Source organism: Narcine bancroftii, chromosome 14, assembly GCF_036971445.1.
Source record: "Narcine bancroftii isolate sNarBan1 chromosome 14, sNarBan1.hap1, whole genome shotgun sequence".
NCBI classification, from domain to species: domain Eukaryota; kingdom Metazoa; phylum Chordata; class Chondrichthyes; order Torpediniformes; family Narcinidae; genus Narcine; species Narcine bancroftii.
Genome location: NC_091482.1, coordinates 1,779,609 through 1,923,787, shown reverse-complemented (window position 1 = coordinate 1,923,787; position 144,179 = coordinate 1,779,609). Strand labels below are relative to the sequence as shown.

Genomic DNA, 144,179 nt, shown 5'->3' with positions numbered 1-144,179 from the left:
TATGCAGGACAAATCTTCATCTACACAAATAGATCAATATTGTTTCATGAATATGAGTGTGTCAGATGGTGAGTGTAAGCAGTTCCTTTGGTTGTTCAGCTTACTGGTGGGAAGAAACTGTTCCTCAGCTCTGATCCTCCTGTATCTCTTCCCCAACAGGAGCAGCTGTGTACAGGGTGGAAGGGTCCTCACTGATTCTTCCGAGAATGATCCCGGTAGATCCCATCGATGGGGGGGGGGGGTGGAGGGAAAGGGGAAGGGAGACTCCAGTGATCCTCTCTGCCACTCTTATGGTCCTGTAGATTGACTTCCGATCTATTTCTCTGCAGCAACTGTCCCATACTGTGATGCAGCCGGCCAGGATGCTCTGGATAGAGCTCCTGTAGAAGGTTGACATGATGGTGGCCGGTAGCCTTGCCCACTTCAGTTTTCTCAGGAAGTGCAGACACTGTTGCGCCTTCTTGACAAGTGAGAAGATGTGTGTCCACAATAGGTCACTAGTTAAGAGAACTCCAAGGAACTTGGTGTCTCCACTCTCTCCACTACAGGGGTTGTTGATGTATAGTGGAGGGTGGTCGTCGCTGATTCTCCTGATGGTGCTTTATACTCCATTTCCATTTAAAATTTAAAATCCTTAGGAATATAGACATACAGCACGTTAACTGGTCCTTTTGGCCACAAGCCCATTTACACTCTGCTGCCATTGGGGAAAAGGTCCAGGAGCCTAAACATGAGAACTCGACACTAGGACAGCTTCTTTCCCACTGCCATTAGATTCCCGAATGATCAATGAACCACTTTGACTCTTCATGCACTCTTTTTATTTTTGTAAGGTGGGTAATAAAAACATTTGCACCATGATGCTACCACGAAACAATGAATTTCATGACTTGTCATGGCAGTAAATTCTGATTCTGTAAAGAAGAAAGAAGGGTGGTTAAACAAGAAAGTTGAGTGCAGGACATGAAAGTGCTGGAGAAACTCTGTGCAGGCCATGCAGCATCTGTAGGTAGTAAAAGCCAATCACTGTTTCAGACCTGAGCCCTCCCTCACCCATCCCTGATTGCCTTTGAGGTTGTGATGGTCAGATGCCTCCTTGAACCTTCCTGCTTTCCTGGACCCAACACACTAATGGCATCGTGAAGAAAGCTCGTCAGCACCTCTACTTCCTCAGAAGTTTGCAGAGGTTTGGTACGACACTAGAAACCCTGGCAAATTTCTACATAGGTGTGGTGGAAAGTGTGCTGACCGGCTGCATCATGGTCTGGTATGGGGACACCAATACCCCTGAGCATAAAGCCCTGCAAAAGGCAGTGGACACAGCTCAGGGCATCACAGGCAAAACCCTCCCCACCATCGAGAACATCTACAAGGAACGCTGACGTCAGAAAGCAGCAGCCATCGTCAAGGATCCACACAACCCAGCACACACTCTGTTCTCGATGCTGCCATCAGGAAAGAAGTATCGGTGCCACAAGGCTCATACCCACCAGGTTCAGGAACAGCTGCTCCCCCTTCACCATCAGACTCCCCAACAACAAACTCAATCAGGGACCATTTAAGGACTCATGCACTCTATTGATCTTTTTGTCTCTGTATGACACAGTCAGTTTGTTTACAGTTCTTTATTTGTTTTGAAATATTGGTAATTCTGCCTCATCCGCAGGGAAATGAATCTCAGAGTTGTATGTGTCGTGTATGTACTCTGACAATAAATCTGAACCTCTGCAATCCTTGAAGTCTGGATGACCCCATAGTGCAGTTAGGGAAGGAGTTCAGTCCTGACAAAGATGTCAAGGACTCTTCTCCCTGCTCAACACACTGAGTTCCTGCAACAGGTTGTCTCCTGCTCCAGATTCCAGTGTCTGACGTCTACTTGTCTGTGTCCAGCACTCCCAGGGCTCCTGGGCTAGAGATGTGGGACCTTCCCAGGAGAAGGCAGCAGTCCCAGAAGATGGATTGGTTGGGAATCTGGCTGCTGATCACAACTGAGCCATGGAGATTGCAGCTGGATCAGCAGTGAAGGAGTTAATAGCTTCAGGTATGACTCAGAGTGAAGGAATCTGGGAGATCTTAAGCTGCTGAGTGTGAATCTACATCTGTTAGACAAGATCAGGTGTGAGGTTCGGTGGCAGCAGAGGGGGGGAGGGACTGACCCATCCCCACTCTTGTACCAACCTGTCCCACATCAGGAACTTACTCCACACACAGGGAGGGGAGGGAAGAGGAAGGATTCCCTCACCATCCCTCCTACAGTGCAGAGCTCCCTCACCGTCCCTCCTACAGTGTGGAGCTCATTCACCGCCCCTCCTACAGTATGGAGCTCCCTCACCACCCCTCACAGTGCGGTTCCCTCATCGGTCCTAGTACAGCACAGAGCTCCCTCACCACCCCTCCTACTGTGTGAAGCTCCCTCACAGCCCCTCCTACTGTGTGAAGCTCCCTCACTGCACCTCCTAAAGCATGAGGCTCCCTCACCATCCCTCCTACAGCACGGAGCTCTTTCACCGCCCCTCCTACAGTGTGGAGCTCCCTCACCGCCTCTCCTACAGCACAAGGCTCCCTCACTGCCCCTCCTACAGCACAAGGCTCCCTCACCACCCCTCCTACAGTGCAGAGCTCCTTCACCACCCCCCTACAGTGTGGAGCTTCTTCACCACCTCCCCTACAACACAGAGCTCCCTCACCCCTCCCACAGCACGGAACTCCCTCACTGCCCCTCCCAAGCATAATGCAGATGGGTGGGGAGCATGTGGGTCAGAAGTGGAGGGAATAGGGGTAGAGTGTGGAGGGAGAGCGGGGGGGGAAGTGGAGGATAGTGAAGGGAGGTTGGGGAGAGAGGGATAATGGTAGGAAGTGGGGAGAGATGAGGGAGATGTGGAGGGAGGTGTGGGGAGAGAGGAGGAAGAGAGGGGAGAGTTGAGGGAGGTGTGGAGAGGAGGGAGAGTTGAGGGAGGTGTGGGAAGAATGAGGAGAAAATTCAGCAAGTATACAGAACAACATGGGATAAGTGTATGGACGAGCAAGGATGGTGTACAGACTGGATTGTGTATAGAGGCAGAGACTGTGTATAGACTGGGTTGTGTACAGACAGGCAGGGATGGTGTACAGACTGAATTGTGCATGGACAGGTAGGAACTGTATATAGAATGGATTGTGTATGGCCAGGCAGGGATGGTGTACAGAGTGGATTGTGTATGGACTTTGCAGGGACTGTACCAACTGGATCATATATGGACAGTGCAGGGGCTGTGTTCAAACAGGCAGGGACTCCGTACAGACTTGATTGTGCATGGACAACCTGCTCAGGGGAAGGAGACTCGGTTAAAAATCAATTTGAATACATAGGCATGGGGGCTCTGTGGGTTTCCTGTCCGATGTCCGGGAGCTGAGACTCAATCCTTTATGTATTATTCACTAGTGACTGTGTTTAGTGGGAGGGGTGTCTTTTTTTTCTATTTTTCTTTCTAAGCAGAAGTGATTGTCTAATTAGAAAACCAACAATGAATATGTTGTGATTAGAATACGTAGTGAAGTTTTCATCAGGACATTTTGACTTTATTTGAGCATTGCATACAAGACAATGTATAAATAATTTCTGGTTCATATTCATATTATGTAACTAATAGGTAGATTTTATATAACATGGAATATTTCTCTCGACCAAAAATTTTTAAAAGAAAAAATCAGGTTGTTGCAGACTTCTGAACATTTCCACCTTCTTCCCATGAAGGGAACTGCAAGGGTTAACGAGTGATCCAGGACAAGCGCGGGTAATGGAAAAACCAGTGGAGAGAACCGTGCGTCACCAGACTGGAACAGGGCTTGCCTGTGTCCTGCCAGGAGGTGATAGGGATATCATGGCCAGGGGTGACATTTACAGCATGGTGCTGAGCTGTGGGAATCTCTGCTCCTCAAAGATAACATAGCATTACCAGTCACCCAAAGGCACGTGCAGTGGAGACGACGAGGGGGCTGTTCAGTGCACCACCGTTCAGGGTCTGCCCTCCAGAGCCTGCACCACTCACAGCCATCCCGACACAACTGCAACGCAGCAGCAAGAACACCGTTAATTCAGCAATGCAGGCACAGGTTGCAGGAAATGCAGGCACCTCTGCAAAGCAGCTGGTCGCAGGATTGGCAGTTGCGCTGCAGGAAGGGCTGCATTCATCGGGTGGAAGTTCCCACGACTGCCTCTTGGCCAAAGCTCCTGCACCAATCTGTAGCACTGGTACCCTGTTTGCAAGATAGAAGGTGGAGAGTTTCCCAGGGCAGGATCAGCAAACACCAGAGGATGTGTGTACAAAGTGAGGGGAGGGAAGTTTAGGGGAGAGATCAGGGGTAAGTTTTTACAGAGAGTTGTGGGGGCCTGGAATGTGTTGCCAGGGATGGTGGTGGAGGCTGGATCATTAGGGGGCATTTAAGAGACTCTTAGACAGGCTCACGGATGAAAGAAAAATAAAGGGTTACGAGTTAGGGAGGATTTGTACTTTTTTAAAAGGAATATATGGTTTTTATTTAAAACTTTATTTAAAAATTTTAAAAACAACATAAAATCAATACTAACAAGAAAAAGTTTTCATACAATATAAAAAATAATAAACCTCCTCCCCCCTCAAGGGGAGCCAAAAGATAGCATAAAACAAATAAAATATTTTAAGATATTTCCAAGCCAATATATTCTAAATAAGATGACCACATTTTAACCAAAAAAGAATAGTCATAAAGTAAGTTATGTTATTTTCACCATATAAATAAGGAATATATGGGTTGGCACAACATTGTTGGCCGAAGAGTCTGCCCTGTGCCATCATGTTCTATTAATCTCTTTTGCATTCCTTCAAAATTATTGATGTCCTTTCTATTCAGTGGCGAAGACCACCTGGTCCCCGAACCACCCTCCCTCGAGGGTGGAGGGAGTGTGAGGAGGTTGGAGAGGATAGCGACCGACTGGAATGTGCTGTTTACCATGGGTACTGCCTCTGAGGCTATGCCAGATGTCAGTGGGTGGGAACTGGTGGGGAGACCGGTTCCCCAGGTACACCATCCCTCTACAGAGACAGAGCCCATTCCTCGGTCTTCAGAAGGCAGTTCCCCCATCTCCTTCAGATTGGGCCCCAACTCCCATCGCTGGAAAGTACTGGTGTCCCTTGGGCTCCCATGTCGTTCTTCACCAAATCCTGTACCCTGGGGAGAATCACCCCCCTTAGGGTCTGTACCCTGGGGAGAGTTGACACCTCACTGGCAGTTGCTCTGAAGTTAAACTGCCTCCAACCTTGTGGGTCTGGGTGCTGTATGACGTGGCCTCAGCACCCACCGGCATCCGATGGAAGGAGTTTGCAGGTTGTGTTTTCTGCATTGGCAGAGTCCTCTCTGACACCGACTGTTGTTTACAGAAATAGTTCCTCAGCTCATTCTAATCTCCCTCGCTGGCAGAGAGCTCCAGCACGATCTGACACATGTCGCTTGCCAGCAAACTCCCTTCTTCACCAGCACTGCAGCCAAGCAAAATCCTGACTGGATCCAGATCACGTGGAATGGGTTTCTCTCTCCAGGGATAGACCCTGAGGGGGTGATTCTCCCCCGGGGTACAGACCCTTAGGGGGGTGACTATCCTGGGTCCCACACCACCCAGCACACGCTCTTTCTCAGGAAAGAGGTATCGGTGCCACAAGACTCGCACCACCAGGTTCAGGAACAGCTGCTCCCCCTCCACCATCAGACTCCCCAACAACAAACTCAATTAGGGACTTGGTTAAGGACTCTGATGTGCACTTTATTGATTTTTATTCTCTGTATTACACAGTTTGTTTACATTTCTTTATCTGTTTACAAGTGTACGTTGAATACAGTTTTTTTGTACCACTGTATGGTAATTCTGCCTCGTCCGCAGGAAAAAGGAATCTCAGGGTTGTATGTGATGTCATGCATGTGCTCTGACAATAAGTCTAATGACCTCCCCATTTCTATTTGAGATATCTCTTTCACCATTTTACAATTCTATAAGGTCCCTCTCATCCTTCTCAACTCCAATGAATATAATAGTCCCAGGTGGTCATAGGCCAACCCCATTTCCAAAATCAACTTAGTGAACCTCCTCTTCTTCACCTCCAAAGCCAGTTCATCCTTCCTCAAGTGAGGAGACCAGAACTGTATGCAGTTCTCCAGACGTGGCCTGACCAGAATTTGGTACAGTTACAGCAGAACCTCCTGCTCCTAAATCCCATCCCTCCAGCAACGACGACCAATATTCCATTTGCCTTCCTGACAGCCTGCTGCACCTTTTGTGATTTAAGTACAAGCGCTCCCACTTCTTTCTGCACCACAGCATGCTGCAATCACTTGCGGTTCAAATAATAATCTGATCTTCCTTCCAAAGTGGATAACCTCACGTTTGCCAACATTGTGCTCCATCTGCCAGACCCTTGCCCACTCATATAACCCATCTCTATCTCTCTGCACAATTTGTTTTGCCATGCAGTTTCGTGGTGGTCAGCAAACTTCGATAAACTACACTGTGTCCCCTCTTTCAGATCATGATCAGTTCTGGGCCCAGCACCGACCCCGCTCACCACTGATTCAATGCAGAGAAACACCTAATACATTCCATCTGGCCCAGGGGACTTAACGTTTATCCCCTCGAGTGTATAGCTGGTCTAATTGAGTTTCTGGTTGACCATGACCCTTGGGATGTCAAATGCGGGGGACTCAGTGCTGATAAAGCCATTGAGTGCAGGGGGTGGAGAGTTTGAAGAGGTGCACACCTGGAATTTGTGAATTTGAACTCAGCTCGCGATAAGCCCCTGCCTGAATGTTGTGGATTAATTGGGAACCAATCAGCGTTTAGAGCAGGGGTAGTCTGACCCTCAGTAGGTGAGGGGCTCCTCAGGGCACAGGGATGTGGAGGGTTGATCTGACAAAGGGTTGGTCTCTCTGCACCAATCAGTTCTGCAGGAGCCAGCCCTGGTGCTGGGCTGCCCTCTGGTGGTGGCCCAGGGGTCACACCTGATGGTCAGAGGCATTAGAAGTTTCTGTCCTTGGACAGTGTAATCGAGCGCCCCCAACACCTGCACCAATCGGGCACTCCGACCACACTTTCCCAAACACTCCATTAATCCATGAGGTGCTGGAGGGACTCAGCAGGTCAGGCAATATCTGCGAGGAGAAATGGCCAGTCAATGTTTCAGACCGGGAACCTTACTGAGCCCAAAAAAGGAAGGGGTGAATAAAAGGGGTGTTATTGGGGGGTGGGGGGTGGTGAGGGGGCTGAGGTGATGGGTATTGGGCACTGAAAGGCTTCCTGATCATGTCAGCGGTCTGGACCTGCAGCTCAAGTTGTTGATGGACCAAATGAAAGTCTGTGAGGCTGTGGGAGGGCTGGAGGTAAATCCATGGACACTTGGCATCTCTGAAGGGACTCTCTTCTGCTTCTCTCTTTCTGACCTTAAAGCGCAGCAGGCAACACTAATGGTGACTGTTTGCCTGTCTTACAGCCAGCAGAGGGCAATTTCATGTAATATTACATGTTCTGTGCTATTACATGATGATAAAGGAATCCTGATTGAATACCTTGCTAAAGGGTCCTGACTCGCAACATTGACCTCTCTTTATGGCCCCTTCAGGACAATCTGGCACAATTTCTTTTCCTTTGAAAAAATATATTTCCAAAAAATAACTCGCCTCAGATTCTGTTCATCAGAAGTAAACACAGGGTGTGTGTGTGTGTGTGTGTGTGTGTGTGTGTGTGTGTGTGTGTGTGTGTGTGGGGGGGGGGGGGTCCTAAGGAAGAATGTGTTGACGTTGGCGAGAGGCCAGAGGTTCAGGGCCCCGGATTGAGGAGTGTTTGATGGCTCTTGGATTGTATTTGCTGGGGTTTGGAAAGATCAGGGAGCATTGAATACTGAAAGGTCTGGACTTGGAGTGGACAAGAAGATGTTGTAAAAACCCACTGAAATGCTGGAGGAACTCAGCTGGTCTCACAGGTGATAAAGATGAATTAATGATCTTTTGGGCCTGAGCCCTTCTTCAAGGAATATCTCGTATGGCTACCGCAAGACTGGCTGAGTTCCTCATGGAGACAGTGGAGGAGCCTTGCAACTGAGGGCACAGCCTCAGGACACCAATCCGGCCCTTTAGGACAGGGGCTATGAGGGGCCGAATAGCCTAATTCTGCACCAATGTGTCTGGTCATGGATTCAGCAGGTCTGCCAGTCTCTATGATGATCATGGACCTTAGAATCTGAATTTATGGTCATGCATAAGTCATGAAATTTGTTGTTTTGTGGCAGCATCTCAGTGCAATCATTCATGGAAACAATAGTGTACAAAAAGGCAGTGTCTGTGGTTCATTGATTATTCAGGAATCTGATGGCAGAGGGGAAGAAGCTGTCCTTGTGCCACTGGGTGCTCATCTTCAGGCTCCTGTACCTACCTTTTCTCCGATGGTTGCAGAATGAAGAGGGCATGGCCTGGGTGGTGGGGGTCTTTGAGGATAGAGGCTGCTTTTTTACGAAATGTGTAGATGTCCTCGATAGAGTGAATTCTGCTGCCTTAGAAGCCACAGGCCAAGTTAACAACCCCCTGGAGATTATTCTTGTCCTGAGCATTGGCACCTCTGTACCAGAGAGTGATGCAACCAGCCAGAATGCTCTCCACAGTGCACCTGTAGAAGTTTTCAAGAGTCTTCAGCGACATACCGAAACTCCTCAAAAACCTCACAAAGTATAGTCGCTGGCGAGCCTTCTTTGTGATTACATCAACATGGAGGTTCCAGGACAGACCCTCGGAGATGTTGACACCCAGGGGTTTGAATTTCTTGACCCTCCTCCACTACTGAGCCCTCGATGAGGACTGAGTCCTGTTCTCCTGACCTCCTCCTGAAGTCTACAATCACCTCCTTGGTCTTGCTGACGTTGAGCATAAGGTTGTTGTTGTTACACCATTCATTGAGGCGATCTATCTACCTCCTGTACACTTCCTCCTTGTCATTTTTGATTCTGCCGACAACTGTGGTGTCGCCAGCAAACTTGTAGATGACATGGAGTTGTGTCTGGCCATAGTCGTGGGTGTACAGTGAGTTGTCGTTGTCATGGATACCCCACAAGGTCAAGGATGATGGTCTTAATTCCGATGGGCTCTTGTGGCTTATGAGTCCATTCTTGGAAAGTGGCCCATCGAGCGGAGATGCCTGTGCGTGTATTTGTTTAACGTGTACTTAATGTTACACTTGAAGAAGTGCAGTTCTTCACAAATCAACCAACTAGTTCCAGTGCAATGAAAACCACAATGATTGGAGCTGATGGATCATCCACCTTCACAGCCCACTGAGTTCCAAATAACTTCGTCTGCCTGTTCCATCGTTGAGGTCTTTGTTGGATGGTTCTTTATCTTGCATACATTCCTCCCTGCAGTAGGGTTCCCCTCCCCTTGCATTCCCCCCCCCCCCCCCCCCCGATACCGGGCTCCCCTCCCTTTGCATTACCCCCCTCCCTTTGCATTCCTCCCCTCCCCTTGCATGCCCCCCTCCCCTTGCATGCCCCCCCTCCCCTTGCATCCTCCCCCCTCCCCTTGCATCCTCCCCCCTCCCCTTGCATCCTCCCCCCCTCCCCTTGCATCCTCCCCCCTCCCCTTGCATCCTCCCCCCCTCCCCCTGCATCCTCCCCCCTCCCCCTGCATCCTCCCCCCTCCCCCTGCATCCTCCCCCCTCCCCTTGCATCCTCCCCCCTCCCCTTGCATTCCCCCCCCCCCTCCCCTTGCATTCCCCCCCCTCCCCTTGCATTCCCCCCCTCCCCTTGCATTCCCCCCCCTCCCCTCGATACAGGACTTGTCTGTTCACATCTCGTGAACAGGGGCATGTGCGGCAGTGACTCGCCGTTCCTCCAGGGGGCAGGCTGGCGCCGCAGTGTGTCAGCGGCGGAACGGTCGCCTCTTGCCGGCGGTGGCGGCACCGGGCCTTCCCTGCTCGCATCGCCGGATCCCCGGGCCGTGGCCATGGCTGCCGTGCGCGGCCTGCGGGTGTGCTTGGAGACCGAGTGCGGGGCCGGTGAAGCGGCCTCGGCCTCGGAGTCCGAGCCCGAGCCGGAGCAGGAGCAGGAGCCGGAGCCGGAGCCGGAGCGGGAGGAGGAGCCGATGGAAGTGGAGGAGGGCGAAATTGAGGCCGAGAAGCTGCACTCAATCTCGGTGCGGAGGTCCCTGAAGGACCTGATCCCGGTGAGCGGGGCTGAGAGAGCGCCCGGTGGAGCGCTCAGGGAGACGGGATAGGAGCGCACGGGGGTGAGGTGGGAGCGGCCGGGGACATGCAGGGAGTGCCTGGGGGATGAGAGAGTGCCCAGGGGGATGGAGAGGGAGCACCCAAGGCGGGGACTGGGGAGGGAGTGCACAGAGTGGAGGCATGGGGAGGGAGCGCCCTGGGTGGGGGATGGGGAGGGAGCGCCCAGAGAGGGGGCATGGGGAGGGAGCGCCCTGGGTGGGGGCATGGGGAGGGAGCGCCCAGGGTGGGGGCATGGGGAGGGAGCGCCCCGAGTGGGGGCATGGGGAGGGAGCGCCCAGAGTGGGGGCATGGGGAGGGTGCGCAGAGAGTGAGGGCATGGGTAGGGAGCGCCCAGAGTGGGGGCCTGGGGAGGGAGCGCCCAGAGTGGGGGCCTGGGGAGGGAGCGCCCAGAGTGGGGGCCTGGGGAGGGAGCGCCCAGAGTGGGGGCCTGGGGAGGGAGCGCCCAGAGTGGGGGCCTGGGGAGGGAGCGCCCAGAGTGGGGGCCTGGGGAGGGAGCGCCCAGAGTGGGGGCCTGGGGAGGGAGCGCCCAGAGTGGGGGCCTGGGGAGGGAGCGCCCAGAGTGGGGGCCTGGGGAGGGAGCGCCCAGAGTGGGGGCCTGGGGAGGGAGCGACCAGAGTGGGGGCCTGGGGAGGGAGCGCCCAGAGTGGGGGCCTGGGGAGGGAGCGCCCAGAGTGGGGGCCTGGGGAGGGAGCGCCCAGAGTGGGGGCCTGGGGAGGGAGCGCCCAGAGTGGGGGCCTGGGGAGGGAGCGCCCAGAGTGGGGGCCTGGGGAGGGAGCGCCCAGAGTGGGGGCCTGGGGAGGGTGCGCCCAGAGTGGGGGCCTGGGGAGGGAGCGCCCAGAGTGGGGGCCTGGGGAGGGAGCGCCCAGAGTGGGGGCCTGGGGAGGGAGCGCCCAGAGTGGGGGCCTGGGGAGGGAGCGCCCAGAGTGGGGGCCGGGGGAGGGAGCGCCCAGAGTGTGGGCCGGGGGAGGGAGCGCCCAGAGTGGGGGCCGGGGGAGGGAGCGCCCAGAGTGGGGGCCGGGGGAGGGAGCGCCCAGAGTGGGGGCCGGGGGAGGGAGCGCCCAGAGTGGGGGCCGGGGGAGGGAGCGCCCAGAGTGGGGGCCGGGGGAGGGAGCGCCCAGAGTGGGGGCCGGGGGAGGGAGCGCCCAGAGTGGGGGCCGGGGGAGGGAGCGCCCAGAGTGGGGGCCGGGGGAGGGAGCGCCCAGAGTGGGGGCCGGGGGAGGGAGCGCCCAGAGTGGGGGCCGGGGGAGGGAGCGCCCAGAGTGGGGGCCGGGGGAGGGAGCGCCCAGAGTGGGGGCCGGGGGAGGGAGCGCCCAGAGTGGGGGCCGGGGGAGGGAGCGCCCAGAGTGGGGGCCGGGGGAGGGAGCGCCCAGAGTGGGGGCCGGGGGAGGGAGCGCCCAGAGTGGGGGCCGGGGGAGGGAGCGCCCAGAGTGGGGGCCGGGGGAGGGAGCGCCCAGAGTGGGGGCCGGGGGAGGGAGCGCCCAGAGTGGGGGCCGGGGGAGGGAGCGCCCAGAGTGGGGGCCGGGGGAGGGAGCGCCCAGAGTGGGGGCCGGGGGAGGGAGCGCCCAGAGTGGGGGCCGGGGGAGGGAGCGCCCAGAGTGGGGGCCGGGGGAGGGAGCGCCCAGAGTGGGGGCCGGGGGAGGGAGCGCCCAGAGTGGGGGCCGGGGGAGGGAGCGCCCAGAGTGGGGGCCGGGGGAGGGAGCGCCCAGAGTGGGGGCCGGGGGAGGGAGCGCCCAGAGTGGGGGCCTGGGGAGGGAGCGCCCAGAGTGGGGGCTTGGGGAGGGAGTGCCAGAGTAGGGGATTGTGAAAGGAGCACCCGGGGATGGGGAGGGAACGCCCAGAGTGGGGGCCTGGGGAGGGAGCGCCCAGAGTGGGGGCCTGGGGAGGGAGCGCCCAGAGTGGGGGCCTGGGGAGGGAGCGCCCAGAGTGGGGGCCTGGGGAGGGAGCGCCCAGAGTGGGGGCCTGGGGAGGGAGCGCCCAGAGTGGGGGCCTGGGGAGGGAGCGCCCAGAGTGGGGGCCTGGGGAGGGAGCGCCCAGAGTGGGGGCCTGGGGAGGGAGCGCCCAGAGTGGGGGCCTGGGGAGGGAGCGCCCAGAGTGGGGGCCTGGGGAGGGAGCGCCCAGAGTGGGGGCCTGGGGAGGGAGCGCCCAGAGTGGGGGCCTGGGGAGGGAGCGCCCAGAGTGGGGGCCTGGGGAGGGAGCGCCCAGAGTGGGGGCCTGGGGAGGGAGCGCCCAGAGTGGGGGCCTGGGGAGGGAGCGCCCAGAGTGGGGGCCTGGGGAGGGAGCGCCCAGAGTGGGGGCCTGGGGAGGGAGCGCCCAGAGTGGGGGCCTGGGGAGGGAGCGCCCAGAGTGGGGGCCTGGGGAGGGAGCGCCCAGAGTGGGGGCCTGGGGAGGGAGCGCCCAGAGTGGGGGCCTGGGGAGGGAGCGCCCAGAGTGGGGGCCTGGGGAGGGAGCGCCCAGAGTGGGGGCCTGGGGAGGGAGCGCCCAGAGTGGGGGCCTGGGGAGGGAGCGCCCAGAGTGGGGGCCTGGGGAGGGAGCGCCCAGAGTGGGGGCCTGGGGAGGGAGCGCCCAGAGTGGGGGCCTGGGGAGGGAGCGCCCAGAGTGGGGGCCTGGGGAGGGATTGCCAGAGTAGGGGATTGTGAAAGGAGCACCCGGGGATGGGGAAGGAGCGCCCAGAGTGGGGGCATGGGGAGGGAGCGCCCAGAGTGGGGGCATGGGGAGGGAGCGCCCAGAGTGGGGGCATGGGGAGGGAGCGCCCAGAGTGGGGGCATGGGGAGGGAGCGCCCAGAGTGGGGGCATGGGGAGGGAGCGCCCAGAGTGGGGGCATGGGGAGGGAGCGCCCAGAGTGGGGGCATGGGGAGGGAGCGCCCAGAGTGGGGGCATGGGGAGGGAGCGCCCAGAGTGGGGGCATGGGGAGGGAGCGCCCAGAGTGGGGGCATGGGGAGGGAGCGCCCAGAGTGGGGGCATGGGGAGGGAGCGCCCAGAGTGGGGGCATGGGGAGGGAGCGCCCAGAGTGGGGTCATGGGGAGGGAGCGCCCACAGTGGGGACATGGGGAGGGAGTGCCAGGGTGGGGGCATGTGAAAGGAGCACCCAGAGTGGGGCCATGGGGAGGGTGCGTCCAGACTGGGTGCATGGGGAGGGAGCGCTCAGAGCGGGGACATGGGGATGTGAGCGCCCAGAGCGGGGACATGGTGAGGGAGCGCCCTGAGCGGAGGCATGGTGAGGGAGCGCCCAGAGCGGAGGCATGGTGAGGGAGTGCCCAGAGCGGAGGCATGGTGAGGGAGTGCCCAGAGCGGGGACATGGGGAGTCAGTGCCCAGAGTGGGGACATGGGGAGTGAGTGATTAGAGTGGGGACATGGGGAGTGAGTGCTCAGAGTGGGGACATGAGGAGTGAGTGCTCAGAGTGGGGACATGGGGAGGGAGTGCCCTGAGTGGGGACATGGGGAGGGAGCACACTGAGTGCAGGTATGGAGTGCCCAGAGTGGAGGCATGGTGAGGGAGTGCCCAGAGTGGAGTCATTGTGAGGGAGTGCCCAGAGTGGGGACATGGGGAGTGAGTGCTCAGAGTGGTGACATGGGGAGTGAGTGCTCATAGTGGGGACATGGGGAGTGAGTGCTCAGAGTGGGGACATGGGGAGTGAGTGCTCAGAGTGGGGACATGGGGAGTGAGTGCTCAGAGTGGGGACATGGGGAGTGAGTGCTCAGAGAGGGGAAATGAGGAGTGAGTGCTCAGAGTGGGGACATGGGGAGGGAGTGCCCTGAGTGGGGACATGGGGAGGGAGTGCCCAGAGTGGAGTCATTGTGAGGGAGTGCCCAGAGTGGGGACATGGGGAGGGAGCGCCCAGAATAGGGACATGGGGAGGGATCCCCCAGAGTGGAGGCATGGTGAGGGAGCGCCCAAAGTGGAGGCATGGTGAGGGAGCGCCCAGAGTGGACGCATGGTGAGGGAGTGCCCAGAGTGGTGGCATGTGAAAGGAGCACCCGGGTATGGGGAGGAAGCACCCAAAGTGGGGACATGGGGAGGGAGTGCCCAGAGTAGGGTTATGGGAGTGAGTGCCCAGAGTGGGGACATGGTGAGGGAGTGCCCAGAGTGGAGGCATGGTGAGGGAGTGCCCAGAGCGGAGGCATGGTGAGGGAGTGCTCAGAGTGGGGACATGGTGAGTCACTGCTCAGAGTGGGGTAATCCTGAGGGAGCGCCCAGAGTGGAGTCATGGTGAGAGAGCGCCCAGAGTGGGGGAATGGGGAGGGTGTGCCCAGAGTTGGGGGCATGGGGAGGGAGCAACCAGGGTGGAGGCATGGTGAGGGAGTGCCCAGAGTGGGGACATGGGGAGTGAGTGCTCAGAGTGGGGACATGGGGAGTGAGTGCTCAGAGTTGGGACATGGTGTGGGTGTGCCCAGAGTGGGGACATGGGGAGTGAGTGCACAGAGTGGAGGCATGGGGAGGGAACGCCCAGAGTTGGGACATGGTGAGTCACTGCTCAGAGTGGGGTCATCGTGAGAGAGCGCCCAGAGTGGAGTCATGGTGAGAGAGCGCCCAGAGTTTGGGCATGGGGAGGGTGTGCCCAGAGTGGATGGCATGGGGAGGGAGGACCCAGAGTAGGGGCATGGGGAGGGAGCGCCCAGAGTGGGGAAATGATGAGGGAGCGCTCAGAGTGGGGGCATGGGGAGGGAGTGCCCAGAGTGGGGACATGGGGAGGGAGTGCACAGAGTGGAGGCATGGGGAGGGAGCGCCCAGAGTGGGGGCATGGGGAGGGAGCACCCAGAGTGGGGTCATGGTGAGGGAGCACTCAGAGTGAGAGCATGGGGAGGGAGTGCCCAGAGATGGGGGCATGGGGAGGGAATGCCTAGAGTGGGGGGCGTCGGGAGGGAGCGTCCAGAGTGGGGGCATGAGGAGTGAGTACTCAGAGTGGGGACATGGGGAGTGAGTGCTCAGAGGGAGGACATGGTGAGGGAGCGCCCAGAATGGGGACATGGAGAGGGAGCATCCAGAGTGGAGGCATGGTGAGGGAGTGCCCAGAGTGAAGGCATAGTGAGGGAGTGCCCAGAGTGGGGGCAGGTGGAGGGTGTGCCCAGAGTGGGAGCATGGGGACGGAGCGCCTAGAGTGGCGGCATGGGGAATGAATGCTCAGAGTGGGGTCATGGTGAGGGACCGCCCAGAGTGGGGCATGGTAAGGGACCGCCCAGAGTGGGGCATGGTGAGGGACCGCCCAGAGTGGGATCATGGTGAGGGCGCGCCCAGAGTGGCGGCATGGGGAGGGATTGCCCAGAGTGGGGGGCATGGGGAGGGAGCCCCCAGTGTGGGGACATGGGGAGGGAGTGCCCAGAGTGGGGCCATGGGGAGGGAGCAGCCAGAGTGGAGGCATGGTGAGGGAGTGCCCAGAGTGGGGACATGGGGAGTGAGTGGTCAGAGTGGGCAGATGGGGAGGGAGCACCCAGAGTGGGGACATGGGGAGGGAGCGCCCAGAGTGGAGGCATGGTGAGCGTGTGCCCAGAGTGGAGGCATGGTGAGGGAGTGCACAAAGTGAAGGCATTGTGAGGGAGTGCCCAGAGTGGGGGCATGGGAGTGAGTGCCCAGAGTGGGGACATGGTGAGGGAGTGCCCAGAGTGGAGGCATGGGGAGGGAACGCCCAGAGTGGGGACATGGGGAGTGAGTGCTCAGAGTGGGGACATGGTGAGTCACTGCTCAGAGTGGGGTAATCCTGAGGGAGCGCCCAGAGTGGAGTCATGGTGAGAGAGCGCCCAGAGTGGGGGCATGGGGAGTGTGTGCCCAGAGTGGGGGGCATGGGGAGGGAGCAACCAGGGTGGAGGCATGGTGAGGGAGTGCCCAGAGTGGGGACATGGGGAGTGAGTGCTCAGAGTGGGAACATGGGGAGGGAGTGCCCAGTGTGGTGGCATATGGAGGGAGTGCCCAGTGTGGGGGCATATGGAGGGAGTGCCCAGTGTGGGGGCATATGGAGGGAGTGCCCAGAGTGGGGGCATGGGGAGGGTGCGCCCAGAGTGGGGGCATGGGGTGGGAGCGCCCAGAGTGCGGGCATGGGGAGGGAGCGCACAGAGTGGGGGCATGGGGAAGGTGCGCCCAGAGTGCGGGCATGGGGAGGGAGCGCCCAGAGTGGGGGCATGGGGAGGGAGCGTCCAGAGTGGGTACATGGGGAGGGAGCGCCCAGAGTGGGGACATGGGGAGGGAGCGCCCAGAGTGGGGACATGGGGAGGGAGCGCCCAGAGTGGGGACATGGGGAGGGAGCGCCCAGAGTGGGGACATGGGGAGGGAGCGCCCAGAGTGGGGACATGGGGAAGGAGCGCCCAGAGTGGGGACATGAGGAGGGAACGCCCAGAGTGGGGGTATGGCGAGAGAGCGCCCAGAGTGCGGGCATGGGGAGTTAGTGCTCAGAATGGGGACATGGGGATTGAGTGCCCAGTCTGGGGGCATATGGAGGGAGTGCCCAGAGTGGGGGCATGGGGAGAGAGCGCCCACAGTGGGGGCATGGGGAGGGAGCGCCCAGAGTGGAGGCATGGTTAGGGAGCGCCCAGAGTGGAGGCATGGTTAGGGAGCGCCCAGAGTGGGGGCATGGGGAGGGAGTGCCCAGGGTGGGGACATGGGGAGTGAGTGCTCAAAATGGGGACATGGGGAGTGAGTGCTCAGAGAGGGGACATGGGGAGTGAGTGCTCAGAGTGGGGACATGATGATGGAGTGCCCACAGTGGGGACATGTGGAGTGAGTGCTCAGAGTGGCGACATGGGGAGGGAGTGCCCTGAGTGGGGACATGGGGAGGGAGCACACAGGGTGGAGGCATGAAGTGCCCAGAGTGGAGGCATGGTGAGGGAGTGCCCAGAGTGGAGGCATTGTGAGGTAGTGCCCAGAGTGGAGGCATTGTGAGGTAGTGCCCAGAGTGGAGGCATTGTGAGGTAGTGCCCAGAGTGGAGGCATTGTGAGGGAGTGCCCAGAGTGGAGTCATTGTGAGGGAGTGCACAGAGAGGGGACATGGGGAGGGAGCGCCCAGAATAGGGACATGCGGAGGGAGCCCCCAGAATGGAGGCATGGTGATGGAGCGCCCAGAGTGGAGGCATGGTGAGGGAGCGCCCAGAGTGGAGGCATGGGGAGGGAGCGCCCAGAGTGGAGGCATGGGGAGGGAGCGCCCAGAGTGTTGACATGGGGAGGGAGCGCCCAGAGTGGAGGCATGGTGAGGGAGTGCCCAGAGTCATGGCATGTGAAAGGAGCACCCTGGGATGGGGAGGAAGCACCCAAAGTGGGGACATGGGGAGGGAGTGCCCAGAGTAGGGGTATGGGAGTGAGTCCCCAGAGTGGGTACATGGGGAGTGAGTGCTCAGAGAGAGGACATGGTGAGGGAGCGCCCAGAATGGGGACATGGGAAGGGAGCATCCAGAGTGGAGGCATGGTGAGGGAGTGCCCAGAGTGGAGGCATAGTGAGGGAGAGCCCAGAGTGGGGGCAGGTGGAGGGTGTGCCCAGAGTGGGAGCATGGGGACGGAGCGCCTAGAGTGGCGGCATGGGGAGTGAATGCTCAGAGTGGGGTCATGGTGAGGGACCGCCCAGAGTGGGGCATGGTGAGGGACCGCCCAGAGTGGGGCATGGTGAGGGACCGCCCAGAGTGGGATCATGGTGAGGGACCGCCCAGAGTGGGATCATGGTGAGGGCGCGCCCAGAGTGGGGGCATGGGGAGGGATTGCCCAGAGTGGGGGGCATGGGGAGGGAGCCCCCAGTGTGGGGACATGGGGAGGGAGTGCCCAGAGTGGGGCCATGGGGAGGGAGCATCCAGAGTGGAGGCATGGTGAGGGTGTGCCCAGAGTGGGGACATGGGGAGTGATGGTCAGAGTGGGCAGATGGGGAGGGAGCACCCAGAGTGGGGACATGGGGAGGGAGCGCCCAGAGTGGAGGCATGGTGAGCGTGTGCCCAGAGTGGAGGCATGGTGAGGGAGTGCACAAAGTGAAGGCATTTGAGGGAGTGCCCAGAGTGGGGGCATGGGAGTGAGTGCCCAGAGTGGGGATATGTTGAGGGAGTGCCCAGAGTGGAGGCATGGGGAGGGAACGCCCAGAGTGGGGACATGGGGAGTGAGTGCTCAGAGTGGGGACATGGTGAGTCACTGCTCAGAGTGGGGTAATCCTGAGGGAGCGCCCAGAGTGGAGTCATGGTGAGAGAGCGCCCAGAGTGGGGGTATGGGGAGGGTGTGCCCAGAGTGGGGGGCATGGGGAGGGAGCAACCAGGGTGGAGGCATGGTGAGGGAGTGCCCAGAGTGGGGACATGGGGAGTGAGTGCTCAGAGTGGGGACATGGGGAGTGAGTGCTCAGAGTGGGGACATGGTGTGGGAGTGCCCAGAGTGGGGACATGGGGAGTGAGTGCTCAGAGTGGGCAGATGGGGAGCGAGCGCCCAGAGTGGGGACATGGGGAGGGAGTGCACAGAGTGGAGGCATGGGGAGGGAACGCCCAGAGTTGGGACATGGTGAGTCACTGCTCAGAGTGGGGTCATCGTGAGGGAGCGCCCAGAGTGGTGTCATGGTGAGAGAGCGCCCAGAGTGGGGACATGGGGAGGGAGTGCACAGAGTGGACGCATGGGGAGGGAGCGCCCAGAGTGCGGGCATGGGGAGGGAGCACCCAGAGTGGGGTCATGGTGAGGGAGCACCCAGAGTGGGGGCATGAGGAGGGATTGCCCAGATTGGGGGGCATGGGGAGGGAACGCCTAGAGTGGGGGCGTCGGGAGGGAGCGTCCAGAGTGGGGCCATGGGGAGTGAGTACTCAGAGTGGGGACATGGGGAGTGAGTGCTCAGAGTGGGGACATGGGGAGGGAGTGCCCAGTGTGGGGGCATGGTGAGGGAGTGCACAAAGTGAAGGCATTGTGAGGGAGTGCCCAGAGTGGGGGCATGGGAGTGAGTGCCCAGAGTGGGGACATGGTGAGGGAGTGCCCAGAATGGAGGCATGGGGAGGGAACGCCCAGAGTGGGGACATGGGGAGTGAGTGCTCAGAGTGGGGACATGGTGAGTCACTGCTCAGAGTGGGGTAATCCTGAGGGAGCGCCCAGAGTGGAGTCATGGTGAGAGAGCGCCCAGAGTGGGGGCATGGGGAGGGTGTGCCCAGAGTGGGGGGCATGGGGAGGGAGCAACCAGGGTGGAGGCATGGTGAGGGAGTGCCCAGAGTGGGGACATGGGGAGTGAGTGCTCAGAGTGGGGACATGGGGAGTGAGTGCTCAGAGTGGGGACATGGTGTGGGAGTGCCCAGAGTGGGGACATGGGGAGTGAGTGCTCAGAGTGGGCAGATGGGGAGCGAGCGCCCAGAGTGGGGACATGGGGAGGGAGTGCACAGAGTGGAGGCATGGGGAGGGAACGCCCAGAGTTGGGACATGGTGAGTCACTGCTCAGAGTGGGGTCATCGTAAGGGAGCGCCCAGAGTGGAGTCATGGTGAGAGAGCGCCCAGAGTTTGGGCATGGGGAGGTTGTGCCCAGAGTGGATGGCATGGGGAGGGAGGGCCCAGAGTAGGGGCATGGGGAGGTAGCGCGCAGAGTGGGGACATGATGAGGGAGCGCTCAGAGTGGGGGCATGGGGAGGGAGCGCCCAGAGTGGGGACATGGGGAGGGAGCGCCAAGAGTGGGGACATGGGGAGGGAGCGCCCAGAGTGGGGACATGGGGAGGGAGTGCACAGAGTGGAGGCATGGGGAGGGAGCACCCAGAGTGGGGTCATGGTGAGGGAGCACCCAGAGTGGGGGCATGGGGAGGGATTGCCCAGATTGGGGGGCATGGGGAGGGAACGCCTAGAGTGGGGGCGTCGGGAGGGAGCGTCCAGAGTGGGGGCATGGGGAGTGAGTACTCAGTGGGGGCATGGGGAGTGAGTACTCAGAGTGGGGACATTGGGAGTGAGTGCTCAGAGTGGGGACATGGGGAGGGAGTGCCCAGTGTGGGGGCATATGGAGGGAGTGCCCAGAGTGGGGGCATGGGGAGAGAGCGCCCAGAGAGGGGACAAGGGGAGGGAGCGCCCAGAGTGGGGGCATGGGGTGGGAGCGCACAGAGTGCGGGCATGGGGAGGGAGCGCCCAGAGTGGGGGCATGGGGAAGGTGCGCCCAGAGTGCGGGCATGGGGAGGGAGCGCCCAGAGTGGGGGCATGGGGAGGGAGCGTCCAGAGTGGGGACATGGGGAGGGAGCATCCAGAGTGGGGACATGGGGAGGGAGCGCCCAGAGTGGGGACATGGGGAGGGAGCGCCCAGAGTGGGGACATGGGGAGGGAGCACCCAGAGTGTGGACATGGGGAGGGAGCGCCCAGAGTGTGGACATGGGGAGGGAGCACCCAGAGTGGGGACATGATGAGGGAGCGCCCAGAGAGGGGACGGGGAGGGAGCGCCCAGAGTGGGGACATGGGGCGGGAGCGCCCAGAGTGCGGGAATGGGGAGGAAGCGCCCAGAGTGGGGGCATGGGGAGGGAGCGCCCAGAGTGGGGGCATGGAGTGGGAGCGCCCAGAGTGGGGGCATGGAGTGGGAGCGCCCAGAGTGGGGGCATGGGGAGGGAGCGCCCAGAGTGGGGGCATGGGGAGGCAGCGCCGAGAGTGGGGGCATGGGGAGGGAGCGCCCAGAGTGGGGGCATGGGGAGGGAGCGCCCAGAGTGGGGGCATGGGGTGAGAGCGCCCAGTGGGGGCATGGGCAGGGAGTGCCCATAGTGGGGGCATGGGGAGGCAGCGCCCATAGTGGGGGCATGGGGAGGCAGCGCCTAGAGTGGGGACATGGAGTGGGAGCGCCTAGAGTGGGGGCATGGGGAGGGATTGCCAGAGTGGGGGCATGTGAAAGGAGCACCCGGGGATGGGGAGGGAGCACCCATAGTGGGGACATGGGGAGGGAGCGTCCAGACTGGGGGCATGGGGAGGGAGCGCCCAGAGTGGGGGCATGGGGAGGGAGCGCTCAGAGTGGGGGCATGGTAAGTGAGTGCCCAGAGTGGGGACATGGTGAAGGAGTGCCCAGAGTGGAGGCATGGTGAAGGAGTGCCCAGATTGGGGAAATGGGGAGTGAGTGCTCAGAGAGAGGACATGGTGAGGGAGCGCCCAGAATGGGGATATGGGGAGGGAGCATCCAGAGTGGAGGCATGGAGAAGGAGCGCCCAGAGTGGGGGCATGGGGAGGGAGCACACAGAGTGGGGGCATGGGGAGGGTGTGCCCAGAGTGGGGCCATGGGGATGGAGTGCCCAGAGTGGGGGCATGGGGAGAGAGCGTCCAGAGTGGGGGCATGTGGAGGGTGTGCCCTGAGTGGGGGCATGGGGACGGAGCGCCTAGAATGGCGGCATGGGGAGTGAGTGCCCAGAGTGGAGGCATGGTGAAGGAGTGCCCAGAGTGGGGACATGGGGAGTGAGTGCTCAGAGTGGGGACATGGTGAGAGAGCGCCCAGAGTGGGGACATGGGGAAGGAGCATCCAGAGCGGAGGCATGGTGAGGGAGCGCCCAGAGTGGTGGCATTGTGAGGGAGTGCCCAGAGTGGGGGCATGGGGAGGGAGCGTCCAGAGTGGGGACATGGGGAGGGAGCGTCCAGAGTGGGGACATGGGGAGGGAGCGCCCAGAGTGGGGACATGGGGAGGGAGCGCCCAGAGTGGGGACATGGGGAGGGAGCACCCAGAGTGTGGACATGGGGAGGGAGCGCCCAGAGTGTGGACATGGGGAGGGAGCACCCAGAGTGGGGACATGATGAGGGAGCGCCCAGAGAGGGGACGGGGAGGGAGCGCCCAGAGTGGGGACATGGGGCGGGAGCGCCCAGAGTGCGGGAATGGGGAGGAAGCGCCCAGAGTGGGGGCATGGGGAGGGAGCGCCCAGAGTGGGGGCATGGAGTGGGAGCGCCCAGAGTGGGGGCATGGAGTGGGAGCGCCCAGAGTGGGGGCATGGGGAGGGAGCGCCCAGAGTGGGGGCATGGGGAGGCAGCGCCGAGAGTGGGGGCATGGGGAGGGAGCGCCCAGAGTGGGGGCATGGGGAGGGAGCGCCCAGAGTGGGGGCATGGGGTGAGAGCGCCCAGTGGGGGCATGGGCAGGGAGTGCCCATAGTGGGGGCATGGGGAGGCAGCGCCCATAGTGGGGGCATGGGGAGGCAGCGCCTAGAGTGGGGACATGGAGTGGGAGCGCCTAGAGTGGGGGCATGGGGAGGGATTGCCAGAGTGGGGGCATGTGAAAGGAGCACCCGGGGATGGGGAGGGAGCACCCATAGTGGGGACATGGGGAGGGAGCGTCCAGACTGGGGGCATGGGGAGGGAGCGCCCAGAGTGGGGGCATGGGGAGGGAGCGCTCAGAGTGGGGGCATGGTAAGTGAGTGCCCAGAGTGGGGACATGGTGAAGGAGTGCCCAGAGTGGAGGCATGGTGAAGGAGTGCCCAGATTGGGGAAATGGGGAGTGAGTGCTCAGAGAGAGGACATGGTGAGGGAGCGCCCAGAATGGGGATATGGGGAGGGAGCATCCAGAGTGGAGGCATGGAGAAGGAGCGCCCAGAGTGGGGGCATGGGGAGGGAGCACACAGAGTGGGGGCATGGGGAGGGTGTGCCCAGAGTGGGGCCATGGGGATGGAGTGCCCAGAGTGGGGGCATGGGGAGAGAGCGTCCAGAGTGGGGGCATGTGGAGGGTGTGCCCTGAGTGGGGGCATGGGGACGGAGCGCCTAGAATGGCGGCATGGGGAGTGAGTGCCCAGAGTGGAGGCATGGTGAAGGAGTGCCCAGAGTGGGGACATGGGGAGTGAGTGCTCAGAGTGGGGACATGGTGAGAGAGCGCCCAGAGTGGGGACATGGGGAAGGAGCATCCAGAGTGGAGGCATGGTGAGGGAGCGCCCAGAGTGGTGGCATTGTGAGGGAGTGCCCAGAGTGGTGGCATTGTGAGGGAGTGTCCAGAGTGGGGACATGGGGAGGGAGCGCCCAGAGAGGAGGCATGATGAGGGAGCGCCCAGAGTGGTTGCAAGGGGAGGGGGTGCCCAGAGTGGGGGGCATGGGAAAGGAGCGCCCAGAGTGGGGGCATGGGGAGGGAGTGCCCAGTGTGGGGGCATGGGGAGGGAGTGCCCAGTGTGGGGGCATGGGGAGGGAGTGCCCAGAATGGGGGCATGGGGAGGGAGTGCCCAGAGTGGGGACATGGGGACAGAGCGCCCAGAGTGGGTGCATGTGGAGGGTGTGCCCAGAGTGGGGGCATGGGGATGGTGCGCAGTGTGGGGGCATGGGGATGGTGCGCCTAGAGTGGCGGCATGGGGAGTGAGTGCTCAAAGTGGGGTCATGATGAGGGAGCGCCCAGAGTGGGGTTATGGTGAGAGAGCGCCCAGAGTGGGGGCATGTGGTGGGAGTGCCCAGAGTGTGGGGAATGGGGAGGGAGCGCCCAGTGTGGGGACATGGGGAGGGAGTGCCCAGAGTGGGGGCATGGGGAGGGAGTACCCAGAGTGAGGTCATGGGGTGGGAATGCCAGAGTGGGGGCATGTGAAAGGAGCACCCGGGGATGGCGAGGGAGCACCCAGTGTGGCGACATGGGGAGGGAGTGCCCAGAGTGGGGCCATGGGGAGGGAGCATCCATGGTGGAGGCATGGTGAGGGAGTGCCCAGAGTGGGGACATGGGGAGTGAGTGCTCAGAGTGGGGACATGGTGTGCGAGTGCCCAAAGTGGGGACATGGTGTGGGAGTGCCCAGAGTGGGGACATGGGGAGTGAGTGCCCAGAGTGGGGACATGGGGAGTGAGTGCTCAAGAGTGGGCAGATGGGGAGGGAGCGCCCAGAGTGAAGGCATTGTGAGGGAGTGCCCAGAATGGGTGCATGGGGTGGGAGCACCCATAGTGGGGGCATGGATAGGGAGTGCTCAGAGTGGGGACATGGTGCGTCACTGCTCAGAGTGGGGTCATCGTGAGGGAGCGCCCAGAGTGGAGTCATGGTGAGAGAGCGCCCAGAGTGGGGGCATGGGGAGGGTGTGCCCAGAGTGGGGGGCATGGGAAGGGAGGGCCCAGAGTAGGGGCATGGGGAGGGAGCGCCCAGAGTGCGGACATGATGAGGGAGCGCCCAGAGTGGGGGCATGGGGAGGGAGTGCTCAGAGTGGGGACATGGGGAGGGAGTGCCCAGTGTGGGGGCATGGGGAGAGAGCGCCCAGCGTGGGGACGTGCTGAGGCAGCGCCCACAGTGGGGGCATGGGGAGGGAATGCACAGAGTGGAGGCATGGTTAGGGAGCGCCCAGAGTGGGGGCATGGGGAGGGAGCACCCAGAGTGCGGGAATGGGGAGGGAGCGCCCAGACTGGGGGCATGGGGAGGGAGCGCCCAGACTGGGGTCATGGGGGGGAGCGCCCAGAGTGGGGGCATGGGGAGGGAGCGCCCAGAGTGGGGGCATGGGGAGGGAGCGCCCAGAGTGGGGACATGGGGAGGGAGCGCCCAGAGTGGGGACATGGGGAGGGTGTGCCCAGAGTGGGGCCATGGGGAGGGAGTGCCCAGAGTGGCGCCATGGGGAGTGAGTGCTCAGAGTGGGCAGATGGGGAGCGAGCGCCCAGAGTGGGGACATGGGGAGGGAGTGCACAGAGTGGAGGCATGGGGAGGGAACGCCCAGAGTTGGGACATGGTGAGTCACTGCTCAGAGTGGGGTCATCGTGAGGGAGCGCCCAGAGTGGTCATGGTGAGAGAACGCCCAGAGTTTGGGCATGTGGAGGGTGTGCCCAGAGTGGATGGCATGGGGAGGGAGGGCCCAGAGTAGGGGCATGGGGAGGTAGCGCCCAGAGTGGGGACATGATGAGGGAGCGCTCAGAGTGGGGGCATGGGGAAGGAGCGCCCAGAGTGGGGACATGGGGAGGGAGTGCACAGAGTGGAGGCATGGGGAGTGAGCGCCAAGAGTGCGGGCATGGGGAGGGAGCACCCAGAGTGGGGTCATGGTGAGGGAGCACCCAGAGTGGGAGCATGGGGAGGGATTGCCCAGATTGGGGGGCATGGGGAGGGAACGCCTAGAGTTCGGGCGTCGGGAGGGAGCGTCCAGAGTGGGGCCATGGGGAGTGAGTACTCAGAGTGGGGACATGGGGAGTGAGTGCTCAGAGTTGGGACATGGGGAGGGAGTGCCCAGTGTGGGGGCATGGTGAGGGAGTGCACAAAGTGAAGGCATTGTGAGGGAGTGCCCAGAGTGGGCTCATGGGAGTGAGTGCCCAGAGTGGGGACATGGTGAGGGAGTGCCCAGAGTGGAGGCATGGGGAGGGAACGCCCAGAGTGGGGACCTGGGGAGTGAGTGCTCAGAGTGGGGACATGGTGAGTCACTGCTCAGAGTGGGGTAATCCTGAGGGAGCGCCCAGAGTGGAGTCATGGTGAGAGAGCGCCCAGAGTGGGGGCATGGGGAGGGTGTGCCCAGAGTGGGGGGCATGGGGAGGGAGCAACCAGGGTGGAGGCATGGTGAGGGAGTGCCCAGAGTGGGGACATGGGGAGTGAGTGCTCAGAGTGGGGACATGGTGAGAGAGCGCCCAGAGTGGGGACATGGGGAAGGAGCATCCAGAGTGGAGGCATGGTGAGGGAGCGCCCAGAGTGGTGGCATGGTGAAGGAGTGCCCAGAGTGGGGACATGGGGAGTGAGTGCTCAGAGTGGGGACATGGTGAGAGAGCGCCCAGAGTGGGGACATGGGGAAGGAGCATCCAGAGTGGAGGCATGGTGAGGGAGCGCCCAGAGTGGTGGCATTGTGAGGGAGTGCCCAGAGTGGTGGCATTGTGAGGGAGTGTCCAGAGTGGGGACATGGGGAGGGAGCGCCCAGAGTGGAGGCATGGTGAGGGAGCGCCCAGAGTGGTTGCATGGGGAGGGAGTGCCCAGAGTGGGGGGCATGGGAAAGGAGCGCCCAGAGTGGGGGCATGGGGAGGGAGCGCCCAGAGTGGGGGCATGGGGAGGGAGTGCCCAGTGTGGGTGCATGGGGAGGGAGTGCCCAGAATGGGGGCATGGGGAGGGAGTGCCCAGAGTGGGGACATGGGGACAGAGCGCCCAGAGTGGGTGCATGTGGAGGGTGTGTCCAGAGTGGGGGCATGGGGATGGTGCGCAGTGTGGGGGCATGGGGATGGTGCGCAGTGTGGGGGCATGGGGATGGTGCGCCTAGAGTGGCGGCATGGGGAGTGAGTGCTCAAAGTGGGGTCATGATGAGGGAGCGCCCAGAGTGGGGTTATGGTGAGAGAGCGCCCAGAGTGGGGGCATGGGGAGGGAGTGCCCAGAGTGGGGGGAATGGGGAGGGAGTGCCCAGAGTGGGGGGAATTGGGAGGGAACGCCCAGTGTGGGGACATGGGGAGGGAGTGCCCAGAGTGGGGGCATGGGGAGGGAGTACCCAGAGTGAGGTCATGGTGTGGGAATGCCAGAGTGGGGGCATGTGAAAGGAGCACCCGGGGATGGCGAGGGAGCTCCCAGTGTGGCGACATGGGGAGGGAGTGCCCAGAGTGGGGCCATGGGGAGGGAGGAGTGCCCAGAGTGGGGCCATGGGGAGGGAGCATCCATGGTGGAGGCATGGTGAGGGAGTGCCCAGAGTGGGGACATGGGGAGTGAGTGCTCAGAGTGGGGACATGGTGTGGGAGTGCCCAAAGTGGGGACATGGGGAGTGAGTGCTCAGAGTGGGGACATGGTGTGGGAGTGCCCAGAGTGGGGACATGGGGAGTGAGTGCTCAGAGTGGGCAGATGGGGAGGGAGCGCCCAGAGTGAAGGCATTGTGAGGGAGTGCCCAGAATTGGGGCATGGGGTGGGAGCACCCATAGTGGGGGCATGGATAGGGAGTGCTCAGAGTGGGGACATGGTGCGTCACTGCTCAGAGTGGGGTCATCGTGAGGGAGCGCCCAGAGTGGAGTCATGGTGAGAGAGCGCCCAGAGTGGGGGCATGGGGAGGGTGTGCCCAGAGTGGGGGGCATGGGGAGGGAGGGCCCAGAGTAGGGGCATGGGGAGGGAGCGCCCAGAGTGGGGACATGATGAGGGAGCGCCCAGAGTGGGGGCATGGGGAGGGAGTGCTCAGAGTGGGGACATGGGGAGGGAGTGCCCAGTGTGGGGGCATGTGGAGGGAGTGCCCATAGTGGGGGCATGGGGAGAGAGCGCCCAGCGTGGGGATTTGCTGAGGCAGCGCCCACAGTGGGGGCATGGGGAGGGAATGCACAGAGTGGAGGCATGGTTAGGGAGCGCCCAGAGTGGGGGCATGGGGAGGGAGCACCCAGAGTGCGGGAATGGGGAGGGAGCGCCCAGAGTGGGGGCATGGGGAGGGAGCGCCCAGACTGGGGGCATGGGGGGAGCGCCCAGAGTGGGGGCATGGGGAGGGAGCGCCCAGAGTGGGGACATGGGGAGGGAGCGCCCAGTGTGGGGACATGGGGAGGGAGTGCCCAGAGTGGGGCCATGGGGAGGGAGTGCCCAGAGTGGGGCCATGGGGAGGGAGTGCCCAGAGTGGCGCCATGGGGAGGGAGTGCCCAGAGTGGCGCCATGGGGAGGGAGTGCCCAGAGTGGCGCCATGGGGAGGGTGTGCCCAGAGTGGGGCCATGGAGAGGGAGCATCCAGAGTGAAGGCATGGTGAGAGAGTGCCCAGAGTGGGGACATGGTGAGTGAGTGCTCAGAGTGTGGACATGGTGTATGAGCGCCCAGAGTGGGGACATGGGGAGTGAGTGCTGAGAGTGGGCAGATGTGGAGGGAGCACCCAGAGTGGGGACATGGTGAGCGTGTGCCCAGAGTGGAGGCATGGTGAGGGAGTGTCGAAAGTGGAGGCATTGTGAGGGAGTGCCCAGAGTGGGGGCATGGGGTAGGAGCACCCATAGTGGGGGCATGGATAGGGAGTGCTCAGAGTGGGGGCATGGGAGTGAGTGCCCAGTGTGGAGACATGGTGAGGGAGTGCCCAGAGTTGAGGCATGGGGAGGTAACGCCCAGAGTGGCGACATGGGGAGTGAGTGCTCAGAGTGGGGACATGGTGAGTGACTGCCCAGAGTGGGGTCATCGTGAGGGAGTGCCCAGAGTGGAGTCATCGTGAGGGAGTGCCCAGAGTGGAGTCATGGTGAGAGAGCGCCCAGAGTGGGGGCATGGGGAGGGTGTGCCCAGAGTCGGGGGCATGGGGAGGGAGTGCCCAGTGTGGGGACATGATGAGGGAGCGCCCAGAGTGGGGGCATGGGGAGGGAGTGCACAGAGTGGGGGTAATGGGGAGGGAGCGCCCAGAGTGGGGGCATGGGGAGGGAGCGTTCAGAGTGGGGGCATGGGGAGGGAGCGCCCCAAGTTGGGGCATGGTGAGGGAGCGCCCAAAGTGGGGACATGGGGAGGGAGTGCACAGAGTGGAGGCATGGGGAGGGAGCCCCCAGAGTGAGTGCATGGGGAGGGAGCGCCCAGAGTGGGGACGTGGTGAGGGAGCTCCCAGAGTGGGGACGTGGTGAGGGAGGGCCAGAGTGGGGGCATGTGAAAGGAGCTCCCGGGGATGGGGAGGGAGCATCCAGAGTGGGGACATGGTCAGGGAGTGCCCAGAATGTGGAGGGAGCACCTAGGGTGGCTGCTGGGAGGCGTTGTCCGTGGAGATTTAACTACCGTGCTCTTCCTCTTCCCCAGGACACCAGCAGACGCTACGAGAACAAAGCTGGCACCTTTATCACTGGCATTGATGTCACCTCAAAGGTGAAAATCACTTTCACCCTCGTGGGAATTGAAATTTATTCATTATAGTGAAAAGGGTTCTTCTGTGAGCAGGCTCATAGGTTATCTCTATCATTCAGACAGCCATGTTACGAGGACATCTGGTGAATGTTTCAGCAATCAGGGTGGGGGTGCGTGTTGTGATTGATGGTTCGATGGCATGGGTCACTGGTGTTGGCGACTGAACCAGTTCTGTGCATGTACCGATGTGGAGGGGCGAGCGGTTATTTTGGTGCCTGATGCGTTGGGTAGAATTGTTCTGCTCCTGGATGAGGACTGAATGAAGCATCATACTTGGTGAGCTTGGGCAGAGGTTGTTTCATGTGCAGGTGGCCTTCCAGATAGAGTTGTCCTTGGAGGGTATTCATTGGGGTGCAGGGTCGTTTCCCAGAAGTGATCCAACCCTTAGGGATTGGATTGGGTACCTACAATGCTACAACACGCAAACTGGCCATTTGTCCCTTCTTGTCTGTACCAAACCATATCTTGAAGAAGGGCTTAGGCCCAAAGTGTTGGTTACATATCTTTACCTATTGTGGACACTGTGAGACTGGCTGACTTTCTGCAGCATTTCTGTGTTTTTACTACATCCATGTACCCATCGAAATTCTTCTTCAATGTTAAAATTGAATCCCATTCACCACTTCAGCTGGTAACTTGTTGCACACCCCCACCCCTCTCTGTGTGAAGAAGCCCCCCCCCAAACCTTTCACCCTTAACCCATGTCCTCTGGTTTGTATCTCACCCACCCTCAGTGGGAAAGGCCGACCTATATTTACTCTATTGTAAAAACATGATTCTGGAGAAACTCAACAGGTCAGACAGCATCCTTATAGAGCAAAGATAAAGATTCAGAACCAATGTTTCGGGCTTGAGCCCCTTCATACATAACCAACATTCGGGTGTCTGCTGCCATTTTGCTCACACTTTGTTGAAGGGTCCAAGATCAAAACGTTGGTCTGTATCTTTATCTTTTCTCTATAAAGGTCATTGTTGGACCTGCTGAGCTTCTCCAGCGTCATGTTCTTACTTCAATCACGATGTCTACAGGCTTTCATGTTTTACTCTGGCTAGTTTTTTATGCTGATCATACAAAAATAACCTTTCAGAGCATTTTATTTTTCTTGGAGAAGTTTTGGCAATATTGTAACTTCAGTCCCTAAGAATGAGATGCTTTAGAGAACTTTCTTATCTGAACAATTGTGGTAACTATTTGGAAACAACAGGGTAAGTCTGAAACGTTGGTTATGTATCAGTCTTTGCTGTATAAAAGTATGTTGTTTGACCTGCTGGTTTCCCTGTCATTGTTTCTATGTAAAACCCAGCATGAGATCCATGCTTGACTAAATTCCGAGCTGCATCTGAAGCCCAGGTTTGAAGTTGGTTGCAGTTTTTTATTTTTTAAGCTAACGGTGGTTGGGGCTGTCAGTGAACTTGCGACCTGTCTGTTAGTGAGTTTGATCTTGCAGGAAGCAGTGGAGAGGAAGGAGCAGAGGGCTCGGAGGTTCCACTTCAGGGCCGAGCTGAACGTCACTCAATGCAAGGTGGTGTTGGACAAGGACATCCTGAGGGAAGGTGATGGTTTGATTTTTGTTTTGAAAATCCTTTGTAGTTGGAAAGAGAAAATGGGGATTTATAAAATGGGTTTGGGGCAAGGTGCAGAATGCCTCGATGTGATATGATGTGTGATCCGTTGTCCAAATTCATGTGTGAGTGAACCTCCTGCATTGACTTGTTCTGCCACAGCAGAAGGAGTGGGCCCTGGAAGTTTCTGGCCCATGGCCGACCAAGAACAAAACTGCACAGTACAGGTTCCTCAGTCCACAATGTTGTACCATCCTATGCAAATCTGCTCCATAACATTCTAACCCTTCCCTCCCTCACACCCATAACCCTCTATTTTTCTTATATCCAAGTGCCTGTCTAAGAGTCTTTTAAATATACCTATTTTTTTTTCCAGCCTTCACCACCACCCCAGGCAATGCATTCCAGTCATCCACAACTCTGCGTGTAAAAAAAAACCCTAGTTCTGACGTCTCCACTAAACTTTCCTCCCCTCTCCTTAAGCAGATGTCCTCTGGTATTTGCCCTTGATGCTGGCTGTCCACCCTATCTATGTTCCTCATGATCTCCATTAAGTCACCTCTCATCTTTCATTGCTCCAAAGCGAAAAGTCCCTAGCTCTGTCTACCTTGGTTCATAACACACGTTCTCCAATCCAGGCAACGTCCTGGTACATCTCCTCTGCACCTTGTATTCCTTGATTCCTCTCGTATCCAGAGATCTATCAATGCCAATGAAATGAATGACCAAGCCTCAAAAGGCCAAAGTGGTCTAGAATTTCATTGTTTCCCCATCCTCTGTGTGACGAGCTTCTTCAGCTCGGTCCTTATTTCTGAGTCTGTGAGCCCTGGTTTTGTCAGCCAGTGTAAAACTCTCCCCTATCTACTCTCTCAAGGCATTCTCAACCTTTGCTCATCTGCTTTTCCAATTAAAACAAGTCGCCTCCGTTTTGAAAGTTCACAAGATATAGGAGCAGAGAAGTAGCCCCATCGAGTCTGACCTGCCATTCTAATCTTGAGCTGTTCCATTCTCCCACTCAGCTCCAATCCCCAGTCTTTTCCATGTAACCCTTTTGTTTGGACAGTGGTACTGATTGCGAGAAGCCTGATGTTCCAGTTATGTTGGAGAGGACGAGCTATTAAAGGTGGGCAGGGAATGTCACGTATCCAAGATGCTGAAATACAAAGATAGTTCTGTCAGCTTCACACTTTTCACAAAGCTCTTAAACATTTGTTCCCATATCTAATTGATGAAATTATGCAATATCTCTCCTGAACCTGAAGCCCTGATCCGCCAGTCTTGGTGCTCCCCTGGTTCCCCATTCCCTGCAGTAATGCATCTCTTCTTTTTCAGCCAGCACCCATGGGTTACAGGTGGACCCACAGCTGGGGCCGGGACTAAGGGCCTTATGTTTTTGTGCATTTTGTTTATATTTATAGTGTTGTACAACAGAGAAACAGACCCTTCAGTCCATCATGTTTCCTTCAAGACTAATACTTTGTGCTAATGCTGTCAGGATTCCGAGCTGGTTCTTTGTCAAGTCTGTTGTCTCCAAATTCCTTGCATCCTCTGTATAGTGTGGGTTGCGTTTGTGACTGCAAATGATTACTGTTATATTAATGCCATAAAACACATGAGCAGAAATGGGCCATTCAGCCCATCAATTATGCGCCGCCATTTAATCATGAGCTGATCCATTCTCCCACTCAACCCCACTGTCCGGCCTTTTCCCCATAATCTTTGATGCCCTGACCAATCAAGAACCTATCAATTTCTGCCTTAAATACACCCAATGACCTGGCCTCCAGAACCATCTGTGGCAACGAATTCCATAGATTCACCACCCTCCAGCTGAAGAAATTCCTCTGCATCTCGGTTCTAAGTGGGCGCCCTTCAATCCTGAAGTTGTGCCCTTTTGTCCTTGATGCTCCCACCGTGGGAAACAACTTTTCTACATTCAAAATGTTTCAGAGAGATCCCTTCTCATTCTCCTAAATTCCAACGAGTTCAGGCCAAGAGCCATCAAACGCTCCTCATATGATAACTCATTCTGGAATCATCCTTGTGAACCTCCTCTGAACCCTCTCCAACGTCAGCACATCCTTTCTTAAACAAAGTACCCAAACTGCTCACAATGCTCTAGATGAGGTCTCACCAGTGCCTCAACATCACATCCCTCCTCTTATATTCTATTCCTTTTGAAATGAACGCCAGCATTGCATTTGCCTTTTTCACCACTGACTCAACCTACAAGTTTCCCTTCAGGTTATCCTACATGAGGTCTCCCAGGACCCTTTGCATCTGGGCATTTTCAATTTTTTCCCCCATTTAAAAAAACAGTCTTCCTGTCTATTTCCTCTATGGAAGTGGACTTCCTGACATTGCATATTATTTATTATTTGCCACTTCTCTGCCCATTCTCCAGAGAACCAAAGAATATTACAGCTCAGAAACAGGCCCCTTCAGCCCTTCAAACCATTTTTCTGCCTGGTTCCACCAACCCGCACCCAGTCCATAGCCCTCCTTACCCCTCCCATCCATGGACCTGTGCAAATTCATCTTAAGTGTTCAAATTGAGCCCACATTCACCACTTCAGCTGGCAGCTTGTTCCACATTCCCACCACTCTGTTCCCCCTGAACTTATCCCTTTTCACACTTAATCCATGTCCACTGTCTGTTTACCTGAAGGAATCTTTCTATTGTGCGAAGGTGTAGAGCATCCAGGCCTCTCCCTGTCTCTATAACTCCTGCCTCCCGTGCACGCCTCTCTGACTCATCATAAAGTGTCCTCTGTTCGTTTTTAAACGTAACCTGGTACAGGTCTGAGGAGGAGCGTGTCACGTGGCACTGTGGGAGGGTTTTTTGTACTGCACCTGGGTCTACCTTTGGCTTCTATCCTTTGCAGCAATCCCCAAGGTCCGCCTGGAAGCACTCCACGTCACTGGCGTTGATGAGATGAGCACTGAAGAGATCTTTGCCTACTTTAAGGAGTATCCTCCGTCCAGCATTGAGTGGATCGATGATTCCTCCTGTGAGTGTTCACTGAGGTGATGTTGGTGAACCCACCCAGATCCTGCAGGGATATAAATGCTGCAGGTTCCAAGCTAGTCAAACAGCATCTGTGGAAGGAGAACCAGTCAATGTTTCAGGTCTCCGAACTGGGGGAAGAGTTCTTTAATTTTCAGTATTCTGATGGTGCTTGACAGAACATTGGAACATAAGAAATGGGAGCAGGAGTTGGCCATCCGGCCCGTCAAACCTGCCCACCATTCAATGTGATCATGGCTGATCTGATGGGCTCATCTCCACCAACCTGTCTTTTCCCCTTATCCCTTAATTCCCCGACTATGTAAAAATCTAACTTTGTCTTAAATATATTTTCTGAGGTCACCTCCACTGCTTCAATGGGCAGTGAACTCCACCCTCTAGGAAAAGCAGTTCCTCCTCACCTCTGTCCTAAATCTACTCCTCTGGATCAACTTATCGACCTCTACCTTATCTATGCCTCTCATAATTTTATAGGATTCCCCCTTATTCTTCTAAATTCCAGCGAGTACAGTCCCAGACGACTTAATCTTTCCTCACAGAATAACTCCCCTCATCTCAGCGTGGCTGGTGGGGGTGTTGAGATTCACAGGGCAGAAGAGATAGCTGTGGAAACTTCCAGATGGAATCCTCTGTCTCAGAGAGCAGTGGAGACAGCCTTGTTGTGGGGAGGCAGACGGGAACTGAGCCCATTGTCAGCTTGGCCATGCTTGATATGAATGGCTGCTTTGTTCCTGCTTATGGAGATTGAGGTGGGGCTCGAAGAATTGGCAAGCGAATGTATTCTTTTTTCTGGTTTGATTTGTATCTCCTGTCTCTCTGCTTCCACTTTCTTCTGCTCTCCTGCATCCAGACACACGAGGAGACCGTGGCTCTCGCACTCTCCCAGGGCAGGCCCAGCATGCAAGGTTGGGACCAGTCTGGATTGAGTCCCGACTGCCACCCATTGACCCATCGCCAGCTTGGGCCTTTGCCGAGACACTGTCACCACAGTGAGGGAGCACTCTTTTGCAGGGGTGGGGGGAAATGACAGGGGTTTAGCACTGGGAGAGACAGTGCGCAGGGAGCTCACTTAATCATGGCGGCATAAATCTTGACCCAGCCTCCCTCTCAGGAGTGAATTCGTGGTCCCAGAGGGAGCTCTGCTCAGTGACCTTGGCCATTGTCCATCCTGAGCCAGATCACTCCATCATTATGATGTAGCTGAGCCCCACACACTGCCATCCCTTACAGTAAAGCTTCACCTCTTTAGAGGCTGTCGTGTGGAGGATTGAAGCATCCTGAGATGGTGGAAGATGTAATGGTGACACTAAGCTGCCTCTTTCTGCCCTCTGCCAAATGAATCCATCCTATTTCTACTGACAATTGAATAGTTTCTCCCATCCAGTACCCTGAGAAATGCTTTGTTTTCCATGATATCCAGGAAAGTCAACAGCAGGTAGTGAGATAATGAAACAAAAGTGCTGGGCGGAGTGTTACAGTGAGCGGAAGGGTGCAGGATGGGTTGTTACAGTGGGTCAGAGAGTACAGGGTGGGGTGTTACAGTCACAAAGTGCAGGGTGGGGTGTTACAGTCACAAAGTGCAGGGTAGGGTATTACAGTCACAAAGTGCAGGGTGGGGTGTTACAGTCACAAAGTGCAGGGTGGGGTGTTACAGTGGGTCACAGAGTACAGGGTGGGGTGTTACAGTCACAAAGTGCAGGGTGGGGTGTTACAGTGGGTAACAGAGTGCAGAGTGAAGTGTTAACAGTCACAGAGTGCGGGGTGGGGTGTTACAGCGGGTCGCAGGGTGTGGGGTGGGGTGTTACAGTGGGTCGCAGGGTGCGGGGTGGGGTGTTACAGTGGGTAACAGAGTGCAGAGTGAAGTGTTAACAGTCACGGAGTGCAGGGTGGGGTGTTATAGTGGGTCGCAGGGTGTGGGGTGGGGTGTTACAGTGGGTCGCAGGGTGTGGGGTGGGGTGTTACAGTGGGTCGCAGGGTGTGGGGTGGGGTGTTACAGTGGGTCGCAGGGTGCGGGGTGGGGTGTTACAGTGGGTCGCAGGGTGCGGGGTGGGGTGTTACAGTGGGTAACAGTGCAGAGTGAAGTGTTAACAGTCACGGAGTGCAGGGTGGGGTGTTATAGTGGGTCGCAGGGTGTGGGGTGGGGTGTTACAGCGGGTCGCAGAGTGCAGGGTGGGGTGGGGTGTTACAGTGGGTCACAGAGTACAGGGTGGGGTGTTACAGTGGGTAACGGAGTGCAGAGTGAAGTGTTAACAGTCACAGAGTACGGGGTGGGGTGTTACAGTGGGTCGCAGGGTGCGGGGTGGGGTGTTACAGTGGGTCGCAGGGTGCGGGGTGGGGTGTTACAGTGGGTCGCAGGTGCGGGGTGGGGTGTTACAGTGGGTCGCAGGGTGCGGGGTGGGGGTGTTACAGTGGGTCGCAGAGTACAGGGTGGGGTGTTACAGTCACAATGTGCAGGGTGGGGTGTTACAGTGGGTAACAGAGTGCAGAGTGAAGTGTTAACAGTCACAGAGTGTGGGGTGGGGTGTTTACAGTGGGTTGCAGGGTGTGGGGTGGGGTGTTACAGTGGGTCGCAGAGTGCAGGGTGGGGTGTTACAGTGGGACACAGAGTGCAGGGTGGGGTGTTACAGTGGGTAACAGAGTGCAGAGTGAAGTGTTAACAGTCACAGAGTGCGGGGTGGGGTGTTACAGTGGGTCGCAGAGTGGGGTGTTACAGTGGGTCGCAGGGTGCGGGGTGGGGTGTTACAGCGGGTCGCAGGGTGCGGGGTGGGGTGTTACAGCGGGTCGCAGAGTGCGGGGTGGGGTGTTACAGCGGGTCGCAGGGTGCGGGGTGGGGTGTTACAGCGGGTCGCAGAGTGCAGGTGCGCTGTTATTGGAACAAGATATTGAGAAAGGTACATTTAAACGGGGAAGGACACAGTGCAGGGTGGGGTGTTACAGTGGGTCACAGAGTACAGGGTGGGGTGTTACAGTGGGTAACGGAGTGCAGAGTGAAGTGTTAACAGTCACAGAGTGACTGGTCCGTTCAAGAGTCTGCTAACAGCAGGAGTCTATCTTTGAATCTGGAGATTGATGTTTTTGAGCTCATGTATCCTCTGCCTGACCAGAGGGGAAGTGAAATGTGCCATCACCACCAGCTCCTTCCCTTTGCTGACATTGAGGGATGGCTGATACTGAGATAGGACTGTCTGATGGGTGGTAGGGTGAGGCATAGGAGCTGGAGTGGTTACTGCTGTGAGGTCCTGGACTAGAACCTCTCTCTCACTCACTGGTGTTTCCTAGGTAACGTGGTTTGGCTGGATGATGTCACTGCCGCTCGTGCCCTGATAAACCTCAGCGTTGGAGCAGACACCAGTGCCAGTGCGGGCCAACAGACTGCGGCCGAGAGCAAACACAGTTCCAGCAAGCAAGGTAACTCACCTGGACAGCTGGTTTCTGGGTGTGTGTGGAGGTCTGGGAGACCGTGGGCTGTGGTGGGGGGGGGGGGGGGGGGGGGGGGGGGGGGGGGGGGGGGAAATGCAGTGACTGCCTGTGAGCATACTGATGAATCTTGGACTGGGGTCCTACTCTACCTTGGGCTGACGAGAGATGGGAGCTGCGAGGATTGTGAACACAGTGCTTGGAAAACAGCCATTAAGCCTGACTGTTCTGTGCTTCCTCTCCACACAAGCTGCCTCCTTTCTTTTGTACCTGCCTATCAAACAAACCATAATTGTGAAGAATTCTCTGTGTGTGTAGACAGCAAGGAGACCTTACCAGTATGAAGAGTTTTCCTCATGTCCAAGAGGGGTGGGTGAAAGAGTTGGCATGTCTGTGGCAATGTCAGAAAAATATATTGCAGGGAGTCTGTGAGCTGGTACAGATTTGACAGGTTGAATGGACTCCTATGACCTCAATACGGTTTGCCCCATTGCCAGAGAATGACGTTCTCCAAGGGAGTCTTCCGTTGGGATGCACTAATATTCCCATTGTTGAGTTCTCCTTTTCCATGGAACAGAAATTCAACCAGACTTCCCCTGCAGGTACTATGGGCACAAGAGTGTACCAGAGGCTGGATATATTGTGTTGTGACCCCTGACACACAAGGCCTTTACATCGTCTGCAAGGCACGTGAAGTGTCAATGAGTGTAGCTCCAGCAATGTTCAAAGGCCAGGTCCATCCAAGACAGAACAGCTGCCTCGTGGGCCTCTCCTCCCATCAATATGGAGTAATTGGAGTGTGTATTTTACAAGTTATGCCTGGCAGCTACACTAGCCTCACTCCATCACATCCTTCCTCACCAATCCCACCTTCTCTGCTTCCCAAATGACGGACACCCCCACCTCCAATTGTCCTTGAGGGACTCGTTATCCTGATGTGGAAATGACATTGCTGTTTTTAGAGTTCCCAGTCAGGAACACCATTGATGGTGTGGTTTTTAAAAAATGTTTAATTTTATTTTTCACACTATGAACCATATTGACCAAAATACACATAAACATTTCCCTCTTGAATATACACAGTGTCACTTTCTCCCCTTTTTCCCCCGATGGTGTGGTTGAGGGTGACTGTCCACTGGTACCTTCTCCAGGACGATAAGGAGATGGCCACGGCTCCTGGCCTTGCCAACTCCATCCGTTGTCCATAACTTAATCTTAAAAAATCATCCCCAGTCCTGTTTTCAAATGCAGAAAGAATATTCACACACTCCCACTGACTTTATACAATTAATTTTTAAAATTAACTTTATAATTTAAAAAGTGGTAACATTTCAGGCCATGAGCTCGTGCTTCTCAATTACACCCAATTAACCTACAACCCCCTGTACGTTTCAAATGGTGGGAGGAAACTGGAGCTCCCGGGGAAAACCCACGTAGACACAGGGAGAATGTACAAACTCCTTTCAGACAGCACAGGATTCGAACCCCGGTCCCAGTCACTGGCTCTGAACGGTGATGCATTAACCATACTGCACCTTGTTTACTATTAAACTTTATTTAGAACTTTTTAAATCTTTCAGACCTATGAGAGGAAAGTGAGCAGTAGTGTGTTCAAGTTCAAATTCATTGTAGGAGTACATGCGTGACCTCAGGTGAGACCAGTTCATCTTAGATGAGTGGGTGAACAGTCACCATCCCCCAGAGGCTGTCTCTACAGAATCCATCCATGCGCTAACTGTGTCCGACCTTCTAGTTTGGAGCTGGAAGCTGTATGGCAGCTGCATTCTTGCCTGTTAGAAGCTGCTTCAGGTCCACAGACCCCTTCCATGGTACCTTGCTAGGTGGTTGCATGTTGTGCCCACACCACTGTTCCCCTGGGCTGAGACCAGGGAGCCCCCTGCCGCCTGGTTTGTCTCGGTATAAGGTTTCCAGGATGAGGAAAGTTTGTGGGCACACTCTCGCTGAGACTGCACATTGATTTGTTGGCTTGAGGGCTCTAATATGATGGTCCATTTTGAAACTCGCGAGATGTGTGGTCTTGGCCAGCTCCCCTTAGTCCTTCTAGACACAGGAGTCCATTCAACCTGTCAAATCTATATCAGCTCAGACAAGCCCCATACACTCACATATTCCCTGCAATATGTTCTGATGTTCCCAGAAGCCGCTTTCCCACCCTGATGGGACATGGGGGGAAACTCATGCAGTCACAGGGAGAACACTGAACACTGGTCAGGTCTCGCTGTGTACACACACACAGACACAAATGTTAGCGCCAGAACTCCCTCTCCCATGACGTTTAATTTGGTTGGCTCACAGCCAAGGTCTGAGCAGGAAACATTGGAGCCACTGGTCTTAGCTGCCAGGAGTGGCCGGTTTGATATAACTCCACGCAGTCGCAGGTACCCTGGCTAAATCCGTGCATTTGTCTCAATGTCACAGCGGATGGTGAGGCAGCTGAGGATGATGAGGAGGAGGAGGGCGAGGTAGAGAAGGAACCTGCAAGCTCGGAGGAGGTGGCGTGCAAGGGGCTGGCAGAACACGAGGTACATTTGAGTGTTGCTCTGCAGTGAACATACTGCTGTCAGAGGAATTGCCTCTCCCTTGGCTGGACCATTCATTGACTCCCAGCTCACACCCCTGGACAGAGGGGGGTGGCTTTCACCTGTACCCCATGTAACTGAACGGATCCCTAACTTCACACAAATGCAGCAACCACGTAGACACAGAAAATAGGAGCAGGAGACTATTCATCCTTGCTCCATCATTCTACATGATCATGGCTGACTGTATGATCTCACTCCCCCATTCCTGCCTTCTTTACCCAATATGATCACATCCAACTCCCTTTTGAATGTATCTATTGAAGTGGCCTCAACATCTTTCTGAGGCAGAAACCTCCACAACTCTCTTGAGAGAAGACGTTTCTCTTCATCTCAGTCCCCACTGGCTTCACCCTTCTCCTTAGACTGTGACCCCCTGTCCTTGACTCCCCCAACATCCGAAACATTCTTCCTGCATCTAACCTGTTCTGTCAGTGTTTTATACATTTCACTGAGATTCCCTCTCATTCTCCTAAATCCCAGTGAGTGTAACCCAGGTCTGTCCGGACTTTCTTCATCCGTCAGCCCTGCTGTCCCAGGAATCAGTCCGGTGAACCTTTGCTGCACTTCCTCAGAACTACACTGCACTCAAAGTGTGGCCTCCCCAAGGCCCTGTACATCTGCAGCCAGACCTCGCTGCTTCTGTGTTCAATACCTCTCGCAATGAAGGCCAATGTGCCATTTACTTCCTTCCCTGTCTGATGTACCTGCGTCCCACTTTCACTGACTGATCCCCCCTGACCCCCAGATCTCATTGCACCTTCCCTTTTCCCCGTTCAGATAATAACCCTCCTGCCTGCCCTTGCCCAAGTGGATATCCGCACACGTCTACATTACATCTGCCTTGCATTTGCCCACTCCCTTCGCAAATGAACCTGCTCAGTAGTAGAATGCCCTATTAAATGCAAGGCTGCCAGTATCAGAGCCCATTACACAGCTGGTTCCTGTGGGCACACCAATCCTCACATTACCACCTGCTTTGAGCCCCTTTCCCCCCCCCACTCGACCCCATCAGATCATCTTCAGAAATTAAATTTAACTTTTAAATGTTTTAGAGCAGGGGTGTCAAACTCAAATTCACAGAGGGCCAAAATTAAAAACTTGGACTAAGTCGTTCATGGGCCAAACTAATATTTATTGAACATTTTCAACAACATCTGCATGTTTTCTCTTCTTTCAACATATGTAATGTTAAACTTTTTTTTATTAAAATAAATGTTTAATAATAGTTTTGGTTAAACTCTTTCCAGAAGAAGCATTAACAAATGAGAAATAAAATATTCAATAAATAATATTTCTCTATAGCCTTTAAGCTTTTAAATGTTTTTTTTTCACAAGCCAACAAGTAAAAAAAAATAACAACTTGCTTCAATGAAAATCCACTCTTTCAACTATGAACAGTCCAAAGTTGACCAAAGAAAATATTAATCCAAGCTTAGCTTGCTACACTGTGATTTACTCTGATGCACCTGGGTCTAAACCAGATACTTGGCATCTCTTCTTAGATGCAAGTTCATCAATCTCTGGGGTCAGAGTTTGCCTCCCACCTGTCTTGAAAGGTCCTGTTTTCTGTCTTTCGTTTGGCCATTTTTCGTAAGGGGTTTATTACATGTGAGTTGGGCGACAGGTCGCAGATGCTCATGAAAGTAAACAGAGGAGGTGGGGGCGATTAGCGGGCTGACGCCAATGCATTTGCAAAGCATTCTGGGATTTGTAGTATTAGCTGTGCATGCGCTATACTGGCGTGGCAGCCAGCGGGCCAGCTCTAATACATATTTGATATGATCTTGCGGGCCAAATATAATTATATCACGGGCCAAATTTGGCCTGCGGTCCTGAGTTTGACATGTGTGTTTTAGACATACAGCACGGTAACAGGCCATTCTAGCCCATGAGCCCTGTGCCATCCAATTACACCCAATTAACCTACACCAGCGGTATGTTTTGAAGGGTAGGAGGAAACCGGAGCCCCCGGGGAAAACCCATGCAGGCATGGGGAGGACATACAACCTCCTTACAGACAATGCAGAATTCAAACCCTGGTCCCAGTCACTGACGCTGTAACAGTGTTGTGCGAACCACCTCGCCAACCGTGCCACCTCATGGGGTAAATCCCAGGAGAGCGAGTGGTGGGAATGGCTCCTGTTTGATGGTGAGTGACAGGCCTGACGAGTGACTGTCATGTGTCATTACTGGGTCCAGCAGGGGTATCGGATCCTGCTCACTCAGGTCAGGATGAGCGAGTTCACCTCCCTGCTTTCTCTCCTAGTTGGACACCCTGTCACAGGCTGAGCAAGCTTCGATTCTTCGCAACGACCCACGGCCAGCCATCAGGACCCCACAGGGAAACAAGCTGCAAGTTCGGTTTGCCACGAGAGGTGAGTGAGGTTTGTAGGCATCAGTCGCCTTCTGGCTGCACAGCCTTGTTGGGCATCACTTCCCTCCCACTGTCTTCTGTGGCTGCTGTCCCTTCTCCCACGTTCCAGTGGGGTGGTGCGGAGTGACTGCATTCACCCCTGTGAACTGCATTCCAAGGACAAGGGGGTTGTACGTGGGTGTTAACGTGTTCAAATCAGGTTCAGTGGATTCACAGAGAAGCGAGTCCAGACTTAGGCTAAACAAACAATGGATGATCATGGGGAAATAGTAATGGGGAAGACATAAAACAACACGATTCTAAAACTACATCGGCAGTTGCGTTGGGCACAACGATTTCTCATACCAGTGGCCACTGCAGTAATATTCGGTAACTAATACACTCCTACTAGATTTCAATATGTACTCCCAGTTCCAATGGGGTACAGCTTGGTGCTAAGTTTTCCCACGCAATACTACAGTCACACTCTCAGTGCAGTGCACACCTTACCAACGTCCCCTGCAGCAATGTCCATAGTTCACAACCTGGTGCAGAGCAACGTTCGTAGTCAGGACCAAGGAGCAGAGACACCGGTCGGCTACATCTGGAGGGGTTTTCGGCACAGGTGTGATGAAAGGGGCCAATGGTCAGGTGTGCACTCATGGGTGGGCAGAGTCCAACTTTGATTGGCAGGTGATGCGACTTCCGACCAGGTTTCAGACGGAGAGGTCACGTGACCCTCCGCAATCCACCCTACACTGGGGAGGGGTGGGGCAGTATTGACCCTCCGGATGGTGAACCCAATACAACAGAAGGGGCTTACTGACTGATCCAACTCAAGCTTTTAAAATGTTATAAACGTGAAAACGTAGGAAGCAGAAGCAGTTATTCAGTCCCTTGACCCTGTGCCACTGTCCCTGCTCCCATGGTGATGCAGCAGGGTACCCTTGCCCTGCAGTGGATCAACAAGGTGGATGTTGTTTCCTCTGGGGGTAACCAGAGCAGGGGGCACTTCAGCAGCTGTTGAGGTAGGTGTCTTGTAGGAAACTTATCTTTACTCACAAGCTGAGATTGATGACTGTGGTCTGGGATTATTGGGGCATTGGGAGCAGGCAGTCTTGCTGAATGGTGCTGCGCAGAGCGTGTACCACCTGTGTGACATGAGATGCTGAGGTGACCTGGCTCCCGACAGAGATCTGACTGAAGTGCACAGGTCAAGGCTGAGGGAGAGGGCTCGAGGTGAGCAGGCCCAGGTAGAGAAGGCACTGGCTTCTGACTGAGGCGGAGGGGCCGAGGTGGGAGAGGGCTGAGGCAGCCTGGGCTTGGATGACATCACTCTGGGCATGTTGACTCTTGCCTCCCTGCTCAGGGTCCAGTATTGTGTTGTGAGAGTCTTGCTCTGCTGGGCTGTCTCTTACGCCTTGTGCTGTTTTCCAGATGACCGGAAGGAATTAGGAGCTGCAAGGCGGAGTCAATATTACATGAAATATGGAAACCCAAATTATGGTGGGATGAAGGGGATTCTGTCAAACTCCTGGTGAGTAAAGCGGGTGGTTGGCTCGGTGTCCAGGGTCCTGAAGTTATCGGCAGAGGTGGGGGGCCCGGTGTCCAGGGTGCCGAGTTATCGGCAGAGGGGTGGCCCAGTGTCCAGGGTGCAGAGCTGTCAGTCTGGTTTGGGCCCACACTCAGCCTTGGACATGTTGCCAAAAGAATCCCAGTGTAGTCACTCATTCCCACTGTGCCCCTGGAGCGTTGATGTGGCCTCGCTCTTGGCACCTAGCCCCCACTCTTCCCTGTATCTGTGGCACTTTGGCCCAGTGCCTTGCTCAGCCTCTGTGGAGGGCAGTGGGAAAGGGTCCCCTTGCTGCAGGTGAAGTTCCCTGCTGGTTTCTTCCCCCGTGGGAGGCGAGCGTTTGCAGCTTTTGCCCATTCACATCGTGCTCCCTTTGAATGCAGTTTTATTTCCATTGCTGCCTTAGGGTTTGACCTCCACCAGAAAGAGGGGTGGTGGTCAAACGCTGTCCCATGCAGGCCGTTGGCATCAGACTGAACAGGTCGCCCTCGTCTGCAGCAGACACTGCAGAGCATGTACCGATGGGATTTCTGAGCCCGCAGACCTTTCACAGTGGGTGGTTCTGGTCACAGGTGATGGCCGTGGGATATCAATGCAGTAATGCCACCTCTCCACAGGAAACGGCGATACCACGCACGGCGCATTCAGCGGGACATCCTGAAGCGGAAGAACTTCCTGCCTGATGATGTGGGATTGGCATCGCATTACAAGCACCACCACTCTGGTCAGTTGGCACGCAAGCAGGCGCAACTTGCTATCCTGTTCATGTACTCTTGAACCATAGAGTGCTACAGCACAGTAAACAGGCCATTTGGCCCTTCTAGTCTGTGCCAATCATTATTCCACTAGTCCCATTGACCTGATCCCATTGTGAACAACAAGACCTGGTTTTAAACACGGGTCGTTCACACGCTAATTAAGTGGGATCTCTGTGTAAAAAGGGTATGGTATTAGAATCTCAAATGCCCCTACTGTTTCAGCTACCACCACCATCCCTGGCAAGGCATTCCCAGCCCCCACAACTCTGTGTTTAAAAAAAAAAGTACCCCTGATGTCTCCCCTAAACTTCCCTCCCTTCATTTTGTACATGTCCTCAGGTTGCTACGCTCGCCCTGGGAAAAAGGAGCTGGCCGTCCATCCCATTTATGCCTCTCAGAATCTTGTAGATGTTTATTCACTCACCTCAAAGCAGTGAGCATGAGGCAGAGAGAGTGCAGCGGTGGATAGAAGGGAATGGATAGTGGGAAGGTGAAAGTCTTGGTCATTCTGATTTGTGTTCTGTCACCCCAGTCCCGGGCGTGGGAAGGAATGAGGTTTGACTTCTGCTGGGAGCTGCAGCGGGGGTGGGGTGTTGGACTTTCTGGGACTCGGTGGTTTGCGCTCTGTCCTTCAGGGTCCGAGCTGATTGCTTTTCACCATTTGCAGGCTTGGGGAACGTTCCTGAGGAGCCCATCCAGGAGGAGGATGAGGACGAAGAGGAGGGGGAGCAGGATATGGAGGCAGATGACCGGGTTGTAGTGGAATACCGGAACGAGAGCTGTTCCAGTGGACACTTCAGCCCTCGCAGCTCCGATTCCGACGAGATGGACTACGACCTGGAGCTGAAGATGATCTCGATGCCGTCACCCAAGAAGAGCCTGAAGATGACGATGTACGCGGACGAGGTGGAGGCTCGGCTGAAGACCATCAGGTGGGAATTTACCTTCTTCCTCTGCTGAAGCCATTCACTCTTTGCTTAAATGGGAGTCTATTTTCTAAAGGAGCAAAACATGAAAGTCTGCCGACACCGTGGTTGAAGTAAAAATTTAACGCTGGAGAAACTCATCCGGTTGGCCAAAGGCCTACATTTTGTACAAGTCCAAAACGTTGGTTATGTATCTTTATCTTTGCTATATAAAGTACAATGTTTGATCTTAAGAGTTTCTTCAGCGTTGTGTTTTTACAAACTGTTTTCTAAATGGGGAGAAAATTGAAAATGCCCAAATGCAAAGGGGCCTGGGGGACCTCGTGCAGGAGCCTAAAGGTGAACTTGCAGGTTGAGTTGGGGGTGAAGAAGGGGAATGCGATGCTGACGTTCATTTCATGAGGAATAGAATATAAGAGCAGGGATGTGATGTTGAGGCTGTATCAGGCCCTGGGGAGACCTCAGGTGGAGAATTGTGAGCAGTTTTGGGCTCCTCATTTAAGTATGTGCTGCAAGGGTTCAGAGGAGGTTCCGGGAGTGAAAGGGTCATCATACAAGGAGTGTTTGACGGCTCTTGGTCTGTACGCATTGGAATTTAGGAGAATGAAGTGGGGTGGGGGGGGGGGGGGGAGTCTCATTGAAATATTTTGCATGTTGAAAGGCATGGACAGAGTAGATGTAGAAAGGTTGTTTCCCACAGTGGGAGAGTCTAGAACAAGAGGGCACAACTTCAGGATTGAAGGGCGCCCACTTAGAACAGAGATACAGAGGAATTTCTTCAGTCAGAGGGTGGAATTTGTTCCCAGAGGCGGTTGTGGAGGCTGGGTCATTGGGTGTATTTAAGGCAGAAGTTCTTAATTAGCCAGGGCATTGAAGGTTATGGCGAGACAGCTGGGCAGTGGGAAAATTGATCAGCTCAAGGTTAATGGAGAAGCAGAATTGATGGGCTGAATAGCCTCTGTGTTATGTCTTAACCCCTCTCCCTATCCCTGAAAGTTACCTGGATGTCACAGACCATTCTGCAGTGTCCCACATCTTGTTGTTGGAGTGAGGAAAGACATTATCAATGATTTAGATCTGGTGTGGGCACATCTGCATTGGGAGCTGGCTTGTGTACACAAGTTGGCAGAACAAATTGTCCAGATTAGTCCTGGAGTCCAGGTGGTCATGGTCACTGGCACTGATGGGGATGAGGGGATCAAGTGTAATAGATCTAAATTTTCAGACAACACTTTGTGGGAGTGTGACTTGTACGGAAGATTCAGAGGGATTCCAAGGGCAGGGTAATGAACAGAGTGAGGATCTGCCAAGTGGGAGGTAATCTGGCTAAATGTGAGGTCCAGCAAACAGACCATTAAGTCTAGGAGCTCGGAGTTGGACTATTGTGTACATTTTTGGTCCCCAAAGTATAGCAAAGATTTCAACAACTTGGAGAATGCAGAGAAGATTGACTAGAATGTCGTCGGGGTTACAGGATCTAAGTTACAGGGAAAAGCTAAATAAGTTAGGTCTTTATTCTTTGGAGCATTGAAGGTTGAGAGGGGATTTGATTGAGGTTTTTAAAAGTATTAGGGGTGTCGGTAGAGTTGACGTGGAGACACTTTTTCCTTTAAGAAAGGGGGAGATGGGGGGGAGTCACATGATGGAGTAGTGGCCAGTCGGGAAAACCAGCCCTCTCCAGGAAAATAGGAAAAAAGTTAGGAAAAAGCAAACCATAACAAAAATAAAATATAAGATAAAGATACAGAGGAGAGAAAGAAGATGGCTTCCAAGAAGGAGAAAGTAAAAACAACTGGAAAAAAAAGTAGCAAACTTGCCAGAGAAGATAGAAGAAGGCCTTACCTGCACGAAGGAACAGGACTCTCTGGTGGTGAGGAGTGCCCGACCCTCGAGGTCAGTGACGGCCCTGAGGAGTCGTGACCCACCAGCTGGTGCACTACAATAGTGGCTCTCGGAGCCAAAAAAAAGTGCGCAATCAAGGGAGAAAGAGGACACTGGCGGGAGGGGGGCTCAGCAGAGGAGCGGGCTGTCACAGTGCGAGCAGCTGAGGGATACCCGACACCAGGACGCTCAGCTGGAGGACGAGGAAGCCAGCAGAAGAGGGAGCGATGAAACAGACGAGGAAGATGGACAGAAGGATAACCAACAAGAGGATCATCGTCAGGAAGCACAACAGATGAGCAGCCCAGGAGGGGAGGACCAGCAAGAAGAGGCCCAGCAAGAAGAGGCCTGACAAAGTGATACAAGCAGCTCATCAGGAAAAACAGAAGAGACACAGACATAAAGAAGAGAAGAAGACACAAACACAGATACAGACACAGAAGAAGAGGACCAAGATCTTCACAGAGAAATAGAAGAGCAAATGAGATCATTAAAAGAGTGGTTATCACTAGAGTTTAATGCAATTAAAATGAAAATAAAAAGAACAGAAGATAAAATCCAAAGGTTAGAACTGGTAATGACAGAAATAGGGAAAAGAGTAGAGAATGTGGAAGAGCGGGAAACGGCTGTAGAAATAGAAGTGAATGACTTCAGAGAAAAATTGGAAGAAAGTGACAAAAAAATTAAAGAGACACAAAAGTTGTTAGGTTAGAAAATTGATATGTTGGAAAATATACTAGGCAAAACAACATAAATATAGTGGGCCTGAAGGAAGATGAAATGGGGAAAAGGGGGATGGTGGTGGTGAAAAGGTGGAAAAGAGTTGTATGCAAGATATAAGATGGCCATGTTGAACTATATGACTATAAACATTAATGGAATACATAATCAAATTAAAAGGATGGCTACTAAATTTATTGAAGAAGGAAAAAATAGATATAGCATTTGTGCAGGAAACACATCTAACTGAAGCAGAACATAACACATTAAAGAGACTGGATAGGACACGTAACGGCAGCATCCTATAATTCAAAAGCTAGAGGTGTAGCCATACTAGTTAACAAAAATGTACCAATCAAAATAGAGAAGGAAATAATAGATCCGGCAGGGAGGTATGTAATGATAAAATGTCAGATAAACTCAGAATTTTGGAATTTGCTCAATATATAAGCACCTAACGAGGAGGATCAAAAGTTTATGCAGGATATTTTTTTGAAGATTGCAGACACACAAGGAAATATATTGATAGGAGGGGAATTTAACCTTAATTTGGACCCAATGTTGGATAAAATTGGACAAAAGACATGTAAAAAGAATAAAGAAGCCAAATTTATGGTTAAATCAATGCAGGAAATGAAACTTATGGATATATGGAGGAGGCAACACCCAAGAGAGAAGGAATTTTCATATGATTCGAGTTGGCACAAAACTTACTCAAGGATTGATATGTTTTTGTTGTCGGCCCATATTCAAGGGAGAGTTAGGAAAACTGAATATAAAGCTAGACTACTATCAGATCATTCACCCCTGTTATTAGCAATAGAACTGGAGGACATCCCACCAAGAACATATAGATGGAGGTTAAACTCCATACTACTTAAAAGATAGGAATTTAGGGAGTTTATTGAACACCAAATTAAAACATATTTTGAAATAAACACGGGATCAGTGAAAGACAAATTTATATTATGGGAAGCAATAAAAGCCTTCATTAGAGGGCAGATAATAAGTTATGTGACTAAGATGAAAAAGGATTACAATCGGGAAATAGAGCAGTTGGAAAGGGAGATAGTAAGTGCAGAAAATGAATTAATAAAAAGGGATGATATAACAAAAAGGAAAGAACTGACGGACAAAAAAATTACATAAGAAACATTACAAACGTACAAGATGGAGAAGAACATAATGAAAACAAAGCAAAAGTATTACAAACTGGGAAAAAAAACACAAAATATTAGTCTGGCAACTTAAAACAGAACAAGCTAAAAGAACAAGGTAAAAGGACAAACAAATTACATAAAATCCAACAGAGATTAATGAAAACTTTAAGAAATTTTATGAACAATTGTATCAAACTGAAAACGAGGGGAAAGATGTCAAAATAGAGCAATTTTTAGCTAAATTGTATTGCCGAAATTGCAAGAAGAGGAACAAAACAAACTAATAAAACTATTTGAAATAGAGGAAATAGAGGATATATTAAAAAAGCTGCCGAACAATAAAACACCAGGAGAGGATGGATTTCCAAAAGAATTCTATAAAACATTTAAAGAGTTATTAATTCCTCCTCTCCTGGAAGTAATGAACCAGATAGAAGAAACACAAAACTTGCCAGATTCATGTAAGACAGCAATAATTACAGTAATACCAAAGACGGGGAAGGATCCATTAACACCAGCATCATATAGACCAATATCTCTACGTAACCCACTATAAGATAATAGTGAAATTATTAGCAAACAGATTGGCCGATTGTGTACCTAAAATAGTAAAACAAGATCAAACTGGATTTATTAAGAAAAAACGAACAGTGGACAATGTCTGCAAACTTATTAATCTAATCCACACAGTTCAAGGAAATATGAAACCAACAATGGCTGTTGCTCGAGATGCAGAAAAAGCCTTTGACAGAGTAGAGTGGAATTACTTATTTAAATTCAATCTACCAGAAAAATATATAACTTGGATTAAAGCATTGTATAATGGACCGTTGGCGAAGGTAGCAGTAAATGGATATGTATCGAGTCACTTTAAATTAAGTAGGTCAACTAGACAGGGATCTCCATTATCCCCCTCATTGTTCACCTTAGCAATAGAACCTTTGGGAGAACTGATAATAATAGAAAATAAAATAAAAGGGATAAAAATAAAGGAGAAGGAGTATAAAATCAGTTTATTTGCAGATGACATCATAGTATACCTAACAGAACCAGAGGTATCAGTAAAAGAATTACATAAGAAATTGAAGGAAAATGGAGAAATATCAGGGTACAAGATCAACACAAATAAAAGTGAAGTGATGCCAATGAGTAACGCGGATTATACAGAATTTAAAAAAGAATCACCATTTAAATGGCAAACACAAGCAATCTGATACCTAGGGATCAGGTTAGATAATAACTTAAGCCACTTGTACAAACTAAATTATCAGCCACTAATAAAGAAATTGCAGGAAGACTTAGAACATTGGAAATAATTACCACTAACGTTGATAGGGAGGGTAAACTGCATTAATATGAACGTGTTCCCAAGGATTCAGTACTTATTGCAAACGTTACCAATTCCTTTAACAGAAAAATTCTTTTAGGAACTAAAGAGAATAATAAGGAAATTCTTGTGGAAAGGGAGGAATCCAAGGGTAGTGTTAGATAAATTAACAGAGAGGTATAATCAAGGTGGTTTGCAGTTGCCAAATTTTAGAAGTTATTATAGAGCCGCACAATTAAGTTACTTATCAGATTTTTACTGGACAAGGGAATAACCAGACTGGATTAAGATAGAACTAGATAAAATAGGGGAGAAGGTACCGGAACATACACTACATAAGTGGGATGAAAAGCTGGTGCAATATAAAAACTCACCAGTACTTAATACATGGAAGAAGATCCACTTAGAAAGGAAAAAAATGAATGACCAAATACCAAAATTGTTATTGACACAAAATCTGCTAATCCCTTTTACAATAGACAACCTTTCCTTTAGAGAATGGGAGAGAAAAGGAAAATCAAAAGAATAGAAAATTGTTTTTTGGGAAATAATTTATTAACATTTGAATAGTTGAAGTACAAATATGGAATAACTCATGGTACAATGTTTGCATATCATCAACTGAAAGCTAATTTAAGGGATATATTGGGAAACAGCTTGAGATTACCTGAAGGAAGCAGCTTTGAATATGTGATTACAGACACAATGATAATTAAAAGATTTATAACCAACATGTACATTAAGCTGTAAGATAAGGAAAATGAAATAAACTATAAACCTAAGCAGAAGAGGGAAAAGGATCTAAACATAAAGATAAAAAATGAAGTATGGGAAAAGTTATGTTCTGGAACTATGAAGGATACAATAAACACAGGATTACGCAGGATACAGTATAATTGGTTACACAGGGTATATATTACTCCTTAATAATTAAAAAAATGGGATTCAACATTATCAGAAAGATGTTTTCGCTGTAAGAAGGAAATGGGAACAATATTACATGCAACTTGGGCATGTACGAAAGTAAATATGTTTTGGGAAGAACTAAATCAGATACTAAATAAAATTACAAAAAAATAACATACCAAAAAAAACCAGAGATATTTCTTTTAAGTAACTTAAGAAGTAGAGAATTAGGCCTCAAATTGGATAAAGTGCAAAAAAAAATTCATTATGATCGCCTTAGCGATAGCAAAAAAAATGTATAATGTCAACTTGGAAAATGGAAGAGAGCCTGAGGGTACAGCAATGGTACATGGAAATGAATAAATGTATTCCATTGGAAAAAATAGCATATAATTTAAAAAATAAAGTCGCAATGTTTGAACAAATTTGGGAACCGTACATGGAACATATCAGAGAGAGCTTGCCTACGACCTCCATCCCCTAAAATGAGAATGAAAATGATAAGAAGACAAAATGACTAGATTCAGTGTGTAATAAATAGATGATGCATTTTTCTTGTTTATTTTCCTTTGTGTGAAGATATTGTTTTATGGTTTTATTGTATTGTATATGTTGAATATTTATGGTTTTTGGAGGGGGGTGAGTAGAGGGGAGGGAGGGAAAGGGGGAAAAAAGGGGAGAAAAGACACTGTGTAAATTTAATGAGAAATGTTTGTACATATTTTGATTGATATGGTTCATAGTGTGAAAAATAAAAAGTTATTTAAAAAAAGAAAGGGGGAGATACAAACAAGAGGACATGAGCTGAGAGTTAGGGGACAAAAGTTTAGAGGAAATCTGAGGGGGAACGTCTTTACTCAGGCAGGCTCGATATTGGCATTTAAAGAGTTGGCTATGTATATGGACAAGGAAGGAATGGAGGGTTATGGGTTAAGTGTAGGTCTGTGGGGTTAGGCGGGAGAAGGTGTTCCGCTTGGACTAGAATGGCAAAACTAGCTTGCTTCTGTGCTGTATTTGTTATATAGTTAGTGTGACAACCTCATGTGGACGGTACATCTGTGCTAGGCCAAAGATAAAACACAGATAGGGTGAACCAGATGTTTACAGCTGTGTGGCTCTGTGCCTGGATAAGATTTTGTGATGCCCATTCTCTCTGCTCTGCCTCTCAGGAATTCAATAAAGCCCGAGGCAAACGTGGCAGTCGTGTCGAGCAGCGTGAGAAGCCGAATCGGCACTCGGCTGACAACAGAGAAGGTGTCAGACATCCGGCTACTGCTGGAGGAGAAACGTCAGCAGGCGGAGAGGCAGCAGCCCAGTGCAGGCAGCAGCTCAGCTACAGGTATGGCGGCCGCTCCCCCTGTCCCCGGCATGGCGTCCGCTCCCCCTGTCCCCGGCATGGCGTCCGCTCCCCCTGTCCCCGGCATGGCGCCCACTCCCCCTGTCCCCGGCATGGCGCCCACTCCCCCAAGCACTGCACCTGTAACCAGCCCAGTGCATGCGGGCTGCACACGCCGCCGCCTCCATGCACAGACCCCCTCTGACCCAGCCACTTGCAGACCCCCTCTCCGCACCAGACCCTCTGCGGAGGCTGTGCTGATAGTTTCAATTTCAGATTGCCAATGTTATTTGCCAATTTATTTGTGTAAAGACACAGTGAAAAGCTTTTTTTTTTGGCTGCTATCCAAGCAGGTCAACTCATTCTTAAGTACAGCCGGCATTGTAACAATCCAAGGTACAGAGCATGGTGAGACAGTAAATCATCGGGTGCAGAGTTGGGCGTGGGACAGCGGCAGACGATGGGAAAAGTCCAGATAAACAGTGCAGAGGCATCATCTTTACCCGTCCAAAACTAACCCACAGAGAAGGCTTGCTACTGACCAGTTATAGCGTGCCTTCCAATGTGGTTCGACTGGAGGCAGACACACGACTGTTCTGAATCTGACTGTTGGCACAGCACTAGGCTCTGCTACAAATCGTCCGCCTGGAGGTGGAAGCTGTGAAACTTTGTGTCTGTGGTGAAGGTGCAGCTTGCAGAGCTGTTACTGAGGGAAGGCCACCTTTGGACTAACAATAGTCAGAAACCAGCTGCCCTGACCCTGAGGGGACGTGAGGAACACTTCCTGTACCGAGTCCACGAGATGGCTGTGCGTCATTCAAGAGGGAGCTTTTGGGCCAGAGAAGTGAATTGTCTTGGCTGCGGGGAGGAGTGTAGCTAGTGGGGAGGTGGTGGCCAGTGGGAGTTTTCTGAGTGTCGGTTCCCACGTCACTGGGTGACCTTCGGCTGATGCTCTGCTTGTGTGTGGGTTCCAGGTGTGAGACAGAGGTTGGGGAAGAGGCCGCATTCACCACAGAGCAGTAGTGTCAGCCGGCGAGAGCCACAGACAGATGTCCACAGCCGGCTGGGCTTCCTCAAACAGGACAGCAGAGGGACACCGCAGGACAAGGGCAAGAAAACAGGTACCCTCCTCATCTTGTCTCCTGTTTCATCCCCTCCCCCATTTTGCCCCAGCTCCTCGCCTCCTCCCCATCTCGCCCTGCCTCTTGACGATACTACATGGTGACTTCACCCACACCCCTGTCCAATCTCACCACATCACAATACTCTTTGACAGATGTTTGCATCTGTCCCATTTCACCCACCCCGCCTGTGACTTTGCCGAGGTGGCTGGGGAACATGACAGTGGTCACCTCGTATCATGGTTGCGGGTCACCAGAGCCTGACACGAGTCCCCATGCTGGCCCACGTGTCACAGCCTGGGCTTCATTCCCACTCTCTATGGGCGATGGCCAGGGATGATTTGGATGAACTTGTAGGTGGACTGAAATGTGCAGATGTGGAGTCCAGTGCTGCGCATGAATGAGCAGGAGAAATTCAGCGGGTCACACAGCAGTTACAGGAAGGAAAGGCAGATACCGTTTTAGGTCTGAATCCCTTGTCAGAAATGTTGAAAAGCATGCAATTGTTATATTGAAAGTTTCGGACGAGCCTTTTATCTAGGTATGAACAGATGTAGGTGGGTGCCACGTTCAGGCGCCTGCCAACATTTAGCTCAGACCTTGAAGGGCTCAAGCCCGAAACGTTGGTTCTGTATCTTTGCTACATAATATACTGATCAGCTGAGTTTCTGGATCAACGTGCTTTTACTTCAACCACAGTGTCTGCAGACTTTCATGCTTTACAGATCGGCTGACCACCGCCCCATCTGGCTTCTGTCTTTCTTGGGAAAAGGCTTTCTAATTTCCTGATTCTCTGGGTCCGCTCCAGAATTTAGGCAGTTTGAGAAGATTAGTATGTTGACCATGTGTGAACTCGTGCCCAAGGTCACAGACACTCCGCTCTATTGGCTGGCCTGGATTTCAGTGACAGATTGCGTCTCCCCACCCACGAATATTCTCAATGCCTTCCACTCTGAAGACCAAAGCAAATCTGTTCTTACTTACCCATTAAATTCCCTGGCTTCATCTTCCAAGAGGATAAAGTCTACCTGCAGAAAGCTGAAGTTTGTGCTGCAGATTTACCATCCCTCTCTCCTTCCCTCATGACCTGAAACTTTTTATCGGTAGCAAACCTTGTGTCTTAGTGATGGCCTGCACCTCTGAACTTGTGTCCTGCCTCCCACCTCAGCCCCCAGGGAGGGAGGGAAGGGGCTGCTCCCGGAGACGTTAACCCGAGGCGATGTCTTTCCTTGACAGGTGGTCTGTGGAGCCGCCTTGGTAAGGTGCGTGGGAAGGGGGAGAAAGAAGTTGAGAAGTCGCCAGAGAACGAAGCAGCCACAGTGGGGGGAGAGGAGGAGGAGGAGGCGGCGGCGGTGGCGGTGGGGGGAGAGGAGAAGGATGAAGATGGTGACACTGCTCTGCAGCGAGCTTGGGGTGCCCTGATCCGGGAGAAGGAACGCTCGCACAAGAAAAGTCGTCTGGATAACCTGCCCTCACTCCAGATTGAGATCAGCCAGGAGAGCTCCACTTCGGACAGCGAGTCATGACCCCCAGGCCCCCAGCCAAGGACTCTGGGAACCCCAGCGGACAATCATCAGCCCTGGGACTAGAAAATGCCGTGGCCTCACCCTCCCACCTCCTCCCCGCCGTGTTACAGTTCACTTTCTGACTGAATTAAATTTAATCTTGAAGCCAGCTTGTGGGATGAATTATTTTTGTGTTGGCTGCACAGAGCACTGGCTGTCCCTTCACCTGCACCCTGAAGAGGTACCAGTGCCAGCATTCACCGCCCGTCCCTGAATGCCCCTGAAGGTGAGAGGACTTGGATGCAGCGACAATGGAGTGGCCCCAATGTATCCGATTGTGTGTGAGACTTGGATGGAGAAGTGGTGGGGCTGTTGGCAGTGCATTGTGCCGCTGTTGGGGTGGGAAGGAAGATCTCCCAAGGGTGGGTGAGGTGGTCACCAGGCTGCTGTGTCCATCCGCGTGGTTGGAACTGCACTCATCCTGCCAAGCGGAGTTCTGCCTCGTTGACAACGGTGGAAGGGATTTGGGGTGTCAGGTGAGTCTCTCGACCTGGTGGCACTGTCAGTGTGCACTGGTGAATCTGATGTGGTGGTGGTGATGAAGATCCCATACCTTTCTTCTCCAACCTTATTCAGATATATTGGAAGGTTGAATTTGAATAGAATATAGAACAGGCCCTTCAGTCCTCGATGTTGTGCCGATCTGTGTATTGCACCAAAAAAACCCAAAACCCTCCCTACCTCGTATTCCTTTCATCCACGAGTCTCTTAAATACCTATAATGTTTCAGTCTCCACCACCATTCCCAGAAATGCATTCCAGGCCCCCACAACTCTTTAAAAAAAAACAACCCCTAAACTTCCCTCCCTTCATGCATCCCTTTCTTCAGTAACCTAATCTGGATGGGAAAGTGTCTTATGAGGCAAGGTTAGCTGGGGCTTTCTCTTTGGAGTGAAGAAGGGGCATAAAAGTCTACAAGATTCTGAGAGGCATAAATGGGGTGGACAGGCAGCATGTTTTTCCCAGGTCAGGAATAACACATCAGGGGACATGTGTACAAGGTGAAGGGAGGAAGGTTGAAGGGATTCATCAGGGATAAGGTGTTTTATTACACACCCGAGTTGTGGGTGCCTGGAATGCTTTGTCAGGAGTGGTGGAGGAGGCTGAAACATTACGTGCACAAAACTGTACCCCATACTCCAATGAGGCCTCACCAGTACTATGTAAAAGCCTCAATGTCACATCCCTGCTCTTGTATGCTATCCTCTGGATACAAATGCTACATTGCACTTGCCACCTTCACCACTGACTCAACCTGCAGGATACTGCACGAGGACTCCCAAATCCCTTTGCATCTTAGAATTTTCTCCCCATCCAACTAATAGTCTGCCCTGTGATTCCTTCTAACAAAGGGCATGACCGTACACTTTCTAACATTGCATTTCATTTGCTACCTCTTTCTCCTACCTAGGTCTCACTGCAGCCTCTCCATTTTCTCCTCACTACCTGCCCCTCCACCTTTCTTGGTATCATCTGCAAACAGAGCCATTTATTCTGCAATCCACATAATTAACTTACAATGCAAAAAGAAGTGGCTTCAACACCAACATCTACTGAACGCCACTGGTAGCCAAACAGAATAGGATCCTTTTCTCCCCACTGTTTCGTGCTCATCAGCCAATGCTCTACCCATGTTGGTGTCTTTCCTGTAATTTGGCAGAGATGTATTAGCCACGAGTGAAATAAGACCAGAAGACCTAGGATCAGAAATAGGCCATTCAGCCCATCGAGTTCACCACCATTTAATCGTGTGTTGATCCATTTCCCCACTGTACATTACTAAACTAGCAGTAACAGAAATTTATCAATAGTATTTTCAAAATCAATAATTTTTATCATTAATAACACTTCTTCCTTAACTCTAATAACCCCTCTATGCACCAATATGTGTGTGTGTGTGTGTTGGGGGGGGGGGGTAAAACCATTACAGTTAAGGTATAATTCTGAAGAGATTTTTAAATTCATTATCAGAAGGCTTTTGTGTGGAAACCGTATCATTAAATTGTTGCTCTAAAATAGTTATGAGGTATTTTGAAACATTTGTCATCAGGACCTCTTTAAAACATGAATTTCTTGATGTGTTGTTTTCAGAACAATGTTTATTCATACGAGTGATTTTTGTCCCCCCTCTCTTACATGGAGGTTACAAATACTTGTGAACTCTGCATGTTGATCTCACAGACACAGGCAAGGGTTATTTGAAGTGCCATGTAGAAATGGACACAGCAGGATTGCCCCCTCTCTTAAAGAGACAGTTGGAAGTGGTCATTCTCCTTCGAAAGCCACTTCTTTTGTGTATTTCCCATGATGAGAATACAGTATATAACAGCACCTCTCTTTCGAGAGGCTACTGTTTTTCAATCCTATGCGACTTACAGGATGGTAAAGCTCCTTCTGTTAAGATTGTAAGAAATCTTCTGCCTTCAATTTGAAATAGTTCCTTAATATTCAAAAATGCTTTCTGTCTTTAAGTGTCTTTACCACATGACATAATTCCTGTCTTTAAATTTTATCTCTTCCACTCAAACCCTGAATCAAGTGGCTATTTTCTTTGGTTCCTCTCTCCCAAAAGCATTTATGAGCAAAATGCTTCCGGGCTGTCTGCCCAGCTAATCAGCAAATGACTTCCTTGCCTACACAGCTGTTTCTCCAGCAAACATTCATTGTTCCAGCAATTGAATGAACAGTCCCTCCAGCTCTATGACTGTTTACACAGCTTCCACCAAGCAATGGCTTAAAAGGCATTTTGACTTTCAATATTGTTTCTCTCTGAGTGTAATTGTATCTGTTGGACAAGTGTTCCTTGTCTCACCTAAAACTAACTTTACGAAGAAAGATGTATAAAATTTTTTACATTTCTAAAGATTAATAATAACACAATTCCGTCCAACCATAACCGTTGATTCCCTCGCCAATCAAGAACCTGTCAATCTCTGCCTTAAATACACCCAAAGATTCGGCCTCCATAACCTCCTGTGGCAACAAATTCCATAGATTCACCGCCCTTTGGCTGAAGAAATTCCTCCACATCTCTGTTCTAACGGACGCCTTTCAATCCTGAAGTTGTGCCCTCTTGTCCTAGACTCTCCCACCGTGGGAAACAACCTTTCTTCATCGACTCTGTCCACGCCTTTCAACATTCAAAATATTTCAATGAGATTGTCCCTCATTCTCTAAATTCCAACAAGTTCAGGCCAAGAGCCATCAAAAACGCTCCTCATATGGGAGCATATTGGGAGGTGAAATATAAGGGGAAAGTATGCATTTAATGGCAGGTGGGATCTGGGGGTCCAGGTCCTTAGCTTATTGTTTGGTTGGTAAAAAGAGGTATGTTTGGCTTCATTTCACAAGGCATTGATTAGAAAAGTAAGGAATTTATGTTGCAGTTGTAAAGCAAGAACTTTGTTTAGGGCTGCTCTCAGAATACTCTGGTCTTCCCATTACAGGGCAGATGTGGAAGCTTTGGAAGGGGGACAGAGTGTTGTCTTGATTAGAGGGAATGAGCTCTGGGGAGAGGCTGGTGAAACTTGGCATGAGTGTCAGAGCCTGAGGGAAGACCTGATGGGAGGTTTATACTGAGTGGCATGATGGAAAGGAAAATCTGAATCTTTCCTCAGGGAAAAATATCACACACTGGAGGTTATGTGATTAAAGTGAGGGTGGGGGGGATTTTTTAGAGATTGGTGGGTGGAATGGACAACCAGGGATGGTGTTGGAAACAGATACAACAATAGAGTATAAGAAGCTTCTAGATCAGTGGTTCTCAACCTTTTTCCCCCACTCTCATACCACCTTAAGTAATCCCTTACTAACCACAGAGCACCTATAGCACAATCAGTGTATCAAGTACAGGAGCAGAGATGTTGTGGTAAAGTTGTACAAGACATTGGTGAGGCCAAATTTGGAGAATTGTGTGCAGCTGTGGTCACTAAACTACAGGAAAGATATCAATAAGATAGAAAAAGTGCAGAGATTTACTAGGATGTTGCCTGGGCTTCAGGAAGTGAGTTACTGGGAAAGGTTAAATGGGTTAAGATTTTATTCCCTGGAGTGTAGAAGAATGAGGGGAGATTTGATATTTAAAATTATGAGGGGGGTAGACAGAGTAAATCTAGGTCGGCTTTTTCCACTGAGGGGAGGCGAGATACAAACCAGAGGACATGAGTTAAGGGGAAAAGTTTAGGGGGAATGAGTGAATGTGGGCTCAATTTTATCATTTAAGAATTTGGGCAGGTACATGGATGGGAGAGGTATGGAGGGCTATGGACTGGCTACAGGTCAGTGGAACGATACAAAAAAGTTCAGCAGACTAGAAGAGTTCTTTTCTGAGCTGTAATGTTCTATGGTTAAGAACGACTGTTTTAGATAGACACATTCAGGGAATAGAGGGGCATGGATCATGGGCAAACATCAGTTTTAGTTCAATTTGGGTACTCAGTTCAGTGCAGACATTGAGAGCTGAAGGTCTGTATCTGTCTGTGCCAGTCAATGTTCCACGTTACAATTTTTTTAGAAAGGGCAGCAGAACTGCACACTCTTCGAGATGTGGCCTCACCAAAACCCTGTGCAATTGGAACCAAACCCCTTCCCAATAAAGGCTAACGTTGCTGTTTGTCTTCTCACTGCTTGTTGGATCTGCCTGTTAACTTTCTGTCATACCTGCAGGAGAACTTTGTAGTGAAACATGAAAGTCTACAGACATTATGGTTGTAGTTAAAACACGTAGAACTCAGCCAAGAGGAACTTCTCAAGAAAGGCCCGGGCATGAAATGTCAGTAATATTCTTTTACCTCCTAAAGACCGGCTGAGTTCCTCCACCATTTTTGAACCGGCCAATGTAGCGTGACCGTAGCGGGTAATCTGGTGAGTAAAAATCAACTGGGTTCTGACTCTTGGTGTGGGGTAGTAGCAGACTCCGGTCAACTTAACTCATTCATCACTCTGGTAGTGGGAATGCTCAACCAGTGATATTAGTGCCTGAGAGCAGAAATAATCTTGAGATGATTGAAAGCACAAGCACGTGCTGATAGCCCTGTTGGCTGCACTATGACTGATAACTGCACAGTCCTATTTCACAGGGCAGCCGATGGAACGGTCAGCACATAACTGTGGGTTCAATCATCTCACGATTACTTATGGCTATATAATGACAGCATGCAAACGGGCCATTTTGGCCCTTCTAGTCGGCCCTAACTAATTTAATACCTAATACAATGTAATGCTATGTGAAGAGATGTTATACTTTATTGTTTGGGGAGTAATGAAAAGTTGGTCTGTGAACAGTATGAAGCCCACTGCAGATTTACCCATGGTCTTTTATTTCCACTACAATTTCATTGCCATGTGAGTATGTAATACAGCACTGTTGAAGACAGGCCCCAAGAGATCCCGATGAACCAGGTAAATCATAGCCTAGTGTGAATGGCTTACTATGTGTAGTGCATGCCCAGTATGTTTACGCACTTCCTAGGCGGGTTTGCAGTGTGAAAGGGGCTTCGCTTAAACATTGTCAAGAAGGCAATCTCATCTGCCTGTCGCACACCCATAGGTGCTGGTCGTGCTGTGGGGCTATTGAATGAGTCGATCAGAGTATTCAATTTCCAACAAATCAAGACAGATTGTTGTCTAAATGGAGAGGGAATGAAAGTCAGTGTTTCAAAGCACACAATGCAGGGTTTTTGGTCAGTGCAGAAGGGGAAGTGTGTCATGCTTTCCATTGCAACAGTCGTTTGAGTTAGTTTCAGACAGATGGTATAATCAGCTCCAAGATTATTTCACTGGATTTCAGGAGAACTGATATATAATGTGTATAGAACTTAGCACAAACTTGGGACCCCAGCAAAGAAAAAAATACATGTATTCATCAAGTCCATGTATCGTTTGTCCCAAAAATCATGTATTTTATTGCCTGTTGAGTTAAGGTAACCCCATTCAGAGGCTTTATCTGTAAACTTGGGGGAAGGGGAGGGGTTTAATTATGTTATTGTTCATCTTTCGGGCATTCTTCCTGGAGGGAGAGGAACCTGCAGGTTCACTGATGGTGAAATGTTTTCGAAGAATGTGACTGAAAATAAAGTAAAATGCTTTACGGTTTATATATTCATGCAAGTGAAGTTTGTTCAGTGTAAATACAGTCTAGTATTGTTCTCTTTTAATCTGTTTATTCTTAATGTGGCTGTTTTCTTTCCACTCACATTCCACCATAAGTAATCCCTTACTGACCACAGAGCACCTATGGCATTCATGGACGGGAGAAGCCAGAGAGTAATGGTGGATGATGCTTCTCAGACTAGAGGCCAGTGACTAATGCCAATATTGTACATTTTGTTGCAAGCTTCAATTCCTGTTTTCCCTTTAATCCTCAACATCATGTGCACCAAGATCTTGGCAAAGTTCCTTCTGCTTATTTTAAGTATTGCCTTCCATATAACCATATAACATAATTTTTTTTCTTAGAAGTCTTGGATTGACAGATAATCTTTCCAATAATTTCTAATTGATTGAAATCTGTTCCCTGTTTTAATCTTGTTAAGCACTTTATGGTCCATGTGCAACTGAACCGACATTCTACTTTCTGACTGCCTTTCCTGTTCCCTGAGGTCCACTCTAAGAAACAAAGCCTTAGTTAATTGTTGACAAGTATTTTTGGATTTGTTAGCATTTCGTTCTCATTTCACAACACTGCTTTTAATCCAATTTTCCCCATTCCTGATTTTTTTTAAAACAAAGAATGCAGTGGAGCAGAAAGATCTAAGAATAACGGTGCATTGTTCCCTGAAGGTAGGAGCACATGTGGATAGGGTGTTGAAGAAGGTCTTTAGTATGCTTGCCGAAATAAATCAGTGCACAGAATATAGGAGTTGGGAAGTAACGCTGAAACTGTACAAGGCATTGGTGAGGCCAAATTTAGAGGACTGTGTGCAGTTCTGGTCCCCGATTTAGAGGAAGGATATTAACAAGATCGAGAGAGTGCAGAGAAGACTTGCAAAAATATTGCCTGGGTTTCAGTATCTGGAATACAAGGTAAGATTGAGCAAATTAGGTCTTTATTCCTTGCACCGTAGAAGCTGGGAGGGGATTTGATCGAGGTGTTTAAGATGATGAGAGGGATAGATAGAGTTGATGTGGAAAGGCTTTTCCCATTGAGGAGAGATAGATACAAGAGGACATGGGTTGAGAGTCGACGGGCAAAGGTTTAGGAGTAACATGAGGGGGAAACTTCTTTATCCAGAGAGTGGTTACTGTGTGGAATGGGCTTCCGGGAAAGGTGGTGAAGGGAGGGTCAATTTTGTCATTTAAGAAAGAGTTGGATGAGTAGATGGATGGGAGGGATATGGGCAGTGCTGGTAAGTGGGATGAGAAGTGTGGGCTAGAAGGGCCAAATTGGCCTGTTTCTGTGCTGTAATTGTTACATGGTTAAAGACTGTGAATCGAGGTTCGCTGATAAAACTTCAATGATTTTATAATTTCCTTTCTGGAAAAAATGGCAGGTTAATCTACTTCACTTTGCAGACAGTTAACAACAACTGATCACAGCTGCAACTTCACTTTGCAGACAGTTAACAACAACTGATCACAGCTGCAACTGCATCCAACATTACTTCAAGGTCAGTACTCTGTTCCCTGCACTCAATTCTCACAAACCGAGCCCAATTTATAATGATGCATTTATCATTCAGCAGTTCTCCTTCACAAACACTATCCACTCAGTGAACGATTTGGCCAAACTTTAAAAAGTTCAAATCTCACGCACCCACCAGGGGTCAACAGGCAGTAAACTACTCCCCGAGTTGTCATATGATGGTGGTGGAGGCTGGAACATTAGGGGGATTTAATAGACTCAGGCACCTGGGTGGAAGAAAAACAGAGGTTTATGAGATAGGAAGGGCTTAGTTACTTTTTGGTAGGCATCCAGAGGTCAGCACAACATCAAGGGCCTACACTGTGTAGTAGTGTTCGACATTCCAACTCCAAAAGATGCATTGCAGTCTGGGTGAACAAATTTCTTCTCATCTCCTGAATAGACAACTATTTTGTGAGCATCATTCTTGGCAATGGGCAGATAAATTTAATAACAGTTCCATCTCAAAAATCAAATGCATTAAGAGCATAATGTAATGTGGACAGTGCAGGCCTCACACATGAATTAAAAGCAAGAACAGGCCACTCCACCCCTCCGCTGCCACAACTCCACATTCCCATCTACCACAAAAACCTTTACCAAATCTGCTTTAAAGTACAAGAAACTGCTTTGAAGCATTCCACAATCATTCAATTATTGGGGGGACCGATCCCTTGTTCGAGATTCTTCCACCATAGGAAATTTCCATGGCTATCTGTCTTCTCTCTACTGCATATTCAAGCCTAGCTTCTTCACACTCCTCAGACAACCCACCCACTCCAGATATTAGTCTGATGAATCTTTCAATGCATTAACAAGACCAATAAATATTTGAAATGCAGTCTCTCCCTCGATAATGAAGCAAATTCAACTTTCGTATTTAATTTCCCTTAACAAATTCTATCATTATACCAAGATTCTCCAATCTTTCTTGATCTCAAGTGCTATCATTCACTGCACCCAAAGGGCCATCTCTCCTTGAAATAATCTGACTGATTACTACCACTCTTTCCTCAATGTCTGCAAAAAGTGATTGCAAAACAGCAAAACAGATCTTAATTTAGGTTTTTATTTTGTTTAATATTAATCCATGCTGTGTTTCAGTAAGAAGGATACAGATCTGTATCGGTGGCTCCAGTCAGATATATCCAGTAGTACAAATTAGCTTCAAGTTACACATACTGAACAAAGAGAGAAAGAGAAGGGAGGGGGAGAGAAATAGGAGGAGTGGGTCAGAAAAAACTTGTTTTAACAAAGCATGCAGGCTTCAACAGCAGCTCAAACACGACCTGCTCTGCCAGGATGGACAAAAAATAACAGCAAAGGGCTACTCATGGATTGTAACTGGCACCTGCTACCTTCAGGGTTCAAAACACTGAAAGAAAACACTGTGCACATGAAGCTCAGACTTTCAGAGCAAGGTCCTCAACTGCTCCGTTTTATTTGCTTGGCTAATGGGTGTGTGTGTACATTTGATGTAAGGGAATAAAAGCAAACGTAGAGCATGCAATCACAAAGGTGGTTAAGACTGTTTGGTGTGTTGTAAATGCCTAATTTCCCTCTCCCCCCATAACAGGATTTTGCAGCATTGATAGGATATGGGCTCAGATCAATCATTACGATTCATGACTGACCACCAATTCACTGCTCAGATTGCCACTGGTAAAAAGGTGGAGGCATGAATTATTCACAAAGCTGTATTTAGTTAGAATCGAACAGTTTATTCAAAAAAGATTTGAAAGGTCTGTGATAGCTAGTCAAAGACAGCAGGTCCCAGTTAAGCATCCATAGAGAGACTTCATTGCCTTTAGATTTTTTAAACCAGTAAAAAATAAAAATAAAAAACAAAAATAATCCTCGGAACCCAAATGGGCACATAGCTAATTCTGAGGTCCAGTACCAACATCAAATTTACTGGTTCTCAGCTTGGACTAGGACTGTAGGGAGGGCAGGAGAGGGGCAGACGGGGTCTTCTCACTGATTGTCATCATCCACATCTTGCACCACATCTTTACTCGGTTCTTCTCCTGTGAAAAACAAAAGGTAATGAATTCACAGACCAGCAGGACTCAGGAACACTGGTACAATCTCGACAGCCACAGCAACGCGTGCAGTTTTCTAAAGATGAGCTGCTGCATTCCAGCCAGCGATGCAACCTGTCCCAACACATCCAGCTTGACCATCGTTCCCCTTCAACCCTGACAATTCGGCCGGACTTCAAGCACACTTTCACCTGTCAACCTAACTCCCCACAACTAGGCCTAAAGGCAACTGCATCCTCTTTACAGAGGACCCCTTCAGAACAACAAGTAATTTTGCCTATGCGACAGAATCAGGCCTTTTCCAGTTGGAAGAGTACAGTAAAAAGCATCAGAACAAGACCCTAATCAAAATCAAATCACAAACAAATTGAATAACTACAAACACATTTGAATACATATTCAAAACAATTAACTGTTAAAGGAGAAAGAGGAATTGGTCATTATAAATTATTAAATCCAGCCTAGATCCAGAACAGGTGAATTCAATACTTCCAAATGTTGGGGAACAAGCTTCTGACTACCAAGACCTGGAAATACTAGTGTGCATTGCCTTGGAAGGATATTTAATGACTCATCCATGCTAATGACACCAAAACAATGGGCCTAAATCAGGTTAACAAAAACAATTTGGATTAGTCAGGGCAACATGAAGAATAGTTCAATAACAAATTTAGTCAAATTTAAGAGCTCCAGGCCAGCCAATCTGTATCCTAACCCCTTTTAAAAAAAATCACTGCTAGAATTCCCAACTCTCAAGAAAAAGGGCAACTGCCTCAAAACCAAATACAATCTCTCTGCAGTAATGGGCTAACATGATCTATAACAATTTACATTAATTAGCTACACCACTTTCTACCAAGTTCCTCCTAATGACTTCAGTGGAAAATTAAAATAGCCTTCACCAAGTTAGTTGACAATTGCACAACCCTGTGCATGCACCAATCCCATTCAAAAGTGCAATCTTGAGAGGGACTCCAATTAATTTACACACACCCCAACAGCCTGCTGAACATATCATTTTGTTTTAAGTTTTGAGAAAGATTAAATGTGGTTTAATGGGGCTGATGAACAACAGTTTTTTGTAATATTTCAAAAACGTACTGTGTAGCCATAAAAAGGTTAGAAATATAAAAGGATCAAACTTGCTGCGAAGACGCTCAAGGAACGTGAATGCCAAATTTCTGCAACATGCTGTTTCCAACAGGATTCAATTTTTGTGCCAAAAGTGAGGCACCCACAAGGAGACACTGACATTCCACCCATGGACGCAATCAAGGCTCAACAGCAACGTCCTCACCTCGGAGGAAACCAAGGATAGCAGCGTCAACACAAGCACGAAGCACAAGATGGTGCACAATTTCAAACCAATCCACTAAGTGAAGCAAGTGCAAAAGATGATTTTAAAAGAGAGCATTTTAACTGTGGCTGATAGAGTACACAGAAAACATGCTGTAATTCATTCTACAAACTGGAAGTTATTCAAAGACAACACATTTCCATTCACAACAATGGATTGTCTCTCCTTTTATTCCATTACAAGCCAACGGGAAAGGATTATAAACATTCAACAGAAGTGGGAGCAAATCAAAGGGAATACATAATTTTCAACAAACCATTTGCTGAGTAGGTATCTTTTAACATTAATGTTAAAAGCAATTGCTTAACAGCAATGGTCATGATGGGCTTTACCTCTGTGTGTGTACAGATTAAGTTTACATCAAACAGACAAGACATCACAGGTTTAGAGAACAGCAGGCATGGAAAAAGTGCAAGCAGGGAACAAATGGATTGAATAGTTAAAAAAAACAGCTAACTAGAGCATGCCCAGGTTTTGTACAAAGGCGAGCCTTTCTGCAAAAATTGGTAACGCTTTCAATATAAAATGCTGCCACGATTCAGGCCTGCAGATGGCTAGTAACCTGACCACTGCTGTCACAAACTACACGACACACAATGATGGATAGAGCCAAAATTAGATCAAGTCTCAGCACACCCACAGGTTGAAATGCAGCTCTGCCAAATATGTTCCAACTCGATTAGTGCGACTGATTCAGGTCCATTTGTGAATGGCCACACAAAGGTTGATGCAAGATGGGTTGATGTCATATTAAAATCACTAACCAATCCTCCCCTCATTTGCCCAGAAAGGTTTTTCTGGAGTGTAATGGGAGTTAATGCATTGAATAGGTGTCTATATGATTAACAAAGCATTAAGATATTGGCTAGGAGTGATTTTGTTTCACTATGTCATTGAAAAGGACACTGGAAAGTTATAGGGAACTCGATGGTGAGGTGGACGGACAGAGGTTTTTATGGACGAGATAAAGAAAACCGGGTGCTGGTTTGCCTCCCTGGTGCCAGGGAGTGGCTGCACGAGTCCAGAACATCCTAAAGGGGAAGGGAAAGAGCCTGAGGTCGTGGTTCACGTCGGTACCAACGACTTTGGTAGGAAGGAAGAAGTGGTCCTGCAAAATGAATATAAGGAGTTAGGCAGGGAGCTCAGAAGAAGGACCATTAAGGGTGAAATCTCTGGATGACTTTCTGTGCCACGTGATAGTAAGGGGAAAAATAGTGTCAGGTGGAGATTGAATGTGTGGCTGAAGGGGTGGAGTAAAGGACAGGGTTTTAAGCTCTTGGACCACTGGGACTGTTCTGGGGGAGATGGGACCTATACTATAAGGATGGATTCCATCTAAATCCCAGAGGTACCAGTCTCGTGGCAGGGGCGTTTGCTAGGACTTTAAACTAGTAAGGTTGGGGACAAGAGTTCATGTCAGGGAGGAGAGTAAGAACAGAGTCTTTAGGCAAAGAAAAAAGGCTTTTTCACACACAATCTGGAGGTGGAACAGCAGCAGGTAATAAATAGTGGCCACAGTAACAATTGTAGAGGACGTGAGAGGCAGAAAGTTAAAGGTGGAAGATCTCTGAGATGCATTTATTTCAATGCAAGGAGTGTGGTAAATAAAGTGAATGAACTAATAGTGTGGATTGACATGTGGCGTTATGATGTGTTAGCAATTAGTGAGACTTGGTTGGAGGAAGGTTGTGACTGGCAGCTAAATATTCCGAGATTTCGCTGCATTAGATGTGACAGAATTGGCAGGGTACGAGGGGGAGGTGTGGCGTTGCTTGTCAGGGAAGATATTACAGCAGTGCTGAGGCAAGATGGACTCATCGCGTGAGGCTCTGTGGGTTGAACTAAAAAATAAGAAAGGTGAGGCTACAAATGTAGGGGTATATTATAGGCCGTCAAAAGAGGATAGGGAACTGGAAGAGCAAATGTGCAGGGAAATAGTTGAGATGTGTAGTAGAAATAGGGTTGTGATTTCAATTTTCCTAACTTTGATTGGGAAACACAATCAGTGAGAGGGCAGAATGGCTTAATCTTTGTACAATGTGTTCAGGATTGCTTTTTACAGCAGTATGTTGAGGTGCCTACCAGAGGGGAGGCAGTGTCAGATCTAGTGTTAGGGAACGGAATAGGACAGGTGATGGAAGTATGTGTTGGTGAGAACTTTGGATCGAGTGATCATGGGTCTATTAGCTTCAACTTAAATATGAAAGGGATAGGTCAGGTCCGAGGTTGAAGGTCTTCGAGTGGGGGAAGGCTAGATTTGAAGAAATGAGAAGGGATTTGCAGAAAATTATATGGGCTGATCTTTTTTATGGAAAGGATGTGTAGAGGAGATTTGGAGGGTATTGAAAGAAGAGATATTGAGAGTACAGGATCTTTACGTGCCAGTCAGATCGAAAGGCAAGGCCAAAAGTTCTAGGGAACTGTGGTTTTCTGGAAAAATAAGGAAGTTGGTTTGGGATAAGAGGGGGACATTTATTAAATTTAAGAAGCAAAAAATGGATAAGATGCATGATTATTACATAGATTGCAGAAAAACCCTTATGATTTTGTGTAATACTACATGCTTTGAATATATAACAATAAGGGAATCTTGAACCTTAAACCATTGCACTTGGCAGTAATGACAAATACAAACTGTGACAATCATTGAGAAATGAATAGGGACTTGGAAACATTCAATATGGGAGCAACATTTCATCCTGACTTGGAAAGCTTCAGCTGCTCCTCATTTGTCTAAATCTTGGAACCCCCCCCCCCAACTAGCAACTATTTTTTTTTTAAAAGAAGTGAACCGGTGCGGACTCGAAAGGCCAAAATGGCCTGTTTCCGCTCCGTAAATGGTTATATGGTTAAAAAGGTATGAGGTGTCGATAGCTGATAAGGTAAAAGTGAATCCTAAGGGTTTTTACAGATACGTGGATAGTAAAAGGAGGGTTAAGGATAGAATAGGACCGCTGGAAAATGAGCGGTGAACTGTATCAGATGGGAGAGATATTAAACGATTTTTTCTCATTTGTGTTCACGAAGGAAAAGGACTTTGGACTATGTGAGATAAGTGAACCAAATGGCTTAGTTTATGGAAAAGATAGGGATTAGTAAAGAGGGTTTTGGTGCTTCTAGGGCCAGTAAAAGTGGGTAAGTCTCCTGGTCCTGATGGGATTTTCCCCAGGACGTTAAGGGAGTTCAGGAAGCAAATAGTGGGGGCACTGTTAGTGATTTTTCAACAATCACTGGAGGAGGGTGTGGTGCCGCGGGATTGGAGGGTTGCTAATGTAGTTCCGTTGTTTAAAATAAGGCACGAGGTGTCAGCCAAGTAAGAATAGGCCTGTAGCTTGACTTCGGTGGTAGGGAAAGTTATGGAGGGTATTCTTAGAGATGGTGTGTATAAATATCTAGATAAGCAGAGAATGATCAGGAGTACCCAGCAAGGGTTTGTGAAGGGGAAGTCATGTTTGACAAACCTTGTTGAGTTTTTCGAAGAAGTGACAAGAAAGGTGGATGAAGGTAGGGTAGTTGATGTAGTCTTTCTGGATTTTAGCAAAGCTTTTGATAAGGTTCCACATGAAAGGTTAGTAAGAAAGGTTCAGTCACTAGGGATTAATAGAGAAATAGTAAGATGGGTTCAGAGGTGCCTGGAGGAGAGACAGCAGAGGTGGACAACTGACTGTCAGGATGGAAGCCTGTGACAAGCGGCATGCCTCAAGGATCGGTGGTGCTAGGTCCCCTGTGGTTCGTAATTTATATTAATGATTTGGATGACGGGGTGGTGAACTGGGTACGTAAATACGCAGACAATACGAAAATAGGGGGAGTGGTGGATAGCGAGGAAGGTTTTAAGGGATCACAGAAGGATTTGGTTTGTCTGGAAAATTGGGCTGAAAGATGGCAGATGGAATTTAATGTAGAGAAGTGTGAGGTGCTTCATTTCGGTAAAAATAATCAAAATAGGACATGTGTAGTAAAGGGGAGGACATTGGGGAATGCACAAGAACAAAGAGATCTTGGAGTTATGATGCAGCGACCCTTGAAGGTGGATTCCCATGTTGACAGAGTGGTTAAGAAGGCATTTGGTATGTTAGCCTTCATAAATCATGGCATAGAGTATAGGAGCTGGGAAGTGATGCTGAGACTGTTTAAGGCGTTGGTGAGGCCAGGTTTAGAGTATTGTGTTCAGTTCTGGTCTCCAAATTATAGGAAGGATATAGATAAGGTGGAGAGGGTGCAGAGGAGATTTACAAGGATGTTGCCTGGCTTAAAATGCCTAGAATACAGAGAAAGATTGAAGAGGTTAGGACTTTATTCATTGGAACGTAGATGGTTGAGAGGGGATTTGATAGAGGTGTTTAAAATTATGAGGGGAATAGATAGACTAGATGCAAGTAGACTCTTCCCTCTGAGAGCAAGGGAGGTTGAAACAAGAGGACACAAGTTGAGAGTAAGGGGTCAAAATTTTAGGAGAAACATGAGAGGATGCTTCTTCACTCAGAGAGTGGTGGCTGAATGGAATAATCTTCTGGAGTAAATAGTTGAGGCAGAGTCAATTCTTTCATTTAAGAGGAGGTTGGATATATATATGGATAGGAGGGGGTTGGAGGGTTATGGGCGGAGAATAGGTGGGGGGATCTAGCAGAGTTGTTTGAGTGAACCGGCGTGGACTTGAAGGGCCGAGATAGCCCGTTTCCATGCCATAAACTGTTATATGGAATGCAAAGTGTAGAGTTCTGTATAGAGATTTTGTTTTGTTGTAATTTTTGTCAAACTATTAATTTTCTTCAGACCCTTCTAGCACAAGGCAAGAACAAGCATTTTCCTCTGCCCCAGCTGAGGTTGTGTCATTTCAAATATCTGTGCGGATGGAAAGCCAGAGCATCAGGCTGCACCCAATCTTTACTTGCTAACTCCAGTTTACCAAGATCGCTCAGTATGGATCGAGCCAAGGTTCATCTCTCCAATGTCGATGAGAGAATTGTAACTGCATTCCTTTGGAGAATACAGCAACAATCACAAAATGGCCCTGAATCAGGATTGGTTAAAAACTTGCTACTTGCAGGCCAAAAGCTCCAAATAGTGCATCATTAGAATTTAGTTTGAAAATGGGACTCCCATATCTTGGATGTGACAACATTTTAGAGCAACTTACAAATTACAGATTACAGGGGGGGAGGGGTGAATAGTTCGTATCCTTTAGGAATCTATTCAGGAAGGAGAAAAATAAAAAACAAAAATGAATCCAGAATCACATAACGGCCACAAGTAACAGCAGAAAACCCCTTCAAGAAACTTGGGCTGAATGAATTTGCAGAAGTAGTCCCGAAAGTAATTACTTACTGAGCAATCACCAAGTTGACATTCAATAGCATTAAGGCAACACTCAATATTATATTTAGACCAGATTTCTCACAATTTAAAACTAGAGGAGTGCAAAAAAACTATTAATGTTGCCCAATACCAAAGCAACAGATCAAATACCATCAGATCTGGCAACTAAACCTAATCATCTGAAATGAAATTTACCCAATTGGACCTGGAGTTGATGTGCACAAAGATATTTTCATTGGAATTATTGCAAGAATATTAATTTTGTTTAATCTTTTTGACCTTAAACCCTTGTGTAGATAGTACAGGAGTCACAGAATTAATTATTGTACTAATAGAGTTGCAGCTTACTTTTGGAAATACTCCAATCCACCTGCAGATGAAGCTAACAGCTTCCTGAAATGCAAAGGGAAGTAACATTCAATGTTGACCAGTAAAGTATGCGCTTGCCCCACTTGCCTGGATATTGAGAATTGTAAAGGTACTCAAATACCAGACCTTCAAACTTGTAGAGTCCTTGTTAGGCTATTTCTGTTAATGAAGCATTGCGCTTCTCACGTGGCTGGTCAAAGGAACTCAGAGAAACTTCATAAGATGGTCTTCAACTCAAAACTAGTGGGAATTTTAACCTTTCACAACCTTCTAATCTGTTCAGCTGACTAAACCCTTGTAATGGTAACTACCACAATTCACTAAGCGAAATGGAATAACCTTTCTGAAGTTACTGAAAAATGCTGCTCACCTTAAAATAGCCTTTGGGGCTTTTGACAAGGCCTAGACCTAGTCTTTGGTGCATGATACATGCAAACATACATGAAATAGTTGGACTGTGATCTCAGCACATTTCCTGTGTTTCAGAGAAGGTGAAAAACTGAAGCAAAAGAAATAAGAAACTGACCATTCTTCACAAAACAAGATGGCTGAAAATCACCAACTTTTGCTATTTACGTACCATCTCCCTGCATATCTGAAGTCCATAGTGTCAAGTTGTCACGTAACAACTGCATAATGAGTGTAGAGTCCTTGTAACTTTCTTCACTCAAGGTATCCAGTTCTGCAATTGCATCATCAAATGCTGCCTTTGCCAATCTGCAAAGTAATTAATTCATTATTTTGTTGCATCAGTCATCTGAAATATAGATTTGGCTGATTGGTTCTTAGTCTCTCAGTCCAAAATGTTTGGTCTGCAGCTTAGAGGAATGTCTTTCTGGGAAAACAGTTATCAGTCGGAGAACACTTTGGGACCAGCAACCATTCCTTTTGCTTTAAGATAGCTATGGAAAAGGAATAACACTAGTCTTCAAGTTAGAAAGCTACATAGGGAAAAGGACATTTTTTATATGATTAAGCAGGAGTTATCAATAGTTGACTGGAGGCAAATGCTTGAGATCAAAAAGCACAAATGCCAAATGGGATAAAGCATGTGGTTAAATAAGGTCCGTGACGAGTATTTTCCCAGTCAGGTGGAGGCCAGTCAAGGTAAGGTGAAGGAACCTGGTGAACGAGATATCAGAAAGAGAACGAAGGTATTATGTCAGACACAAGTAGATAGATTGAGAAAATTCCTTTAAGTACAAGGATGTAAGAGCACAATGAAGCAAGAAGCATGGAGGGTCAACAAAAAGGATGTGAGATTGATTTGGCACAGTATTGGGGAGAACCCAAATAGATTTGCAAGTGTAATAAAAACTAAAGAAATAAAAGGCCCCCTTAAGGAGGGGAGTCTATGCACAATTTGGGGAAGATTTTAAAATGAATATTTGTGAAATGTGTTTACTATACAGCAGAGTAAGTGAAAGGTGAAGGACATAAACTAAAAATAGCCATATCTGCAGAAAATCATATCAAGGTGGCTTTATCTCCAGGTTCAGACCAGATACATCTCAAAATATTGTTGAAAGGAAAGGAGGAAACTGCAGGGCCCTCTACAGACATTTTTAACTTGCTGTTGACAGAAGTTCCAGAGGACTCGAATGTGGCAAATAATATGCCATTATTTAAAAGGGGCTGCAAGCATAATCCAGGCAACTACAGACCTGTTCATCTGACATCAGTGTTAAGAAAACACCTGGAGAGAAATCTGAGATCAAATCTATTAACTTTTGGATGGTAAGGGGAAGGTTAAAGGTGGCCAGCATGAGTTGGTGTGGGAAATTGTTGCCAGTCAGCACGACAGACCAATCTTCCTTCAAGCATAGGAGGTTGGAAAGGGATATTATCAAGGTCTATAAAATCACGAGGGTCGTGGATAAGGTGCAGTAACAGTCTTTTTCAGTGATTCTCGACCTTTTTCCCCCACTCACATACCACCATAAGTAATCCCTTACTAACCACAAGGTGAGGAATGGGATTTAAAAAGGACAGGAATAGTTCTTCATTCGGAGGCTGATGGGCACATGGAACAAGCTGCCAGAGTGATAGAGGCAGGTATTAGCTTCTTTTAACAACCATTTGGATAATTACATGGGTGGGAGGGGGTATGGGCTAATGTGGTCAAGTGGGACTAAAGCAGGAGAGCAAATTGCTTGACATGGACAAACTGAGCTTGTTTCTGGTCTGTAAATCCAGTTGCTGCTCTAAACCAGTGACCTCTCGGAAACTGCACGATATAAATGATCAGGCTGTGCTTTATTAGCAATGCAAAGGTAGTAATGATTACTGGAACCTGAAATCCTCCAAATCTAATAGGAAATGTTTATAATTTAAACCATAAATATTACTTCTACTAAACCAGTTTTATCGTTATATCGACGCCACAGTGGTCTTCCAATTTTATATCGACGCCACAGTGGTCTTCCAATTTTATATCGACGCCACAGTGGTCTTCCAATTTTATATCGACGCCACAGTGGTCTTCCAATTTTATATCGACGCCACAGTGGTCTTCCAATTTTATATTGACGCCACAGTGGTCTTCCAATTTTATATCGACGCCACAGTGGTCTTCCAATTTTATATTGACGCCACAGTGGTCTTCCAATTTTCAAATGGTTTGCCAGCTTCAGGTGGAGATTTAATATAACATTTAGACCCAGGCACAAATAAGGATAGAATTGATATTTTTCGCTAAAACAATGGCTCACACAAGGGGCTAGTCAGACAAAGTATTAGAGACTCTAGATATATTCATACCCAAATAATCTTTACCAACTTTTGAAGTTCCACACCCCCATACACACCTGCAGGCTCGGTCAGGGGAATTGAGGATTTCATAATAGAAAACAGAGAAATTCAAAGCAAGGCCTAAGCGGATGGGGTGCGTTGGCGGAAGTTCTGTCATTGCAATATCACTAGCCGCCTTGTATGCAACCAAGCTGTTCTCTGCTGCCTCCTTCCTGTCATTCCCTGTTGCAAACTCTGCCAGATACCTGTGGTAATCACCTTTCCTGCAATCAGAACAAAGATCAGACATGATCACTCAAGTAGTTCCACTCCATTTCATTTTCCACTGTGATGCAGACTTAAAACCAATTTCATTGAAGCAACAGAAATCACTTTCTTTGGAAAAATGTCAGCAATAATATAGTACAAAAATAATGTTTTTTTTTAATTCAAGGGATGTGGGCTTCATAGGCTGAGCTGCCATTTAATCGGCCATCCCTCATTGTCTTTGTCAAGGTAGCGGTGACATCCTTCAACAGCTTCAGTCCTTGAGATGAAGGAACACTCAATGTCGGAGAGGGAGTTCCAGGAACAGAGTTACATTTCCAAGTCAGAATATGTGGCTTGGAGGGCAGTGTCTAGGTGGTGTTCCATTGCTTTTGTCACTCATCCTTCAAGCTGGTAGTCAGTTATCACTTCACAGCACGTCTCATCCATTCCAAAACTTATATTCTGGGGTGGCACTATTTGCCTGCATATCCATCTAAATCCTTCCTCCCCATATATTTGAATTGATCTCTTCATAACATAATTGTTCCCATAGCTGCCTTCCTTTGGCAGCTCACTCTAGATGCACACTACCCTGAGTGAAAAATGTATCCTCAGGTCCCTCTTAAATCCCTCCCCTCCCATGTTAAACCTATGCCATCTAGTTTCAGAATCATCTACCGAGAAAAAAAAACAGTATTCACTTTATCCACATCTCTCACGATTTTACAAGATGAGCCTCTAATTCAGCCACCAATGCTCTAGGGTAAGGGTCTCCAAAATGGTCCAGCAATGGCCAGATCCCAATATCGCTGGACTAAAGAGGTACAACCTCTATAGAATACAATGAGTTGAAAGCATCTTTTTTTCCTGCCTTACTCAGCTGGGATGCAGTTTGATGTGGTAAAGTAGAAAATCATAGCTGTCTGACTTATCTCCCCAAGATCCATATGGAGACCTGTTCCATGCAGTCACTACAAATTCATTCTTAGCCAATATTTTCCATCTCAACTGAGGCACTGAGCCTCAAATTTTGTTCAGCACTCCTAGCACAAGGAAATTATGGGCACATTTACCTTACTCAACTTCATTTTTCCCTCATATACTTTGCTATTTTTACAATGGTACCACTCTATCTTATTTTACAGGGAAACAAGTGAGGCATTTTGAATGATTATAATTGACCAGTGATCCTTCAAGTCACATTTCAGCTCAGTCAAACCTCCGGTATGCAGCACCTATGGGGATTGTAGATGCCGGATAAGTGCATTTGTCAGTTGCTTGAGATTGCATGTTACGTGATTGGTAAACTGTCCACAAGGGGTGTCCATTATAAACTTTCCCTTTTTTTAAAAAACCCATTTATTTTCTGATTTTTTTGGCCTGTTGCTTGAATTCAGGAGAACAGGGATTTTACTGTATACCACATAACAGTAACGTTCGCCAAAATACCTGGTGCGTACATTTTATAGTAGAAAACCTTGGACTCCCCAGTATTGGCAGCAGGAATGAGGTGCTTATCCAGTACATCCAGAATGTCATTACAAATGGATTTCAGCTCATTCTCAACCTGAAAGGACAACAGGGTTTAAAATATTCTCATGGCAGTAAATAATCAGGCATCAAGGTCAATACAAATTCAACCAGATATGATTAGGTGAAGGTTTGTGTGCCAGCATCGACCTGTTTTTACATACTGAAGACATTAATGAGCAACAGAATGCAAAACATTTAATCGAGAAAATGCCTGAATGCATTTCATTTTCCTTAAGGAAAGGTTAATTGAGCTCTTTGTCAGAACTACCTGAAATATATCCCAACAAAGCTTTCTTCGGTGAATCTATGCATCACGTGTGCAATCTTGGGTTTGGAAACAAATTTACTGGATAGCTTCTTGTGGGAAAGACATGCTCCTCAGCAGAAGGAACTTTCCACCAGCAGTTTCTGGGGTCAAATGAATCACTGTACGTGTCTCACATACGACATGCAAAATATGGATTTGATCAAAACACTAGCAGTTGAACACTAATCGAGTTGAAATCTATAACAAGTGGCATGGTGCAGGGATGTGTTCTGGGATCTTTGCCGTTTTCTTTCTTTTTCAATCTTTTTATTGAATTTTAATATGAATACAATGCACTGAAAAAAACAAGGAGACACAATTGACAAGACTATAATGTATAACGACCAATGAAAAATAATAGTGTCCTCATCTCCCCATACACAAAGATTAGCATTCAGTTTATACTAAAACCCCCTGTAATAATCTATTAAAAAATGAAAAACAAACAACAACAACAAAAAAAAAAACACTGGAAAGCCTTGGAACAACATTCATCAAATATAAGAAAAATTTGAGGGCATCAGGAAGGGACAACAACCCCCAAAAAACATTACAACTTATATCATACGAAAATATTCAAATTTAATAACAGAATCAAATGTGGAACTTCTAATTTTTTCTAAATTCAAACAAGCCACAGTTTGAGAAAACCATTTGGACTATAGTCAGAGGAGGGGGTCCTTCCATCCAAAAAGAATTGTTCTCCTAGCCATTAGGTGAGTAAAAGCGATCGATCATGTGATGAGCAGAAGTCAGACAGTGACCTCCATTTGTTCCTAAAACTCCATAAAGAGCAGTGAAGGGATTTGGGTGTGAATCAATTGTAAGAATTTCTGAAAGAGAACCAGATATTTTTCCAATGTCTTTCCATGGACAGGACCATAGTATATGGGTCAATGAAGCCACTTGTGAATTACACTTGTCACAGATTGGATTAAAATTAGGAAAAATACAGGCAAGTTTGTCCTTAGACCTATGTATCCTTAAATTGAATAAAGGAGCATTGAGCACACATTAATGAGATATTAACCAGCTTAAGAATCTTTTCCCACATCTCTGCAGAAAAAGATAGTTGAAGCTCCTGCTCCCACATCCTTTTAAATTTATCAGTCAAGATTGGTCATAATTTTAAATAACATATATATAATTGCTATTAAACCCTTCTGGGAGGGTTTCAAACAAAACAAAAAGCATCTGACTGATATAGCAGGGGAAAATTAGGTAATATAGCATTCAAAAATTGTCTAATTTGAAAATACCTAAACAGATGCGAATGAGGCAGACCATATTTGTTTGAAAGTTCCTCAAAGAACAAATTATAATCTCCATAAACAAATCCCAAACACAATGAATACGCTGAGCTTTCCAAAAAAACTCAATCATTCACAGATCATTGAAAAAATAATTAGATAGAATAAAACCAGATAGAGTTTAAAAAAAAAATTAAATCAAAGAACCTACGGAACTGAAACTATATCCATTGTCAATATACATCAATGACTTGATATACAAGTGGTCTGATGAATAAGTTTATAAGTAACAAATATTGGTGACATCGTAGAGAGAAATAGTTGTCGAAGGGTGGAAGGACAAATAAGACGGAAAGTTGGGCAGATAGAATTTAATCCAGGCGAGCAGCAAGATAATGTATTTTATAGAAAGTCAAATTCAGGTAGAAAGATCTTAGGGTTGTTGATGTAAAGAGACCTTGAGATGCAAATTCATAGTTCCTTTCTTAGCCTAGCCACTGAGTATAAAAGTTGAGACATGCTGCACAAATCCCTGGATAGACCACACAGTTCTGGAGAGCAAAGACAGATACAATTACAACATTCAGAAAGGTACTTGGACAGGAAAGGCAGAGGGAAAAGGGCTTAATGCAGGAAAATGGAAGTTGCACACATGGGCATCGAGGTTGCCATGGGCAAGAGTGAGCCAACGTGGCTTCATTTCTGTGCTGGAAAATTCTGAGTCTATGAAGTAAAAGATTGAAATACCAGATCAGGATCAACTTTCCTTCCATTATTAAAAAAACAGTAAATTCCCAGAGAAACACTCTGATTTATTTAGAACTCAAAAACAACAAAGTCTGCTTCCTTCAGTTAACTTTTAAAATCCTATGTGAATGGAAAAAAGCATCCATTTTGAAACTCCAAGGGAAATTGATTTTGATTCCTGCTTAGTAGAAATCCAAGCACAATAGTTTTCTAAAAGGTATTTGCTTAAGGGACAAGACGCCATCTGGTTCTAAAAGGTATTTACTGAATGGACAGCCCAGTTACGTTCCTTTTCCCTCTTACTGCAATGTGTACTTTCTCAAATGCTCTTCACCACTTCTTTGGCTCTTCTCTGTCACCGACCCACACTAAATGAACTTAGAGCACCCATTCAACTGCAAGTAAATTTTGCAACGCACCCTTAGTCATAGGAGAACACACTGCAGACAGGTCAAGATCATAACAACTGTGGGGCAACAGAATGAACTGTACTGCATCTCATGGGACTTGAAGCTTAATCTGTTCATCTAAAACCTTCAGTATTTCCTGCAAAAGGTTCAGAAAATTTCCAGCAACATTCCTAAAAGGAAATGAGCAAAACATTTTCCAAACCATTTCTCCCTTGTTCCGAATGGTGTTTCACTGACATAATAAATGACATCTTCACCAAGATCAACTACCATTCCCATTAAATCAGCAAGTGAACATGGGAACAAACACTGAAGTATAGATTTTGAGAAGCTGTTTATTCCTCCTAATGACATCCTTAGCCTAAAAGTCTTAGCTTCACACTATATGTAGTCATCCATTGAATGTTAGTTTGCACGATGTTCTGCATTACTCTGCCACAAATAGCAAGAATTGGAAAGAAACAAATCTTTAAAAAAAAGCGAGATGGAGTATGTGGAAAGGGATGAAAATACCAGAACAACCTTGCAACATGGATCAACATTTTCTTATTGTAGTTCACCACATTCAATTTCAACATTAACAAGAGATCTCAAATAGGAATTAACTCAGAACCATAGATCACCAGGTAAAGAGGGAATTTTGCACCAGATAAAATGCATCATTCTACACCTTTGCTTGTATTCACAATCGTGGATTACAAACCAAATGAATTCTCTATCACAATTTAAACTGAAGGTGATATACGAAACATCAACCAGAACAATGGAATACTCAAATTAACCTAACACCTCAGAGCCTTTCCCATACAACCTCTTCCAGAAGCTATTTTCCAGTATTTTCAGCTACAAAGTCCTTGATAGGAAAAAATACTTTACTATAGAATGAATTTCATACCCAGAACATTACTGTTCAACAGTCAAATATGTGTAAGATTATTTCTTTCAATTAGGTGGAGCTGAATGAAACACTCTTTGGCCACAACCTACATTTAAAAATGACACCTTCAAATTTCCAAACCCTAACCCAGATTTTCATTCAGCAGGAAAGCTCTCTGCTTGACATCCTGGTCAAATTGGTTTAATTATTTTAAAGTAGCAAAGTGTAATCTATTCCTGACAGCTCTGTAAATACATTGGAAAAACAATTTTCCAAGATGTAGGTAAGGTGTGTCCATTGGAGACTATACCAGGATGTACTGCTCGTCTGCCATCCATCTCAAATTGCCACAGTGAGCCACTTTTGACCACCTTTTTGATAATCATGCCAGAAAGATATATTGTGAATTCAAGTCAACGTACAACTTAAGAGCAATTTATGGATGGGCCTGATATCCTTGTTGCTTTATGTGGCAGAATTAGCTTATATGGGAGCTACTGTTGAGGCATCCTTCTAAATGGTATATATTGCAGGCAGAGTCCACTCGTATTGAAAGGAATAAATGCTTAGAATGCATCACCCTTGAAGGTGATGACTTTGCCATTGAACTTATTGGTCAAGTACATCATAGCCCCGGGGGTGTGGCCATGCTGAGGACCTAGACAGTCGTAGGTTGGGAGAGCTCTCTGTGAAGAATGATTAAAAGACCGATTTAAAGTCATCAAAAAAAAATGTTTTGTTTAAAAAACAAAGGATTGATGGGTAAGAAGAACAAGACACAGAAAAGTTAAACTGAAGCTCAAAAATTGCCAAGATTGTCAACAAAGTCCACAAGGGAGCGGTAAAGAAGGTGCAGCCATGATGTCAGCACAAACCCAAGGAAATTAAAAAAAAAATAACCTATGAATGTTTTGAGTGAACGATTCTCCAAGGTGGAAAATGTGCTAAGGTTGCAAGAGAAATAACTGTAATAAAGACAGTAATTGAAGATCTGACTACTCGGACGGGCCTGGTTGAAAAACGACCTGATAATGACTCAAGAACAATTAAAAACCCTGGAAGAAACCAAAAAGTGGAAAGCAAATAAACAGCTGCTGCTAGGCAAAATCAACCCCATTAAAAATTCCATCTTAAGAAATCATCCGAATCGCCAGGGACCAAGGGGAAAGATCCAGTGAATTTCTTTGAAGGAGGATCCCACAACCACTGGGAGTAGAAAAATACAAGGAAAAACTATTAATAGAAAGAGCTCATTGGACCTTTGGCCTCAGAAAAAGTACATAATAGCCCATTACCTACCTGATTGTAAACTCAAACATCAGAAATCACTCTGTTGAATACCCAGTTTAAACCCATTACCCTTCATCCATATGGAGTGTTAACCAATTTCTGATTAATAGTGGGTCTCTTTATCGAAGATTATTATGTTATGAATTTCATAGGTAGCCTGGATTCTTTTGTTGAAATCTATCAACGCCTGTGATACTAATCTTTTTTTGCTAGTTCTCAACATAGAGGTCTCCAGAGTTATGTTATGGACTGCCTTATTTGTAGAAATTCCAACAGGACTGAAATTAAAATGGAAATTGCCACTTCTAGCCTTAAGTATGGAAAGTAAAGCAAAAAGTGGAGCATAACAGACCAACATGAGCATCTCTTGCAGATGACATCTCAGCCATTTTCCTTTGCATTGGGAATAATTCAATCTGATGGATAGTGTTTTCTTAAACCAATTTCAAAAAGTTTGTACAATCTTCTTTGGGAAAATTAGATTACTAGATCTGCAGTATAATGTATTCAATTCTCTATTGACAGCTATTAACTGAACTCAAAGATATTAATACCAATGTTGCCCACCCCCCCCCCCCAAGAATCATTAAGCTTCCTGTCTCAGTAATAGATCCAAAATAAAGCACCATTGATAGCAAATAAACAGAACAAAGGCTAAGAAATAATTACTTGTGTATTCAAATATTAATTACTATCCTAGATATGACAGGGTTGGTCTGTTGCTTTCCCTTTAAAATAGATATATACACCACTCTACTAATAAAAAATTTAAGGAATTTTGCTTCACAAAGAAATTTGTGTTCTTTTCTTTTAAAAAGTGCGGCCGGCGGGGCTCCCAGCGCACAATAACACCCAAATTTGTAAAGGATAACGAATCACTGGCCTCACCGTCTGTCTGTATTCACGAATCATTTTTAGCTTTTCCTCTCCACCTTTGTTCTCTTCCTTCTGCTCAATACTGCTGATTATCCTCCAGGACGCTCTCCGTGCTCCAATTACATTTTTGTAGGCCACAGACAGCAAATTCCTTTCCTCAACCGTCAACTCCACGTCCATACCAGCTACTTTCTTCATTGATTCCACCATTTCTGTTGAAGAAGGAAATGTGATTATTGGCATAGTCAAATATATTAAAAGACACTAACTCAGTAATCCCTATGCCATAGGTGCTCTGTGATTAGTAAGGGATTGCTTAGGGCAGTATGTGAGTGGGAAGAAAAGGTTGAGAATCACTGCTCTAGAACCAATTGTTACTGAAATATTTGCTCGAGAAAAACTGTCATTGGCCCATTTCCTTTGGAGTTATGAAACCGTCCACATAACGAGTCATTAAAACAGTGGTTTTCAATTTTTTCCCCACCCACATCCCACCTTAAGCAATCCCTTACTAATCACAGAGCACCTATGGCATAGGGAATACTTAAAGTGGTATGTGAGTGGAAAGAAAAAAAGGTTGGGAACCACTGCACTAACTAGTTAAAGTGCCAGTTGATGAAGTAGACGAAGACAATGTGGTCCAACAATAATCATGGCTTTTATTCGCAGAAACTCATGGTACAATAATGAAAGACAACAGGTGCAGATACAGTTATACCCAAGGGAAGTGTCCTTAACAGTAGAGATAATGCACAGCCAATGTTAGTACAGCAAGGCTCGCCAGAGGGGAGACAGGCAGCTCGGCAGACATCCACCACACTAGTTTCGCAAGTCTCCCATTTCATTATTTTATGCTAAACTAATCCTTGCATAGGAACGTCAATTTATGTGATGCAAACAGTGATAAATCACTTTTACACTCTAGTACTCCATTTTCAAATGATTTAGTTAATTGTAAATTGTCAGAACAATTTATTTTTCTGATGCAACCTTCTTGGGTGGTTGCTTTTCTCATTTTAATCCTAAAAATGTCAGTTTGCTACATTTAAGTTTCCATTTATCTATGCAAGGGAACATGCAAGCTGAATTAGGTGAAACTAAAAAGATGGGAGACAAGATTTAGAAGAAAATTTGTAGCGTACCCTATTCATCCTAATATACAAAAAAAATACTGTGACTTAATTTTAACTGGCTTTTAACAACCAATCTTGATTGCTTCCTGCACCAAATCACTCTCAAGACTAAAGTCAACTTTGCCTCCAATTTTTTAGCCCCAGACCAGAAATGCATTTGGACAATTTACAATCTATGAGATACTGAGTGCACTACTTACATTGGTCAAGTACCTAAAGCAACTTTGCTTCCACACAAAGAGTTCCACTTGTAAATCAGAAATAACCAGAGAACTTGCTTCAAAGTATGATTCTCTCCTTAATTCTCCAGACAGAATACATTCAGGCCACTGTGTTGATCCTTTATTATGCCCATCTAGACTAATGGCTGCATTAATTCCATAGCTCTCCATGTCCTGCACATTCAAAGATCTGTCCCAATGCCTCTTAACCATTGTTGCTGTTCTTAACACCACCACTACTTCCAGATACCAACTTTTCTAAAAACTCCTCAGATCCTCCATAAATCTCCCCTCTCAACCTAAATTGATGTCCTCTGGTTTTAGACCCCTACCATGGAAAACAGATCATGGTTATTCATTCTCAATTTTCCATAACTAAGCTTGCAATCATCTTATGTCACAAGCTTTTCTCCCCATGCACATACTGAGTGCAAGGACTATCTGCAAATAACTTAAAAACGATTAATGGCTGTTTGGCAGCTGAAATGTAGAAATCTAGCTTGCTGAAGAAATAAATAACTTGCAAGCATTTTGAGTAACCAAGCATTGAAGAGGAACATGCATTAGAGCAATTTTATACAAGCCACCAGACAAAAGAACGCATTAGTAATGCTGCCTGAATGGAGTCTGCACCAAACTGATCTCTGCTCTGACATCCATAATTTGGAGAGCTCATCCCATTCCTTGTTTTACACTGACTAGTGAAGACTAGTGGCAGGAGTTCCTTTGAGACAAGCAAGAACCATACAGATCGTGTGCACCACTTAAGATTCACATGCTAGCCACAAATGAAAACGATTCAAGATAATCAAGTAAAGTTGAAAAGGCACATGTCACCTCAACAATCATCAGAGATGGGTTTAGAGGGGGGTGGGAAGAGAGGGGGGAAAAAGGGGGAGAAAATGCCACTGTGTATATTTAAGAGGGAAATGTTTGTATGTATTTTGATTGATATGGTTCACAGTGTGAAAAATAAAAAAACCATCATAGAGAAGCAAATATAAACTCAAGGTAAATCAGATTAAAAAGGCACAAGTACATGTTATTGTTTTCCTGGTGACTCCACAGTTCAAACCATTTGGTGAGGATCAGAACAGAGTAATATATGAAGTGCCAATTGCTCTACACTGTTATTAAATTCAAGGGTCTGGTTTTGCTGGCAAGGCTCTCCCCTATTTTCCCCAAAGACTGTGCTTGTGAGCCATCCTAAATGCAAGCTCTTTTGAAAGCATTCACTCCAACAATAGGGTAAGCATTCAGGATTTGGATCCAGACAAAGGCAACAAATATTTCTAGGTTGGGATGAAGTACAACTTAGGGAAATATGCAAAGATATTCCCAAGCGTCTAATGTACACATCCTTTGTAGTGGTAGATGTCATGGGGTTGGGAGATTGTTGAAGTAACCTGCACAATCAACAGTTCATACGTATATAGCGGCTTTGATCCAATAAATATTCGCTTGAAGGCAAAGTGAGATACTTAGCAGTGACGCGCTTTCAATTCAAGTCCAGATGTATTTAAATTCTTTATTCCAACACCAATTTGAAATTATCTTATTTAACGTTGAAATTAAATATCCATAAATAACATCTGTATAAACTTGCAGTAACATTTATGATCGTGGTCAACTAAAGTTATGGCAGTCTCATTCACCCTTTTTCTATGTTGCAAAATTATTGGGACCAACCGGGCCTATGTCAGATAAACAATTTTTTTTGGAGAACTGGTCATTTTAAAAAAAAACAGCCCAGAAGCAACAGCAAATCACGTGTTTCAATGTTTAAACAAACAAGGGAAGGCTTTTTAAGTATTAAACTAATGTTTAATTCTCACCAAAAAAATTGCTGGTCGCTGCTGATCACTGAGGCAGACCCAATGCGGCCACCGATCACCAGACTACTGTTGTAGATCACCAACACAAACCCACCGGTCCTGCTTTCTGGGCCAATGGGATACACATTGGGGAGTTGGCAGGCTCCTGTCTCCCCGGTCACTAGAGCTCCCGACATCCAAGTCCCGACTCTGAATCCTCCCCTAGGCCTACTGAACACTGGGGAAGTAGGCCAGGGGAGGATTTGGATAGAGTCGGCTTGCCAAGGAGGGAGGGAATGAGATATGAAGAGAGGGAACATCACTGAACTCAAGGTCCCACTCCCATCCAGTAGCCCAACGTCCCCATTCCCGCCCGGGAGGCTGTTCTCCTCAATGATGCCGAGTCAAGGGATTCTTCCGACCACTTGCAGTTGGGAAACAGTGGCACACCGTTTGAGGGGGAAATTGGGGTAGGGAAAGAGAGAGGGTAGGGGGTTACCGAAACTAGGACAATCGTCGTTCGCCAGTTTTGCACCATGTTGCAAGATTTCATCATCGACCTTTGTGCCGTCATCCCTGAGCTACAGAAACTACTTTCAATTTGTTCTCAGTCTTTTGTTTGTGTGATTCAATCACACAGGAATAATCACCCAGCAGTATTTGCAACATCTTCTAATACTGCATTTTCATCCATTTCTGATTAAAACAATTCCGTCAATATTGTTTTAGATCCCAATGATTTATTTTCACATTGATCGGTTTTTCTTTTCTTTAGAAGTGAATTTATTTCATCTTTTGCTATTCCCACAACTCAACTTTCACAGCTGAAATCCTGTTGACACTTATCTTTAACTGTCCCCGTGCAATATATTATTTCCTTCTAAACGTCCATTAACTGTCCATCCAATCCTAGTTTTAAGAGCATATGGTCAACCTCCCCTACTTTACACTGCATCTGGTGGTTCTAAAGTTTTTGGTACATCTGAACCAATCAGCATCTCTACCTCAGCATCAACTTCAGGAAGATAACCCTTCCACAGGTAAGACAACTGATGGATATGGTTTTGATGTGGAGTAGTTCCTTCATGCACAGTCTTGAGTGTATAAAATTGGAAAATTACTAAAATAATGCAATCCAGCAAACCTCTAAGCCTGAAACCATGGCGGTTTCAACAACCTTCGCTTGCCCCATTGGTTTTCAACATAATCTTTGACTTTCTTCCTTGCAGATTGTTTGTTGATCACTCCTACTGTGCAAAAAGATGCAGAACTGCCGGATCAAGAAGTGCACAAGTCGTTATTATTGCATTCCTGTTCTTGCTCTTGACTTGTACAGGCGCAATTGAGTTTAGTTATCCATTCTGGCCCCAGTAAGACAACTTGTCTGAACACTGTTTTCTGGTGTTTCCTTTATTTCTGTTTGCTTTAAATTGCATATATTACAACTAAGTCACTTCTTGCAGTTTTCACTGATGGCCTTTTACAAAGACAGCCAAAACGGATTCAGTTTTCCTTTTAAAAAAAGGATTTTCTCTTTGTGTTCCTGCTTTTTCAACCACAAACACATTTGCAAAGCATGTCCACCTTTACAAAACAAACTCTTCTCAGTAGGTAAACTCTCCTTTTCCTTCGTTACTTTATCTTTTTCTTTATTTATAACTGACACAGTAGCAGCAAAAGTACTCCCTTTCAATTTTGGACTAGACAAGAGCTAAACCTCCTTACATCTTTATTCCCCATTGAAATATCTCTGGTATTTCCATATATTGGACTGGTTTCAAAGTACACCCACCATTCTAGGGTGCTTTAAGGCAGCTCTTTGATCATAATTTTCCTGAAAAATCACAAGCCATTTTTCTCCACCTATCCCATATCTGGTAGGGTAATTTATTTAAGATGATTCACATATTACCAGCACTTCAAGATCATGAATATTGTCCACATCTTCCATGGCATTACAACATCCTCTTAAAAAGAGTGCGTTTGTACAGTCTTCGCATCGTTCTATTTTACTGACAGCCATCTAAGACTTTTATCCATATAAACTAAAGTAATACTATGTTTGTTGCTGCTTCTAGTCAATATTTAGCTCTATCAAATCCTCTTTCCGAGGACATGTGTTGACAATTCTTTACAAGTTCCTTTAGCCGTCCTTCTGTGTACATTTCCAAATAATAAAGACCATCTTCAGAGTCTTGACACTGGTTTTCAATATTGCTTCTACAAGATCTCTCAGCTTGAATCTCCTTCTTGGGCAAAGAGAGAGACTGTAGCTGGATTGATGATGCACTGATTTCATTGTTTCTTCTCCTGGATGTTAGTTTGTTGTTCTGTTCACCACCTCTTGTAGCAGGTCATGTATATGGAAACCTCACTGGTGTAGGTTCACCCATATTTCTGATGCTTGATTCGAATGACAGAGTCTGCAGGGTTTGAATGAACCCAAGCCACAGAACTGTCGGCGGACCTTACCACTGGTACATGTGGCTTGACTACACCATTGCTCTGGAAGGATGCGTCCTTGTACATCCATATCTTGTACCCGTGGTACTAAGATATCTGCCTTGATAATTGGTTTCCCGTGGCTGTAAAATACAACTCCATCCCATCATACACTTACTTACTTTACTTCAAACACCAGATATCACTGAGCCTTCTAGTACAACCTTTTTGACCTTACTAACAGCAAATTTTGTTTCCAGTTCCAACTTATCCTTTTTGCTCCGTGTGTTTTTTTTGAACCTCTTGTTCTTCTAAGGCAATTTTCTTAAGCAATTCATGTTGTGCAACAAGAGCAGCCCATTCAGCCTGATTCTTTAAACATGCAGCTAGAATACTAGAAATCATGGAGGTTGCTCTGGAAGAACTTTGTTTGCTTCTCCTGCTTTCAACATCGGACACCCTATCACCTGCTTGTATTTCTCCTGGCAGGCCAGATGTTGTCTTCTTACTTACCTCCGTCTCCAATTCAAATAGCACATCCATTGCATCTTCAGCCATTTCCACATGGCTGCCTTCATAGTCAGTCGTCCTCTTTTGCAACATCTTCATTCCCATCAACGAAAGCCTCGGCTTCTTCCCTTACCAGATTCAGTCTTGCAATGTGAACATTATTTCCACCTGTATCTAGTTTCCATTGTCTCAGTTCTTCTTGAAGATCCACAACCTTCACGCCTTTAACATGTTGCTCCCTTAACAGCAGAGTGAGCAGGCTGCTGCAGCCATTTTCACTCGTCCTTTTCCACCGTCCTTCAAGCCCACACAACACAAGCCAAATCAACAATCCCCAATGGACTCGTGGCAGCAAAATCCAAACTTTCCACAAATACACAGGACCCCAGACTTAAGGCCACCACTTCTGATGGCTGTAATGTGCTGCTATTAACAAATGAGCTTCCATCAATAATATCGCTGATTTTCAAGAAATAGCTTCAGTAACACTTCGCTATTAGATTAGCAACTTTAAATCCCTCTCTGACCAATACTCATAGTGGTTGGATGCAGATTATAAACTGTCCCTAACTGGAGGCATTTCCAAGACAGCCAACATACAACTTCAATATCAATCCAAAGCAGTTTCTTTTTAATCTTCTAACCTTCAATTTCTGTTCCAAATAATAAACATTAATTGAATAAATATAACTACTTCGATCCAATAAAAAGCTGCTTGAAGGCTACATGAGACACTTGATGTGTTTTCAATACAGATGTATTTTAATCCTTTATTTTAACCTGCAAATTTGAAATGATCTTCTTTAATGTTGAAATGAAATATCCATAAATAACATCTGTATAAACTCCCAGTAACATTTATAATCATGGTCAACTAAAGTTATGGCGATCTCACTCATCCTTTTTCTATGTCACCGCCATTGTTTTATAATATTCTATATAAAATACCCGAATATGCTCACAACCAAATAAACTCAGAACACCGACGACCACACAGGGACCAATGAGACGCTGACCTAACAAGTAAAATAATTACACTCTTTGGCTTTTACAAGGTAGATGATACATTCAACAGTGGTTGAGAGTATGAATACAAGGATGACGTTCGGATACCAATTAACATAGCATAACAACAATTTACAGCACGGAAACAGGCCATTAGGCCCTTCTAGTCCGCACCGAACCAAACACCCCTCTCTAGTCCCACCTCCCTGCACAATGCCCATAACCCTCCATCTTCTTCTCATCCATAGACCTGTCCAACCTTTTCTTAAATAATACAATTGACTCCGCCGCCACTATTTCTCCCGGAAGCTCATTCCACACGGCTACCACTCTCTGAGTAAAGAAGTTCCCCCTCATGTTACCTCTAAACCTCTGCCCCTTCATTCTTAACTCATGTCCTCTTGTTTTAATCTTTCCTCCTCTTAACGGAAATAGTCTATCCACATCCACTCTGTCTATCCCTTTCATAATCTTAAATACTTCTATCAAATCCCCTCTCAACCTTCTACGCTCCAAAGAATAAAGACCTAATCTGTCCAATCTCTCCCTATACTCTAGATGCTTAAACCCAGGTAACATTCTGGTAAACCTTCTCTGCACTCTCTCCGCTCTGTTTATATCCTTCCTATAATTAGGCGACCAGAACTGCACACAGAACTCCAAATTAGGCCGCACCAACGTCTTATACAGTCTCAACATCACCTCCCAACTCCTATATTCCATGCAATGATTGATAAAGGCCAGCATACTAAAAGCCTCCTTCACCACCCTATTCACGCGAGTTTCTACCTTCAGGGAACGATGTACCGTTACTCATAAATCTTTCTGCTCTTCTGTATTCATCAATGCTCTCCCATTTACCACGTATGTCCTGTTCTGATTCTTCTTACCAAAATGAAGCACGTCACACTTATCAGCATTAAATTCCATCTGCCATTTTTCAGCCCACTTTTCTAAGCAGCCCAAATCCCTCTGCAATCCTTGAAAACCTTCTTCATTATCCACTATTCCACCTATCTTAGTATCGTTTGCATATTTACTAATCCAATTTACCACCCCATCATCTAGGTCATTAATGTATATAACGAACAACAATGGGCCCAATACAGATCCTTGAGGCACACCACTGGTCACCGGCCTCCAACCTGACAGACAATTATCCACTACCACTCTCTGGCCTCTCCCTTTCAGCCAATGTTTTTTTTTATTTTTTATTTTTCACACCATAAATCACATTAGCCATGATATACACTATTTCTTTTTCACACATATACAGTGACTTTTTCTCCCCCCCCCCCACCTCCTCCCAAGCCACCCCCCCACCCCACCCCTCATCCATTTTAGGTATACAATCTAGGTTGCATTAAGCCAGTCAGACAATGTTGTCATTCAACAAAAATACACCAGAAATTCTACTGAGTCCATTCTTTTCTTTCCTTCTCCTTCCATCAACTTAGGTAATGTTTGTCCCCGGTAGGTTTTCGCTATTGTATTTAATGTAAGGCTCCTATACTTGTTCAAATATTTCAATATTATTTCTTAACCTATATGTTATTTTTTCTAATGGAATACATTTATTCATTTAAATTTAGTAGTTTCTTCCTTTTAATTTGGTTATGTATTCCATTAATATTTAAAGTCATATAGTTCAGCGTAGCCCTTTTATATTTTGTTTATCTTCTCTTTCCGTTTTTCCATCATTACCTTTCCTCCTTTTCCATTTCTATTTTCTTATTTTCAACTCTTTATAAGACAACATTCCTACAACATCCAACATTTTCCTTATTCTCCTATTTCTATCTTATTTATCCCCAATCTCCCCTTCCCCTCCTGAGTTGTCCTTTATCCCTTGTCGGACAACCACATCTCCCCTCTCCATTTGGATTTGCGAATCCACTCGCAAGCGTCAACTGATTTTGCAGTGACCGCTATTTCCCCTCACCCCGCCCCCCTCAGAAAAGATTTCACTTTTCAGATGTCACAAAGGTCACTCTTTTAATTCTCTCCTTATTCTCTCTATTCCATTACCTTCCCTTATTAATTCTTGTCTATACTATCTATATTTTCCTCTAAGTACAGATACATTCATGTATGCTCATTGTCTCTATTCACTCTTATACCTCTTTACCCGCATACATATCAATCGTGATCATTTTTACTCTCATTACCCGTCTTCCTCCCTCAGTCTATTTTTGTAATTGTTCTGCAAATTTTCGTGCTTCTTCTGGATCCGAGAATAGTCTGTTTTGTTGTCCTGGAATAAATATTTTCAATACCGCTGGATGCTTTAGTATAAATTTATACCCTTTCTTCCATAAAATCGCCTTTGCTGTATTGAACTCTTTTCTCTTCTTTAGGAGTTCAAAACTTATATCTGGATAAATGAAGATTTTTTGCCCTTTATACTCCAGTGGTTTGTTGCCCTCTCTTACTTTTTCCATTGTCTTCTCCAGTACCTTTTCTCTTGTAGTATATCTTAGGAATTTTACTACAATAGATCTTGGTTTTTGTTGTGGTTGTGGTTTAGAGGCCAATACTCTATGTGCCCTTTCTATTTCCATTTCTTGCTGTAGTTCTGGACATCCTAGGGTCTTAGGGATCCACTCTTTTATAAACTCCCTCATATTCTTGCCTTCTTCATCTTCCTTAAGGCCCACTATCTTTATGTTATTTCTTCTGTTATGGTTTTCCATTGTATCTATTTTTTGAGCTAGTAGTTCTTGTGTCTCTTTAGTTTTTTTATTAGATTTCTCCAATTTCTTTTTTAAGTCTTCTACCTCCATTTCTGCTGCTACTGCCCGCTCTTCCATCTTGTCCATTTTCTTTCCCATTTCTGTTAAGGTCATCTCTATTTTATTTATTTTCTCTTCTGTGTTGTTTATTCTTTTTCTTAAATCCTTAAATTCCTGTGTTTGCCATTCTTTAAATGACTCCAAGTATCCTTTAATAAGAGCAAGTATATCCTTTACCTTGCCTTTCTTTTCTTCTTCTATTTCACTGTACTCTTCTTCTTCCTCTGGGTTGACCATCTGTTGTTTCTTTGTTGCCCTTTCCTCCTCTTCTTTCTTGTTTCTATTGTCTTCTGTGGTCTCTTCTTGCTGCAGGTGTTCTGCAGCTGTCGTTGCCGGCTGTGGAGATCGACTCCCCAGCTGGTCCCCCCTCCCGTCGGTGTGTTTTTTTTCATTCGCATCGCCCGAAGTATCGCGCATGCGCGGTTGCGCACTTTTACTCGGCTCAGCGAGCCATTTTTGTAGTCCATTATTTACCGACCTGAGGGAGCGGGTTTCTCTCTCCGCAGCGGGCCTCTTCGGACAGGTAAGGCCTTCACCTTTTTCCTCCTTTGTCTTCTCTTCCTCTCTTCTTACCGTTGCTTTCGATTTTTCTTTTTTTGTCGCCATCTTCTTTCCACCTTTATACTCACTTTTCTGTAACTTTTATTTCTGTGCCTTTGTGTTTTCCTTTGTTTTTCCCGACTTTTCTGGAGGGCTGGAGTTCACCGTCCGGCCACTACTCCATCACGTGACTCCTCTCCCCTTTCAGCCAATGTTCAATCCATTTGACTATCTCAAAATTTATACCTAAAGACTGCACCTTCTTAACTAACCTTCCATGTGGTACCTTATCGAAGGCCTTACTGAAGTCCATATAGACAACATCCACTGCGCTACCCTCATCCACATTCCTAGTCACCTCTTCAAAAAATTCAATCAGATTGGTCAAACATGACCTTCCTCCCACAAATCCATGTTGAGTGCTCCTGATCAGATCCTGTCTATCCAGATGTTTATAAGTACTATCTTTAAGAATTTTCTCCATTAATTTACCTACCACAGACTTCAAACTTACAGGCCGATAGTTGCCAGGCTTCCTCCTTGAACCCTTTTTAATTAACGGAACCACATGCGCAATGCGCCAATCCTCCGGCACTATCCCCATATCTAATGACATTTGGAAAATTACCGCCAGAGCCTCTGCTATTTCCTCCTTCACTTCTCTCAATGTCCTGGGGAAGATCCCGTCTGGTCCCGGAGACTTATCCACCTTTATATTCTTCAAAAGCCCTAAAACTACATCTTTTGTAATCTCTATATTCCCCATATTTACCCAATTTGCTTTTTTTTTATCTCACATCTCCCAATATCTTTCTCCTTAGTGAATACCGAAGAAAAGAAACTGTTCAATATCTCCCCCATTTCTCTAGGCTCCACACACAGTTTTCCGCTCTGATTCTCTAAGGGACCAATTTTGTCTCTAGCTTTCCTTTTACCATTAACATATTTGTAGAACTCTTTTGGATTAGTTTTCACCCTGCTTGCCATAGTTTCCTCGTACCTTCTTTTAGCTTTCCTAATTCCTCTCTTAAGATTCCTCTTACATTCAATGTATCTTTCAAACATCCCCTTAACTCCATGCTTCTTATATCTAATGTATGCCTCCCTTTTTCTTCGAACCATGTTTCCAATATTCCTTGAAAACCACGGCTCTCTCAAACTTTTGCCCCTCCTTTTAACCTAATAGGAACATAAATTAGTGATTGAATTTTGAATGGTGAACTTTTCAAGTGTTTGGAGTGACACTCATCCTGAATAGATTATTCATCACAATTCTGACAGGCCTTGCAGATGATGAAAAAGTCCTGAGTTGTCAAATTATCGAGCCTCCACCTGTTCTAGCCAGTGCAGGAAGTTGGTACATTTAACTTCTGGATAGTGGCAACTGAATAATGTTGACAATGAGAGACTTCATGGTGGAAATGCTGTTGAATGTCAAAAGTAGACAGACAATCATATTAGAGATGATTATTTTCTTCCGTGACATTAATGCTATTGTCATTTAGCCCAAGTCTAAACATTGTTTAAGATCTACAGTATTCAGATGTGAATTGCTTCATTTGCTGTGTTGCAAATGGAATTGAACACTGCAATCAGTAAACATTCCCATTTCTGTACATATAGGTCACTGATAAAAGCACCTGATGATGGTTGGGCCCAAGCCACTGCTCTGAGGAACACCTACTCTTAAGATTCTGGAGCTAGGATGATTGAGTTACAACCATTGAAGAGTTATTCTCGCTCCTTGCATTTGGAATTCAGCTTTTTGGTCCCTGCTTAGACAATGGCTGTGATGAGGTCTGGACAAAGCATCCATGACAAATCTAAAATGATCACTAAGTTATTGCTAAGCAATTCCACTTGAGAACACTTTCACAGATAGCTTCCATTACTTTGATAATAATTCCAAGTGCATTAATCGGGCAGTAATTAGCTGGCTGAGATTTACCTTGTTACTTTTTCCCAAATCTGGATAATTTTCCTGACAAAGTTGGTCACAAGAATGCCTCAGTGTTAGAGCCGGTAGTTTACCTTGCATTGAAGGCTTTGGTGTATCCTGTACCCTCAAGCCAAACCTTGATACAACTCTTAACTGGTTCTATTCTTTTTATTTCTTTTTTCCTTTTAATTTAATGTATTTTGCTATCATAATTGTTTATTTTTAAATGAAGGTCCTGTTTGGGCTGCAGCAAGTATTTCAGTTTGCATGTACTGAAATTCTTCCTTGAGACCAAGGTTGATAAAGCAAGGGATACATCAGTCAAGGTTACAACCTGTTGATGATTACCTATAGCGCTTCATGAATGAGCAGTCTTGAGCCTCCAGATTTGTTCAGAGACTTTCCCATTAAACACAATTCTAGGATTAAATAATAGAAGTTACTTTAGTATTAAGATGCTGGATTTAATCAGCCTAGAACAGGAAAAGTGAGTTTTAAGCTCAAATTAAAGGACAATACCCATTCTATGTTATTGAAGGGATGAGGGGGGGGGGGGGGGGGGGAGAGAGAGAATGACTAGGTTATGATGAGGCTTTTAATATGTTGGCAGCTTTCCTGAGATAGAACATAGAAAGAATGCGTTTGTGATGCCTGAGTTCAGTTTACAACTTTCTGCAGTATCTTGTGGTCCAGGAAAGAGCAGCTCCTATACCAAATTGTGATGCATCTGGACAGGATTCTTACAGTACATCGATAAAAACTGGTAAGAAACATTAGGGACACGCCAAATTTCTTTACATTTCCAAGGAAGAACAGACTGTGCACTTTCTTAACGACAACGTCAAAGTGGTGGGGGAGGAAGAAAGGAAGAGTGATGTCCTAGTAGGCAAAAGCCACAAGAGACAGGTTTATGACACCACACCAGCTTTGCTGCATTGGAGAAACTTGGAGAGCTTTTCTAAGAGGTGCTTTGATAGAAACAACAGCAGTTGAATGTTTTTGCAGCTACGAACTAGACCATCAAATAGCACATTGTTTCTTTAACGTCAGAAAATGTACTGCCTGAGAAAATGTAATGTCCGTGTATGTACTGTCAGAACCAATTAATTCTTTGCTCCACATTTGAATGGCTAATTTCCAATCACTGGAATACTTCTAATTGTAAAAGTGGTCCAACTGCAAAATGAATGAAATGGGTCAGACCTGGACTCTCAATATGAAACCATCCAATTAGGGATCAGAAGTCATGGGAGCGAAATGCATTTGGGAAACAGGATCAAACTCCTTTCCAATCCCAGGAACAATCAAGAATCATGAAGTGGAGAGACCAAGCATCAACATTCATATGGAGAGATCTTAAATCCAAAGCTAAGAACCTAAGGGGAAGTCACATGACAGAATCACCTTGTATTTTGGCAAGTGCTTGTATAGTCTTTAGCAATTAAAGAGTTTGAATAAAGCCCAAGTATATAATTCATCAATTGTTTATGGCATGTCTCCACTAGTGCAAATTCAGGACAAATGGGAATATGTACTTGGGACCGAGTCGCAGTAGATTCAATCAATGCCATCATGGACAGATGATTAGATTGGTAAGGATGTCAAGTACATCTATCTCTTTTTAGATTACAACTGCAGACCCAGTCCAGTGAAGGTCAGTGCTGTCAAGCCACACAGCAGTGGCTATTTCAGCCACCTCTCCAGACAAACAGCCAAAGTTATGTCTAGCACAAAACATGGTGAAGCCCACTGATCAATGAGCTTGAGAAGGGGTGCAGGTTACAACGAGGCAGTGAATTCCTTCCCATGCCAAGAAACAATAGGGCGCCAAGAGAGAGTGCTGAGGAAATCCACAGCTAATTCCTCCCACCTTCTTGTGACTTTGTGGGCCCCCTTTAGAGATGTATTCTGGCACATTTTCTGAGGTAAAACTGTAAGGTCAAATAAGCCACTGTTGCCCGATAAGTCTGGAAGTTCTCCAAATTTAAATATATCCTCCATGTTTAAAGGAACTTTGATGCTCAATGAAATAGGATCATGCCTGAATCCAATGTCAAGACAATATCATATGTTCTGGATTTTCGGATTCCCAGGCAGTACTTTTAAATTTAAGGGAGAGGAACAGGTTAGGGGTAAATCCAGATTATTTATCATTTGTGCTTCAGCTTCACATAGTAGGATATGATTTTAAATTCTTAGTCCAGAATTCTGGCAACTTAAAGCATGAGACCATCATTCCTCCATTGGCTTCAGTGAACAGTTCAATGCAGAACAATTCAAATTCATACTTTAGCCAAGCTTCAAGCCTGATCCGATACTTGTTCTCATACTGCTTAGCAAGCATTTTAAAACATTTTCCTGTTAGTGCTAGAACCTATAATCTGTATCCACTAACCAGGAGCACAATTAAAAAGGTCTGGTTTTACAAGATTTTAAATGCCATGCAGCGAGTACACAGAGAAACCAAGAACCCAGAAAAGATTTTGTAGTTACAAGGGGAAAATGTTCCACAATAAATAATCTCAAACGTGGCTGAGCAAAGAAAATTTTGATCCAAAGCTGATGGAAAATAAAACATTACATATTCATGTTATAGACTTTAATAACTACTCGGTGTCTCCTACATACTTCAATTAAACCCTTTAATAAAGCACAAATTCAATAATACATTATAAAACTCAAGGTGGAGAAATTAGCAATAAATAACTACAGTGGAACCCTGATTTAACACAAACCCAGATATAATGCGATCAGCTAGTGGACCCCTTTTTTTCCTCTTTCCAGAAATGAAATTGTTTTCAGATCAAAATGAAATGCGAACGCACCATTAGAAGAGAAAAATCTTTTTCAGCAAAGTTTCACACACTTGACAATCAAGAAAAAAAGTCAAACCTAAGTTTCACACCATCTCAGCATACCTGAATCAACACTTCATGGGTGGAAATCATAGCCAGATAAGTTGCACACGTTGCTCTGGAAAGTTGAAGAAGAGGCGGGACTAAAGGCCAAACACATGAAGACAGCCAAAGATGTCAGCCTCAATTACTCCCTGTATGAGTGGTTCGTTCAAGGCCTTTCAATTCCAAGGCCTATTCTCAAAGCTCAAGCCGAAATGTTTGACCAGCTGATCAATGGAGAAACCTCACAGTTGAGAGCTAGCAGTGGATGGCTAGACTAGTTTAAACACCATCACAGGATTTTTCAAGTATTAAGTGTCTGGAGAAATTTGCTCAGCCAACAGTATCGCACCCAGCGAATACCCAGAAGAACTAAAAGCTCTCTTAGAAGGTGGCTATGTCGAAGAACAGGTGTACCACTGTGACAAAACAGGCCTCTGCAACAAGATGATCCCATACCACAAGCTGTCTAGCAAAGATGACGCCCATCGACATGAGGGCTTCAAAAAACTCAACGGTCACATGATATTGCTGGTTTTTGTTAACAAGACTGGAACACAAGTTAAAGCCACTCATGACTGGCTTGCCCTGCTGTTTCCACCATGTCAACATGAAGTTGCTTGGATGACCAACGTCATCTTTGAGGATTGGTCTTACATAACTTTAGACCCTGCTGTCCACACTCATTTGCGTAAGCAAAAGCTAGAACCAAAATCTCTTCTTCTACTTGATAAATGTCATGTCCACCCACCAGCTGCCAGCCTATTAAACCAAGACGGAAAAATCCGATATTCTTAACCTCCCAAAGAACACTACAAACTAAGATCCAGCTCCTAGATCAGGAGATCATTTCCGTGTTTAAGCAGAATTACAGGCATGAATTAATTCACAGAATTGTAGACGAATCAACAACGCTGGAAGACTATCTGAAGAGCATGAACGTTAAAGAAATTTGCCACTTAGGCAAATCAGTTCCTCGTGTGTGGAAAAAAATGCTGGGAGAAGGGTCTGGGTCCAGCCTTTTCATCACAAAAATCCACCAAGGAAGATGGCGATGAGCAAGAATTCTACGGTTTCACAGATGAAGAGGCAGGTGAGGGGCAGAAGTTGTTTCAAATTAGCAAAGAGGATTTTCACCAGTGGGACTCTGCCGATGACGAACGCCCAATATGAGCATCTGATGGACTCTGAGATCGTCCATAACATTACTAAAGCACCAGTTCACAAAGCACAGGGGGACAGATGACAATGAGGAGTCTCCACCCCCGAAAATGTCTGAAGCCATTGAGTACCTGGAGGCCAGCCTACATTGGCTGGAGACCCAGGATGTGAACCACATAAAAATCCTCCAGCTTAGAGGCATTTTGGAATTCAGTCGCTGCCAGGGACCTGCTGCTTTTTTTTTTAAAATAAAATGATTGTAAGAAATTTTTTTAAATGATTGGAAATACAAGTATTGTACATTTTTTTTGGTAAAAGCTATTTTTTTTTCACAAAATGTAGCACAACCCAACTTTTTCACAATCTAATTTTTTGGACCCAAACCATGGCATTATAACGGGGTTCCATTGTACATTTTAGCAAGTCACAAACCATAGTTCCAGTGGGTTCACATACAGATGTGGAGCTGGCTTGCTTCCAAAAACACAAAGCTTTAAAGCACACCACTGAGATTCCCAAGACCTCTTGGAAACCTAGCCAGTGTTAAATGTATACACCTTTTTTTTGCCAAGGCAGTGAGTATTTAATGTTACTAAGAATATATGTAACATGCGGGCACATTTCCCCCAAATATCAGTTGTGGGAACCTTTGTCCTTCTATGCATGATTCTCTTAAATGACTGGCATAAAACGATCGTTAACAGATGGAGTATTTATCACATCCTGTTGAGCCATTAATCAGCCTACAAACCCTTCAATGTCTTCAAGAGTCCAAATATATAAAAGCAACTGTTACATTCGATATGTTCATTTTGAATGAGATTCTTAGAAGCAATGAATATTTTTGACAAACCATAACATTTTCATATATGCGACTGTACAATCTACAGAAGGGTTCTCATCAATAGTACACGTGTCAATTAGGTCTATCTAAACCTGTTTAAACAAGTCCAAGATCCAGAATATAATACTTGTAATAGTTAAATTACATATGATCAAAGCAAAAAGGTGAAACCAACTGAATGGAACACAAATATAACCACACCTTTGTGCTCCATAAAAACAAATATCACCATGACCAATTCATACCACTCACTGCTATGGATGCCCCTCCCAATGACTGAGCAGTTCAGGTGGAAATAATTCTAAAGTCCAGACTACTTCCCCATTTCATTGTGCTGTAATAGCAAATGGCTTAAAACAATTCTACAACTGAAATGGTACCACTGCCTGCCCAGGATTCTGCAGAACACAATGCAGACTTCAGTTTGTACTCCGCTTCCTGAATTTCATTAAAAGTGAAAATTAGACTTGATCCAAGATACAAATCAATAGAGGGGCTAGACTAAAGCATTAGGAAAACAAAAAGTACACATTTAAAGTTATCCCACATTTACCAATAAATCATTTAATATCTGGCATCTTGCCAAACTGGAATTCCACATGTACGGGCTACCTTCCGGTACCAAATCTACATGCTCTAATAGAAAAAAATATTCAGACTGAATAGTCAAACTAAAAATGCAATACTTTTTGAATCCATCAATTGGTCTTAATTCTTTTAAGATTTGTAACTAGAAAAAAAAAACTCCAGCCATAGGATTTGATCCAAGAACATCTTTTAACTAAAACAATAGGTCATGCAGCAACAACTGAAACTTGCATCCCGAGAATCAATCACTTTTCCAGTATCCACCCAAAACTTCAAACATTAGGAACTGCCAATAGCTAGAGCCAGAACTTGAATTTTCTCTTTTCATGGCACAAAAGAAAGTAGCCTCATCTTAAAAGAACAAATGCAGATCCAAACTTGTTTCTTACCACTCCCTGAAATAGCAAAATTTAAAGATACCCAGAAATCATCCTGCAAAATATTTCAACCAACTACCCTGACAATTTCAAGTTCAAAATTTGGCTTCAAAGGGGATTGTGTATAAGAACAAAGAGGCATTGATGAGATTCTATGGGGCACTGGTGAGACCTCATTTGGAGTAACTGTGTGCAGTTTTGGGCCCCATATCTTAGAAAGGATAAAGCAAGGATGGAGAGGGTACAGAGGTTGTTTACCAGAATGATTCCAGGAATGAGAAGGATAACATACGAGGAATGCTTAGCGGTTCATGGACTCCATTCATTAGAATTTAGAAAAATTAGGGGGGGGGGAAGAAATCTCATAGGCGTTTCAAATAGTGAATGGATTTGACAGAGTGGATGTAAATATTTCCCCTGTTGGGTGATTCCAGGACAAGAGGGCACAGCAGAGATAAGGGGAAATGTCTTTAGCCAGAGGGTAATGGATTTGTGGAATTCATTGCCACATGCAGCTGTGGAGGCAGGATCTTTGGAGAAATTTAAAGAGGAAACCGATAGGTAACTAATTAGTCAGGATATCAAGGGATATGGGGATAAGGCTGGAACTTGGAACTACATATGAGAACAGTTTTGCTCAGGGAGGTTTCACAGAAGAGACTCGATGGACCAAATGGCCTGCTTCTGTTCCTTTTCCTTGTGATCTAGAATTCCATCAAGAAATTTTGGGCTATTTGCCACTGAAAGCCAACAAGCACAAGAAGCCATCAGGGGGGGGGGGGGGGGTGGTGGAAGAGGGAAACTGCAAGAAAAGCAAAACCAGAAGTGGAAAGTGGTACTGAGTCATACACTGAATCAGCCATGATTCTACTAACCAGCAGAGCAGGCTTACTGGTCTACTTTTATTTCTGATGTTCTGCTCCAAATTCTCACATACGATTTACTTTTCTAAGTGCAATTCACTACATTCCTGATCCTTACATGAAAGCCTTCTCCTCATTACATTATCTTTTGCATAACAGCACTGTCCAAAGGAAGGAAATAGCCATTAAAACAAGAATTTAATTCCCTGATGCTCACTTAACTCAATACAAATGCAAACATTTGACAATGGACTTACAATCCAACAACCACATTAACCACAAATGTACTAGGCAAATCAATGTGACTTTTATATTACACTAATTCTTTTTACACCCGATACCAGACTTTCATTTGAGTAGCTAAAAATGAAACTTATCACTTAATTGATCGATTACCACAGATCTATTTCATGAGGTCAGCCATAATTTTCAAAAGGAAGACTACAGCCATACCACGACTTACGCCCAATCGCAAATACGTCCGATGTCACTATAAGGGCTTAATTTTTAAAATTTACACTAGGACCAATGGTGACGGGCTTTAGCAGGTATTAAGTCACGCATTCAACACATGGGCTCAAAAGCCAAAACAAATAGACTGCGCTGCCAGCCATATAATGGTACACAGTATAACCTAACATAATACAGCACATATATAATTAAAATCTATAATATATGTATATCTATTTTATTGTTAAGGTGTTATTACATTAATGAATATTCTCTTTACTACAAGAAAAAGCACACATTTTTCTAGTCTCAATAGCATGCGACTCACCAACATCTGCCATCAAAACACGTTCCATGCGGTCTCGTTATTAGTGTGTTACCTCATTGGTTAAATTTTATCTGAAAATATACAGTGCATCATGGCCCCTAAACGGCCCCAAAGCAAGCCTCTGGCAGAATCAAAGAAAAGGAAGAGCCATCCAATATGTGTATTTTTATATACTGTACACTATAACTGCACGAAAACCAACAAGGTCGGGTCAGATACAGCAATGAGCTCTCTGAACCCTTCTCCATTAACAATGGCGTGAAGCAAGGCTGTGTTCTCGCACCAACCCGCTTTTCAATCTTCTTCAGCATGATGCTGAACCAAGCCATGAAAGACCCCAACAATGAAGACGCTGTTTACATCCGGTACCACACGGATGGCAGTCTCTTCAATCTGAGGCGCCTGCAAGCTCACACCAAGACACAAGAGAAACTTGTCCGTGAACTACTCTTTGCAGACGATGCCGCTTTAGTTGTCCATTCAGAGCCAGCACTTCAGCGCTTGACGTCCTGCTTTGTGGAAACTGCCAAAATGTTTGTCCTGGAAGTCAGCCTGAAGAAAACTGAGGTCCTCCATCAGCTAGCTCCCCACTATGACTACCAGCCCCCCCCACATCTCCATCGGGCACACAAAACTCAAAACGGTCAACCAGTTTACCTATCTCGGCTGCACCATTTCATCAGATGCAAGGATCGACAATGAGATAGACAACAGACTCGCCAAGGAAAATAGCGCCTTTGGAAGACTACACAAAAGAGTCTGGAAAAACAAGCAACTGAAAAACCTCACAAAGATAAGCGTATACAGAGCCGTTGTTATACCCACACTCCTGTTCGGCTCCGAATCATGGGTCCTCTACCGGCACCACCTACGGCTCCTAGAACGCTTCCACCAGCGTTGTCTCCGCTCCATCCTCAACATCCATTGGAGCGCTTTCATCCCTAACGTCGAAGTACTCGAGATGGCAGAGGTCGACAGCATCGAGTCCACGCTGCTGAAGATCCAGCTGCGCTGGATGGGTCACGTCTCCAGAATGGAGGACCATCGCCTTCCCAAGATCATGTTATATGGCGAGCTCTCCACTGGCCACCGTGACAGAGGTGCACCAAAGAAAAGGTACAAGGACTGCCTAAAGAAATCTCTTGGTGCCTGCCACATTGACCACCGCCAGTGGGCTGATAACGCCTCAAACCGTGCATCTTGGCGCCTCACAGTTTGGCGGGCAGCAACCTCCTTTGAAGAAGACCGCAGAGCCCACCTCACTGACAAAAGGCAAAGGAGGAAAAACCCAACACCCAACCCCAACCAACCAATTTTCCCCTGCAACCGCTGCAACCGTGTCTGCCTGTCCCGCATCGGACTTGTCAGCCACAAACGAGCCTGCAGCTGACGTGGACTTTTTACCCCCTCCATAAATCTTCGTCCGCGAAGCCAAGCCAAAGAAGACAGTATATACATTGGTATTTAGACACGAGTATATACATATAGATGGTTATGTAAATACGTGTGTCATGGTATCTTATGTTGTACAGTATATTTCACCATTAATGATAAACTTACGCCCAAATCCATTTGCGTCCCCACTTCCAAAACATAACCCAGACGCAAGATGCTGCATGGCTGTATTATGCAATTTCCTCTCCACTGAAATTTTTAAAACTGCATCTATACTGAAATGACCAATCCCAATTCTTCAAAGTAATCCATATTCAGTGCAAGAACCAAAGTATCAGAGAGCAATTGTCAGCTACAGGTCACAAATGAACAAAAGTTAGTGGATGCAGTTGGGTGGTGAAAGTGAGATCTTGCACCAAAATGAAAAATAGAACCTTCTGCAGATATTCTGATCAATTCAAACTGTCCGTGTCAAAAACTTCAATTTTGGTCATTTTGTGTTCAAACTAGGATATGTTTAATTAACATTCAATTCAGTGTCATATTAAACCCTACAAATGAGGATTTACTTCATGCTCCCCTGTCAATGCTCATTACAAAATGAACAAGTAGGTTGCACCACAACTGTCAAGCCACAGAGAAACGATAAGAACTCCCTCAAAGTTTGTAGATTTCTTAGGAACATGACAAAACTATACTCATTGGTTTTGAAGCCAGCCAGCATGCTTACCACTATGGCAGTGCGATTCAGGCTGGCAAATCAGATTTTCTAAATGGTGCGCAGCGACCTCAGTTTATTCAGATTGAAGAAAAATAAACAACCAAATTTGCAGTAAGGGGAAAATGAAGAATCAAAATTCATTTAACCAGTAAAAATACTGAAATTTTGCAAACCCTGAAGGTTTAAACTATCTACTTTTATTTGATTACTTTATCCCCTCTGCTGAGAAATTCAAACTACCCAGTGAAAATTTATGATCAAATTTGACAAAACTGTAAATTCAGGCATTTGGCACAAAGGAAAAGCAAATTAGCAACAACAAACCAAAAAACGGGGATACAGTAACTATCAAACATCCAATAAGTTAAATAAAAATGTGAAGCTATCTCTGAAGTCCAACACTGCATTGCTCTACCAACAAGAGGCCTATGAAATTCAATACAAAAGAATTAAATCATCAGTGTTAGCTCTCTAACCAGCGACATGATCTCACCCCTGACAGCAGCTCATAACAGCATTCCAGAATTCTGAATAATGGCACTGACCACATCAGATGCAACAATAAGACTTTTGCAACAGAAGGAGACCTTTCAGCATTATGTCCATGCCGACCGACCAAGCTGCCTCCTGAGCGAGCCAATACTTCAATACTTCAGATCGATGTACCTTTCAAACACTACAAATGTCTCAGCTTCACTTCATTTCATTTCCTATGACACCTCATTTCACATTATCTTCCAGCCCGTGTGATTGAGGTGACCTTCGTGTTCCTTTTAATTTTTTCCCCTCTCACCGTAACCCTGTTTTCGATTCCCCTACTTTGGGAGAAGAAAGATCACACCAGCCTCCTCCACTCAAGGGAGAAATGTACCAGCCTATCATAATTCAGGACCACCAATTCTGGTAAAAATTCTTATGAACTTTCTCTACCCTTTCTAGCTTAATATCTGTGTAACTAGAACTTCACACAATACTCCACGTGTAGTTTCATCAATGTCTTGTATAGTTATAACAATGTACTCAATGCCCTGCCCAATGAAGGCATGGTTCCTCACTGTCTACCAATGTTGCCACTTTCATGGAACCATGTACCTGTACCACTAATCCACTCTTCTATGATACCTTCCAGGGCTGTGTCATTGACTGTCGAAAAGTCTTGCCCTGGTTTAACCGATCAAAATGCGAAACCATACATTTGTCGATCTGCCCACTTTATAAGTTCATCTCAATCCCTAAACATGCCAGACTGTGGGAGTCTCTTGACCACAGAGCGCCAGATAAGAGGTACAATCTGTACCTGCATTACACATGGAGTTAATGTAGATAACGTAGTGCGGCCAGCACCAATCCCTGCAGCATACCATTTGTCACAGGCCTCCAATCTGCATCTCAATCAGAAACTCCTCCTTTCCAAATAATGCAATAATAGAGGAACCGCCAACAAAACACTTGTACACTACATTGTCTATATATGATTCAATGTAAACACATTGAAACCCCTGGTGCAGTTTGCTGAGCTAGTGAAGATCAAAACAATACAGAGTGCTCTGCAATGAAAGAGATAGGGGTTAAAATTTCAATGATAAAATAATGATTTAGACAAAATGCTTAATGACTAGTTAATAATTTGTAAGTTTTACAGAAAATAGCTTGCCATTTGCTAACAAACCACTTCTCAGCTCTCATCAAATACTGTTAAATAGGTCCATTTTACTTTGCCCACCCAATATTCTAGTTATGGCCACAGAATGCTACTAAATCCCCAATCAGCTGTCAATAACCTTACTCTGTCTGAAGCAATCTTAAGGGCACAATGTCATTTAAACATTGAAATCCTGAAATATCCAACTTCCTATTTTCCAACTGCAGGACCCAAGGAAAGCATTTTTTCCTGAAATCACTGAATTGATGAGAACTGACTCATCTGACTATAAAACTGAGAAAACTTTAAATCCATTGTCAAATATGACAAGTTTCTCAGCCTGGTGACATTAACTTTTGCCAAAGTGAATGAACAGTAAATGAGGACACAGGCAGAGCAATAGCATTTATTACAGATGTACTAAAATAACAGACCCTGCCCCCAAAACTTTTATTGATGCATCCAAAATTACAAACATTACCCTTCATTTAAAGAAAAAGTGCTAACTGAAAATGTGACAGAAAAAAGGAGCCCCATGAAAATATTTACGACAGCAGATTAACATTTGAAAATTTCTCGTGTCATAAGGCTGTTTTTTAAAATTATAAATAGTACACTTTGCTTAAATGTGATTTCTGCCACTGAGGCAGCAGTAACTAGATATCCACATATCTAATGTAGTTGGATTCAGTTGGTTAAATGTTAACTGCAGATTGTTTGTGTACAGTTCCTGCTGAATGACAAATTCCTCAAAGTGGCAGCTGGACACTTTTATTTCATCATTTCTAAATATTCACTTGCTATGTAAAACCATGCAAGTTAGATTCAATTGTTACAGGAGTGTAACAAAGTAGTATATCTAATTCAATTAACTAGCTTTAATTGCAAGTACTCATTCATAGATTTCCATATCGATTTTAAACAGTTGGCTGAATAAACATTTGTCATCTCCAGTAACTTAATTTGAATCAAACTTCATGACATTTCCTTCAGCTGACTGAATGAGTTATTGGCAGTGCAAGGGTAGCTAATTGTAACAAAAATCCCACCAAGTTTCAAGGGGTACAAAGCATGCAAAATTGATAGAACACTACAGCACACAAACAAGCCCTTCAGTCCATTTATTCTGCCTACCCCCATTGACCTACACCCAGACTATAGCCCTCTGATCCATGAATCCATCCAATCTTCCCATAAATGTTGAAATTCAACCCACATGCACAACCTCGGAGAGCACCTCATTCCACAATCTCATCACCCTCTGAGGAAGTAAGTTCCTCCTAAACATTTCATTTTTAAATGATGTCCTTTCATCCTTTTCTCACCCAACCTCTATGAAAAAGGCCTATTTGTATTTACCTAGCTATACCAGTCATAATTTTGTGCACCTTTGGCGTGCTGCTCAGGAATCGAGACTCAGCCTTCAGAGTGGGCAACATGGCAGCCCTAGCAATGGCAAGGCCAAGCTGCCTAATGCCATCAGGGAGGCTAAGCATGCGTAAGCTCAGCACATTCACGGTCACTTCCTGGACAGCAAGGACATGCGACACATGTGGAAGGAGATCCAAGATGTCAGTAACCACAAGACTATTCCATCTGCATGTGCTGGTGATGCCTCCCTCCCAAATGAACTGAACAACTTCTATGCGCAATTTGAGGCGAAAAAAACGAGGCAGTGGAGAAGACCACCCCTCCTCCAAACAATCCAGTGCTGTGTTTTACTGTGGCTGATGTTAAGAAAGAACTAGACATCCCAAGGAAAACTGCTGGACCAGAAAACATTCCCAGCATGTTGTGCAGCTCAGCCAGCAGATGTTCTCACCGACATCTCCCCGAGTAGCGCTGCGGTCCCTACCTGCTTCAAAGTCACCCCCCTTGTCCCTGAGCTAAAGAAGTCAGCTGTGTCCTGCCTCAATGACTCCTGCCCTTGTCTGCACTCACGTCCATTCTTATGCAGTGCTTCATGTTCATCATGGGGCACATAAAGCACCTTTCAGCATTCAACATGATTATACCTCAGTACCTGCCGAGACGAAACACCTCCCTCTGCAACTGGATTCTCAACTTCCTGATGGGGAGACGTTGGAAATCACATCTCCGAGATCATCCCGCTGAGCACAGGGGGCCGTCCCAAGGCTCTGGGCTTAGTCCACTGCTGTTTACGCTGATGACCCACGATTGTGGAGCTAAACACAGCTCCAACTACAGTATCAAGTTTGCTGATGACACAACCGTGGTGGGACTTATCAGTAAGAATGAGCAGACATTAACGAACTGGTGCAGACCAAACAACCTGCATCTGAACATTTTAAAAACAAAAGAGATGGCTGTCAACCTCAGAAGGGAGATCACGCTCTACTGACTTATTGTGATGGCTCGACCATCAAGGTCGTCAAGATTAGCAAGTTCCTCAGTGTGCACCTGACAGAGAACCTCACCTGGTCCCTTAACACCAGCTCCATAGCCAAGAAAGTCCAGCAGCGCCTCTACTTCCTACAAAGGCTGAGGAAAGTTCATCTCCCACCCTCTATCCTAGAGGATGTAATGAGAGCATTCTATGCAACTCGTTTAGAAGCTGTACCACCTCAGATTGCAAGACCCTGCAGAGGATAGTGAAGTCAGTGGAAAAAGCCTTGTCCTAGCCTAGAGGACATCTACTGCACTCTATGCAGGCGGAAAGCAATAAACATTGTGAAAGACTACACACATCCCACATGTAAACTGTTCTCCCTTCTGCCATCTGGTAGGAGGGACTGAGGCACACAGGCCCTTAAGTCCAAAGTGGGGAACAGCTTTTGCCCACAAGCCATCAGGCTCCTGAACTCTCAGTCCAGATGTGCAAAGTGCGCCATGGACTTTCAGTGTATGCACTTGAATACCTTAATATTTTACGGGGTTAACTGCCTTTCTAACTTATATCTATGTAAATATGCTCCAGGGTCCTGGAGAAATGCTATCTCGTCCTACCGTGCGAGCATGGTTTGAATGATAAATAAAGTTGCATTTTGTTCAGTTGCTCATTTCCATCCACTGGAAAGTCCACAATCACGAGCACCACCCTCTATGTTGGTAAAAGTGGACGAAACATCAGCCAGGAATACCATCAAGTTCAGATGTAAAGGAAAATGGAGATTGAACTGTGATGACGGGAGCATTCAAAAATGTTTCCACCACACAAACTACAAGATAACCAGTAAATTCCCATGGGACCATCGTTCCCAGATTTACCAGATGGCGAAAACTTCAGATGCATGGTAGTTCGACAACTGGACTAACATCCATAGGCTTAGACTGTGGACCAAAAGACAAAGTTGAGTCACACTACAGCAGGTGGAGAAATAGTTGATCTGAAATTGAAACAGCAAATAGAGTTACAGTAAACAGTATTAAAAACAATCCAATTCTTTAATTTTTCATAAGAATGAGATCACACAATATCTATGTCTATGGGAGAATTTTGAAATGGCAAGAATCTATCTTCAAGCTACGAGGGATGCACAGTAAGTAACCATCACATTACATAAATAAATACAGACAGACTGAAACACAATAGGCTGCATACGCTGTGAGTGTAGTAAAAACACCGAAATGCAGAAGGAACTCAGGTGTTTTTTTTTTCAACATCCATAAGATTTACAAAGATTTATTGCCAATATTTCGGGCTTGAGCTCTTCTTCAAAGAGAAAAATAAACTGCAAAAGCAGGATATATCAGTAAGTCTCAGAATTCAAATAATGGAGGAGGAATCCAGACCAACAAAAGGTGTTAATTGGATGTGATAAGGGACTAGGTAGAATTTACGTCTGTGTGAAAGGAGACAGGGGGTAGGGTAGGGTTGGGTTTTTTTAAACAAAAGCCAGAGAAGTTTATATTAATGCCATCTGGTTGGAGGGTGCCTAGTCAGAAGATGAGGTGTTGTTCCTCCAATTTACAGATAGTCTCAGTCTGGCAGTACACGAGACCATGGACAGACATGTCAACAAGTGAATAGGATGGAGAAATGAAATGCATGGCCACTGGGAGTTCCATGCAGTGGACAGAGATGAGGTGCTCATCTGCTGCATCCGGTGTTCCTGCTGTGGTCTCCTCTACATCAAAGAGACTGGCTGCAGATGACCCGTGCAGATGCACAAGTGAAATCCTGCTTCACTTGGAAGAACTGTTTGGAGCCTCAAATGGTGCTGAAGGAGATGTGGGAGGTTTTATTATTAAAATAAAAAGACAGACAACTCTCAGAATAGCTAAATGCAATGACACACTCATATGCACTTGAACACAAATGCCAAGGGTGTCGCTGTGATTAGCTTTATCTGTGGATGGGACACATTTATGGTTTTTAGAATGCAATGTCGGGGTGGGGGGGAAAGAGAAAATCACAGAAAAAAATAATATAATTACTACCCATGTGGTCATTCGCACTGGTTGCCTTTTTAGACTGCAAGAACCTGAGTACAACAGTCTATCCGGGTGGTTGGACATGCAGTAGAGTGAATGAATGTCAACAAATTTTTATGATACAATTTACACTGCAGGCTTTCTCCAAAAAGTTGTAGGGGTCCTGCAGGATAAATTGTGGTGCAGGAATTGACTCCAAATTCCTGCACATTCCTTTTTAGACTGCTCGTGTAGCAGCAAAATTCCTTGATTGTACCGTTACATGCCTGCAGTCTAAAAACTATAAGAGATGCTTTCTGGAATGCTTCAGATTACAAATATCTCTTCCCAATTAGCCTTAACATTTCTCCTCCACTCATTCACCATTTTAAAAATTGAAGTCGTGCTCCATTAGATAATGATCCAAACTGCTTTAAGCCTGACACTAAACATTTTCTCCCAGAGTAACTTGTGGTATCATTACCTCCAGAAGGACTCCTTTTACCAAGTTCTAAAAAGGGGAGAAAAAAGTTAACCTTTAAATAAATATTTTCAGCCATAACAACTCCATGTACCAAATAAATAGATCCTTTAGCCTCTGGGGAAACAAATCTTCAATTAGAACAAAAATATCTTTTAACTTGGAGCTCTTGCTAGTAAAGTTATCTTATATCCACATCGAACAAAAGGTTCCAACCAGACTCCACATTATGGAATGTTTGAACTCCGAAAACTATCTGCATCACTCTTTCCTGTAATATAAACTCTTCCCACTGGAATTCCATGTGGGATACTTTACTCTCATATTCTAAGATAAACTCTTCCCACTGGAATTCCATGTGGGATTCTTTACTCTCATATTCTAAGATAAACTCTTCCCACTGGAATTCCATGTGGGATACTTTACTCTCATATTCTAATATAAACTCTTCCCACTGGAATTCCATGTGGGATACTTTACTCTCATATTCTAAGATAAACTCTTCCCACTGGAATTCCATGTGGGATACTTTACTCTCATATTCTAAGATAAACTCTTCCCACTGGAATTCCATGTGGGATACTTTACTCTCATATTCTAATATAAACTCTTCCCACTGGAATTCCATGTGGGATACTTTACTCTCATATTCAGCCTTTTTAATAATTGACAAAGTGACCCACTGCCATTAACAAAGTTCAACATTTTACTCAACTAATGGACAAAGTTTGTGAATTAGTAGAGGGTTTAGGAAGTAGTGATATCAGAGAGAGAGAATGGATGTGGGAAGAGTCAGTGCAAATGTAGTTAAGGGAGGGGGGTCATGGGTTAAAGCACAAAGTAGAGTAAAGACAAAGGGATTAATCTGAGCAACTGGTACTTGCCATGTCTACCCACAATACAACATGTCAGAGAATGCAATGCAGAAACAAAGCAATGAACTCAGTCACTGTGTTCACATCCTTGGACTGTAGAGGGCATGGTAAAGGAGGGTTTCAGCTGTGGCAGTGATGTCATATACAACCTTTTTGCCCACAGTAATGAGTACAAATGCTCATTTATTCATTCTTTTTTTATTATTAATGAAAATAATATGTATTGTCATTTTTTAATTTCTTCCCCCCCCCCCCACAAATCATGAAAGTACAAAATTTACTTTTTGCTTCAAACTTTTAGGAGGTAATTTGTTAATTCTGCAAGGACCAAGTTCCATTATCAAAATTGCTGTAATATGGGATCATCTGTCCAATAATGAACTAGAATTGGGTTCTGACACAAATTTCTGAAGGTTATTAAAATGAACATTCTTACCCCTCTCAGATGTTGCAGTTCTAGATTTTTTTTAAAGTTTACATAGCTATTACTTATGATTTATTGTTGTACTGAGCAACAAAATGTTAATACCAAGTTCATACAATCAATTAGAATTTTGTTACAATACAATATGGTACTAACCCCAAATGGTACAAAAAAAACCTGAAACTGGGACTCATTCAGTAGATTAGTGACATTTGTGATTTTAACAAGGTCAGGATCATCTCAAAATCCTGCACTATTTTAAAAAATAGGCCAATGTATTACTAGAAGTTGAAAATACTAAACTGTGATAGAACTTTCAAATGAAAGTATGATGGAAGCTAAATGCATTTCAAATAAACACTTGAAATGAAAAATAAAATGTGTAAGACACTAGGCATACAATCAAGCACTGGCAAGTGTCTGAGAGGCAAAACAAATCCCCTTCCCACAATTCAGATTCTAAAGCTCCCACACCCATTGTGCCACCTCAATAACAGCACTAATCTACCTCCTTTCTGCCATCTGCTCACCACAACCACCAATAATTAGATCAGTCAGATTATTTGACTAAATCCCAAAACCTCAAATCCCAAATCTTCCTATCCTTCTAGATTTGTGCTCCAAAAACAGTTTCCTAGACAACCTTACAGTTTACTTACATTTCATCAATTTGACAATAAATTTAGCTTCTCCTCTAAAATTAAATCTTTAAATCAATAACTGGTGGCATTTTACAGGATCTGTTCTGGGACCCCTGCTCTTTGTGTTTAAAAATAGATGTAGAAGTGGAGGGATGGGTTGATTAGCTTGCAGTTGACACAAAGGTTGTGTGGTGGATAGTAGGTAGGTTACAACAGGAAAGAGGATGCAGACTTCTGAGGAAAAGTGGCAAATGAAGTTCAATCTGGAAAAGTGTGATGATGTACTTTTTGAGAGTCAAACTCAAAGGCAGAGTACATGGTTAATGGCAGGATTTTTTCAGTGTGAAGAAACAGAGGAATCATGGGGTCCAAGTCCGTAGATTCTTTAAAGTTGATGGGGTAAATAAGTAGGTGCTGGCCTTCATTAGTCACAAGACTGAGTTGCAAAGTCATGTGACAGCACTATAAAACTCTGGTTAGACCACATATTGTGTTCAGTTTTGTCACTTCATTATAGGAACAATGTAGAAGCTTTGGAGAATGCAGAGATTTAGCTGGATGTTCCCTGGATTGGAGAGCATCTCTTATGAAAAAAGGTTGAGAGCTAGGGCTTTTTCCATTGGAGCAGAGGGTGAGAGGCAATTTAGAAGTTCAGAAGATTGAGAGGCACATATAAAGTGGACAGTCAACACCTTTTTCCCTTGGGAACCCAAGGCTAACTCCAGAGGACATCTGTTTAAGCTGATTGGAGGAAAGGAGAAATGTCAGAAGTAGTTTTTTTTAAATAAACAGTGGTGCCTGGAATGCAATGCTGGGATTGATCGTGGAGGCTGGTAGAATAGCAATTTTTAAAAGACTCAAGCATGTGAATGTAAGAAGAGGGTTATGGGCTTTGAGGGAGGGAGAGTTTAGATTGATTTGCGTAGGTTTATACAGGTCAGCAAAATATCATGGGCCACAAAAGCCCATACTGCACTGAACTGTTCTAATTCTAAAACCCTATCAATCACCATTGCCCAATATTTGTCAATCCTTTCATATTTGGCCTCCATTAAGCTTTAACATTCATCAGCTTCTCAATTATAAAATGCTGGAAGACAAAATATTAAAGAAAAGGACACAAGGGAGGCAAATTTTTTAAATATACATAGTGGATGTCTGTAATGCTTTGAAGGCGTGGTGGTGGAGGCTGAAATATTATGGGCGTTTAAGAGACCCTTAGACAGGCACATGGATGGAAGAAAATTAGAGGGTTTAGTACTCTTTTTAAGGAATATATGGGTCAGCACAAAATTGAGGACTGAAGAACTTGTAATTTGTTGCCTATTTAATCTCCATTATGAACTTAAAGTCTAAGGAGTTAGGTATATTGTTTCAACTTAAAACTTGAGAATTAAGCATCCATTCACTTAAGCATCCAGGTCTTGCAAACAAAGAATATTTTATAATTGGTGTCAAAATAACACAAATCCTTTGAGCTGCTTGGAAACTTTGCAGTTTGAATATTAAAAAGCAGCAATGGTAAATTAATAACAGTTGTTTCTCATTTAACTGCACCACAAATTTTAAACTAAGGAATGGCTTGGATTATTTACACAAGTACCATGTTTTTAATTAAGTACCTCTAATACCAGTTGTGCACATTCATAATCTTTCAACATGCATTATAAATTTATCCAAACCATTAATATGTTTGTCTTCCAAGGATACAGACACAAACCTAAATCGTTAGTTCAGTAAGGCTTTTGATAAGGTTCCACACGGAAGGTTGTTGGTGAGGAAGGTTTTGGCACTAGGGATTAATGTTGAGATAGTCAGATGGGCTCAACAGTGGCTAGAAGATAGGTACCAGAGAGTCAGGGTGGATAACTATCTGTCAGGATGGAGGCCAGTAACGAGCAGTGTGCCTCAGGAATCGGTGTTGGGTCCCTTGTTGTTCGTCATTTACATTAATGATTTGGATGATGCAGTGGTAAATTGGGTGAGTAAATATGCAGACAAGACAAAAATAGGGGGAGTTGTGGATAATGAGGATGGTTTTCGGAGACTACAGAAGGTTTTGGACTGCTTCGAATGGGCAGAAAGGTGACAGATGGAGTTTAATGTAGATAAGTGTGAATTGCTTCATTTTGGGAAGAATAATCAAAATAGGATGTATGCAGTGAAGAGGAGGGCATTGAGGAATGCAGAGGAGCAGAGAGATCTTTGAATAATGGTTCATCATTCTTTGAATGTAGATAGGGTGGTGAAGAAGGCTTTTGATATGCTGGCCTTTATAAATCAAAGCATAGAATATAGGAGCTGGGAGGTGATGTTGAGACTGTTCAAGGCATTGGTGAGGCCAAGTTGGAATATTGTGTGCCGTTCTGGTCCCCAAATTATAGGAAGGATATCAATAAGGTAGAGTGGGTGCAGAGATGATTTACTAAAATGTTGCCTGGATTATGGTATCTAGAATACAAAGAAAGAATGAGTAGGCTGGGTCTTCATTCACTGGAGCATAGAAAGTTGAGGAGGGATTTGATAGAGGTATATAAAATTATGAGGGGGATAGATAGAGTAGATCCCTCCCCTTGAGAGAAGGTGAGATTGAAACGAGGAGTCATTCAAGGTTAGGGGGAAGAAACTTTAGAGGTAACATAAGAGGAAGCTTCTTCATTCAAAGTGGAATGACCTTCAGGAAGAGGTGGTTGGAGGAGGGTCAATTTTGTCATTTAAGGTTGGATGAGTACATGGATGTGAGGGGATTGGAAGGTTAGTGGCAGGGAGCAGGTAGGTGGGACTAGGGGAGTTCACTTAAATAGTTACGGACGAGAGGGGCCGAAATGGTCTGTTTCTGTAATGTGATTGTTATATGGTTACTGCTGCTTCATTTTTAATCTGCATAATACATTTTTTAATGAAAACAGAAACTTTTTTGGTTCCCCTATGCCAAAGTTGGATCAGTATTTGTCATACATACATATTCACAAATTTCTGCATCACATCTGGACAAGCACTACAAATGACATAAAAGTATGCCAATATACTGGATGAATTTTTAATCTAAATCTCCACCTGGTTTAAAGAGATCCACTAGTGTCTATCCCCCACATTCCTTCCTAAACCAACATCACAAAAGCATGAAATGGTCACTTTTGTTGTGCAGGATGTAGAGCAAGTAGGACTGGCCCACTTACCTACATTAACAAAGATTGCACAACACTATGCGATTGGTTGCAAGGTCCTTCAGGGTGTTAGGAGGATCTAACATCGCACCATAAAATAAAACCCATTTATTCTTCACTAAACACATACTGCAATTCTCAGCCTGTAGGTAATTAGCTAATCCGAGTAAAATAAATTGGGATGCCACAAATGGCCATCAGGCACCATGTGGATTTCCAATTATTATTACTACTACTGTACTTAACCCTTAATAAGTCCTGCTGACAAGTGGACTTATTAGACAGGCTTCGCTGCTGGCCTCTATGAAGGTACAGAAAAATTCTAATCAAGTTTCTAATGCTTAGTTAAATTTTTACATTTGTGATTCCGTATTACCTTTAAAACATGTCAATAAATCTTGTACTGATTAAATAAGTAGAATGAAAATGTAGAAGTCCCACCCATATAACTGGCAGGCAGATGCTGAGGATGTCTGAGTCACAGATCCTGAGGCAATTTCAATCTTATGAGCCATCATGACCTAATTTACACAGGTAAAATGGAAGTAGGATGGAAAGGTTACGACATCCAGCACTACCAGAATAATTTTTTTTTAAATCAAGGAATTAAAACTTTCAAATAAAGACCAGGGTCTATCTAAATGAAAATTCAAAACACAGGATCAGTTTAGTGGAGAAAAATTCTACGACAAACAACTCAAATTCCCACTGCATCTTTCCCCTCAAAACAGAGGATAGTCAAAAGAGATATTAGCTGGTGGAGCAATATCAGGGTAAATCAAATAATATACACCATTTGCATGACTCAGTCCTCTACAGCTCATTAAATTTTTCCAACATTAAAATATTTAACATTGAAAATGCCTCAAGTTGATGCATATTCATTTAAAAACACATGAGACACACATTTACAAATTAAGCTTTATTTGTTGCAAATACAAATTCATAATACCATATATTCTGGCATACAAGTCAAGACTTGAAAACCTCAAAAATCTCTCAAAAAATAGGGGTCGACGTACTCCAGATATTCTTTTGAGACCTCAAACTCAACTTAAAAACCACTCAATGCCAATTCAGCATACAGTTGACCCTTGAAAAACCAAACTGCAACTAATTTTCATTGACCCACCTTTTGTGAATGACTTTACTGCACTATTTATCCATTCTTCATGCACATGGTCTGAATGGCTTGTTCAAGCAGACATTGAGAGATGGCAAACTACCTGGGAAAACCACCATCAAGTATGATGCTGTGCTAATCTACTTTTAAGTTTCCTCAAAAGTGGCTGTGAAACACATCCCGGAGCAGCAAACTCAGTCTGTTACCTGTTCCACACATTGTCTACCCATAGTTTTACACCATTTTCATCCATCCTTTATCATGAAAATGAACAAAAATACCTGCTGGGAATTCTATTTTAGGTTTGTTTGAGCTTGAAGATTACCATGGGTCTTAAATTCGACCCATCAGCCATGCACAATAACACAACCATAAACCTGGTCCTTTCATGGCCTGTACTTCTGGTTTGCAGTTTTCACATCTTTGCATTCCACTGATCTATTGCCTATCATGTTAAAATTCACAAGGGTTTTGTTCATGTTTCCAATGTTTGCCAATACAAGCTGGTTTTTCTGCTGGTTATGTAGAATAAAATGGTAAAAACTTACAAATTTATGATCAAAATCTTTTGGTAGTTTCTGAGCAATTTTTGTTTTTTTCCCCATAAGATCAGAATTTTTCTGTTCATGCAACTGTTGCACCAGCCTATTGTAGCTTCAAAATTTTTACTGCGTTCTGGGTGCGACTTTGCCCACTTCAGTGCAAATGCTCTCATTTTATTTTGCGAGAGTATGTAGCCACCTTGCCTCTGTTCACATACCCATTCTGCAATGTGATTTTCCAACTCTGGCCAACAAGTGATTTCTCTTCTCAACAAAAATTGATTGCCTCTTTGGCATTTTTCTTAAAAATCTCTTCTTTCTCCAATCTCTTACCAAGTTCTCAGATATCTCAAATTTTCATGCAGCAACAAAGTTGCTAGATTTCTTGGATATTTCTATCACTCTTAACTTAAAATTCTCTTCATACTTCCATTGTTTTATTAGCCTAATGATAAAATGATAAAAATGAGGTTGCAAATGGGGACATATCTGCCTGCTGAAATATACTGGCCTGCCTGCCATGGTTCCACTTAAATCGACAAGCCATTATCAGTTTCAGAAACAAACTTCAAAAATCAACATACAGGCCAGGAATCAGCATGTGGTATTTGCAGATGAAATGCCACAAAGCCACCACGACAGGTATTTTTAACATACAAATTGGTTCTACTGAAAAGATGCATACATTCTCTTCAAAGACCTTAGTGAAATAATTCTCAACTGGACATTTTATAAGACACACTACTCAATGAAATTACATGTAGTAACCGTGTTAGTCTGGTTAGTAAAGTACACTGCTCAATGAAATTACATGTAGTAACCGTGTTAGTCTGGTTAGTAAAGTACACTACTCAATGAAATTACATGTAGTAACCGTGTTAGTCTGGTTAGTAAAGTACACTGCTCAATGAAATTACATGTAGTAACCGTGTTAGTCTGGTTAGTGAAGTACACTGCTCAATGAAATTACATGTAGTAACCGTGTTAGTCTGGTTAGTAAAGTACACTGCTCAATGAAATTACATGTAGTAACCGTGTTAGTCTGGTTAGTAAAGTACACTGCTCAATGAAATTACATGTAGTAACCGTGTTAGTCTGGTTAGTAAAGTACACTGCTCAATGAAATTACATGTAGTAACCGTGTTAGTCTGGTTAGTAAAGTACACTGCTCAATGAAATTACATGTAGTAACCGTGTTAGTCTGGTTAGTAAAGTACACTACTCAATGAAATTACATGTAGTAACCGTGTTAGTCTGGTTAGTAAAGTACACTACTCAATGAAATTACATGTAGTAACCGTGTTAGTCTGGTTAGTAAAGTACACTACTCAATGAAATTACATGTAGTAACCGTGTTAGTCTGGTTAGTAAAGTACACTGCTCAATGAAATTACATGTAGTAACCATGTTAGTCTGGTTAGTAAAGTACACTGCTCAATGAAATTACATGTAGTAACCATGTTAGTCTGGTTAGTAAAGTACACTACTCAATGAAATTACATGTAGTAACCGTGTTAGTCTGGTTAGTAAAGTACACTACTCAATGAAATTACATGTAGTAACCATGTTAGTCTGGTTAGTAAAGTACACTACTCAATGAAATTACATGTAGTAACCATGTTAGTCTGGTTAGTAAAGTACACTACTCAATGAAATTACATGTAGTAACCGTGTTAGTCTGGTTAGTAAAGTACACTGCTCAATGAAATTACATGTAGTAACCGTGTTAGTCTGGTTAGTAAAGTACACTACTCAATGAAATTACATGTAGTAACCGTGTTAGTCTGGTTAGTAAAGTACACTACTCAATGAAATTACATGTAGTAACCGTGTTAGTCTGGTTAGTAAAGTACACTACTCAATGAAATTACATGTAGTAACCATGTTAGTCTGGTTAGTAAAGTACACTACTCAATGAAATTACATGTAGTAACCGTGTTAGTCTGGTTAGTAAAGTACACTGCTCAATGAAATTACATGTAGTAACCGTGTTAGTCTGGTTAGTAAAGTACACTGCTCAATGAAATTACATGTAGTAACCGTGTTAGTCTGGTTAGTAAAGTACACTACTCAATGAAATTACATGTAGTAACCGTGTTAGTCTGGTTAGTAAAGTACACTACTCAATGAAATTACATGTAGTAACCGTGTTAGTCTGGTTAGTAAAGTACACTACTCAATGAAATTACATGTAGTAACCGTGTTAGTCTGGTTAGTAAAGTACACTACTCAATGAAATTACATGTAGTAACCGTGTTAGTCTGGTTAGTAAAGTACACTACTCAATGAAATTACATGTAGTAACCGTGTTAGTCTGGTTAGTAAAGTACACTACTCAATGAAATTACATGTAGTAACCGTGTTAGTCTGGTTAGTAAAGTACACTGCTCAATGAAATTACATGTAGTAACCGTGTTAGTCTGGTTAGTAAAGTACACTACTCAATGAAATTACATGTAGTAACCATGTTAGTCTGGTTAGTAAAGTACACTACTCAATGAAATTACATGTAGTAACCGTGTTAGTCTGGTTAGTAAAGTACACTACTCAATGAAATTACATGTAGTAACCGTGTTAGTCTGGTTAGTAAAGTACACTACTCAATGAAATTACATGTAGTAACCGTGTTAGTCTGGTTAGTAAAGTACACTACTCAATGAAATTACATGTAGTAACCATGTTAGTCTGGTTAGTAAAGTACACTACTCAATGAAATTACATGTAGTAACCGTGTTAGTCTGGTTAGTAAAGTACACTGCTCAATGAAATTACATGTAGTAACCGTGTTAGTCTGGTTAGTAAAGTACACTGCTCAATGAAATTACATGTAGTAACCGTGTTAGTCTGGTTAGTAAAGTACACTACTCAATGAAATTACATGTAGTAACCGTGTTAGTCTGGTTAGTAAAGTACACTACTCAATGAAATTACATGTAGTAACCGTGTTAGTCTGGTTAGTAAAGTACACTACTCAATGAAATTACATGTAGTAACCGTGTTAGTCTGGTTAGTAAAGTACACTACTCAATTAAATTACATGTAGTAACCGTGTTAGTCTGGTTAGTAAAGTACACTACTCAATGAAATTACATGTAGTAACCGTGTTAGTCTGGTTAGTAAAGTACACTGCTCAATGAAATTACATGTAGTAACCATGTTAGTATGGTTAGTAAAGTACACTACTCAATGAAATTACATGTAGTAACCGTGTTAGTCTGGTTAGTAAAGTACAGTAACCATGTTAGTCTGGTTAGTAAAGTACACTACTCAATGAAATTACATGTAGTAATCATGTTAGTCTTTATGCCACCCACACACCAGAATAATGGCAGCAATGGCAAAATAGACTGCAATTTGTATTTGTGCTCAATTAGCAACAATATGGAGAAATGACATGCCTGAAATAATTAAAAGTCTAGTTTAAGAACATCACAAACCTTTTACTTGACATTAACAGAACTCAACAACCACCCCTATCAAAACTTCAGCAAGACCCTCACCCAGCATGTAAGGTTTCTAAAATACATGAAGGATATCTCGCTAAAGTCACATACACGGCTTTAACCTGTTTTAAAAAAAAAATTCCTTATTAGTTTTGGAATATTAAAGTAAACCATGGTGGAAATAAATCAGGTGAAACATGTCTCTAATCTCCCTGTCATGACAAAACAGGAAAACTTCCCCACCCTTCAAAAAAAAATTGGGCATGAGTAGACAGATAATGAAATGAATATTCTGCCAAAGAGGCATGAGATTGCTCAATACAAGAGACAGTTGAATTTTAGGGGGGGAGAGGGAAAGTGGGGGGGAGAAGGGCTGGGGGGGAGAAGGGCTGGGGGGGAGAAGGGCTGGGGGGGAGAAGGGCTGGGGGGAGAAGGGCTGGGGGGGGGAGGGAGAGACGGGGGTGGGGAGGGAAGAGGGGGTGGGGAGGGAAGAGGGGGTGGGAGACGAGGGGGGGGAGAGGGGGCGGCGGGGGGGAGAGGGGGCGGCGGGGGGGAGAGGGGGCGGCGGGGGGGAGAGGGGGCGGCGGGGGGGAGAGGGGGCGGCGGGGGGGAGAGGGGGCGGCGGGGGGGGAGAGGGGGCGGCGGGGGGGAGAGGGGGCGGCGGGGGGGAGAGGGGGCGGCGGGGGGGAGAGGGGGCGGCGGGGGGGAGAGGGGGCGGCGGGGGGGAGGGGGCGGCGGGGGAGAGGGGGCGGCGGGGGGAGAGGGGGCGGCGGGGGGAGAGGGGGCGGCGGGGGGGAGAGGGAGCGGCGGGGAGGAGAGGGAGCGGGGGCGGCGGGGGGGAGAGGGGGCGGCGGGGGGAAGGGGAGGGCGCGGCGGGGGGAAGGGGGAGGGCGCGGCGGGGGGAAGGGGGAGGGCGCGGCGGGGGGAAGGGGGAGGGCGCGGCGGGGGGAAGGGGGAGGGCGCGGCGGGGGGAAGGCGCGGCGGGGGGGAGAGGGGGCGGCGGGGGGGAGAGGGGGCGGCGGGGGGGAGAGGGGGCGGCGGGGGGGAGAGGGGGCGGCGGGGGGGAGAGGGGGCGGCGGGGGGGAGAGGGGGCGGCGGGGGGGAGAGGGGGCGGCGGGGGGGAGAGGGGGCGGCGGGGGGGAGAGGGGGCGGCGGGGGGGAGAGGGGGCGGCGGGGGGGAGAGGGGGCGGCGGGGGGAGAGGGGGCGGCGGGGGGGAGAGGGGGCGGCGGGGGGGAGAGGGGGCGGCGGGGGGGAGGGGGCGGCGGGGGGGAGGGGGCGGCGGGGTGAGGGGGCGGCGGGGTGAGGGGGCGGCGGGGGGAGAGGGGGCGGCGGGGGAAGAGGGGGCGGCGGGGGAGAGGGGGCGGCGGGGGAGAGGGGGCGGCGGGGGGAAAGGGGGCGGCGGGGGGGAGAGGGGGCGGCGGGGGGGAGAGGGAGCGGCGGGGAGGAGAGGGAGCGGGGGCGGCGGGGGAGAGAGGGGGCGGCGGGGGGGAGAGGGGGCGGCGGGGGGAGAGGGGGCGGCGGGGGGAAGGGGAGGGGGCGGCGGGGGGAAGGGGAGGGGGCGGCGGGGGGAAGGGGAGGGGGCGGCGGGGGGAAGGGGAGGGGGCGGCGGGGGGAAGGGGAGGGGGCGGCGGGGGGAAGGGGAGGGCGCGGCGGGGGGAAGGGGAGGGCGCGGCGGGGGGAAGGGGAGGGCGCGGCGGGGGGAAGGGGGAGGGCGCGGCGGGGGGAAGGCGCGGCGGGGGGAAGGGGGAGGGGGCGGCGGGGGGAAGGGGGAGGGGGCGGCGGGGGGAAGGGGGAGGGCGCGGCGGGGGGAAGGGGGAGGGCGCGGCGGGGGGAAGGGGAGGGCGCGGCGGGGGGAAGGGGGAGGCGGGGGGAAGGGGAGGGCGCGGCGGGGGGGAAGGGGAAGGCGCGGCGGGGGGAGGGCGCGGCGGGGGGTGGGGGGGGAAGGGGGAGGGCGCGGCGGGGGGTGGGGGGAGGGGGCGGCGGGGGGAAGGGGGAGGGGGCGGCGGGGGGAAGGGGGAGGGGGCGGCGGGGGGAAGGGGGAGGGCGCGGCGGGGGGAAGGGGGAGGGCGCGGCGGGGGGAAGGGGAGGGCGCGGCGGGGGGAAGGGGAGGGCGCGGCGGGGGGGAAGGGGAGGGCGCGGCGGGGGGAGGGCGCGGCGGGGGGTGGGGGGGGAAGGGGGAGGGCGCGGCGGGGGTGGGGGGGAAGGGGGAGGGCGCGGCGGGGGGTGGGGGGGGGAAGGGGGAGGGGGCGGCGGGGGGAAGGGGGCGGCGGGGGGAAGGGGGTGGGCGCGGCGGGGGGAAGGGGAGGGCGCGGCGGGGGGAAGGGGAGGGCGCGGCGGGGGGAAGGGGAGGGCGCGGCGGGGGGAAGGGGAGGGCGCGGCGGGGGTGGGGGGGAAGGGGGTGGGGGGGAAGGGGGAGGGCGCGGCGGGGGGGGAAGGGGGAGGGCGGGCGCGGCGGGGGGGGGAAGGGGGAGGGCGCGGCGGGGGGGGGAAGGGGAGGGCGCGGCGGGGGGAAGGGGAAGGCGCGGCGGGGGGGAAGGGGAAGGCGCGGCGGGGGGGAAGGGGGAGGGCGCGGCGGGGGGTGGGGGGGGAAGGGGGAGGGCGCGGCGGGGGGGGAAGGGGGAGGGCGGGCGCGGCGGGGGGGGAAGGGGGAGGGCGGGCGCGGCGGGGGGGGGAAGGGGGAGGGCGCGGCGGGGGGGGGAAGGGGGAGGGCGCGGCGGGGGGGGGAAGGGGGAGGGCGCGGCGGGGGGGGGAAGGGGGAGGGCGCGGCGGGGGGGGGGAGATGGAGAGTGAGCGGCGGCCCCCCCCTCCAATCCGGGGCAGGGATGGGTCGGTCCGCTATGGGGGTGGGATCTCCTCCCCCCACCCCCTCCCCTTACCCCTCCCCCTCCCCCGGCCCGGGCCGTCGCGGGAGGGAGCGCGGCGCCGGCCGCCATTTTGTGCGGCGCTTCCAGCCGGCGGCCGAGCAGCCGGATCCCCGGCATAGATGCCGACCGTGAGGTGACCCCCCCCACCTCGGGCTAACTCCCCTCCCAGTAACTCACCGTCATAGCGCTCAGCCTGCTCGGCCAGCTTGGCTTGGTACACCAGATCCTCGCGGTCGTCCATCATGTCCGGCGGCGGCGGTGGGGGGGGGGGGGGGGAAAGATGAGGCGCTCAACGGGGTGGGGGTTACGGCGCGCTCTCTGCCGGGAGGCCGACTTCGGCGGGCTTCTCCTCGCCCGAAAGAGAAAATGTGTGGCCGCCTGTCGGTGCTGGGCTGTCGGGAGGGAGGTGGCGAGGAGAGAAAGGGCGAGTCCAAGGAAGGAAGCCGTCGACACCCGCCGCCGAACAGCTGCCAAAATGGCGGAGCGACCGAGTGTAGTTCCGGGCCTGCCGGGCGCTTGCGCTTCGGATCCGACGGTGATCAGGTCGGCGCACTTTTTTTCGGCCGCCCTGTCCCGCCCTCCCTTGCGCTCGGCTCGAGTTTGGGCGGACGCAGGCGCAGTGTGAGGGGAAAGGAGGGCGGCGGAAGGATACTCACCTCGCTTTCTTTCTCTCCCCTCCCACCCGCTCGCACAAAGTACCTAGTGCCGGGCACCGCGCCCTCGCTGCCTCGCCCGAACCCTCCGCACTGTGCTTCGGCGCGGCGGACAGAAGACAGAAAGAGAAGGCAGAGGGACTGTATGGCTCCGCGCGGAGGAAAGAGTACGGCTGTCACCAGAATGGACAGGAAATGGGGGCAAGGTGTTGACAGCAGAGCCCCCATCACCCCTGGAGGATGCCCCTCTCTCTGCAGCTGGAGTCAGGGACCCAGCACTGTCTATTTGCTGTTATTAAATTGGCCACCAGAATTGGGAAGGGCGGTGAGGGACTCCCGTGCTGTGGGAGGGGTGGCGAGGGAGTCTTGCTCAACAAGCATATCCTAGAGTTGGAAAACAGAGGGGTCCATCGCTACAAGAAAGAGCATCAGTGACACGGCCACTGGAGTGACTGAGCTTCCCATTGCTGCCACTTTTATTCACCCCCTCCTGCTCCAACCTCTTGATCCATGAAACCTGCACGCTCTCTCATAAGGATGCCACCACAAGTTCGAATACAGATGGACCCACGAAGGGTGCTAGAGGTGGACTCAGGGGGACCAGGTTTCAGAACCAGAATTTGAGAGGGTTCTAAGGGAAAGAAGGGTTCCCAAAGGGCCTTGGGTGCTGAAGGCTTTCTGATCATGTTGGAGGTTTGGATCTGGAGCTCGGGTGGCCGAGGGATTGAACAGGAAGGAGCGTGAGAGGCTGCAGGTGGGTTTCAGGGGCACTGGGCAATCCTCACAGCAACTCTTTCCCTTAATTGCAGACAAAAGTTGAATTATGTCACGTAAATTATATATTTTTTGTATTATTATGTGACTATGAAAAGAATCTTGAACCTTGAAGGCCCAATAGTAAATTCTCCATTTGTAGGAACTTTCTCTTTCTGTCTGTCAGTTTTGGCCACTTCTGCTCCCATTATTTTATTTTTGGTATGGATTGCTTTGCTTTACATACCCATAGCAAGGGTTGCTTAAATTGTTCTCATCGGCCATTGAACTGCCCTGTCAGAGCTACTCACTTTGTTCTCCTCATCTGTTCCCCACCCTGAAAGCTATCAAGTCTTCTCACACTGAGGAAGGGAGTCAGAAATAGAATGTTAACTTTTTCTCTCCATACAAGCTCCTGTCTGTTCTGCTGAATGTCTCCAGAATTTTCATTTTAGAGTTTAACATCTAAATTTTCACACCCCAGCCAATCCGTCACCTGCAACATTTATGCGGTCAGGATATCAGCACCTCCAGGGGACATTTATTTACCCTTGTGCCCCACACTTTTAAATTTGTAACCAGACAATTCATCTGTGATTAAAGTCTACATTTCAGATTTTGTTCAGTTATTTGTACACATTTTGGTTTGACTGTGTAGAAATTACAACACTTTTTATGCAGAGTCCCCTCATCAGGGCACCATAATGTTTGGGACATTTGGCTCCACTGAACTCACCAGTACACCCTTCCTTCTTAATGATGTTCCAGACTGTTGATTTTGGTCATCCTCAGGTTTGGGCGACGTCTCTTACCGTTTTATTCTTGTTTTTCAGCCTCAATGGCTTCTTTGACACTCATTGAAACAACTCTGGTCCTCTTGGTGAAAAATGGCGACTTCAGACCCCAAAGATGATCAAAAGCTTAGAATCAAGTCCAGGTCTCTTATACCAGCACCAATTAAACATACCAGAGTCTCACAAACAGCTGTGGAGCCAAATGTCCCAAACATTATGCATGGTCAAACCAAAATGTGCATAAATAACTGTGAATAAAATCTGGAATGTGGACTTTAATCACAGGTGAATTGTCTGATGACAAATTTAAAACTGAAGCACGGGGGCAAATAAAGGAAAAAACCATCATTGCCCCAAATATTATGGAGCCCCATAGACTCAAAATTCAGGGGAATAGATATAGGACAGGCTTGAGGAGGAACGGCTTCTCCCAGATCAGAGTGAGTCAGTGCACTTCTCTGCCCAAGGAAGCTGTAGAGACTGCCTCAATAAATAATTTTAAGACATGGATCAATCAACTTTTGAATAGTGGGGGAATTTAGAGTTATTGGGAACAGGCAGGTAATGTGGCTAATAGGAGATTACGGCTAAAATAGCAAAAGGCAGGGCATACAAGGAAACAACAATTCATGGAGAAACAAAGGACTGGGAAACTTTTACAAACAAAGAAAGTAATTAGGAAAGAAAAGATGAATTATAAAAGGAACTTGACAGATAAAATACAAAATACAGAGTTTTTTTAAAATATATAAGAGTAAAAGAGAGACACAGGTAAATTTAGGACTAATTGAAAATGATACCGGAGAATTTTTAATTGATAACAAAGAGATGGCAGAGGAACTAAATGAGTATTTTGTACGAGTTCTCACTGAGGAAGACAATAGCCATATACCTGACAGAGACCTCAGGGAATAGAATGAAGTACAGTCAGGATTACTGGAGAGATGGTGCTTAGTAAGATAAATGGAATAGACAAGTCTCCCAGACCGATTAAGGTGCACCCACAGGCTCTGAAGGAGGTGGCTTTGGAGATTGTGAGGCATTGGAATTGATTTTCCAGAAATCAATAGACTCTGGCATGGTTCCAGAGGATTGGAAGGTCACAAATGTAATCCCGCTGTTTAAGAAAGGAGGGAGAAGAAAAAAGGAAATTATAGGCCCATTAATCTGACGTCAGTGGTGGGAAAGTTATTAGAGTCGATCCTCAAGGACGAGGTTATGAAATATCTTGAGGTGCATGGCACAATAGGTCCAAGCCAGAAGGGAAGATCATGCCTGACGAACCTATTGGAAATCTCATGTAGGATGGACAAGGGAGAGGCTGTGAATGCTGTGTATCTGGATTTTCAAATAGTCTTCAATGAGGCTGTAATTCCCGTGAAATTACAGGAAATATATTAGATTGGGTGGAGCATTGGCTGATAGACGGAAAGCAAAGGGTGGGAATAAAGGGATCCTGTTCTGGTTGGTTGCAGGTTACTAGTCGCGTTCCACGGGGGTCTGTGTTGGGGTTTCTTCTTTTTACAATGTATATTGACGATTTAGATTATGGATTGAATTTGCAGATGACACCAAGTTAGGTGGTGAAGTAGGAAGTGTTGAAGAAACTGAAAGGTTGCAGAGAGACTTGGATAGTTTAGGAAAGAGGGCCAAGAAATTCCAAATGAGAAGCAATGTTGAGAAATGTACAGTTGGACAGTTTGGTAGAGGATATAAACTGGCAGATTATTCTTTGGATGGAAGAAAATTCAAAATTCAGAAGTGAAAAGGGATTTGGCAGTCTTTGTGCAGGAAAACCTAAAGGTTAACCACCAGGTTGGATCGGCAGTAAGGAAAGCGAATGCTACATTGGCGTTCATTTCAAAAGGAATAGTGTACAAGAGTAAAGAGGTGATAGTGTACAAGAGTAAAGAGGTGTTGATGAGATTCTATGGGGCCCTGGTGAGACCTCATTTGTAGAACTGTCTGCAGTTTTGGGCCCCTTAGAAGGGATGTAATAATGTTGGAGACAGAGAGGATTTACCAGGATGATTCCTGGAATCCAGAATGTTTAGCGGCTCTTGGACTGGAGTATAGAAGGGATCCCATAGCATTTCCAATGCTGAAAGGATTGGACAGAGTAGATGCGAATAAGATGTTTCCCTTAGTGGGTGAATCTAGGACAAGCGGGTACAGTCTTAAAATTAGAAAGTACCCATTTAAAACAGAGATGAGGAGAAATTTCTTTAGCCAGAGGGTCATGGATTTGTGGAATTTGTTGACACATACTGATGTGGAGGCCAGATCATTGGGGGAGTTTAAGGGGGAGATTGACAGGTATCTGTGGTGAATCTCTGCTAAACTGCCTGTCTCCCCTCTGGCAAGCTTTCCTGTACTAACATTGGCTGTGTATTATCTCTACCGTTAGGACACTTCCCTTGGGTATAACTGTATATGCACCCATTGTCTTTCATTATTTGTACCATAAGTTTCTGCTAATAAAAGCCATGAATATTGTTTGACCATATCGTCTTTGTCTACTTCATCAACTGGCACTTCAGTATCTAATTAGTCAAGGTATCAAGGGATGTGGACTTTTGGAGTAGACTTGATGGGCCAAATGGCCTATTTCTGTTCCTTTATCTTGTGACAAGAGGGAGGAAAGGTGAGAATTGATGTGGGGGGGGGGAAGGGGTTGGCTATGTAAATGGGGGAAAGGGAAGAAAGAGTCAGCTAGAGGAACAACATAAGGAAAGATGGGGGAGGGGTGCTAATGGAAGATTTTTACCCATCTCTTGATGAAGGGCTCAGCCCCGAAATGTTGGTAATATATCTTTACCTCTTGTGGACGCTGTGAGACTGGCCGAGTCTGTCCAGCATTTCTGTGTTTTTACTACAATCAGAGCTTCTGCAGACTTTTGTGTTTCACTGCAAGGTTGACAACCAGTTCAAACATACACACAGAGGCTGTGTGTGTTTGTAGTTGGAAAGTGCTGTCAACTTCACTTCTAATGAATGATTGTAAGTGAAGAGGTGCTGGTCTTGGATCTGCAGTTGCACGTCTTTCGGAAGCTGCCAGAGGAACGGAAGCCAGTTCCCATTGACCTTGCACACACTGGGCTGATTTCCTTTCATTCATTCACATGCTCTGGGTCCACAACTGCAAGCCCACATTTGTAGTAAGACACTACTTGCTTTGGAGCAGGAAGCTGGGTTTCCCCATAAGCAATAGAAACCCCATGGGAATGGTAGGGAAGGGAAGCTTGCTCCATTAAACAAAGATTTCAGTACTGCTTTCAGTTCATTGGTCTGAGGATGCAGAGGATTTGAGAGTTCAGTCCAGAGGGACGATGAGGGAATCTATGAAGAAGGAACTTGTAGACAACATCCAGGATACAAAAAAAACAAGCAAAAAGCTGAAGTAAGCATCTACAAAGAAAGTGCAAGGAACTTAAGGAGATCTCTTAAAGGCAGAGGGAGTATCGGTTGTAAACAGAAGGGCAGCGACCAAATCAGACTGTGGGGCTTAAAGGTTCACCTCCTTAACAAACCCAAATTTATTGTCCTGAACATGAGTTTTGTGGCAGGGTTATTGTGCAAAAATTGCTGCAAAGTGTACTTCTGTAAATACACCATTTTAAAAAATCTCAGAGAAAAAAAGTGAGGTCGTGTCTGTGGTTCGTTGTCCATTCAGGAATCTGACGGCAGAGGGGAAGAAGCTGTTCTTGTGCCGCTGGGTATTCGTCTTCAGGCTCCTTCCTGATGGTAGCAGAGAGAGTCAGAATTTATTGTCATGAGCAGATCACAAAATTCCTATGCATTACTGATGCAACCAGTCAGAATGCTCTCCACGGTACACCTGGAGAAATTTGAGACTTTGGTGATGTACAAAATCTCCTCCAACTGCTCATGAAGCATAGCTGCTGGCAAGCCTTCATGAAGATGGTGAGGGACCTTGAAGATAGAGGCAGTTCTCTTGGGACACCTTGTCGACGTCCTACAAAGGCACCAGGGGCAGCCAAGAAATGCCAGCTGCATCCACATCTTATGAATTTAATTTTGTTTTAAAGAAGGTGCTGTTGATAAAGAAGCAATACTTGAATGGGACTAACATCCAAAAATCCTCTGAACCTGATGGCATCAAGTTTTAAAAAGGGCCTTCAAAGGCAGTCGAATTGCCTGGGCTTTGGTAGCACGAGAAACAGCTGAGGTTGGAATCTGGAACAGAAGTTAAGTTGCTGGAGAAACTCCACATTCATTGTATGACCGTGTTACATTTAAAACCAGTAAATTAAGAGAGTCTGGAATGTGATAGGAATTCTGTGTGATTGGACTGTTTGTCCAGAACCACCAAAATGTGCCCGATTACCAAAAGTACACATCTTTTGGCATTGCTTATGTAACCCTCTTCTGCCCACCAATAAATGATGTTGGGGGGGGGGGGGGAATTATGCATCTGGGGTCAGTGCCACACACTGCTAGAAATGGCACCTCACCACTCCCATCCATTGGACCAACACCATTTACAAGGGGGTTAACCTGAAAGCACCGAGATGAGGAGAAACTTAATTCAGTGGAATGCTCTGTCCATCTCATGCTGGTCGATGTTTGCACGTGTTGTGGCAATGCAGGAAGGTGGAAGAAGATGGTCTCCTCCATGTTTATTATCCAATCGTATGAATACATCCGAATGAAACAGCATTCACTGCTCCACAGTGCAAATACACATACAGACGAACTATACATAGATACACAGAACATATCTACATGTCTTATAAACACATATTAAAAATATTATTAATAAATAAACTTACAGGGAATTGTTTTAGCAGCTCAGCAGTCATTGAGCATTCTCACTGCCCATGGGAAGAAGCTGTTCCGAGGCTGGTGGTTCTGGCTCTGATCTTCCTACAGCTCGGGAATAGGTGGAAGATGCTGTGTGTAGGGATCTTCACAGATACTGCACACTCTCTTTAAGCAATCCCAGTAAATGCCATTGATGGTGGGGAGGGGGGCTGGATGTGGGGAGACCCTCCAGTGATCCTCTCTGCTGCTCTTATAGTCCTGTGGATTGACGTCCGATCCATTTCTCTGCAGCAACTGTGATACACCAGGCCAGGACGCTCTCTATGAAGCTCCTGTAGAAGGTTGACAGGATGGTGGCCAGTAGCCTTGCTGGCTCAGCCTTCTCAGGAAGTGAATCAGACATTATTGTCAGGAACGTGTCATGAAATTTGATCTTTTATGGCAGTGTTACAGGTGGCCAGGAAGGGGTGGAGGGGGGGAAATCCCAGCTCTGCCAGGGGTGACTTTAGGTAACACTGCCAACAATCAGTCTTGTAGCAAGCTGCAGGGCTGGCACCAAAGGAAGCTGACTGAGGGCAGGGTACAGTTCATTGGGTCCTACCTTCTGGGGTCCAGTGTCACTCATTCAACACTCCTTTATGTCCTCTCAGGAAACCTTGGGATGCCATTCAGCCCCTCAATCCACTGTCACGTCATGGCTGACCCAACTCAACTTCCTGGCCTCCCTCTCCCTCTGCATTCCTTGATATTATATTTCCATCAATATCTCTCATAAAGCAATCCAACCACCCCTAGTATTTTTTTCTTTTATTTATAACCCTTTGATTTCTTTATGCAGTAAAGTGGCTTACTTCCTGAAACTGGGAGAGCATATTTCCATCCCTTCTGTGTTCCTTCACTCTGGATGGCTGGGTGTGATTCTAAGACTTTAAGACTTTGCCCCCTTGGTCAAGCTCCCCAACCAGGGGAAATAGATTCCGTCTACCCAGAAAGCCCCTATTCTCATCGTAAACACTTTTGTTTACTGTTGTGTGGGAAGAGAAAAGTTCAATGGGTTCAAAGAGCAATGAGTCTGGACACAGGAAGGTGAGGTGGTTAGTGCAATGCCTGCAAATGGGACCGGGATTCAAATCCCGCACTGTCTGTTAGGGGTTTGTACGTTCTCCCATGTCCGCGTGGGTTTTCCCCGGGCATTCCAGTTTCCTTCCATCATTCAACACGTACTGGGGGTGTAGGCTAATGGGGAGCAACTGGACGGCACGGCCTCATGGACTAAAAAGCTCTATTACTGTGCTGTATGTCTAAATTTTAAAAAAATTAAATTTAAAGTCCCCAATCATATCAGACTTAACACTGCCAATACTAGCAAACTGTTCCTTGTCCAACATGCCATCTAACATCCCCAATCGCTGTATAGATCATACCTTACCAATGACTCCTCCAACATCATCCACTGTTCGTGACCTGGAGTGGAGCAGGGTCCGTCTTAGGGCTGAAGAGCAAAAGAGCTACTGCACATGGGGAACTTTAGAGTACAGTAAGCTGGAGGGTCCAGCCCAGGTCTTCACTGGTGATTAAAGGGGCCAATGGTCAGGTGGGCACCAATGGTCAGGTGGAGTCCAGACTTGATTGGCAGGTGATGCATCTTCCAACAAGGTTCCAGAAAGAGGTCACGTGACCCTCCATACTCCCACCAGGTTCCTGACAAAAAGGACACATTCCACACTACTGTCACCTCTAATGTTCTGTGTTCAAAGGTAAACAAGCTTCTTCCTTTAAATGGGCTGGGAGTAGTTGGTGAAGCTGGGTTGTACCCACCAGGGTAGATCACATCCCTGGGATACACGGAGCAGGGGCACTAGGGGTGCTGGCCTGGCTTAGGACAATGGCCGCATCCTTTCCACCCCTGAGGAAGTTCTGCTAATCATTGCATCCCTCAACACCTCCAATGATCATCATCCTGTCAGGGTGATCACTGTGTGGGTCTGGAATCTCCCCACCCTCAAGACCAGAGGCAACCGCTGATAGTTGTGAACATGTCAGATTCTCCCTCATCGACTCTGTCCATAACTCCAACTGCCTTGGAAAATTGGCCAACATATTAGAAGACTCATCCCACCCCAGGCTCAATCTCTTCACCCCCCCCCCAACCCCTCCTGTCAAGATGAGTTATGAGGGTGAGGGCGCAGGCCACCAGATTCTGAAATCTCCACACAGATCGCACCATAAGTCAGGATTGAACCCAGGTCACTGCAGCTGTAAGGCAGGAATTCTACATCCTGCTCTCAGTAACGTTGCCCCAGTAGGGTTTCAGAATTCATGGAGAAAGGGAGGGTTGGGGTGATCTGATATATCACGGGGGATGTAGGAACCTATTACTATGTGGGACCAGACAATGTAAATCGTCTGGTGCTGGGGGTGAGGGGGCCCTCTGTGTTGAAGAGGTTATGTATTCGTCTGCGTTTGATGAGACAGATTGAAGCAGAAAGATGTGGAGAAATGGACAATATTCCATGTCCACTGAAAGTACAAGGTGGGGTGTTCAGTGGCAGGGACTAGCCCTCCCCTTCTTCCCACCCAGTTTCTGCACCCCTGTTACTTGCCTCTCTGACCAGTTGCTGCATTCTCTCTCCACCTCGCGACCTCTCACTTTTAAGATTGCCATTAAAACCAATGACAAATGAGGTTTATTTCAGTCTTCACAGGAAATCAACAATACCACGTCTCTGGGATAGGAACCGATAACATGGCCAACATGGCAATGTGTCACACTGGGGAACTGAAACCTTTATCTGCAGAGACCAGAAGGGTTTAAAGAGCAGGAGAAGGAGCTTAGGATGGGTTGGTTTGAACCTTACAAAATCAAACAAGGAGAAAAAATGAAATGTGGCAGTGAGCAAGGCATTAATCGCACCTTCAGTGATCTTGGTCATCTCTCAGTGACCACAGCAGACTCACTGAGACCATGACCCTCAGTGAACTCACGCCAAATCATTGAGGACCCCTTCCACCCCACACGCAGTGTCTTTCAGCTGCTCCTGTCAGGGAAGAGATCCAGGAGGATCAGAGCCAGCACCACCAGGCTGAGGAGCAGCTTCTTCCCACGGGCAGTGAGAATGCTGAACGACCAAAGGAACTGCTCACACTGACCCTCCGAGATTCTCGTATGTACAAAACAATAGTTATTTATTTGTATAGCTATAATACTTGTCCTGTATTACTTATCCGCACATGTTATGTCTGGGTGTGTATCTGAGTGTTTTGCACCAAGGACCAGAGTAAGTTGTTTTATCAGGTTGTACTTGTACAATCAGATGACAATAAACTTGACCACTCACCAGTGACCATGTTCCTCAGTGAACTTCAAGATTCCTTTACTGTCATGTAATAACACAGAGTCTGTAATATACACGAGATATGCCAACCTTTGCCTGCCATAAAGGCAAACAAAGAGGCGGCCATTAACTTTGCCCGGTGCCTCCAACAATAAGAGAATCCACTGAGTGTCATGGATTGGTCCTGCAGCCACACAGACTCCTGTTCAAACCATCGGCAACCCAAACTCCAGATCCAAGCTGCTGATATGATCAGGAAGCCTTCAGGGGTGTCTTGCCATCAGGACCCTCTCAAATCCTGCCTCTGATACCTGGTTTCCAGTAGACAACAGCCCATGTGGGCCCCTTGATTGTGAGTTGTGAACAGTCCATAACCTACAAGCAACCTTCAGATACTTGGTAATCACTACCCAGTGTCCACAGCATGCTCGCTGGGACCAAGACTCTCAGTGAACTTGGTAATTACTTGAAAGTCAGGAGCTCCATCTGTCTACAACCTATTGTCCAACTGGTGGAGGGTAAAATGGTCAACATTTGAGCTGCCAATAGCAGGGTAGGTGGAATTTGTGGGGAATCACACAATTGTGGAAACCAGCACAGATTCAATGGGCCAAACGGTGTCCTGGAACCATGGTGTAAGGTGACAGTAAACAAGACGATTTGCAAGATGTGTGGATTGCAGTGACGTCAGGTGAATGAGAAGGAATATATTCATTCACCAGGCTTTGTGCAGACAGAGAAATGCTGGAATCAGGCAAACAATGGGCTTTGGAGGGACACAGCAGGTCAGGCAGCGTCCGTGGGGAGAGATGGATGGTCAACGTGTCAGATCAGGACCCTTTAATGAGACTAAAGTTTAAAAGGGATGATAATCTCTACGTGAAGGGGGAAAGGAGCTGGGGATGAGCCAGGAGATGATCAGAAGGTGGGAGAGGGAGAGTGAGGAATAGGGGGTGAAACGTGAATGTCTGTAGGTGCTGTGATTGTAGTACACATGGAAATACTGGAGGAACTCAGCCCGCCTCTCAACGTCCATGGGATGTAAAGATATATTACTGACTTTTTGGCCCTGAGCCCTTCTTCAAGGTATGAGAAAGAAGGCATCTGAATAAAGACAGGAGCTTTGGGGAAAGAATAACGGTGGGCGGCAGGGGCTGGGGGGGAGGGTGTGAAGGTTTAGCGGAAAGCTGGAGAACTCAATATTAATATCGTCCAGTTGGAAGATGTGATATTGTTCCTCCAATTTACAGATGATCTTAGTCTGGCATTGCATCAAATCATGTCAGCAAGGGAAAAGAAATGGGTGGCCACTAGGGGATCCACACTATACCAGCGGGCAGAGCCAAGGTTTAGAAAAGTAAGAGTGTCAGGAGGTAAAGGAGAGGCAGAACTAGTGGAGCCAGATGGAGGTGGGGTCACGTCAGACTGGAAAAATCATGTTCACACATTGGGTTTAAGGCTGTCTGGAAGGACTGTGATATGTTGTTCCTTGTTTACCTGGACAATGGGCAAGGCTGAGGACAGGTATGACTGTGTGAGAATGGTGAGGGGAATTAAAATGGTTGGCAGCTGGAAGTCTACAGGATCAAGTAAAATGTAAAATGGAAGCCTCTTAAATGCTACCGTCAGGTCTGCTTCCACCACGGCCCCCAGCAGTCTGTTCCAGGCACCCACCCCTCTTGGCAAAAAAAAACTTGCCTGCATATCTCCTTTGAGCTATCCCACCTCCCCCTAAATCAGCTTTGGATTTTCCTATTTGCTTTTCCACTCTGTTTCTATATATCACCCTCCAACCTCCATCACTAAACTACCCCACTTCACTTGGTTCCACTATCACCCCATTTCATTTCTCCCTCTCACCTCTTTACACCATTTCTTCTCTCTTGGTCTTTGTGCAGTCTCAACCCGGAACATTGGCCTTCACTCTTCCTCCACAGCTCTACTTGACCTGCCTGTTGAGATCCTCCAATCGTTTATTTTTTAACTCCAGATTCCAGCATCTGGCACTCTCCTGTGTATGTTCCAAATCTCATTTTATCTTCTAATTGATTTTTTATTTAATTTGGAGACACAGCACGGTAATGGACCCTCCAGTCCATTGGCCCATGTGGTAAAAATTAATCTTCTAACCTGTCCATCTTTGAAACGTGGGAGGAAACTGGAGGACCTGGAGGAAACCACGTGGTCATGGGGAGAATGTACAAACTCCTTACAGACAGTGGTGGATTGGAACCAGGTCGCTGGCGCTGCAATAGATTTGCACTAACCGCTGATAACCACACTGTCACTAAGAATTGTAATTAGCAGTACCTTCTCATTGTACACACAAACAACATCGGAATAGAGTTGGTGACGTCACTACCAATAGCCCAAAAAATTGCATAAAATTTCCTCAAGTCTGAAAGATTCAGTTGCAAACTAATTGAGAGGTTTAAAACAATAAAGGGGGTTATTGGCTGGATGGACAGGAACTATTTCCTCTGGTAGACGAATCCAAAACAACTTTCGGATCCTTTATCGAGTGAAACGATAGGTATTACTTGGTACCTTCGTCAGGTCAATACATGCTCAGGATTGATGGGCATTCAAGACAAAGAAGGGACGTACAATAAGATGATTACAGAGGACTGGGGTAAAGGTTCCGTCACTGGTTGGTGGAAGATTTTTAATTTTGCTTACAGCTTGTGGGTCAGCTTCATTAATAGGGGGGATTGAATTCAGGAGTCGAGAGGTCATGCTGCAATTCTACAATCTCTGGTGAGACCACACAGAGTATTGTGTTCAGTTCTGGTCCCTCATTACAGGAAGGATGTGGAAGCTATTGGGAGGGTGCAGAGATTTACCAGGATTTTGCCTGGATTGGGAAACAAGTCTTATGGGACAAGGTTAGCGGAGCTGGGACTTTTCTCTTTGGAGCGTAGAAGGATGAGAGGAGACTTGATAGAGATCAACAAGATTCTGAGAGACAGATAGGGTGGACGGCCAGCGCCTGTTTAAGGGGAATTTGTGGATTGTGGTGCTCCAGCAGATGTCTCTGTTGCACGTCGTCGAGCCGCAGGAGTCAGTGTTTGGGGAAGTACTGCTGCTTCAGGACGTGACAAGCAACTGGAGTGAAACACAAAAGTCTGCAGACGCTGTGATTGTTGCAAGACCACAGAAATGCTAGAGGAACTCAGCAGGTCCTACACCATCCATAGGAAGCATAGATAGATATCCAACACTTTGGGTTCAAGTCCTAAACAGAACACTACAATATAGGCCCTTTGGCCTTCGATGGTGTGCCAACCTATACATTCCCACCAAAAAAATACTAGACCCTTCCTACCTTGTAATCCTCTACTTTTCTTTCACCTATGTGCCTGTCTTAATTAGCCCTAATGTTCCAGCCTCCACCACCATCCCAGAAAGGCATTCAGGCCCCACTATTCTCTGTATATAAAAAAAACTACCCCCCCCCCCACCCCTTCACTCTGTACACATCCCCTGGTGTTTGTTATTCTTTCCCTGGGAAACAGGCGCTGGTCGTCCACCCTATCTGTCTCTCAGAATCTTGTTGATCTCTATCAAGTCTCCTCTCATCCTTCTACGCTCCAAAGAGAAAAGTCCCAGCTCCGCTAACCTTGTCCCATAAGACTTGTTTCCCAATCCAGGCAAAATCCTGGTAAATCTCTGCACCCTCCCCATAGCTTCCATATCCTTCCTGTAATGAGGGACCAGAACTGAACACAATACTCTGTGTGGTCTCACCAGAGATTGTAGAATTGCAGCATGACCTCTCGGCTCCTGAATTCAATCCCCCCTATTAATGAAGCCGAGCATCGCATTGGCCTTCTTAACTATCCTATCAAACTGTGCAGTGACCTTGAGAGATATTTGGACCCCAAGGTCCCTCTGTTCCTCCTACTCAGCCTTCTGGTTTGACCAGAATGCATCGCCTCAAACTTAGCTGGATTGAACTCCATCTGCCACTTTTCCGCCCAACTCTGCATCTTGTCGACATCCTTTTGTAACCTATGACAACCTTCAACTCCATCCACAACTCCAACTTTCATATCATCTGCAAACTTACTGATCCAACCTTCCACCTCTTCATCCTGGTCATTTATAAAACTCACCAAGAGCAGGGGTCCCAGAACAGATCCCTGCGGAACTCCACTGGTCACCAACCTCCAGGCAGAATATGTTCCGTCCACAACTCTGTCCCTTCTACATGCAAACCAATTCTGAATCCACACGGATCTTGTGCCTCAAGACTTTCCTGAACGAGTCTCTCATGGGAGAGCTTGTCAGATGCCTTACTAAAATCCATAGAGACAACATCTATCACTTTACCCTCATCAATTTCTTTTGTACCTCTTCAAAAAATTCATTTAGACTTGAGAGGCATGACCTTCCCTTCACAAAGCTATGCTGACTGTCCCTGAGAAGACTGCTAAAAATGCTCAAATTTTGACCTGAAGAATCCTCTCCAATAGTTTGCACACTCCTGACGTAAGACTCACCGGACAGTATTTCCCAGGATTCTGCCTGTAACCTTTTTTAAACAGGGACCACATTTGCCATTCTCCAATCCTCCGGCACCTCCCCTGTGGCCAAGGAGGATGCAAAGATTGTAGCCAACACCCCAGCTATCTCTTTCCTCCCTTTCCACAGCAACCTGGGGTATATTGCGACGGGCCCCAAGGACATCAATCTTAATGTTTTTAAGAAGGTCCAGCACTTCCTCTAATCTCAACATGGTCCAGCACACAAGCCTATTCTATTCTGACCTCAAGGTCTGTTCTCTGGTGACTACTGAAGCAAAGTATTCATCTAGGACGTCCCCAACCTCCTCCGCCTTCAGGCATGTGTTGCCTCCTTTTAGCGGCCACACCTTCTCTCGTCATCCTTCTGTTCTTCACATACACATAGAATACCTTGGGGTTCTCCTTAATTCTACTTGCCAAGGCCTTCTCATCCCCCCCTTTAAGCTCTCCTGAGACCTTTCTTAATGTTCCCCCCTGGCTACCCATATACTTTACATGAGCCCTTCCTGTTTCTTAAATCTAATGTCTGCTTCCTTCCTCCTCTTAACGAGCTACCTCACTTGTCAACCATAGTTCCCTTTTCCTACCATTTTTTCCTCATCTCAGTGGGTCAAACCTATCCTGAACCCAGTGCAAGTGGTCCCTAAACATCCCCCACATTAGTTCTGTGCTTTCTCCCATGAACACCTGTTCCCAATTTACTCTCGCTAGTTCCTGCCTCATCCCATCATAATTAGCCTTTCCCCAATTAAACTTTCCCATTTTGACTCATTTTATCCTTGTCCATAACTTTACCAAAACTCGGAGTTGTGCTCACTAACACTGGCATGGTGCCCCACCTCACCAGGTTTATTACCCAGTATTAGTTCCAGAATGGGCCTGTCCTCTAGTCAGCTGGTCCATATACTGAATCAGGGATCCTTCTTCAACACACCTGACAAACTCTGCCCCATCTACCCCTCTTGCAGTCAGGAAGTGCCAGTCAATATTAGCTCAGTCAAAGTCTTCCATAAACAAGGACCACCCTGCATTTTCTGCACCATTCCAAAATCTGCCTGCTTATCTGTTCCTCGATGTCTCGAGGGCTATTTGGGGGTCCATAGATGATTCCCAGGATTGTGATGGCTCCCTTCCTATTTCTGACTTCCACCCACACTGACACAGTGGACACTGCCTCTACCTCATCCTCCCTTTCTAGCTGTGATACTGTAGCTGACCAGTAACACTACTCACTTCCCCCCCTCCCCACCCTATTCCTTTTAAAACATCTAAACCCCAGTACCTGCATCAGCCGATCCTGCCCTTCTGCCAGCCAAGCCTCTGTAACGGCCACGACATCGTAATTCCATACACTGATCCATGCTCATCAGGTTATGGGCAAATCGCAGGCAGACCCCTGAATAAAAAGGTAGGGGCAAAGGGCCAGGAGCACAGGCAACAGGGGTGGGACCTGCTGACTTTCTCCAGCCCTTGTGTATTTTATTAATATGGTGCATCAGCTGTGGAAGAACTTTCTGGGCAGCATAGTGAATTGCGAGTCGGCTAAGAGATTTGCCTTGGATGGCACCAGGCTTTGTGTTGAAACCTCACTTCCAAATGAGTGTTCTTGTGTTCCAGATACTAGTGAAAAGAAACAAGTTTCCACTTAAATGGCCTCCTCATTCATAGTCTTGAGTCAAACCAATGTTTCCACCTCAATCAGTAGTTTTCAAACTGCGCCCCTAAACTCACATTCCACCTTAAGTATTCCCTATGCCATCGGTGCTCTGATTAGTAAGGGATTGTTTTTTTTTTCTTTTTTTTTTAATTTTTTTTATTTTTCACACCATAAATCACATTAGCCATGATATACACTTTTTCTTTTTCACACATTTACAGTGACTTTTTCTCCCCCCCCTCCCTCCTCCCAAGCCACCCCCCCACCACCCCCCTCTCAAGTAAGGGATTGCTTAAGGTGGGATGTGGGTGGAAAGAAAAAGTTTGAAAACCACTGTTTTAATACCTGATTGACTCAGTATGTACACGGTTTCATAACTCCAAAGGAAATGGGCCAATGACAATTATCTCAAGCAAAATGTTTCAGTAACAATTGGGTCCAGAGCAGTGATTCTCAACCCCTTCCCACCTTAAGTGACCCCTTACTAATCACAGAGCACTGATAGTGTGACTTAAGGTGAAATGTGAGTTTAGGGGGGCAGTGTGAAAACCACTGGCCTAAATACATGTATATATAGTAAAACCCCTGGTACCTGGCACCTATGGGGATTAGTAGATGACGGATATGTGAATTTTCTGGTTGCTTGAGACTTACTCTTACAATGCCTAATACACCTGCATTAAGAATAAACAGTTTAAAAGGCAAAAATACTACCCTGAACAAACTTCACTTACCTGAAACTATAAACCTTAAAGCAATTTTACTTAGTTTTCAGTCACATTCTTTGAAAACATTTAACCGTTGCTGCATCTGCAGGTTTCTCCCCTTCCCCAGAGTCATCTGAAAGTCAAACAATAACATTATAGATAAATTAACCCCCCTGTCCCCCAAATCTTACAGATAAAGCCTCTGACCAGGGCAATTCTTACTAAGCAGGGATAAAGAGACACTAAGAGATTCCCTTGCACCCCCCCCCCCCCACCCTCCAACAGTGAGCGGCTTCAACCAGCTCTTCATCCTGGATGACACTGTTTCACACCTCTATTCCAACAGCTGCTACAAGCAAAGCAAACTATGTACCTCCTTTTTTTATTTAGAGATACAGCACCATTACAGGTCCGTCTGGGCCTCGAGTCTGCACTGCTTAATTACCCTCCACATGACCAATGAGCCTACAACCCTTTGAAATGTGAGGGGAAACCGGAGCACTAGTCTGTTGCCTGGAAGGTTGTAGTTGTGAGAAGATTGGATTTAATTCTAACTTGGCTCATGGTGACCTTGAGGTTTAGGTTTATAAAATAACGAGGGGGCCTGGGTAGGGTAGATGTCTTTTCACCAAGGTTGGGGTGAGTTCTAAAACTAGAGTGCAGAGGGTAAAGGGTAGGAAATTTAAAGAGGTCCTGAGGTGCAAGATTTCCCATGGAGACCAATGTGGAATATACTGTCAGAAGTGATAGAGGCTGCATATTTGCACAGGAAAGGAGTGGAGAGAAGAGATACAGGCTTAAGTCAAAAAGGGATTAGTGCAGTCAGGACTCAGTTGGCATGTACAAATTGGATGGAAAGCCCTTTTCTGTGTTGACCTTGCGATAACTCTTATTTGAGTTCAAAATGGAATTTTGTGTTCACCAGAGAGCAGACAGGACCCTGGAGGCTGAAAACAAGGAATGCGCCTGGATTTGGGCAGACTTAAATGGGATCCCTCCAACCAGTTGGTCATAAACTCTGCTTTAGGACAGCACCCCAGACAATGCAAAAATCTCACGTACAAAAGTGAGCAGAGATGGGCTCAAATTTTGAGATTCAGAAGTGTGTGGACGCACTGCACAAAGGGGGCTTTGCAAAGTGTTTTGACCCAGACTAAAGCAGACAGTGCCATTTTAAAAGTGATTTATTTGGTAGGAATAATAATTGTACATTACAGTACATGCTACAGAAAATAAAGGTGTATTTTAATTGTCATGGAGAATATAGTGCTGTAGATGGTACATCTCTTCATATTAACAATGCAGTAAGATTTCCACAGTATTAACCCAGAATTTCCCCTCCCCAACAGCTCAAGGTACAGTACAATTATAAAAATAAAGGCATCTTAAAACATTGACATTTTACTGATGGAAAACAATGGTAAAGCCTGTATGGATACAGTTTTTATAAGAAAACAAAAGTTAAAAACAATTGGAACACAAACCCTCCCTGTGGTAAATAACTAGGGTCCCTCAATTTTGATCTCTTGCAGTGGGAAGAAACATTAATATTCAAAGATGGAAGCATTATTTTAATTTAAAAAAGTTGTATGTCCTGTTATCACCACAGGTTATTTTTGGAATGATGCAGACTTGGTCCTCAAACTGATTCCTCCCCAAAAACTGAGGACTGTATGGAAAAGAAACATGAAAGTTTAATACTTGGACCACTCTCTTAAAATTTGAAGCAGTGTGGTTAGCGGTGCTCATCCCATCCTAATTCACTGGCTGCACCACTTGCCTTACCCACCTGAAACCTGTAAACAAATTACTGTCTAAACCACCCTGAGTTTCTTCTGATAGTGCCAGCTATTGGATGGGTACAATTGCACTTCGAGCAGCAGCTTTCTGCACCTTTCTGCCAGCTATTGTAACACTGGGTTCTAGAAGGGGCAGTTCAGTGAGTATTCTGACTGGTTGGAGGTGCCAATGCACAGGACAGGAAAAGGCTACAGAGAATTGTGAACTCAGCCAGTGCCATCATGGGCATCAGGCTTCACTTCATCAAGGACATCTCAATAAATGGTGTCTTGAGAAAGCAGCCTCTATCCTCAAGGGTCCCCACCACCCAGGCCATGCTGCTACCATCAGGAAGGAGGTACAGGAGCCTGAAGACCAAAACCCCCTCCCCCACCAATGGCAAAAAAACAGCTTCTACCCCTCCACCATCAAATTGCTGATGAACAATTAACCTTTTCTTCTTTTGCACTAATTTATTTTTAAACAGTATATTTACAGAAGATTAATTTATAGCAATTTTGGCACCTGTAATGCACAATAACAAATTTCGTGACAATAAACCCTATTCCAATTCCAACTCTAGGTGATGTCCAGTTCAACCTCCTACTGGTTTGTCCAAACCTAAACTAGTAGTAGTGAACATGAATGTGGCACTACCACCATCTCACCAAGATGTTGCACTGAAGTCAGCCAATGCAGCAGGGAATGTGGGAAGAGGAGAGGAATCCAAAATTCCCACCCTAATTGAAGTACCCAAGTAATAGAAGAAGCAATTATTGTAAAGAATGCAAGAACCTACACCTTGAGGAGGCAGGACGACTTCAAATTGAACACATTCTGTCTCGTTGCACAGACAAGATGTTAATATTGCAGCATTTATAGACCACCATGAAAGAAACAGAGGCCAAAGTCCCATTTCTCACTTGCAACTCTGCACTTCTCACGAGAGCCTGGGAAGGTCTGGTAGATGGGGTACCAGGAAAGTTGACAAAGGAAAGGCGGTGGATGTTGTCTATATGGACTTTAGTAAGGCCTTTTTGGCAAGGTCCCATATGGGAGGTTAGTCAGGAAGCTTCAGATGCTCAGTATTCATCCTGAAGTAGTGAACTGGATTCAACGATGGCTAGATAGGAGAAGCCAGAGAGTAGTGGTGGAAGATTTCTTCTCAGATTGAAGGCCTGTGACTAGTTGTGCCTCAGGGATCGATGCTGGGACCATTGTTGTTGGTCATCTTTATCAATGATCTGGATGATTTTTTGGATCAGCAAGTTTGCAGATAACACTAAGATTGGAGGTGTTGTGGACAGTGAGGAAGGTTTTCAGGAAGGGATCAGGACCAGCTGGAAAAATGGGCTGCAAAATGGCAGATGGAGTTTAATGCAGATAAGTGTGAGCTGTTGCATTTTGGAAGGACAAACCAAGAAAGGATATACACGGTAAATGGTCAGGCATCGAGAAGTGTGGTAGAACAGTGGGGTCTGGGAATACTGATACACAATTCCCTGAAAGTGG

At 47.1% G+C, this 144,179-nt stretch overlaps 2 protein-coding genes across 9 annotated transcripts in view; one reads left to right on the top strand and one right to left on the bottom strand.

The window, feature by feature from the left end:
* The window catches only part of ncbp3 (nuclear cap binding subunit 3), an 84,689-nt gene extending 29,497 nt beyond the window's left edge, over positions 1-55,192 (top strand). For 2 of the 5 annotated variants that reach the window (XM_069910376.1, XM_069910375.1), the window contains 12 exons: positions 28,742-28,807; positions 30,295-30,400; positions 33,295-33,420; positions 36,717-36,845; positions 39,294-39,397; positions 41,724-41,832; positions 43,248-43,347; positions 44,001-44,107; positions 44,809-45,073; positions 52,231-52,400; positions 53,372-53,518; positions 54,755-55,192. In XM_069910376.1, the coding sequence (XP_069766477.1) occupies positions 28,742-28,807; positions 30,295-30,400; positions 33,295-33,420; positions 36,717-36,845; positions 39,294-39,397; positions 41,724-41,832; positions 43,248-43,347; positions 44,001-44,107; positions 44,809-45,073; positions 52,231-52,400; positions 53,372-53,518; positions 54,755-55,044 (1,719 nt within the window). In that variant the 3' untranslated portion in view covers positions 55,045-55,192. Of the gene's footprint in view, positions 1-9,815; positions 10,210-17,209; positions 17,332-28,741; positions 28,808-30,294; positions 30,401-33,294; positions 33,421-36,716; positions 36,846-39,293; positions 39,398-41,723; positions 41,833-43,247; positions 43,348-44,000; positions 44,108-44,808; positions 45,074-52,230; positions 52,401-53,371; positions 53,519-54,243; positions 54,321-54,754 lie in introns of those variants that run through there. The other 3 variants (XM_069910374.1, XM_069910377.1, XM_069910378.1) reach the window with 3 other exon arrangements.
* Positions 55,193-63,759: 8,567 nt separating this feature from the next.
* ywhae1 (tyrosine 3-monooxygenase/tryptophan 5-monooxygenase activation protein, epsilon polypeptide 1) lies at positions 63,760-124,187 on the bottom strand. Of its 4 annotated transcripts, none has more exons than XM_069910394.1 (7): positions 123,856-124,187; positions 82,094-82,293; positions 76,252-76,358; positions 74,599-74,805; positions 72,372-72,508; positions 71,771-71,815; positions 63,760-64,731 (listed from the first exon to the last, which is right to left on the bottom strand). In XM_069910394.1, the coding sequence occupies exons 1-6, from the start codon at positions 123,920-123,922 to the stop codon at positions 71,805-71,807; spliced, it is 729 nt and encodes a 242-aa protein (XP_069766495.1). In that variant the 5' UTR covers positions 123,923-124,187; the 3' UTR covers positions 63,760-64,731; positions 71,771-71,804. The 4 variants fall into 4 exon arrangements, with proteins under 4 accessions (XP_069766495.1, XP_069766496.1, XP_069766494.1 ...); XM_069910395.1 differs by lacking the exon at positions 71,771-71,815 and adding an exon at positions 71,244-71,295; XM_069910393.1 differs by lacking the exon at positions 71,771-71,815 and adding an exon at positions 108,972-109,034 and having other exon boundaries at positions 123,856-123,936.
* Between the last annotated feature and the right edge of the window lie 19,992 nt (positions 124,188-144,179).

Coding starts and splice junctions, on each gene's coding strand:
- ywhae1 (XM_069910392.1), bottom strand. CDS start 123,922: ATGATGGACGACCGCGAGGATCTGGTGTACCAAGCCAAGCTGGCCGAG. Junction 74,806..76,251: donor AAGGTTTTCTACTATAAAAT/GTACGCACCAGG, acceptor TTCTGATTGCAG/GAAAGGTGATTACCACAGGT. Junction 64,732..72,371: donor TTCAGATATGCAGGGAGATG/GTACGTAAATAG, acceptor TGTTTTTCACAG/GAGAAGAACCGAGTAAAGAT.